This window comes from Corapipo altera, unplaced genomic scaffold (genome assembly GCF_003945725.1).
Source record: "Corapipo altera isolate COAL_440 unplaced genomic scaffold, ASM394572v1 61411, whole genome shotgun sequence".
NCBI lineage: Eukaryota > Metazoa > Chordata > Aves > Passeriformes > Pipridae > Corapipo > Corapipo altera.
In genome coordinates this window covers 20,099,871-20,244,049 of record NW_020884875.1, presented here as the reverse complement: position 1 = coordinate 20,244,049, position 144,179 = coordinate 20,099,871, and the positions used below count along the sequence as shown (strand labels likewise).

The window sequence follows — 144,179 nt, the reverse complement described above, 5'->3', positions numbered from 1 at the left end:
TAATGGAACACTGGAAATCTCTCCTACTTAATTCAGGTATCCATGTCCTTTTATATTGGCCTTAGTAATGAAGACTCAGTATAAGTTGTACTCTAGCAACGCTTATTTGTAGAATCAGAACAAAGTTTACATATGTATTCAGCTTTCCACTTGTTTAACAAGTGGGTTTAGCCTGAATGATGAGTCCTTCCCATACACTGTAAAATAAATGTCACGGTAAGACAGAGGAGGATTCCTACTTGCCAGGAAAAAAAACCAGTTCTTCTATATAAGGAGTCTGTTGTGAAAAAAAAAATAAAATTAATTTCTACTCACAGGAAATGAGAGTATATAAATGGATAGATTCATTGTATTAAAAAAGAAAAAAAGAAATTAGAATACTCTTCTATGTTTATCTTTATGGTAAACTATGATATTTATCTTAGAGCCCCCATAACCCTAATTAGCACGCTATAAGCACAGAAATTGCATTTCCTTCTAAAAATAAGTACAGCCAAATTTTAAATGTGACAGAAGCAACGAATATTTTAAAAATTCAGAGAAACTATGGTGAGTGAAAAAACAGTAAATGCACACTACTCTACCACGCAATATTAGGAGGTTAAAAATGTGAAAGATTGATGATTCCAAATCAATATTTCTTTTCTGCTTTGTCCAGAAAGCTGTTATTGCTGAGGGCTGTTCAAACCAGTTATTCTCATTGCTGGGCTCAAGAGGAACTTCACACTACTGCAAAAATTTTTAAATTTTAAAATTTTAATTTTTTTTTTTTAATTTTAAAATTTTACTTTTTCCTGGGATAGACTCCTCTACTTCTTCAGATTTCACTCAATTCAGACCTCAGTTTGCTTTTAATGTGGAAGACAACTATCTGATTCTGATAAAAAGAATAAACATCTGTGAGTATGAGGCCTCCTACACAGTCCAGTGTAGGCAGATACTGGTACTATATAGGTGTATGTACTTATGAGTTTTATGCCTCATTATTTGTCTTTTAATATTTTATTAGTTAGACATATTTATCTCACATTTTTGGCACATGATCAAAATACTTATATTTCCTTGAATTAAATGTAGAGGAAATCAGGTGTGCTTACACAGCTAAACTGTATACTCGGCTTGACTCACTTTAGCGGTATCAGCTCACTGGTTTTCCTTGTTTCAGTATAGCCAGAACCAGACAGGAATGACACTGGCAAGATAAAATCTAACTACAGAATACAAACAGATGCTCATTATGTATGTATTTAAATATGAGTGATGTCTGCTTACAGAATGAGAAGTCAAATTCCTCAATAGGCTTATTGTCATTTGCCATGCAGAAGAAAATCACTGTAGAGGCTAGAAAGAGCTAATGGATCTATCAGAAGCCTATCAGCATTCCAGATGAAAGACCATGAAGCATGTGACAGCAAGCTACAGTCATTTTTCTTGCATTCCTTTAAAATCAATTTTATAGAAACATTATTACTGAATATTCAGCTTAAACTAGTCATATGTCTAGCTTACATCTCATGGACAAGGAAGAAATATGAACCTGACAGTTTCAGTTACCTGGATTTATTGGTCACCATGTAGTTTAACATCACAACAGATGCCAGCACAGATATCAATGAGCAGACTGGGAAATGTTTTCCCTAAGGAAGGATTAATCTTTCTGTCTGAGAACAAACTTTTTTCTTTTGCACATACTCGGTCCCAGACCTTCTCATTCCACTACTGAGCAGATGGCCTCATTTGTTCAAGAGAAAAATTCTGCCTCACGTTTCCAAATTAGTCTTACAAACATGGACATCTGGTATAATAAGGATAAAATAAAAGAGAAAGCATCCTATCTGACTGATGGCACATGAGCATAATAGTGCAATAGAAAAGGAATAGGCCCAAGGGCTGAATTGATGTTGTGTGAGTTATACTCATCATAAACCTTAAAAAGCAAGTATATTTACATTTGGCATCATCACAGAACATGTCGTGACAAAAGGCATGGAGCTGAAACAGTAATTGCTCAAATAAACATTTTTGAAATGGACTTTTTTTATTATTGAGTACTTTTGTAACAATGTGGATTTTGTACTTGAGTTTGCTCTTGTGCCTTACATCTCAAATTCATAGCATCCTTGTTCTAAGCATTGGGATAGATCCTAAGTAAGATCTATCTTGGAATACGTTGGTTAAAAAACACTAACAGCTGAATGGATTTCCCAAAACAGAAAGAAGTAGCTGTTACACATGACATCATAAACCCTCTTCCATATATTCAGAGATTTGAAAGAATGATCTTTCCAAGGAGAGGCAGTGAAACAGATAGCAATTCAGGTTCAAAAGCACAAGCTGAGCCAGGGCTTAAAAGCAAAGTTAGCCGAGAGGTAAAAAAAGTGTGTTAATACAGACAAAGTAGTGCTGTGCAGGAAGAGCTGAAATATCTCCACATGAGCCAGTTCCAGTGCTGGAAACAGCTCAACAGTGCTGGCACAGTGTTCTTCAGGACAATGGTCTAATTCATAGTGAACTGGTAACCTTGGGCATTGCTACGCTAATGACATCCTAGCTAACATCCTTAGATTTAGCTTAAACTACCTCTGCCTACTACTGTCTTGTTCCATAATTCCAGACGGCTCTCAATACACAGGGTTGAGTTCTGAGACCACAGTCTGACAAGGCCAGGTGATGAGAGAGAGTTGTAGGAAAGAAAAAAAGAGGGAGACTAGTAAACTCCACAAGTGAGAGCCACCTCCTGAAAACTAAGTGTTGAGTATCTTGGGACACTTCTTCAGCCACTGTAAGCCAGCACAGAACCACCAAAATCTCAAAGCTATGAAAAATGCCTGTCACTAGGACATGGTTACAAAATTAAAGCCAGTGCTGAGCAGTTACATGTGAATGTGTTTACCTGTCTGTTATGCGCTGGGCTTTCCTTTCCTAATTACAATAATCGTCTGTGTACCTGCCAAGCTGTATTGTATAAGTATGTTCCTTAGGCACTAAAGTCCTCTCTCACAAAACATTGTCCTAAGGGTGAGAAATAAATATAGACAGTCAAAATTCACAGATGTGAATTTCACTGGTGAAAAGTGGGAGAATTTTATCTTTGAAAAGACATCTACGCATATTTAGTAGGAGTTGATAGGTGATAAAAATCAATTATACAGTTAACAAGACTAGCAGGATATGCTTAGAAATAGGAGGGGAGACTTATGCAAAGAAAACCATAGATGATAAAGCTGCTATGTAAAATAATTTACTGATTCTTGGACAGCTGCATCACCTGACTATGCAAGAAGCAAAACAGATGGTAAATGTTAATACAGATAGGTATATAAACAGCACATCATAATGAACAAATATGTACTGTGTAGCATGTGCAAAGGACATCTAGCCTGTGTTGTCTATGCTATTATAGGAATACCCTGGATGTAATAAAGTTCTTAGCCTTTTCATATTCAAGTAGTGTGAGCAGGGATATATGCATGTCAGTCTCAGCTGAAATGAAGGAAATCAGAAGCTACCAAGTCCACGAAACAGAGAGTGCAACCATAGTACAGACTTCCCAAAAATATCTACATAGAAAAAAAAAAAAAAGAAAAGAAAAGAAGCTAAATTTGCTCATACTGTTCTAATGGAAATCCTCTAAGGGTACTATCAAAAAAACTTCAAGTATTTAAACTGCATCTAAAAAGCTGATTACAGCATGGAAATAGATAGAACACTAACCGGAGTAAGAAACTGCAATGGACTGGCTGATCATTTGAGGTTTATATAGTTTTCCAGACATACATTGTGTTGCATCCTCAGCTCCCCACTACCACAGTTATGTGGTTATCATCATCAGAACTACTCAATTCAGGTTGGGCATGTTGGTATGAATTGCTGTCATACCTAAGACTTCAATACAGATACTTCCTCTTCCGCCTCCCCACAAGGAAGCCTGAAAAACAATTGGTGAAACTTTAGAGCCCAGGCTAATTAACCTCTGGCAATCCTAAAATCCTTGTCAATATCTGAGTGGCAGTGAGATAATAATCCTGTAAGAAAAATTTTGTACAAGTCATCAGAAGAAGCTTTGAGCAGGTTGAGCATCTAATAAAACACTGGCATGGTACAGACAGAATCTGAAAGAAAAGAACAAAACAATACATTAGTAAATTGAAGGTGGGATATCCAATCTTATGAGTAATTTGAGAAAAGTAACGAGCAATGCAATAGCAAAATCTGCAGATGACACCAGTGTTGTAGATAAGATTAACTGCTGCGAGACTATCAGAGGATCTTTGGAAAGCTAGGCAAATGGACAGCAACAAACAAAAATGCCATTCAAAGCAAAGATGGCCTAACCTGAATATTTTTCACTTCTCAATTAACTGGCAGTCACTGATGATCATTTAATTACAAATGCTGTTCAGTGTGTAATAGTGTCCCTAAAAGCAAATAATCAGCAAGAATGTTCAAAAAAATATCATAAAATCCTTGCAGAAAGCAGTACTTCACTTGCACCTCCAAGACGATGTTCAGTTCTATTTACCTTGTTTCAAAAAACAAAAAGATATCTATAGGAGAAACAGAGAAAGTTCAGCAAATCTTTGTTTAGTTTCATCCATGCTCTGTGGGCCAACTAACAGCTTTAGCTGGGTGATGTCCAGTCTTCATCTGCAGAACTCAGAAAACATTTAGCTAAATAATGCACACCATGGCCCATCATTCAGGATCACACCAGTGTTCTTTCTTTGCTTCATTCATTTACTTTTTTCCTTTGGACTCCACTCCTCTTGACACCACTCTACAAACTCTGCCTCTTTGCTGTGCCTCTTCACTTTTTTGTCAAAATACAATGCACTGCACAGACACCAGAGTACTCATACTTGCAGATTGTCCACCTGAACTATAGGACTGCTCTAACTTGTTTGACTCACACATAGTGAATTTACAAGGGCTCCTCAAATTCTCACTTTTATTTAAAACTAAAAGCCTAAATCACAATAGACACTAATCCTCTTCTTTCCAATCTGTACAAGATAAAAACAGCTTTCTCCAGCACAATTTTCCAACTTCTCTTCAAAGGCAAACTTAATTACATGGGATCTGTAAAGTAATCATTGTATTTTTCGTATATTTCCTCTTGTACTATATAGAAATATAGCAGGTGTGTCAAAATTGCAGTCTAGTCATTTCTGGAAAAGTTGAAAAAAGTTTAAGCAAATAATTTACACCAGTGAAGACATTGGCCCAAGATTTTGCTTCTCTACCCTCACTGTATCCTAAAGAAGACAAAGAATCATCCCACCAAGAAAATAAAAACAGCCTCATATTTTTCGTAATCTCTTCCTTAAAAGCTGTTAAAAAAACCAACATAGTTAGCAAAGGTGTCTCACACACTTTTTTGTAGAATGATACTGAATAATATTCCTACAATGGAAATATCAGCGGAGATGTTCAACAAAATCATAATATTAAAGGTCAAAAAAAATAAAGCCAAACTTGTTGAGGTTATTCAACCTCTCCTAGCAAACATACTGATAGCAAAGTCTTAGGAGACAAACTGAGTTTCAAAGATGTCAGTGGATGACAGGTATCTGGGAACATCAAAATGGGAAGTATCAGTGGAACAAACAGCAGATTTGGGGCTCTCCTTCTCTTGGACACTCTAAGTGTTTTTGCTTTCTGATGCTTGAAACTGCCTTCCTGTGACAAGTTTATACGACTATATTTTTAGTTCTGTCCAGTCTGTGGAACTGCATTTCACAGAAGTTGTGTATGATCTGGAAATGATACAGCATGAAAAAATAATAACTAGAAACCTAGAGCTCATGATCTCTGAAAAAAAAATTGAGAAATATTATCGTAAGGAAGAAAAGAGTGACAGTAAAATTTTAAAATAAACTACAGATAGTCTAATAATGAAAAAAAGGAGGGAATAATCTGTTCTCTGTGTCTTGGATGGACATGCAAAGCTACTATTTTAAGTTTCTGGAAAAGTGATTAGGTAAGTAACAGGGAAGTCTGCAAATGTTCAGGATACCTTTATAAGTGTAAGGACAGGTTAAGATTTGAGACAAATGGCTTGAGAGGCATCATTGGAGACCTTAAGAAATAGGTTAAACAATGTGAATGACGTATTATGAACCATGCTTTGCCCTGTCTCCTATGACTGCCACTTACTCTGCTACTTAACTAAGAGAACTCAAGACCTTTTTTCTTTTCACCATTGAAAAATATGACAGGGGGGTGACAATTAGAGAAATAGATTTATGCATAAACAGCCTGAGAAGCCTGGAGTTTATGTGTCACAAATCAACATGCACAAAATGCATAAGCTGCTTGGTATCTTAATAAAACATTAAAAAAAAAAAATCAGATTTCAACAAAGTCTCTTTCAAAACGTCAGGGGAGGTACAGTATATTAAATATGTGAGCTGTGAAATACTGTTATAATCAGAACTGGCTAAGATATAAAAATAAAGGAGCAGTACTAAATGGTCAGGTTTCTTTACTGAAAAATTTGATCAGTATAAGATCCAACTGTTTGTTTCTTTCCAAGTATAACTGAAACAAAATTGGAACAAAGGCTGAGTAGTAAGCAAGGAAAACTGCAGGTGTTTCAAAGTTATTTAAAGTCAAGTCCAGACAGGACTGTGAGAAGTTTACAAGAGAAACCAAAGTAATCACCAAAATGGCAAACGAAACTCGATGTTAGTACATACAAAATAACCCACATTGGACAGAAGAAAAAAGGAAGAGCATACTTTCATCATCTTAAATTAACTGTGTGAACTTTTGAAAATAGTCTGGTATCACTGTAGAAAACTCATTAAAGCTCAATGCTGAGTTGTGGCAGAAAAAGCAGACGATGTTTTGAAGGATAAGACTTAGGAAGGTGAATAATGCAGAAAGTATTGTAATGCCATGATATAAATCAGTGGTGGAGTCTCATCTGGAATGCTGTATGGGCTCCTGATTACCCAGTCTCAGAAAGGATACTGCAGAACTAGGCAAGGTTCAGAGAAAAGCAATGCAAATGATCAAAGCGCTGGAAACCTCATATACAATAATCAGAAAGGACAAAAAATAATTACTCAGCTTCTGAAAGGAGCAGGCCATCAGTAAAAAACACACACAATGATAAAGTATGGAGAAAGCAAATGCAGGTTTTCCTTATCCTTGACTCATGACACAAGAACAAGGCTATTAATTGACATGAAAACTTTACAAATTTAAAAGCAAATAGGAGATACATCTAGCGCATAATTAATCTGTATAAAGTATAAATGTGAGTAATACCAAGTACTTACATTCAATTTTTTTTTCTATATGTTAAGAAGCATTTAAAAAAAAGAAAAGAACTACAAAGTGCTAACAAAATTTGGATGGAACAGTAAATCAATTAGGGATAAGGAGTAAGCCAAACCTAGGAGGCAGATTACCCTGTTTTACAAGCAATTACTTGTACTTCCTCAGCTAACTGGGAATGGACAGAGTTGACTGCAGCTTGCTGAACTAAATCAACAACAACACTAGTCTCACTCTTGTCCCTTCCCTACATCTGTGAGAGACAAAGGAGTGATGGGCATTGTACAACAGTGATGGAGACAACTAAGACAGAAGCTGAGCACCCAATCACTGGAAAGAAACAGTGAAAAGCGGTTTATGAGAAGCTGTCAAAAATCATCATCAAAGTTGAACTTGAGAATGACAGGAATGAATGTTAAGCTAAATGAAGGTACAAGGATGCTCTGAACACAACTATAAAATCTAAACAGAAGTGGCTTTACTAAGGCAAAAATGTGAATACACAACTGGCAGAGGTCAAGCTTAGGTAAGGAAGATCATGCTAGGCCTCTCATAGCATTAACTAACCTACTTAAAGATAAAAATATAATAAATTACTCTTTCTTTAAAATGGAGCATATATGCATGAAAGCAAAGTTGTGCTGGCACAGGCCTCAGAAAAGGCACACTTATAAATTTTAAAGCTGAGTTAACATGATATAAGCAAATGGGAAAACAGGAACTCAGTCCAGAAAGTGACTCAAGGAGTGACTGTAGTTTGAGGCTCCACAAAGGCACTTAGGAAAGTGACTTACATTTCAAAGTGTGTGCCTGAGTGGCTAATAATTTTAGGCACAACTTTCAGGGACACTGACAGGAGTTACACTTTCAGGACACGCTGATATTCAAAATAAATTGCAAATTGTTTATGCAGCTTTGCAAATCTCCTCTTTATAGAACTAAGATTTTTTGGCTAGATATATGTGTATTTGTTTATTTGTTTATATATGCATATATACATATATATTTAGATAGGCAAAGTAAATGTGGCCCCGGGACCATTTTTGAACACAAAGACCACTTGGCAATGAACTGATCAGGTCTCTACTATTGAAGTGTCTGCAAAGCAGAGACGGCACAAACTAGAACTGAATGTTAGACAGTGCCCACTCCTGAATGCTTCCCAGGAACTGCTTTGGAGAGGGGCAGTTGGCCTGGGCCAGAGTACAGTAGTGGCTGTTCTGGTGATGCAGCAGCAGGGAAGGCCCAGTTCTATAGCCAGGTTGATGCCCTAGTACTGCTTTCTGGCACAAAGAAGCTCCTGGACCCCTGTTCCAGGAATACCAGCAACTGAGGTCTGTTATTTTTAAATTTGGGTGATATTTTTTTCTTTATGACCAGGGAAACATCAAATAAAATACAATTACTTATTGTTATTTTCATTACTGTCATTATATAAGTCCCATGTAGACAGATAGTTTTATCTCTTGCAGAAAACCTTTTTATTCCCTCTAATACAATTAGTTTGCACAAAATAAAACACATGTGATATTCAGGTAATGTCAGAGCTGGCATATGGCAACAACATAAAAGCCATATATGGCCAAGGAGTCAGACTGTTGCCTTCTACTGCGCAAGGACTTATGACAACATCATACTGCAGGGTTTGCATGACTAAAATTAGGCAAAATATATTCTCTATGAAAGAAGGGCAAGGCCGTCTATAAGCAGTAGCCAGAGGCAGCTTCAGACCTGTCAATTCAGCTGTGTAAAGAATGTGCCAGTCTCACTGTTGGAATACTTTCCACACTTAATATACAGAACGAGTCATTAAAAATGAGGGGGAGTAACATGAAAGGGTGAGGCAGATGGCACACAGTGTGCTACCACAGCACACCATATATTCAAGATAATAGCGTGCAGCAGAAAATCCGTTTACACTTTCACTGCTGACAGTACAGTTGCTGCCAATTAACTCTCCACCTCAATTTCTGTTTCAAGATAAATTCCTGACCCTAATGAATCAACAGCAAACTTGCCAGAAAAGTTAGTAGGAACAATTTTAATTGTTCGGGATTCTGCAAGTGTTTATATCCCTCTCATTCAAACACATATACTTCTTACATATTTTAATACATATGACTTATTTTACCCCTCTACGCTGCTTTCCTCAGTTTTTTGTACTATTTGTTGTAGCAAAGGCTGAAAAATATTAAACTGCCCAGACTACTATCATATTCAAAGAACTGGGTAGTCGTTTAAGAGGCAGAGCTCCTGTCGAGGAGAACATCTCATTTCTAGTTCCAATTCTCTTTTGAGCTTTGTATGTCCTGTGAAGTGGACATGGTAAGGCACAAGCAATGCCAGCCATCTCAGATCCTGGAGTTCTGTGTGGATGAGTACAACATTTACACCACAGGTGAAAGATTTGCTCAGTGCAATGGCAACCATATTCTGATGGTTCAGGGCCTGATCCTGCTCCACAAACATCAATGTAAACCATGGACTTCAGGTTTAATGAGATTCTACCCCGGATTACAAGTGACATTTCAGTGTCTTCTTGAAAAGAAAATAGCAAGTATTGTTAATTCATATGGCATTGGTAATCTAAAGGACTTATAATATCACATACCAGAGGGACTGTTCAGCTTGCTCTTCTGTCCAGAGATTGCATGGATACATGTTGGTGAATGATTAATATTGATAGTCAGGAGCTACACACACCATTTAAAGTATTCCAATGCCACAATAGGTCACTTTAATCCATTACACAAGAAAGCAGGTCTGAGCTCACTTAGGAAAAAGGAAGAAAGATCATGCAGAAACATGTTTCAGTTTTGAGACTGTTGGAGCGAATGTTATGTCGGGCACGTAAAGGTTCTGCGTAAACATACGGCTCCTGAATGGACTCTGACGAAATTGCCACTGCATACACACAGAACTCCTGACGTGGACAGGTGAGCAGAACACCAAGATGCACTGAATAAATTTTATCTTCACTTCAACATAACCCTCAGTGTGGGGCAGTTTAATTTGGCCAGAAATTAATGTTGACATATTCCCTCTGAACAAACCCCAACCTATTTGCAAAGCCCATCTGTACAACCTTTCCAGAGACTCAACAGTCCCACTGACGACAGCAGTACTGTCCACCAACTGCAGTATGGTTCTCTATAGAGAATGCTATGACTCAGTTTGGTCTACACATTTTATTACATTTAACCATAAATCTTACTCTTGGAAATACAATTGCATGAGATTTAATTTCATAAACAGAAAATCTAAGTGCTTATTTTATTGCAGTTAGTATCTAAAAGGCCACAGGAAATCTACCCACTCCAAGATGACTACACATCTTCATACTGTAAGAGGGATTTTTAATTCATTTCCTGTGTGAGATTCTGCTATCTAATTGCTGATATTCAAAAGCAGTTTCCCTTCTATATGAAAAACCCATGGCTTCTTAACAGTTTATATGTCTTAGGTAAATTCTTTAAGTAGCAGGGAATTTTCTTCTTACAGTACAATATAGATTTGTACAAACATAAAAAATGTCTAATCCACCTTTCTGCCTGTCATTCATTAAAAAACAAAACCAAAGAACCTCCTGATGTCTGTTCTTTCCAAATTCTAAGGATAAAAAAAAAAAAAATCTTATTCTACAAATTAATTAGTCCAGTGCCTCTATACATTATTTTCTATTTCCACAATCACAATTCCCTCAGTGCTTTACCAAATTCAACTACATATGCCAGAAGATTGATGCAAGACTTTGTGCTGAGGGTGAGGGGACCAGAGGGAAAATCCAAGGTTCTAGTGCACTTGCGAAAATGTAGAATTATAGAAACTGTATGATTTAATGTTCCAGGGCATAAATGAAGGTGGGAAAGGGATGGAGGGCAAATTTAGATGTATTTCTAGAGTTTTGACCTAGTAGAACCATGTCTTAACTTCAAGTGCCCTCAAGGATACAAACACCAGCTGTGTTTGTTGAATCAAATGTAGACATCATTTGTTTTGTTCACAAGAAACATTTGCTATAAAAGGAAAATGGAACAAACAGCAAACTTGAGTCAAGTGCCAGGTTTGTATACCTGATGCTTCTACAGGCTTTATTTATCCATGTTTTTCAATTGTAGTTCTCCAAAATGAAACACCAATTAAATAATGCTGATAAAAACAGTTTTCCAAATAAGAGGGACCATCAAAATACATTCATATTACCTAAGTTAAACTAACTCCTTCTTTATTGCATTCATCCAACTCCCTTAGTATGGAAACATTCCTCTGCAGTGCAAGACATTAAAAGAGAAAAAATAAAAGCAACACAGCTGTCAAGTGAAAAAATTATCAAATAATACCACTCTGTTCCAAAATATCATATTATTAATGAAAAAAATTAAAATCAATGATTTGTACACTTTTGTACCTCTGAGATTGCTAGTAATGTAAGCAGCAACAAATGGCCATGAAAGGCAATCAAGGAAATGATTCATAGAATTTAAGTTAGAAGTGAATGTCAATGGTTTATAGCTAAAGCAACAACAAAAATAGTTTCTTCTATGCAGTATTTTCTGTATTTATCATGTGTTAGAATGGTTTATAAACAAGAGAAGCAGAAATCAAGATTGTGGCCATACAACTTATAGAGGATGAAATATATCTCTGGAATGTTCAGGTCCAGAGCCAGGTTAAACAGTTATTTTTATATTCCACTTATGCCTTTGTGCTGGTCCTCAGTAAAATTCATCCTGAAGAAAAATTTTAAGAGAATTTTTTAAAAGCAGGAATTCTCTTTCAAAAAGTTGCAGATGTCCCACTGAGGGGAGGACATCTTAGTCCTACTGCAGTTAACAGCTGTAGCTGCTGCTGACTTCAGTAAAACCTGGTTTTCAAACAATTTTTGTAAAGACACTTCTGCCTGTCATCAGAAACAGGAAGATAACACAGACAATGGCTGCTAACACTTCACAGATAAACAAGAAGATAGACATTTCAAAAGCTAAGATTTCGAAAATGTAGTTGTAGCTTCATAGACATACAGCCAGAAAACATCCCCTTGAATGTATGTATTTTTGCATCTTGAGATGAAAATGTTAGTCGCTGGAACAACTATCTTGCTTTATAATGACCACACATACAAATGAAAGGTACAAACAGTAATATGCTTTGAGACCTAATGAACTTACCTTCTTAAAAGGCATAGAATAAAGCAGACAGATTTTCTGGTATCAAAGAAAGAGCCAAGAAAATTCCATCTCTCTTCTGCGGAAGAGTCCCACACATTTGAGCTCCTTTGGAATCAATGCCCCTTCACATGCATAAAGTAATTCAGCCTAAATGGCAGTGGCAAATTGGTCTAAAGAATTTACACCAGTTCATATAAAACAAGATGAACTAGAATTCAGCTCTTGTAAGTAGGTTACCAAATAATTGATTTTTTGCAGGGCAAGTGTAAGTTTGCCAACAGTTTGGACAAAAAAAGTTTGAATTTGCATTATCACATGCAGGACAGACATTAAGAATGTTCTCTTTTGATATTGAGATAATGTTTTGTTGAATTGCGTTTAACAACAGAAGACACTGGAAATAAATATTAAGAACAAATCATCCCCTTGTGCTTTGGCATAGTTCTCACAGTATTGTATCACTACAATTATTTTAACTTCATGGACACATTTTCCATTATTTCATTTTATTACTCAATGAAGTCTCTTTGTTCTTTAATACCATGAAAATTGGAAGTTCCATAGTAGCTGTCTTCAGGTCAAAAGCATGCTTCTTTAAGCCTCTTTTTTCCTTTATTTTGTTTCTCTAGAATGAGCAGTTCAAAATAAGAGCCAAAGCACACACAGAAAGTTTACCTCCATGGTAAAAAAACATCCGGCCAGAAGACATGTCCATGCAAAAAAGTTCCCCGGTCTTTTCCTATTCTGTTCCTTGGAACAGGCTTGAAAGCTAAAGCTGAAACTCAATTCCAGGCATTGATTAATGAGTAATATCTTTAGAATGTTTACAGTATAAAAAACAATGGGGTTTATTGTAAGATAATAACATATAATGCTGTTTTATGCATAGTGACTGAGGCACTGTCATCTTCCTACAAAAATTGAGAAAGTTTTTTTTCCATTGAAAAAAGGATTAAAGTTCACAAAGTACTCTTGGAAAAACACACTACAGTAAAAAACCCCACAACTTTTCCTTCTATTTTCTTCACATCTATTACAACTTCTGAAAGTTGCCAGGGAAAACTTAAAATAAAAAATGTCCACCTGGGAAAGTAAACCAAATTCAGTGGGCAAACAACAACAAAAAATGCAAAGAGACTAAAGAAAAAACAGGAGACAGATTCCTGAACTATTTCACCATTAAACCCAAAGACAATAATACTGAAAGCACTGGATTCAATGTTAATACTTTGAAGACATATACTATGGGTTCACTATGAACTTTGACAGACATTTTCTAGCTGTTTATTTCATGGTGTTATTCACATGGACAGCATTTTCCAGAATCAAACCCATTCTTCACAGTTCCACTGGATGGAAATCTGAATTATAATAATTTATTTTTTTTGCAACACAAGTTTTTTAAAAGATAAATCAAATTACATAATATAAACAACAAAATTAATTTAATAGATTTCCATAAATATAGTGCTTTCAGTTGATCCAATTTAGTGTATTGTTGCAACTAAGTGAAATCAGGAGGATTAATTTACAGAACAAAGTTGTGAGCAACAAGTGATACTCGTCAGTAGACAGGGCAGTAAAAGCAGATTCTTACTTCACTCACACAATAACAGCAAGTTTAGAAAATGTCACTAAAATTGATTTTTAAATTAATGCTGTTTTCTTAAAGGTATCTGCCCATATCCTACCACAAGTCTGTACTTACACAATACCACGTACAGAAACACAGACTTTGGGACCAGGATTGATCACACTTGATGTTACCACTTAAGATAAAGAATATTGTTTCAATAAGTTAAGAAGATTATCTTTACAGTCAAATGAGATGGACAGGTACTTTCAAAGGACAACTCTACATGCTCTCAAGGACAATCTCTGTGGTACCTAAAATACGGGAGTATTTTAACTCAGATCACTGCTGAAAGGAACAATCCTGTCCTCCCACAGCTGCACATTCCTACCAGCCTTTGTATGCTCACATTCAATGAGATCAAGAAACAGATTAAGGCAAAAATGAACCTCCAAATTCGGGTGAAAGCACTCAAGGCAACAACTTTTCAGAAATCTAAAACACAATATGAACTCAACGAACACCTACAGGGGAAAAAAAATCTGCAAGTAGAGAACAGCAGCCTGCACCCACTTTAATCTAAAATGGTGACAAAACTACAGTTTGAAATAGGAGGAAGTTCCAGATTGTCCCTTCATTACAGAAGAAACTTAGATAACACTGTAAGAATTGAAATCATATGAAATCTGCTTAACTGCCTCCAATTTCCCTATACTCTGTAGGGCAGAGTTACGACATTTCTTTCCAACAGTGCTTGTAGAGCAAGTTTTTTCTTACAGACCATTCAACAGTTTGTGCAAAACATCTTTCCACTGAAGATGCAAACAACAAAGCAAGCCTCTAAATGTAAGATGCTTTTGTCTTTGCCTTCAGCGCACTAATGCAGCAAGCTAGGTCCATCTTTAAAATTTCACAAAACTAAAGTCATAAAATTCTTCACGTGCCACTGAGTTCTACCTTAAAAAGTCTCTGGGTAACAATTTAAGAAGATTTTAGATTGATTCTGCAGAATTGATCATTATGGAACCTGAGAGCTGCAGAAAAAAAGCACTTAATGACTACCACATAGAATATCTAAATCCCTGCTGAGTTGTTCCATGATTTTTTTTTTGTTAGAACTTTAATTCTTGTATTAAATTGTTCATAAATTTGAGAATCCTGAATTCTATTGGATTCTAAGCAAAAAGAGACAATCTCCATGGATTATTTTTAGCAAATCACTCCATACTATTAGAAAAAAACAAAAATATTATACATCAAAAACTACTGAAAATAATCTGGCACATATAATTTTGCAGTTCCTGTACTAGATCTTTTGGCATTTGATATTTCAAATCTTTTGAGATTTCATATTTTATATTTCAGGTTAAAGAGTAGACTTTGTTTTTTTTAAGTTTGAGAATAGATAAATATACATAGAATGAAACAATGTTAGCATTTGTATCTCTTATGGTTTTTGCAAGACTTTCCAGACTGCTTACAAAGCTTGAGAAAATGGCATCAGACCTTTCAGATTTCCTACAAATGGTCAGTGAGACTTGTTGCAAGTCACATTTTGAAACCTTTTCCCACCAGCCAATCTAGCAAAACAAAGACCAAATTACCCGTGTCCTGCAGCTTACAAGATGATGATCAGTAGACCACAGTGCCTCAAGTCCAACACTGGCACAAGGTTCTTGAAACCCTAAATGGGCAGGTTTCAGCCCTGGCCCTCCACTCTCACTGTCTGTTCTCCAGTTCAAGATGTCTCTATCTGCCAGTAAATAAGGTACTGGTAATATCTCTTAAAACAAGTATCTGAAACCTATTTTTATTCCTGGGTCTCATTGTTGCTTTTTTAGACAGCTGAGCTCATTACCACTTGAATTAGTCCCAATTCACATTCTCAAAACACTACAGTTCTGAAACTGCCAGCACACTTACACAGTAACACGCTCCCATAAGCCTCTGATCTCCCTCTTCTTCTTTTTGTCCCTCCTGCTGACATACATTCACTATTATGCAATTAAAATGACAATCTCAGCCTCAGTCAATTTGTTCACTTTCACTTCTGTTCCAGGACGTTGTCCATTCCTGATTACAGACAGGTGGCAGACCTAATTTACTAACTATATTGGATTTTAAAATAAATACTTCAGCCAAGAAATACGTTTACTGAGTGTTTAGAACTACACGTTCTCCAGTTCTGTTGGGAGTACTTGTCTCATCATTTTAATGTCAGACACTATTTCATGGCACAGTAAAAGGCTTATAAATTCTTTTTTTCATTTATTCAAATCTCATTCAGGAAGGATTAACTCTGTAAAAAACATTGCAGCTCTATTTTTTAAACAACAGTTACTATAAGAAATATACACATAGAAAATATTTACCTTACCCAGTACTATGGCAATAGGAACACATCTATATTTGCAAACCTGGAAATGGACAAAACAAGCAAAAACATTAAGTATCTTTCCTGGTTTACAGTGTATGGGGAATGGAGATACACATCACCAGGGATACAGGTGACATGAGCCAAAGCCAAGAGTCAGTGTTCACAGAAGCCACTGGGAAATGTACGTGTAGTGACACACAAAAAAAAAAAATACAGAAAAAGAGCAAGAGAAACAGCATCACTCAGAAGGAAAAGGACAGAGAAACTTGTGGGAGGACCTCATAATTACCAAGGAAATGATGACATGGGCAGTCCTCTGATTCAAGAGAGAAAGAGGGAAATGCTGGATTTATCAGGGAAACATCCTTTGAAAGCAAAACTAAAGCTAACTAACAGAGGAGATATTTCAAAATGTGTCTTTCTTTCCTTGTATTATTGAAAGGCCATCCTAAAAAAAATAATGAACTTTCTCTCAGGTATTTTTTCAGTCTTTCATCCTGAGCTAAATTTCATAAAAAGTATGACATTTATCAGCCCCTACAATACAGATCAACAAGTATAGATTTGTAAAGACCTGCATAGAGTCATTATTTGAGTAAAAATCTCCATATAGCTCATTTATTTGTGATCTAATTTCTGTGAAGACAAAGATCTGCCTTTCAATCATATAAAGCTGAAAGGCTTATGAGTGGAATTCAGATTTCAGCAGAACATCAAGTAAATTCTTTGTTAATTCTTCTTAAACTGCAAGTTATTTTTAGCAAAAAGACACCATCCACATACCATGGCAAAGACTTGGGAACAAGCAAAGATTAAATAGCAAGAGCAGGATGAAAAGCAGAGAGAAAGGGTGAAAGTATACATCCCTTCTAAAATGACAAGTTCCACTAACGTCTGAGCTACTCTTTTAAAAACTAACAGCAGTGTGTTTCAGTGTGCTTTTTAGACATAGACCACTTAGGCTTAAAACTGGTAAAAAAATTACATACCTTAATAGCCCTCCAATCCAGAGGTTATAATCTCCACAATAGAATCTGCTGAATCTATTACAGCTACTGGGAATAGAGCTGCTCAGTTGTTCATTTCCCTAAACTGTTCATCTGCTGTCAGGCCAAATCTCTTGTGCAATATTTGAGTCTTCCAGTTACTGTAACAGCAATTTTAACTTTCAGAAGGCTTCCCCTTCCTCTTAAAGACTGAAATTTGTTTTGCAATTCAGTTCATTTTATTTATAAATATTTAATTTTCATTTGCCTCCTTAAAATTTACTCTGAGTGGATAGTAACATGAATTTATTATGAAGTGTATTTATCTTTCTGTACCTCATTAGTGCTCAAGAATTCTGTTGCCTCTACTAAGCATTCTGCTAAACAAACTTCTGGAGGCCAAACTGAAGTACATGGAGGAAATTAAATGTAAATTTAGAATGTAATTCTTCTTTCATGCCCCTCTGCAATCTTCCTCAAAACCATATGCTCAACAGGAGTTCAGAAATGGCATTAAGGCTGGTGATCTGAAGACAGGAGGCATGATCCAGATTACTTTTAACCCTCCTGTTCCATACACAAACTGCATCATTTCCACTAATAACCCAAAGTGGCAGTTTTGTAGTTTATAAACATGCACAAAACATAAGAAAAAGAGTTAAAAAAAAACCCAAAACAACTCTGAGTCAGGGTTTGTAGCTGTCACCCAGTATTACTTTATGTTAGTTGTTACCCAATACTATTTTATATCAGGTTTGTACACTGTTCAGGTCTCTCTGAGAAACTGAAAAAATCAGTTGATTAAAAAAAAAACAGAAGTGAAGAATGAAAAGAAAAACACACAAATAATTTTAAAAACAAAAAAGAATAAAAAATCATATTCCTAACATAGAGCTTTGTAAGTGAAATACAGCTGACAAAAAAAGTAATGGAACTTTTAGTTCATTTGTACTTCTCATCATGACAGTGGTTGATGACATTTTCAACATACCTTCAGTTAAACCGCATTTAGCAAATATTCTGATAACATAAATATCCTGAAAACACAAGCCAGGAACAGCACAGCATGATTTCAATCTGTTCTGAATTAGGTGCATAGGTACAGTTTCATAGAAACAGGTCATAATTAATGGAATTTAATTTGTCATTTTAAAACCTTTATGATGCAACTCTCTTGGCTGGCTATCAAAACCTCTTTTGACTACTTCCCTGTTATGGGGAAATTAGAAAGAAATTAGTAACTAGGAAATTCCAAGCATATCTGCATATTCTTTTCCATAAGACCAACGTCATAACTACTTTAGGTTGTATTGTTAATTTCACAAAGAGAATCACATTTTATCATTAATGCTAAATAATTGCAGAGCTGGAGAGTAAAAAAGTATAGAAGCAGTTAATTCAGATTTGAAATATGATACCAGAAATTATGGTAATCCTAAACACCTTTCGTGCAGTAACTGAGTTCATAAGTCTGAACGAAAATCATACATCACACTCTGTTGTTGGCTTAAAGCAGCACACAGGAAAAAAAGTGAAATTAACAGTGCAAACATTCAATAAAAGTATTATAAGAATAAGTGCTTCTTACTCTGTCTCTGCACAGATAAAAGGCATAGGTGTTGGGGCTGAATGAAAATGCATTGCACTTTTCAATCTGTGGGTAGGCATACAGTCAAAACTACTTCTACTGGTGCTCTCAAAATGTCATTATGATCCATTTTCTTTAAAATGGACTGACACCAACATCTGTGTGTCCTTCAGATAAAACAAATAGTATTTTGAAAAGTTCACTCTGGTCTAGTAAAATAGATACTGCAGTTCTCTGTATCACTAAAATACCCACTAATCTGCCACGCTGTGATATTTCTGACATGTAAAACAGGCTTCTAGTTACTATTAAAAAGCATTTGTTACCAGGTTTTTTAGTTTATAAAAGCTTTGGTGTTGCTCTAACACATTCTCTTCTTATTCCCAGACAAAACACAATGTTAAGAACTGCCAGAAAGGTCCTGCAGTAACAGACACACTTTATCAAAATACTGTTCACTACAACTGACTCTGGCATTTAAGCTTCCTGAAGAGGAACTGCTCCAAAAATTGAAGTCTACAACATCATCTTTTGTATTAACAATTTCTAGACACTAGGCATTTGCAGATGTCACAAATTTTATTAGAGAAATTTCTGGCTTTATGTGAGGTTTTCTTAGCTACTGGAAAAGTGTTACAAGCACACTAAGTATTAGCAAAGCCTTCTGACACTGAAAGCAAACTACCACAACTATTTTAGCTTTTTTGACTGTTTCTGGATTCTGCTAAAAAAAATTATTTTGCAGTAAAGTGCTAACTTTAACACCCACCACAGTTATTAAAACTAGTGCAGATGACATTTTTATATGTAACTAGTACAGCCAGTTGCTACTATTTAAATCTGTATACATTTCTCCATTCCATTAATCTCTCAAAAGGTGATTACCAATGACTATCCAGTAAAATAACCAACACAAACTAGGATAATAATTCCAATAAAATAGACTGATTAGTTCCTGTAAGAAACAAAAAGTAAGCAGAAAGAACATCGATCCTATCATTGCCATACATTAATCAAGCTGGTTAATATGGTATCAGAAAGCACTCCAATGAGGAAGTGATGAAAGCTAAAAACAACCTACAGAAACTATTGGTAAGACAATGAGCTTTGAACAGACATATGACGTAGTGTATTTGAAGAAGTTTTAGACATGGAATCTAGCAAAAAGGAACTGATACATTCTCGCCAGAATAAATGTAAATATAGACAGAAACAGAAAGCTGTGGAAATAGGAGGAGGTTTGAGAGAAGCACAAACACAAAAAGGATCAAAGCAGTGATAGCAGCACAAGAGGTTGCACAGGACTGTAAAAATACCCTACATTTTCAGCATGCAATGACATGCATGGTTAGAGCTTTATAACTATGCTAGAGGTAGAATTTAGATGCCTGATTTGCTGCTTAAGTTCCAAAATTAGATACTCAGCATCATCACTGTTACTTAACCGAGCATATCAGCACACTCAGCTGCTATTGCTCAAGATAGCTGACATCTCTAGTACCGTTTTAATTTTAATGAGTTTCACTTCTGTTCATATCTATGGATAGTTCCACACTCCGCTGCTTCCCTTAGCTGACAATCTAATCAAGGACATCCTCAGAAAACAAGGCTGAAGACAGACTGCAAGACTAATGAGAATCATTCCCTGGAGCTAGGGCTTAAAACTCATGTCTCTCTACTCCCAGATGTGTGAGATAATTCATAAACTGATCTTCTTTTGCACTCCCAATTAATATTTAATTATTCCACGCACAGCAAAACAGCTTCCAAAGGAGACACTGCAACCATTCCACCTCAGTATTTTATAGCCAGGATACTTTCCTGGAAGATAGGAGATGCTGATTAGAGCTCCCTCAGGCAGAGGAAGGAACAGAATGCAAGCCTGATGCCTTTTAACTGCTGAGGTAGTGCATAGCACGCGTTGGGAGTGGCAGGCAAGGAACAGAACAGTAAGAGGTTTTGAACAAAAAAGGTCATATGTCTAATTTCAGTAAAGGGATCCTGCAGTGAAGGAGACTGGCATCCCAGACAATGACACTGCTTATGGCACTGCCACACCTAAAGTTCTTTTCAACATCCCTCCCAAGCAGTTATCCATTCAGCTTATTGGGATTTGCCATGTAACTCACCTTTTCCTAGGGGCCTCCTAAGCAGATAATTTTAATGATGTGAATTCACAAACATTGAGCACCCTGGTACAGCAAAGCTTGAAGATGCAGCAACTTGTGCTTTTCTTTGAGTGTGGTACCCACCAATTTAGAGAAGAGATCAAGAAGAAAGGTGTCACTGCCAGAGTGGGGAAATATCTTGGTTACTTGGGGTCAGCACAATTCTCAGTCAATTAGTCAATAGAGTGAGCAGCTCAGACTGAGAGTATTTACTGTAATTCAATAGAAAGTCATGAGGAAATGGAATGAAGAAAACTTTCAGGATATACAAACAATGAAGTTCACAGATAATGAAGTGCACCTACAAAACAAGTCTTCCCCAATTCTGCTTCTCGCGTGCTCCCGTTGCATTCCTTTCTTCTAACATTTCCAGTCTTATCACCAAACCTCCCACAATTTGTATGCCACACCAACTCTCTTGAAAGCTGCCATCTTTCAACAGCCTTTACAGATAATATTCCTTCTCTCATCACACTAATAAAATTAACATGATTAAGCATTAATCACTAAAATAAAACATTCGACATGTATCTTTCTCCCTGAACATATAAAAAATTAGTTTAGGTTGTTTGTAACACAGGTCGTAATTTCTCCTTATTCGGCCTGCTGGGTTAGATTTTTGACATTTCCAAGAAAAGATCTGATTTACATCACTTGAGTGTCTTGCTTGTCTAATTAATATGCATCATGACATTATGCAGGAATGCCTTCCACATGGCATAGTTGTCCATGAACTGAGTGCTGCATCACACACATTCCTTCAAGATCTGTAATGTCAGAGGGGGTGATCCACAACACCACAAGTGCTATATTTGCATCTGTTCAGGTAGGTGTGGTTGAAGCATTACTGTAGTAAGCATATCACAGAGACACATGCAGGAAGAAATTATAAAAGAGATGGTATAAACCTTTGAGATCTCCATAGGTCATTATCATCCAACAAGGAACATCACTCCTTTGCATTGTTTTCCTTTTTCTTTCTTGTCAGCATGTCTGAAGGGCTTCTCCCACAGCATGGAAATACTTGGTACAAAACTTAATAGATCCTGAGTTATCATTTTCCTGAGATAATTTTCCAGGATTAGACTACACACATCCTGCACGTGAAAGTCATTTTATCTAAGAAAGGATGGGAAGCACACAGACACTTAATTTACTGTACTAAAACAAACAGTCTAAAAGTGCAATCTTCCACATGACAGGGTGGCAACTTCAATCTTCTTTCTTCCTCCTCAGAGTAGATGAAGCCTGCAGCCACTCTGCTTTCTGAATCCATAAAAAAGTTCTTAAATTAGTGTTCCAGCTGAAACAAAAGAACAAAACTGCAACAAGAAAAAAAAAGCCTGTGAAGCTCTGCAGAGGCACTAAAAAGCACTGAAATTTTTCGTGGTACATAACTAGGAAGGAACCATATAGAGTTGGTTGCTGAGTTCAGACCTCAGCAGGCTTTCTAAAATTAATTCTAGGCTCAGCAGCACTGCACAAGATATCACAAGCCTGTATGATCACAGGTAATTACTCATACATGGTGCGATTTCAGCTTTCATCACAATATGAAAACTGTTACAGCCGTACACAGTAGCTGTAGCAACTGAATGTTTATGTAAGAATACTTACATTATCTAAATGCCTCATCTGAAACGTGCACACATGTAAAATTCAGCTAGGAGTTAGCGATATGCATACTGAAACTATATAGAAAGAAGCAATGTGCCAAGGTACATAAACCAAGGTTTATATTGTGAAGTTACAATTCCTGTTGACATGTGGAAGTTCAGGCTGTTGCAATCAAAAGGCGTGTTTGCAAGTCTAACATTTATAATTACACAAACATTCCCCCACCCTTAATGTCAAACATACTGAATGCCTTTCCGACAGTGAGATGCTTTCCAGCTGGTGAAGAAAACAACATCAGGAATTCAATGTGTATATTATATAAAACTATTATCTAGCTACATTTTCAGAGAGTTCATTTTTTTGCAGTCTGTAACTGTACTATAGCCAGATGCCAGAATAATGGATAAGATGTATAAAGATATATACACATGAATATTGACTTACAAACTTCTCAAAAATAGTACTAAGCTAATACATACCTTTATTAAATGGTGAACTGTTGTTATAGACTGCAGTGGTTCATATTTTACTTATGCCTATTTAAAATATATTAATTGCTAACACAGACATTCTTCATTTGTGACAAGATTACAGTCTCAGTTAACCAGGCATTAGCCCTTTGCAAACTGCTTACCAGTGATACAGCATAAAATTCAAATGAAATACGTTAAATCAACTATAAATGGATCTTTCTCCTCCGAAGTTATTTCCACTTTGAAAGGCGAGATTTGCAAAATTGCAAGGGACCAGCAAGTAGTAATTCTGGCACTAACCCTTTGTATGACTTTGGAAAATCTGTCCTGGGTTCCTCCTCCTTCTTTTTTCTCTCTGGTGTTTAGACAACAGTGATCTTAGACTGGTATTCAGGCCTGAAATCATGCCATGTTAGTAAAATAGCTTAGCAAAGTGCCTGCCCTAAGAGATTAATTACCTAGGCTTCTTATATAATTGGTAGAGAGCATGACCTATGTCTTCTACTGATCCATGCAAAAGTTTTTCTATATTCCTTTGATCATGCAGAATATTGGTTTAAAAAATAGGATCAAGTTAACTGATTATACCTGTATTGCTCCAAAATAAAGAATTTACACATGTTATTCATCCCTGATATACTCAGGGCTTTTTTTCCCAATAAATAATAAATAGAAAACAGCAGTGTGCCATTTATGAAAGCAAATTCAATACCAGAAGGGAAGGGGAGGCTAGGATACAGCCAGATTTGAATTACAGCCCTACCTGACTTAGACACATATTGGGAGGGTAGGGGGTGGAGGAGGAAAGAGCCACAGGGAAAACTCCAAGTGATAGATAGAAGTCCAAAATTAAAATATGCAGCATAATACTAATCATATTACACCTCTCACTAAGATGAATTAAATGATAAATATTAGTAGCTGTTACGTCATTTTTAGTATTCAGTTAGGTCATTTATCAGTAGCTGTGTTGAAAATTTCACATGCCAGCTGCAAGATCCACAGAGACCAAATCTGCTTGAAGTACAGACATATACATAGTTTTCCTCATGGGTCTCTGAGAGCGCTTCCTGCATTTTCTTTTCACGATCAGTGGACAAAACTTTCTCTTTAGAAATCAGGTTAAAAGGCCAATATCCACGAGGAGGTGAAACTCTGCTTTGAATGGAAACAAAGTCTGAGGAACAGGGCTTCATTTGAACATGGTAACAGAACAACCAACTGCAGACGCCCATTCAACTACCCTTTCAAATACTCAGGGGTCACTGCCCCCCCTCATGCTCTCATATCAGGAGAACTTGTGCTGCATCATAGGACTGACAGCTGCAGAAGCTTACCTCAGGACTGCTTCCTGATGAGTGATTTAAAATAAAATATCAGAGGAGAACTCAGAAAGAGCATCCCCCTAGTCACCAGTGAGCAGAGCAGAGAGCAGATGCAAAACAACCCCATATATTCTCCTTAGCAACAGCTGCAGCAGTGGGTACAGTGCAAAAAGAGTTTTTAAGAAACTATAAGCAAGCAAATACTCTTCAACTATAATGATTTTAGGTTTTCAGAATAAAAAGTGCTTCATGTTGTATCTACTTTACTAGCTGACAAATGAAAGTGAAGTAGTTCTTAAGCATCAGGCTGATAATGCAACTGTTCTCAGACAAACAAACTGCAGTAATTCTTGAAGGGCAAATTAAGCATTGGTGACAGGACAGAAATGAGACTACTGTTGAATTTGGCTGCCTTTTCCAGTCCCGGCCTAAGAACATACTGTAGCCTAACAGTATGTTTCAGTATTTGTTAATCTTATGAGGTCAGTCTGTTAAAGTTAATTTTTATTGCCCTATCTAAAATAAGAGGAAATAGGAATCATTAAGTTACCTTTCCTGATCATTCCTTCAGCACACCTAGCTTCCTAGAGGATAAACTACCCTCTGCTGGAATAAGAGAGAATTTACAGGCATAAAAACATCTTAAAAACTTGCGGACCTTCTTTGAGGCATTCAGCTGCAAATATAGTTCATCATTTGTTGCAGACTTACTAAAGCTGGAGCTTATTCCAACGATTTTGCAGCCAGTGTCATGTTAGTGAAAGATAATGACTCACCTAATACATGAATCATTCACACAAAATTAGCCTTTTTTCAATGAGTAGATTAAGTAGATTTTTCTAAGAACAAAGCTGCTGATTTACAAATAGTATCTGGTAGCTTGTTGGTTTGTATTATTATTTTCTTGGTCCGGAATCTTTCAGAATACAATACTTAATGTGATATAGTTCACCCCATGCAATACTTGATCACATATGGTTACTACATAGTGTACAAAAACTTTCTGAATAATTGCAATAGCAAGCATTTATAAAAAAAGAAAAATCCTTCTGAAAGAGCCCAGCCTCAGCATTTATTCAGATAATTCTTCCACCAGATAACAAAAGAGCCATTGCATTCCACTACTAATTATTAATCCATCCTGACAGCTAGAAACACTTTCAAATCCATCCCCACAGTGGGCAGGATGGTACAAGAAGAAACTTCTATTAAACTTTTGGCTGATCATAACTCACATCTAACCTCAAATCGCATGCCCAAGCCAGCCTTCATGATGCCAAGGTAGAATACAGCCTCAGCATATACTATAAAGGATTCTTCCCTCTTTCTGAAGATGGTCCAGGTACCTTCATGGAAGAAAATAAATTTCACCTCAAAATTACTGACCATCTTCTTGGAGTGCATCAGGATAGAAACAGAGAACACAGTTTGTACACAGGTTGTATGCTTTCCAGAGAAACTTCAGTTCATTTTACATGGAGGTGTTAAACAAAAAACAAAGCCAGGTATGACAACAAAGAAAGGAATGCTACAAAACCATATCATGAGTTAAGCCACTTCCATGACTGTTAATCCAGCTGCAAAAATCACAGGTTCACTGATCTCACCACAGGTGCCTTTGGTACACAGCTTTTAAGAGTTGATAAAAGTCCCAACTTTCAAACAAAAATGCACAGCTTCAGTTCTTTCTACAAAGCCACAGAATATAGCTGTGAAACACACCCTAGAGTACCATCATCACACCTCGAGAAAAAGAACAAAAGGGAAAAAAACCCAACAAAAACAACAAAAACAACCAACAAAAAACCCAAACAGAATAAAGCCTGATACTTTGTTGAAATTTCTGGCACACAGATACTGCCCCAGCATTACAGTCAGGACCCTTGGAAAGGGTCTTCAGTCTTACTATTTCTCATGAAAAATCTGCAGAACAGCTAGACTGGGACAGGACCCGCCAGATAACTACTTCCTGTGCAGTTTTGGGCTGTTTCAGCTTCCACCACAGCTGTTGATTACTGTAGTGCAACTCCACACAACAAAATGAAACACCACACAGCACCAGCTGCAGAAAGCTAATAAAATACAAAAACCTCCAATTACTAATATTTTCAAAGTATATTCTAAAGTCCCCTGTAAAACTAATCCAGCATTTATTTTAAAATACTATTTTACTTCAGTGAAGGTAACAGTTTGTGCCCATGAGGTATTTAACTCAAAACATTTTTTTCTGCATAGGGTCTGACTTAGCTGGCTACTTACAACTCATCAGGTAATGCTTGAAATAGTCAAATTTATTTTAAGGGCTCTCCTAAGAACTTCACATTTCTGCTGTTGGCCTCTGAAAGGCAAGTAAAAACCGCCAAACTTAAAAAAACCCCCACAAAACAAAACAAACAAAACAAACAAACAAAAAACCGAAACAAGCCCCAAAACAAAACCAGTATAAGCAACTGTTGAGAGAGAGGCTATTTTAACCTACACTGCTCCAAAGAAATGAATTGAAAAAATAACTTAAAAGTATTTTAACTATTAATGCAGACTTCATAACTGCTAAAATAGAGCTATGTACCACCGTGGTGACAAATGTTATTACAGAGGAAAAACCCATTCAGTGTACTATAAAGATTAACAGTATCATTTAAACGAGCTGCCACTGCCAGGGGATCTAGTGGTGCTCTGGCATGCAAGGCACCTCTGCACTCCCATGGGACACTATCATGCCAAAATACACAGCTCTGGGAAAGCCCCCACTCATCAAGATGTTTTATCAGGAACAAAGGAAATGTACCAGAAGCACTAGTAACATTGCTAGTAATACTGGTAATAACCAGAGTTCCTAAAAAAAATAAATATTACCGTTACTAGTTGTGATGATTTTATACGAAAATATGTGGGCAGAAAAGTATTATATTCTTTAAAATATAAAAGTTTTATCTACTTACAATGCTACTTCTGTCAAATGATTTTACAGAATTTCCACTTCCTTTGAAATATTTTTTTCAACTTATTCCTTGTGTAATTGTTCATTTAATTATTCATTGAAGAAAGATTGTTACGTAACATTTGGTTCAGTCTATCTCTGTTGTCTATTAATAATTATTTTATTTCGGCATACAGATAGAGTTTACTCCAAGAGTTGGGTTTTCTCCTGAAAAATTTTATGGGTCAAAAGTATGACAGCTGAAAAAAATTTAAGCAAAAAAGCAACAATAAAGTTTTCCCACACACAAATTTCCCATGAAAGGTGAAAGGTTGGCAAACTGTTAAGTCAAAAATGTTACTGAACTCCAGATATGTAATGGGAGTTTAACATGCAAAATGTTTTTCAGACCTGCAGCACACTAAGAGCAGTCCAAAGTTTCCAAAATTGGCTGTATATACACTTCCACTGCTGAACACACAGTTCCCCTGGAAGCAGAGCTCATAGAAGCACTGCCAGAAAATGCCAATCAGTTCAAATGTCTACATGAGCCTTGTGGTGTTAAAACCACAGTTACATACAGGAGGGAAAACAGTGCATAGTTTATATGCTTATGTTCCAGCTGCCTCTGAGCAGTGCAGGTAAGGTGTTGGAACCATCAGCTGGCTAAAGGAGATTTATAAGGGATATTACTTGGCAGATGAGACACACTGAATAAATATGCCATGGAAGAAAAAAAGTCAAATATTTGAATTAAAATCTTTCATCAAGCTAGAACTATGACCACAGTTAGGTACACAGCTCAACTAATTAGGCTACAGTAGTTGACTCACGTGTTTCAGAAAAATTGTAACATTATAATCAGAAAAGTTTACTCTGAGGCAAGTAAAAGTAAATTCTAACTAGTTTGTCTGTCCTTATGTTTTCTAATCTAGTATTTTTTAAATTAATTGGGGGGTTTCCATAGATGGTTATCACTCCAAAGCTTTCATTTTTTAATTCATCATATTTTCTCACCTAAGTCGTTCCTCACAAACAGAAGTTCTTCAGTGGTTACTCAATGATACAACGTGTGACATTTCAGCTATGAGAGCATGACGACTCATGTTACAAGTGGAATTTCTTCATTTTTTCAGTTCCACTTTGAGTCTCTTCTTTGCTCTGAAGACTAAGGATTTCACATGATTATACATTTCATCTTGACTAGGAGTTCTACCATTAGTTCAGTGGGAAAATCCCCAAAGTTACTGCGTTTTTCTAAAACTCTGAAAGTTCTACGCAGTGGGAAGACACAGTAAGCTAACATGAAACCTGTCCCACAGTTCTGTGGGTGACTTCTATAATATTCTCTAATTAAAGTACTAACATTGTTTCACAAAACTGATCTTACTATCTTTGCACTCAGAATTATACTTTCGTTGTTTCTTCGTTGATTTTCCTTTGTCACACTTTTAAATTAGTTCTTCAGATGCATCTATTATAAGACAGAGCTTATAGAACAAAAGATAGCATTCACTCTTTCGCATATACACTCATGTCAATGCACCCACAGAACGACCTGAGCAACCTCTACTATAGACTGAGCCTTCTGAAGACACACAGCCTGTTATGAGATGGTCTAAATACCTCATAAGACTGGATGGGCAGATAAGAAAAATGGAAAAAAGGCAGCAACAAAGAAACACAGATCATTTCCTCTGCCTTTAGTCATCAAAAACCTTTGTACCACTTCACGGAAGCAAGGTAATTCTTTTCTCATACTTGTAAATATTGCTGCACCTGTGTCAATTTAATCCCAAATTATGGCCTCTAATGCCAGAGCACCAAAGTATCAGTGCAGGAAAGAAGGACTATTGAGAAAGCACATGCAATTACACTTCCTGAATTAAGAGCTTGCTCTGTACCTGGTTCAGGTTTCCTGGAACAGTCAGAAAACTGTTTAAATTATATGAAAAAACAACCTTTGTACTGTACTTTCTTTGAGAATTAGTTTGAAGTGCTTCTAATTTGCTTCTGACAATTAGGCAAACCTAATTGAGCACCTCTGCTCCCATGTGTACCTCTGTGCTTGTGACAGAATAACTTTCTAATTTTGTAAAAGACAAAAAGCTGCCAATACTAGTAAAATGAAAGGAAAAGTGCTGTTTGTTTTCTCTGAGCAGATCAGATCAACACCACTGCCACAGGTTCTTTATCTCTACATGCGTTACGTAAAAGCTTTTTCTAAACCTGAATTTCAGTTTTCAAAGCACTTAGATAACTAAAAAGCTAATCAAATAAAAAAAAGCTTTTTTTCTTCATGTCTACTCATACAGCATTGAAAAGTGAAACTCTTTCTTCTCTTTCCCACAGTACACACTTGTCCTTACATATTTTGTTCTGTCAGTATTTTTGTCATCAGTATGCCATGGTATTATCGTGCCTTTACTGATAGCAAGTCCACAGGCATCATGTTCAAGACTTCAAAAAAAAAAAATAGAAGGAGGAGGATAATAAGACTAACAAGTAATAGATTTTTATGACATTTTGCCTCTCTTTGTCAGAGAGGAGGTTCCCATGAGGATATAAATGTCATACTTTGGGACACAGGTTTTGTATTCTTTTTATCAACGCAGGTTTTGTATTCTTTTTATCAACTTGTACACCATGTGTACAAGAAAGGGCATTAGACCAGCTGGATCCGGGTGTGAAGTGACAGTGCAGAGCTTCATCCCTCAGCCAAAAGCATGAGCACGGGTCACTAGTACAAATACTCGTGCACATACTTGTGGTCGTAGGTTTGGTGTGGACATCTCTGGGCTAGGGACTACATCACCACCATCACCACTCGGGTGAAAGCCACACATAGGCACTGCATAAAGGGACTGCTGCCCTTCCATCAGCCCAGATAAGACTGAACTACAATCATAGTGCTCTGCCAACAAGTGCAACTCTATTTCCAATTCATACGCGATTGTCTCAGTCAAGACCGAACAAGTTCTTGGAACATACAAATGCATCCCTTGAACGTACACACACCCTTCCTGTGCTCAGTACCCACGCAAAACAGAGGCCAGATTCAGACAGTACATCAGGAAATCAGCCGTACATCAGATCTCAGTGGGACAAGGCGGTCACGCTGCCCCGGTACCAGAGCACCGGCTGCCGGCCGTGCTCCCATGTGGCATCTCCTCTGTGACGAGCGGCCCGCGTACGAGCGGGGCTCCCACGGGCTCAGCCCTGCCCGTGGAGCCCAGGCTCCCTTCCCTGCTCCCACGGCGTAGCACGGTGGGCGCGGCAGCTGCTGGGGAAACACCGCTCCCCTGGGGCGCCGTCCAGCGCTTTGTGGGAGCCGCGAGCAGGCCGTTCTCACACTCCTCGCCTCCCCCACGCCCCGGGGGCACAGGCGGCTCCGGCCGCGGGGGGCGCGGAGCTCTCGGACAGGTGCCCGCTCCGCGCCCGGCTCCGCCCGTCTCGGCCCGGTCCGGCCCCGTTCAACCTGCCCCGGGCGGCGCGGCCAATGGCGCGCGAGGGCGGGGAGCGGCGGCGGGAGCTGCCCGGGCCACCCCCGCCCTTCGCGGCGAAACTCGGCGGGAGCGCCGCGGGCACGGACACGGCGCCCGCTCCCTGCACGGCTCCGCTCGGCTCCGCACCGCCCCCACACCGCCCCGCACACCGCCGGCCGGCGGAACGGGGATGAGCCGCGGCCACCGCGCTGCCCCGGCACCTTCTCACGCCGCCCTCTCGGGCACCCCCGCACTCCCGCGCAGGGCCGCCCCAGCGCGGCGCTGAGCGCTGCCCGGCGTCCGAGTGAGAGGCGGTGAGGCGGCTCCGCTCGGCCCCGCTCGGCTCGGGACCCGATCCCCGATCCCACTCCGGGCTGGGCACGGAGCTGCGGCAGGAACAGGCAGCCACGACTCCACCGGCTGCGGTCGGTGGCTGCCGGACGGTAACCCTCTTCGGCCCCTTTTTAGGACTTTTTTTTCTTTCTTTCCTTAACTGAAACACGCCACTTTTTTTTTTTTTTTAAACTTCTTACTCATTTGAATTTTTACTTTCTCACTAAACAACCCCCGTCCCCTCCTTCCTCGTCCTTTTCTTTTCGGAGCCGACCTTGCCGTCTCTGGACTCGCCGCCTGCAGTGTGAGCATCATGTCATTCGACTCCACCATCATGTCACCTGCGAACGGCTCCGCCAACGGGACCGCCAGCGGGGCCGAGGGCGGGAAGCCCCCCACCATCCCCACTGTCATGTTCATCTTCGGCGTGGTGGGCAACCTCATAGCCATCGTGGTGCTCTGCAAGTCCAGGAAGGAGCAGAAGGAGACCACTTTCTACACGCTGGTCTGCGGGCTGGCTGTCACTGATCTCTTGGGGACCTGCCTGGTGAGTCCAGTCACGATTGCCACTTACCTGCAGAACCGCTGGCCAGGAGGACCTGCTCTGTGTGAGTACAGCTCCTTCATCCTCCTCTTCTTTGGACTCTCTGGCCTCAGCATTATCTGTGCCATGTCTATAGAGAGATATCTGGCCATTAACCATGCCTATTTCTACAACCATTACGTGGACAAGAAGCTGGCAGGGCTCACACTCTTTGCCATCTACGCTTCCAACGTGCTGTTCTGCGCCCTCCCCAGCATGGGGCTCGGCAAATCTACCATGCAGTACCCTTACACTTGGTGTTTCATAGACTGGCGAACAAAGGAGGCCACCCATGCAGCATATTCCTACATGTATGCAGGCTTCAGCTCCTTCCTGATCATGGTGACTGTGATCTGCAACATCCTGGTGTGCGTGGCCCTCATTCGCATGCACCGCCAGTTCATGAGACGCACGTCCCTGGGGACAGACACCACCTCCAGCCGTTTATCTGACTTTCGCAGACGCCGGAGCTTCCGTCGGATGGCCGGAGCAGAGATCCAGATGGTCATTCTGCTCATTGCCACTTCCCTGGTGGTGGTCATCTGCTCCATTCCTCTGGTGGTGAGTAACATCATGCAACCTTACTTCTGTTCCATCAAACAGATGCAAAGTCTTTTTTCCTCCTAGTCTGTGCTTGTAGGACAGATTCCTATTTAGCTAGTGTCACAAAGGGTTATAATAACTCAAAGGCTGTTAACATATGTGCGTGATGAGAGAAAGTTGAGTAGATTTATATTTACACAAAAAGAAACATGCTTATCCCAAGTCCTGGACTTCTTTGGTTGGTTAAAATAGAGTGCCCAGAATTCTCAGTGATTGTTCTGCCGTTCAACTGGAATTCACATAGCAAAAATCCTACTGAGAGCTAAAGGCACTTTAAAGTTCATCTGCAAAATTAATTTGTGATGAGTGAGGTTTGGGTCTGACATGTTTGGTGTGTTTCAAATTTGTGCATACTGCTGCTGAACAGCAGTCCTTGATGTGCAGAGGGAAGACAGGGTTGTGTTCACCTAGCACCAGCAACGTTTAGAGTGCCTGACAACCAAAATCTGAGCTAAGCTTCCCTTCCTCAGGCAGTCATGCATGATCTCTGAGATAGATCCCATACAGATATCCCTCCAGGAGCTCCCCACACAGTGGGAGGAGTAAACTCAGTGGAACCACCTGTTGGAGTATTGCTCAGTTAAATGAGTGTTGGAGGAATCTGGCCCACATAAACTCTGAGATCATACTGAAATGCCAAATAACATTACCACTAACCATTTGCTAATTTTCTGAAAAGGCTGATATAAGTAGTGTCATTAAATTGAACACTCGGAATCCACATTTTTCTGTTCCTCCACCTTTTCTCCAAGAAAGACAAACCCAAATGAAACCCACCAGCTGGAGGCTCAGTTCTTGCTTGGCAGGCACCATAATAAAGCTTGGCAAACCTCTGTCCTCTTCTGGCTCAGAGACATTAAACAAGTAGCTGTCTTGCCTTATTTGCCATGTTGCAAAACACAGTAGGGACTCATGCAGTGGTTGTCAGTGGTGTTTTTGGAAGGATTGTTTTAAGGTGGTTTATTGTCAGTAGGGTGATCCCTCTGTCACAGAGGGGGTACAATGTATGTCAAATACAGCTGGCCAGCTGGGGATGCAAAACAGTATAAGGAAGTTTAGAGAAGGGTATGTGAACAGGACTCAGCTGTCAGCGAGTCTGTCCCCCTCAGCTCAGAGGAGCTGTAATCACAAGGGTTGGGCCAGTTTTGCCACATTACTAACATAAACAGGAGCTAGTGAAGTGTAGCTGTGCTGGAGCACCAGTGCCCCGGCTGCCGGCTCCTGTTCTTCGGCGTTGTCACTTTGCCGAGGCATGACCAAGCACGGTGCCTATGTGCTCCTTGCTTGACATCTGAAGGAGGTCGAGAGGTGCTGCCGCAGCTGCACACAGGGTGTCCCTAGGAGGAGCACACGCGTTAGACAGCCTGCCCCGCAGTCCAGCTCCAGAAACTGCGGGAGTGAGCTGACTGGCTGCAGTGGGATGCATCAGGTGGCCGAAACACCGACAGTAGCGAGGGGTGACTACTTAATTTGATTAACTTTGCATGAAAACAGCTACTTCACAAAAGGAACAATACTGCATTTTCAAAAGAGGTGCTGGTAAATGCAGGGAATAGGTTCTGTGAATTAAATACAGTGTTGTAACATGATAGATAGACTTCAGCAGTTTCAGAAAAAAGCCAAACTTTATCCTGTGGCAAAGCAGCTAGAGGAAGGCTGAGGAGACTGGATGTGAAATGGAAAATGAAATTGTTTATATCCATTTGAACCTAGGCAGTCTTTCACATAAACCTAAAAAAAAAGGGGGGAAAAATCAAGAGGTAGGGGTTACCAGAAAGGGAACCAGATCATTGAGAGTTAAAATTAATGAACCTAGGTGGGGCAATAGGTTTATTATTTAAACAGTAGCTACTGAGAAACTTGCATATAGCAGAAGTATGTGAAGGTGCAGGTGATAAAGGTGTGTAGTTCTCCCAGACCTTGATTTCACTTCTTATAAAGGCACAGCGTTACCTTGGGAGTGTTCACATAAGTTAGATTTTCCCTGCTAAACCAGCACATATTTTCTATATCTGAAATGAGGTAAGAGACTCTAATTTCACTTAAATGCATGACTAAAAATAAAAGGAACCTTTCTCTAAAAAAAACCCAACCAAATAACCACATAGATACACATCATCAAAGTGTCCAGTGTGGTTAAATTTCTTCATTGTTAAGTAGATTTTTTAAGTCATTTGCCTCCCTCTGTGGGAATAAGCCACAGCCACATGTGCTTCTTTGTGCCATGATGTACTGCCATGCATGATGCTGTGTTAAGCCCACTGAGGTTAAGAATGGGGAAACTCTAAGAAGTGACACCTTTATGCTATAAATCCCGGGAACGAGCCACTAGCAGAAATATGTAAATTACTAAGATATAGACTTACATTTTCATGACTCAGAGGAGTTTTAGAAAGTCCTCACTGACTGAGAGGCTCACCTATAACAGGTCAGCCTGGCAGTCATCAAGACTATACAAATGGTGAAGTGGTGGTGCCATGATTCAAACACACAGAATGGGCTCAGAGGGTGCTTTGTGACTGAAGTTTTCTGGGGAGCTGACTTCCTACTGATGATTTCAGCTGCATAAACCACCAGTTAAGTCAGAGCAAAGCAACTGCTGAAAGAGACACATAAACCTCTAACATTTTAGAATGAACATTTTCACAAGCCAATAAGATAGCAGATACTTATGATTTGACAAAAAAAACAAAACTCAGGTCTTGAAATATTAAATAGCCCTGAAATAACTGAGTCACAGAGAACAGCAGTTTTTAATAATGAAATGCTTCAGCACATAGTTCACAAGTAGGGTTGTTTAGTGTCTTAGTGACTTACTCATAAAATCAGCAAAATTTTACAGTAACAAGTGCTGTAACAAGATCATGGGGGATGTAAAATGATGAACGAATTTGACAGAACTGGGAGCTGATCAAATTTATCAGAGAAGTTAAATGAAAAAAATTGTGAAAGGAAATTTCTGATATAACATGGTGTGTCCTCAATGTGCAGAAAGCGGTGTGAAAGACACAAATCTGACAGTTGTTTAAAAATTAAATAAGAAAAATTCATAGCTTATGTGCTGCCTCTTATCTCCACACTGGTTATGTCATCTCTTAAAATATTTTGAGTTTTTAGAAATTAGAATTGGACAGTGTAAAATGTAGGGAATAAGATATATTAGGAGGGATTTTGTCAAGGAGAGAGTAGAAATTATTATCCAGCCTTTTAAAGAACACTAAACTCTTTCAAGAGTAAATAGGCACACACTACTCAAAGTCTGTAATTCTGTCCACCAGTCTGTCGAATACTCTTAAAATTTTTAAGTGTGAGGTCTTTTTCTCATTCTGACCACTGAACACTGTTGTTAAATTATGATGAAAAATAAAATGTAATGTTTCAGGGTGTACATCTTGTTGATTGCCTGAAATAATCAGGAGTTTCTAACTTGATGTTTAATTGAACTAAATGTGGATTTTCTTTTGGCTTGGCTGCTTTCAACTTTTTAATATCAGGCACTGTCTGCAGTGTCAGACTGCAAGGTGTCAGACATTACTTTTTATTAGTGGAGTATCCACCAAGCAGACACTAAGCCCTTGAAGGGCAAAGGTTATTGGCTTATGGAGCTGAAAAACTTGTTCCTGCTTACTGCCATATACGTTTTTTAAATTTATCTTATCAGCATGTGGGGAGATTTTGAGGGCAGGTAGGAGCTGTGAAGACAATTACTAGTGTGACTGTAACTATAAAAGTCACTTCATAATGCTTTATAGGATTAGAAATCATGACTTCCATCTGTAGTTAGTAAAAAAGAAAAGCACAAACAGCACACAGAACTTTGATCCCACGAGTACCTATCATGAGCATAAACTTGACGTACCTTAGAGCTATGTGCTTCTTAATTGCAAACAAACTGCTCGTGCTTTTAATAAGATACATTGTCTGGATTCTACCATTACAAAGCTACCATACAAAACTCGTCCTTTAGAGATCTGAATTGTTCTGGCTTCCTTCTTTCTTTAATTAGGATTTCAAATTGCACAAATTCAAGCATCGGATTAGATAACTTAGTGGATTCCACTTACTTGGCACTTGCTCAGCAGATGCAAGGCAGTATCTTTTATTATGTTACCTCTTGCAGCAGAGGAGTTTAGCTGAAACAGGGTACATTGCTTGCTGTTCTTTTATATGATACGTTAGTAAATGTTGTTTCACCAATAAGTGAAGAAGGATAGAACTGACATTCCAACGTGGATAAAGTTCTACCTTATTGTGCTTAAGATGTAACTCTAGCCACAGGTCTGAATTGATACATGCATATGACATTCTGGGGAGCTTCTAATAAGATCTATGAGGCCTTTCTGGGAAGTAGAAACAGTTTTGTACAGTCAGAATTTCCACTGAATAGGTCCAGTCTATGAATGTTTAACCTATACATGCTGTGTATCAGTCAAAAAGAAATAAAGCACGCAGAGATAGCATAAAGCAAACTGCACTGTACCACCAGCAATAGTCCTTTTCAGCCACAGAACCACCACTTGAAGACATTTTCGCCTTTCCACAAAGTCTGCCAGGTAGAGAGAGAAAGGTGGAACAGGTACCTTAGTTTCACGTGCTGCTTATCAAAAGAACAATCCGACTATTAAATCACTGACGTGTAACTATAGCTCCAAGTTAAAAAAAAATATTAAAAAAAAATTAAAAAATCAGGTCTCCGAGTTGAACTGTGTATTGCCTCTGTTGTCTTCAAAGTGTGCCTTCTGGTTGTTTGACCCATGTGGGTTTGTCAGCGGACATCCCCCCCTGTGGACGTCTCCTGTCCCCAGCCGTGGCTGCGTGGAGCTGTGTGAGCTGCTAGCAGGGAGGGTCCCCGCCGTGGGGCACGCACCTGCCCTGTGCTCAGCGCCTGAAATACACACAGACCGCCGGCATCCACAGGATGCGGGGTGCCCCCGCCTGCACGAGGGGTCTGCGGTGCGGGGCAGGGAAAGCGGCGTTTGGGGAAACACTGAGATGTAGGTGCAGGTTGGATGCCCCCCCGTCCCCCCGGGGATACCTGGGCGCGATTATATATGTGACCTGCATATAGTTATATGTTATAAATACATATATATACATACACTTTATACATCCATATAATACATATTAGGTATATATTTTATATATACACACACACATATACTGCACATTCATATACAGTCCCCTCGGGCGGGGCAGCGGTGCCACCTCGCGGTGAGCCCGGGAACGGCACCGTCCGGCCCGCGGCGGGACGGGACCCCCTCCATCCCTAATTATGAACGTTTTTTAAGGAATCATCAACGAATAACAGCGAAACTGCAGGTATTTAAAAATCCCGGCTACAGGAGAGGCTCGCCTTCTCTTAGCCATGGAACCACATAGCGACACAACATAGCAAAGGACACTATTTATTTTAGAAGAATTTATTTCTAAGCTATTTATTTTAAAAGAATTTATTTATAGACCATTTATTTGTTGTTTATTTATAACATAAGTAGCGAAAATTATTTATAAAATAAATAGGTTAAATTTAAATGTCTATAAATACATTTATTTATAAAATAAATGGTTAAAAAAAAGAAAAATATTAAAAATAATGAGAAAGTGCTTAATAAAAGGGAAAAAAAGCCATAAAAATAAGTTCATTATGCATAAGAATACTCTTTGAAGTACCTGAATGGCATGTTTGGCTTAACAGATAAATAAGGTCAGGAAATTAGTTGTCAGAAAGACATCTGCTGTGTTAGAAATCATAAACAGTAATGAGAACTGGGATCACTATATTGCTGTTTAAATTCAAGATTTTCCCATATTTTGAATTCACTAGGTTACCCATAATCCTAGAGAAAAGTGCTGAGAAAGAAAATACAGTCAATCGTCAATTTGACAGACGGTTTGAAGGAGGCTGTATGCACAGGGCTTCCACAGAGGGACGCTGTGTTGTTCTAAACATACTTCATTGATAGCTTTGGAGCACACTCCATCTCTGAATCCTGACAAGGCTGAATGCCACCACATTGCCCTCTTGGAGGAAGATTTCTCAAGTATTGTGAAATTTTTCATCAGACTTGGATGGCTTCACATGCAGGACTTCTAATAAAAATTACCTAAGAGGGCTGTCCTAGTTTGGCTTATTTATTTAAATGCTTGCTTGCTTCCTTGTCTGTAACCTCCTAGCTAGGCAAGACTTGATTCATTTCAGGAGTAAAGGATGAGATTCTAAAACCTCATCATTTTGCTATTAGATTTTTATTGTATCAGATAAAAATATAATTATTTATTTTGACTTACCTTAGGGAATCCGAAGAAAATAGAATCTTCACTATCCACTTTTCAGTGGCTTTCCTAGGCCTTCCTGTAATTGGACATTGCACAGTTTTGCTAAAATGGAGAACAGCTATTAGAGACTGATCAACATAACCAACTCCTGTAATGCCATCTAGTAACACTAGAAAGATGATATCCAAGAAACTGAACTGTGCCTTACTCATAGTACCATTTACAAAAGTGGCTACTAAACAAGGAAAGGGACCAGCTGAAGAAGCAACTAGATGAATAAGCTGAAGAAGATATTTCTGAGTAGAAGACAGGATCCTTTAGTTTTAAATTTTGTGCATGATAAACTAAAATTGCTAATTAAATAGTCACTTCACACAGCAACTTCAACGTCTTAAATTCTTGACCACTTCTTCAGTATCTTTGTAGGTAAAACCAAAATGCTGGCTTGTGTAGGAGAACTTTTCTTTTTCTCCCCTCCTTCTTTTTCTACATTTCTATTTTTCCAAACCATGCTGCAGCAAGCGAACATTTCAGGTTATATAAACGATTCCAGTAAGGACAGGTGCCAGGAAAATGCATTTCTAAACCTGGGAATCAACAACTCTGGTCTTGTTTCCAGAGTCTCGTGTACTTGGATTATCATCTGTGCTTGAGTTCATTTCTAAATGATTATTAGACCTTTGCTGGAGGAACCAATCGGGTCTCCCCAGTCAGTTACCTTGTTGCATGTAGCATAAGACTCAAGGTGTACCAAGGAGGCAGGATACAAGTCTACATCTTTGTTCACAGGAATTTTTAAAAACATCAGCCAAAAGCTGGAGGTTCAGGGATTAATTATGAGGCAAAAAAAGAGAAAAATCCAGTCCTTTCCTACATGTAACATAAGTGGCCAGTTCTCATCTGTCTGATTTTTTTTTTGCTATTTCAAAAAATGAACTCAGGGCCACCAGTCTGATATGCCTGACCTCACCAGCCTCTTCTTCTGTCATAGCTTGCAGCAGCAAATGTAATCTCTGCTTCGAAATGTAAACTTTACTGTCTTGATGCAATTGTGTAACTGTGTCTTCCTTTCCCCTCATGTCCCGGGGTAGGTCCGTGTCTTCGTGAACCAGCTGTACCAGCCGGCACCAGTGAAGGATGTCAGGCAAAACCCTGACTTGCAAGCCATCCGCATCGCCTCAGTGAACCCCATTTTGGACCCATGGGTCTACATCCTCCTCCGCAAGACTGTGCTCAGCAAAGCCATTGAGAAGATCAAGTGCCTCTTCTGCCGCATTGGAGGGGCTCGAAGGCAGCACTCAGGGGGCAACTTCAACTGTGTGGATGGGCGCAGGACCTCCTCTGCCATGTCAAGTCAGTCACCCTCATTCATCTCCCGTGAGCTGAGGGAGATCAGCAGCACCTCCCAAACGCTGCTCTACCCCCTGGAGTTAAGTGAAAGCAGTGTCGGGGGCCACGTGCTGCTCCCAGGCCCCAGCGCCAGCTTGGCCCAGTCCGACACCACATCCGTAAGGACACTGCGCAGCTCCGAGACCTCAGACTCCTCACACGGACAAGACTCCGAGAGTGTCCTCCTGGTGAATGAAATCAAGTCTGGTGGCGGGGCCAGCTCCCCATCCAAAAGTGGCCCTCTCCAGGTCACCTTCCCCACAGAGACATTGAATTTATCAGAAAAGTGCATCTAGATTGCCATGAAAGGCATCAACCCTGGGGATACTTCCTGGTACATTGGAAAAACTGGTGCAATAGATAGGTGTTCTGCCTATTCATGGGAAGAGGGGTTCAGCTGTGCTTCAAAGGGCTATTTTTCTCTTGCTGTGCGATGGGTACATTTCTTTTAGACTACTGAGGACTGTGTGGAACAGACATTGCACTTGGGCCCTGCCATCAGAAATGGTACAGTGCAGGTCTGATGGGACTGGAAACATAAATGGTCTGGTCTTGTTGTGAGACACAGGAGAGCTACAGGGCCTCTGGAAATAAAAAGACCCATCACTTGCTTTTTTCTTTTCTTTTTTCCTTTTCCAAGTCTGGTGGAACTGTGTTTTCTCTCCCCATGGTTGCTCAGCTATCAAGAGTTTAAGTTTCTGGTACTAGAGCTGAATTTCAGGCAGCTGCTAGGAACTGGACATAGCTACTCTGAGAGCTGCCTGGGGTAGGATTTTATTTTAAAGTGTCTCACTAAAGCATGAAAATGTGAATTTTTATCATTGTATATATATCAGGGTTGAAAATATTTAAAAGTCTATTCTTCTCTATGAGAAGGTTTGTTATTAATACAAGGTATATAGAAACGATTGCCAGCCTTCTCTTCCCTCAGTATTTCCTGCTGATAAGACATTCTTGGATTAGATTTGTTGTCCATGCTAGATTCACAGCTGATGAGGTAAATTATCTAGCTGAGAATATATAAGCACTTTCTGAGTGAAATGGGAATATATGCATTTTTAAGAGAGAAAAAGAAAACACATCCTTTTAGTTATTAGTTTTCAGTATATGTATATACTAAAAAAACCCAGATTTTATTTATATTCTGAGAATGTTTCTCCGTATAACACATGCGCGGCTCTCGAGTACTTTGGCCCCCAGTCTGCACACTTTAGGCACACACTTAACAACGCCCATCAGAGTAGTCCCTCTCTTGCCAGGGAGACTCCCTACATGTAAAGCTAAGGACATATAGAAGTGCTTTCAATATCAGGGCCCAAAACTTTCAACTCCTGGTTAATAGTCATAATATTCACTTTAGTTAAAGCATCACTGATGTAATAAAGGTATTTTTTCATAACATTTATCATTTTACTTTAAATAGTAAATAGAATTTTATGACTGTGTAATCTGATACTCCATCAAATAAATGTACAAAACCATGGAAGCAGAATCTTCATTTAAAGTATAGATTATATAGAACTATATCTTGGTCTTGAACACCTTGAAAAGCATTTGTTGCTAGAGTTTTTATGGCAAACACATCACCAAAACCAGCTGTTAACCACTGACAAAAAGAAGTTTTGTGTTTTATGTTGTAAGGGTTAGATCTTGTTCCAGAAACACTGTGTATCAAAATAATTCTGTATAGATATCTGGAGGATGTTTTGTCAAATACTAAGCATGTTATGCTGCTTAAAGTGTTTTCATGTGAATGCTATATTGTAATGAAAATCTTGAGCCTTATGTTGATATGTTTAAGCAGTTGTACCGACCAAAGTAATTTCGGGGATCACAATTAAATGGAAATGTTCTGCTTGATCTCAGATGTTTACATGAGTCTGCCATTCAGTGCCAAGTCCTCACCTTAACAAGCCTCCCATCTTGGAATGCTCTGTGCTCAGTTACTGCCAAAACATACTTTATCCTGTAAGTTTCCAAAACACCACAGCATGATCACCATCAGCAAGAGGTAGCTGTCTTCAGAAATGTTCCCAAGAACACTGATATAGAGCCATGAAAATTCTTTAAGTAAGCAAACAAAGACATTGTCCTTTAATGGGGGAGCAGATGAACTTATTTGCCTTCATATGTATAGAAAGTGAAGTTAAATCTCTACACAAATATTTGCAGCAAAAGCCAGTTTTCCACCAGTTAAGCTGGAGAACAGATTACCCAAGTTCCTACTGCAGTTACAGATAAAGATCTGCCTCAATCTTTGCAATTAAACCACTTAACTATGGTCTGTTGCTTACTAGTTACCAACAAATAGAATAGACTCGCCATACTTCCCAAGACAGGAAATAGCACCTGGCAGACCAGGAAGGTGGGACTGGTACCTGCAGCTAACACCACATGTACCAATATGGGACCACACCTTTGCAGCTGGCCCAAAGCAGCACACCAGTGTTATTGGTACTGTATGCAATGACAGAATTAAACATCTACAGTGTATAATTAGTTTTTAAATAAGCAAGGGTTTATTATTTTTATTTTTTAAATTATTTCATTAATATGATTTTATTATTCTTTATCGTCATTACTGATGAGAAATACATGTGGTGTGAAAAGAGCTTCAGGGAAACGTAGACCATCTGAAGCAACTGACCTTCTAACTTCCCTCAGCAAACATATATGATAACCCTGAAGTGTTCCTCCTGCCCACAGCATTCCGGGTGTGTCAAGTAGTGGACTGGATTCGCAGCACACATCATCAACACAAATCCATGATTCCCAACCAGCCAGCCCAGAGATTACAAAGTCTCCTGAGCAATACCAGAATTGCCACAGCTCCATGACAGTGCACAAAGGCAAAATGGGAGCACCTCGGCTGCCAGTGCAAACACAGATGACTGTTCAGGAGCAGTCCGGCTAAAGGACTGGGCAAGCATGCCTTTTTTTAGGGTGACAAGAATATTACACCTCTCTCACCTCACCCAGAGTCCGCTCAGGTTTAGCACCTTCCTTCAATGCTGACCACAAACACATTGCTGAATTAGATTTCTCAGTCTCCCTGAGCACAGAAAGCCTCATAAAATAAAGCTTCAAGTTTGTAGAGTATAATTTGCCAAATGGAGGTTAAAAGGTTATTTTCGTCCAAGGCATTATGAGCCGTTTCCACATATTCAAAAGGGCTTCCCTTCTCACACACAGTTGATCCCCTACATTCCTAACCCTCAGAATGGCCTTTCACATCTGCATCCACCTTCACCACTCTGTGTTCACAGAAAATGCACTGATTTACCATTCAAAATCTCCTCATACCAAACTTGTATCTGACTCTACCCTGCTAGTCCTGTGACTGGCACACCCCCTCCCTCACTTCCAGCAGTCTTGTCCTGCCCACACATCCCAACCACTTCACCAAACCTTTTCCATTCAGAGGCATTGCTAGACCTCTTGACCCTGCTACCACGCCCCAAGCCCCAGCCCTAACTCAATTTAAGCCCCTGTTTTGTGGCATAGCTTGGAGGATCCTCCCACTACAGGTATGATGAGAGCCAGAATCTGTACAAGACAGAGGTTTCTGTGACAATCTGTGCATTAATTTGAATCTTTGATCACTAAGTTAGCCTTATGAACAGTTTAGGGTGTAGGATATACTGCGAGAGGACTTGGACTCTAAGGTTGGGCTCCAGGATCCTGCTTTAAATCAAGCATATACATTCCTGCAGTCTGGAAGACCAGCACTGCCTGACTCAAACTGGCACTACAGGCACAGTGCCAATGCACTAACAAGATCAATGTACTCTGCCATCTCCAAATGGCACCAGCCAGCATCCTAACCAAAGAAGCTTTTGAAAGTTTTTAGTTCTGCTCCTTGACAAAACAACAAACCTATTCTACCTAAGGCAGATTTACCATTAGAGCTACTAATTATGACCAGGCCCTTCCACTCCCAGGCCTTGGTCTAGATCTGGATCTACTGGATCTGGAAACCAACTGAAGTCTAAATTTCCTGCTTTGTGAACCCAAAGTCAACTCAATCCCCGGACCTAATTTTTCTCATTCCTCATTTATCCTTTACAACCCCTAGAGCTCCTAGCCTTGTGACTAAAATCAGCCCTCAAAACGAGGCCAGCAGGACCCAGCAGTCCATTCCCAGCAGCTCCTCCTGGTTCTGAACTAGCCTTCCCTGGAGATACCACAGCCCAAGGCCTCCAGCCCGTCTGAGAACACAACATTAACATGATACTAACTTACAAGAAACACATGGTGCCTGCAACCTGCCAACAAACCAAGCCCACATGCTTCTGCTCTCCTGTGCCCCAGTCCTAGCTGTGGTCATTATAGTTTTATAGCTACTGTATGGCCTCAAAATAAGTTAAGATAGCACTTGCCCTCAATACAAGTTTTTTACCTCCTTCCCCTTGTTTTTAGGATTGAGAGGACCTTGTATGGCCAGGCAAGTTTCCAGAGTTACCTCTCTGATGTTGATCCCCAACACCAAGAGATATTCAGACAACTTCAGACAACTTTCAGAAATTAGAAGAGTAAATCACTAGATTTGCTTTTTTCCTCCTCCATGATTACTTTTAAAACCCAGTATCTCGTGGTATTATCAAATTAAGAGTCACTGTTGTGTTATCTGATCCGTACTTTTTTGTTTACCCTCTAGTATTGTCAGAAAGGATTTATTCTCTCTCAGTATAATCAATCTTTAAGTTTTTAAGAAATACTTACCTCCCTCTATAAGAGTGGAACTCACATGCCCAGTTTCAGCATTTGAAGCTAACTGCCAGTCAGTCAATCTGAACTTCCCTTGTAGTCAAGGGAAATAATTAGGCACCTTGGGAGGCTGATTCAACTAATTCTAAGATACTTATCTAACACAAGGTGTATGAATAGCCCTGTGAGGCTGTGTATTTCTTTCCACTGGATATAAAGGGACTCAAAGGGAAAAAAATACATTTAAAGGTTTAACTATAGATTTTTAAATCAAGCAAATTAATCCAACCTAACCTGTTGTTGTTGTTGTGCTTTTCTCTTTAACGACATTGCAACATTTGAGCATTTTAATGTATGATTCACATGGAAAGCAAACACATGGAAGCTACTGCAGTCACTGCCACTACTCAGGATGAAGAACAATAAAATAAATTCCTGATGTCAAAGGGGGAGTGTCACAGATACCCTATTTCAGATAACATCTCCTTTTGCTCCCCTGAAAGGCTTAAAAGCATCAAGTGAGATATCTTTTTAAAATTTTTTTTACTGTAACACATTAACGTGTTTCCCAGAGACAGAAGCAAATTATTAAATGAGGAGCATTCCAAAATGGGCAATAACACTTATTTTTGTTATAACCAAAAGAATAAACAGACATCACTAAGTAGCAGAGAAGTCAGTATTTTAGTCAAACAGATCCAGAAAGTTCCATACATGCAAAACATAGCATACTGTACAAAAAACAATGTCAAAATCATCAATTTTTGAACTTCTTCCCAGTTTGAGAATAACAGTGCCATGAGAACTTATCTGCTCTACAGTGCTCCACAAAACACCACAATTCTGACAATACCTAGAATTCATAACCTAATCTTATCAAAAGGAAAACATACTTTGGTGCAGGGGATGGAAAGAACCACCCCTGGAACCCGGTGCAGCCGTTCTGCCTGATGGTGTAGATGCGCAGCCCTCTTATTAGTTTGGCCCTGCAGTGCTGAAGTCAATAGGAACTTTGTGGATCATTTCAGTGGAAACAGATTCTGTGATAACATGAGCCTCTGAGAGGAGGGGAACTCCTTCCTTTATGAGTAAATACAGAACACTGACGCAAGTTTAAAGCGCAGAGAAAGAAAAGATGTGGTGGATACAGCTAAGCTCCTTCAAAATGAAAACATGGCCTAGAGAATCTCACAGATTTCTTTTTCTAGCCGGAGAACATCTTGTCTTCGAAGAAATCTGTCCAAATCCTTCTCATGCTAACTCTTCTCATGACTGACTAGATTGTATAATTTACGTTGATAGGAGAAATAAGATTAAAAAATCCTTCACCTGTAACAATTTAAACTGTCAAACCATATCTTAATCAAATGCCTACTCAATAACCATTTAAAATCTATTTCTGTTGAATGAACAAATAAAAATGTAGGATGATGTTCTACATTTCTTAAAAAATTTTAGTCAATGTAATTGTAATTATTTTGAATACTCGGAAGATATTAAGAAGTGTAACTTTGTGTGTGCTTGTGCAAGCACATGCGGAGGGCATGGATGAAGAGAGAGACAAATTTACAAAATGGAAGAAGCAGATGTAGGAGGTTATGGCTGAGGCAGCAGCCGAGGAGGACATGTTTTGAAGATATCCAGCATGGATTTGCGAAGACAGAGACTGTTGACTTAACAGAGACTGATTCAAGTTGTTAATACAAGTTAAATATTTATTATACCACAGTTTATACCAAATGGTATTGTAATTTTCCCCTCACATTTATCCCCTATTTTTTGATTGGTTGTGAGTTGCTGCATTGCAGATACTCCCCTCATTAGCCCACGCTAATCCTCTGGTCCCTCCTTCCTCTCATGATTGGTTGTTGTTCCTGCCTGTCCTATGCTCCTCCCCAATTTCTAGAATCTTCCCATGTGAGTCTATAAATAGAGCTAGCACCCCAGAATAAAGTTGCAATAGCTTTGAGCTACCACTCTGTGTGAACCCCCTGGCTGTCACATCTTCCTTTCCTTGATGACTGCAGCAAGCACAGATCTAAAAATTCACACATACAAAAAACTATATTATTCAGGAAGAATCTTGCAAAAATTAATGAAAACTTAGTAAGTACAATATATGGCAATTAAGTTTTTGAAAGGGATAATTAATTTTTGCAAAGATTGTAAGTGCCCTCTTAAATAAAAATATTCTGATATCAGATATACTAAAGTATGATTTGAGATAATTTTTCTGCAATAGATTTTCTATTGCAAAAACTACTGTGCTTCTCAAGCAACATTATTTTCTTTTAAAACATGTTATTTTAAAATTAGAAACCAGACTTGAAAAAGGCAAAGATTTCAAAAGGTTTCACTCGACTACAAAACTATTTTTCAAATGTCATCAAACAAAATGTTATCTAAATCAAGTAAAAATGACATGTTCCCAATCCTGAATTATTCAGGAATTCCTCAGTTGACCATTTTTTCCAGTACTGTTAGGAGGCAACCATCTCTGCCATGTCTCCAAGACAATGAAATGAGTAATCTCAGCACAGAGCACATCAAAGCAACAGCATGACTTAGTTTCTCTGAACTGCCTGTGTGAGGAACCAAATGCCACCTTTCCCTAAAGAAAGATCAACACTGAAAAAATCTCCTACAGTATGCCCCTACGTTAACACCATGTGAATGCCCGCCACAGCATCCAAAATCCGAAAAGGATGAAAAGTAATGCTGTCCTGAAAAACTGGTTCACTAAGAACATACTTTTAGTGGCAGGTAATAGGAATTAGGAAAAACAAATTTACTCCCTTTATCAGATTAACCTCACTAGGAAAGAAAAGGCTGAACACAATACACCTCAGCCATACCTACTTCCTACTCCCACCATTTTACTTTCGGTCATGTCTGCAGCACAGCACTCAAGATAAGGAAAGGCCAGTTTCAGTCTCAAACTGAATGTTCTTTCTTCTGGTGAAACATTTAGTATAAGTATGCATTCAGGGGCTTGTTTGCTATAGTATTTCCTTTCATCTAATCAGTGTTTAACCCATTCACCTATGAAAGCAACATAGAGGTTGCTACTTGATTTCATAAGACTACAAATCAGAAACCAAATCTGTCACACATACACATATATGCAAAATAATAATCCATCTCTGCTTCATAGGAAACTATCTCAAAGAAAAAGTAATCTTAATGTGAATAAAGACTGCTGATAACAGAAAACAGTTCAAACTTAGATGGAAGATAAATAACGTTAATTAATAATTATTGAAATAATTTTTAAAATTCCTTTTTCTTTTTGTGCATGTTTTGGCTGGGATGGAGTTAATTTTCTTCACAGTGGCTAGTATGGAGCTGTGTTTTGGATTTGTGCTGGAAACAGTGTTGCTAACATAGGGCCTTTTTCATTATTAGTGCTCACACAGCATCAGCATCTCTTCCTGCTCAACCCACTCGACCAGCAAGGATGCCGGGGGTGCACAAGAAGTTGGAAGGGGACACAGCCAGAACAGCTGACCCCAACTAACCCCAGAGATATTCCATCCCAAATGTCACCATGCTCAACATATAGAACTGGAGGAAGATGGTGGTAGGGGAAGGGAGGACATTCAGAGTGATGGTGTTTGTCTTCCCAATGTTTGTTATACATATGGAGCCGTGCTTTCCTGGGGATGGCTGAGCAGTTGCCTGCCCTTGGGAAGCAGTGGATGAATCCCTTGTTTTGCTTTGCTTTTATGGGCAGCTTAGGCTTTCCCTATTAAACTGTGTGTCAGCCCACAAGCTTTTTCCCTTTCACTCTTTCCCATTCCACCGAGGGGAGTAAGCGAGTGGCTGCATGGGGCTGAGCTGTCAGCTGGGGATAAACCACGACACTTTTACAGTTTAAATAAAAGCTTCCGAATTACTGGAAAAATGTAGACATTCACTCGTAAAATTATGAAATATATCAAGATGAAAGCAGCTGTTACAACACAGTTAAGCATTTTAAGATTACATTTGTTCATAAGATTTTCAGAATCAGCTCTTGGCTTTCTTCTCCAAAAACATGGCTGGAGCAACAACTCGGGTCATTGATTTTTTAATTTACAAAAGAGAACTAACTTCTATTCTTTAACTTTTGTAGGTTCTCCTACCACTAAAAGAAAACAAACAAACAAACACAAAGCAAGACAAACACAATAAATAAGACTAGTTCTTAAAACAGGATGGCAACTCATGAGGCTGCCCTATCGGGCTCTGATGAAGAGGGTTTCATCAGGAGTTGTGGGACAATTGTCCTTCTCAGTAACAGTCTCTACTGTACCTGAGGCAGACACAATCACTGCCGTTTTAGCTGCTGAAAGAGCTTTCTCCTTCTCTGCGATGGCAGCACATACTGCCACAATTTCATCACTTTCAAAGTCATAGTCAGGGATTGGTTCTTGTGCAAGCTCCTTTTCTTTCACTAGTGCTTGCACTGACTCAGTCTTTGTTGCCTTCTGCTGTTCATGTAGTTTTCTGGCCCAGGAAAGGTCCTCTTTCCATACTTCAGGGTTCATTGGAAAGATGTGTAAGGATACCTGGAAACTTCGGATTGCCTATAAACAGAAGAGGGAAGAAACAAAGATTGGACACTCTAAAGTCTACCTATTTCATCATAAAAATTGACAACAACAAAAAAATTACATACATCATTCATTCAAAGACAAAAGCCAGTTTACTCCAAACTGTCTTTACTGAAGCAACCCTCCCTCAGCTTACATTCCATAGCAGCATCACTCCCAAACAACTGTGTCTGAAAGTATGAAAACGCATAAACAAAACAGATACCTGGCAACAAGGGCACAAATAAAGAGTTCACGCATATGAAAAAAAGTATTGTAATTAAAAAGGTAAAAGCAAAAATAATTTTTTGGTTTGATGATTTGCTTTTCCACGTCTCTTTCATCATCAGATATATGGAAAGGCAAAAGCAGATATGGTTTAAAGAAATATGGAAAAGGTATGACTGAAATTTAAAGTATTGCTAATATTGTTGCTTTTAAATTAGCATACAATCACTTCATATACAGACCTAATACTACAATAATAGTAGCCCCATTACAAGCAGTTTCTGTAACAGGTTTGTGTTTGCAAAAACACCTAAATAAACAGGCAAAAGTAGGCAAATAAACTCTCAACTTGGAGAGTTCCTTTCAGAAAGAACTCCTATAATCTCATAAACCATGTAATATTAGTAACAAGTAAGTAAAGTTTATGGTGATTCTCCTTTCATGCAGTTCAACTAGGAAACAATTCAGAAATCTTCAGCACATAAATTGTTAAATATATTTAAAAAAAAAGTGACCATCTAAATCCAGTAGATGTGCTATTTGACAGTAAAAAGAAGTTGCTACAGTACTGGAAAAAAGCTAGACCAAGAATTACAAATGTATTGTATTTTAGTTTTTTTAAACAGTGAAAAGGTAAAGACTGACCTTACTTACTCAAACTTATGTGCATCTGTACAGTGACATGTGTGTATTTCACATTTATGACTGTACAGCCAGATATGAAAATGGTCATGGTAGTGACCAAACTCTTGTGTGAGAACATACAGAAGCCTTCCTATAGACTGGGAAAACAGTGATTATATGGATTATTATATAGATTTGGATTATATTTGAGAAGGGTTATAGCAATTTGCATATTAAGACTTTAAAGACATAAGATCAACCATCAGATTCCATATTCTATTGTAATTTATAAATACTTAAAGCGTAAGAATTAATTTGCAAAATCACATGCTTTCATCTGCATTGACAGAAACTGATAGTTCGTACTTCTGATGGCACAGAGGAATATATGAACCCTGTATGACGTGAACTCAGAAGACAAGGGATACAAATCAGATTTAAGAAATTATGATTATGCTACCAGTATTACTGCTGTTGTAATAGGCAGCCTTTCAGTTCCGGGGAAAAAAAAAATACTTTGATTATTGGTCAACAGCCAGCTCTGAAGTGTAGGAGCATGCTGAACTTTAAACAGAAGGAGGAGTGCAGTTTAATTCTTGTAAACCAGTGTCATTTTAATCAACTCTGCTAGCTTTTAATTTTCAGGGATAGATGAACTCCAAGTAAACACTAAATGCTCTTTTTTGTATTTCTGTTGAAAACAAAATATAAACAAACACCATCTGCTTTTAAGCTTTCCATGGAAGAGGTCCCCTAATTAAAGCTTGTCTATATATAGTTACATTCATGCACAATAAACAATGTTAAACACAGTAATAAAATATAAGGTAAGCTTTGAAAAAAATCTTACCAAATAAAGCTTTGAAGCTCCTTTGATGATTCATAAAGCATAAAAAGATCATCTTAGTAAATCAATTAGAAGAAAGTTTTTGTGTGACATTTTTACAAAGAAATAATAAAATAATAAATTTTTAAGCGCTGCAAAAGATCAGAGGGATTAATTTGAAAGCAGCAATGTAGAACTGAAAAATACACACTTATCCTAGATATAAAATTTTACGCTGCCACTGCAACTGCACCTGAAGCCACTAATTTCTTTCAAGATAGAAAAAGAGTGCTACTTCTAAATCTCCCCCTAATGGAGATGTAAATCTCCTTTGCCAACTGCCTGTTTTATTACAGGAAAACATGGTGACAGTAGATTAAACTGGTATTTCTAGCCTCATTTTAAAGGGCAGCTGTGGTTTCAGAGCTCCCACATGTAAGGACTACAAGACTTTAGATCAGTACATAGTCACGTATCTGGTTTTGCTTCTGCAGGGAGGTGCAATGTAAAATCTACTGCAAGATATTTTTGCTTGTGGAATTAAAATATTTGAAAAATTTGTATTTTTAAAGTATTTTACATTTTATCTCACTAGACAGCATTCAGCAGAAAACAATCTTTCATTTGTCCCATGAGCAGTCTCTTCTGCTAGTCTGCACAGTCTTTCAACATGAAGGATAGTTTTGATCAGACTACGGTTTTTACAAGTTTTTATAACTCATGGACTTAGCAACTGTCACTATACAGAAACCCCTAAAAAAGGTAAGGGAGAATTTTAAGAGGTTATGCAGTTTGCATCTGCCACCAAAGCATGTATTAGGCCTTCATGTTACACCTGAGAGACACTTTCTGACCTATTTTAAAAGATGTCCACCAATGAAGATACGCATACATCTACAAACAATCTTCTTCTGTGTTTAATGATTTTTAATACGGATTTTTTTTGTTCATTTGTTTTTTGTTTTTACAGCATTCAACACAGTACTTGGGATTATGGTGCATGAAAACCTGGACATGAGCTAGCCATGTGTGCTTGCATCCCAGAAAGCCAACAGTGTCCTGGGCTGCATCCAAGCAGAGGGGGCAGGAAGTCAAGGTGATTCTGCACCTCTGCTGTGCTCTGGTGAGACCCACCTGGAGCACTGCATCCAGCTCTGGGGTATGAGTACTTTTACCTTGCAAATCAGGACACTCCAGGAGACTAGAAAACATTCACCTCTCTATTACCAAATTCTACTGCTAAAATTATTACAGGAATTTCAAAACAATTGTACAACAAACTTTCTGTCACATCCCAGTTTGTCTTATCTCGTGCATCTGTTTTAGCTAGCACTTTTAATTACAAGGTCAAAATGTTCAGAAATGTACTTCTCAAAAGTTCTGAGCATCTGCCAAAGATGCTCAGAAGACACCAGCTATATCAGTTGCAATCACTTGCAAAAACTCAGTACCCCTGGCAGAAATGTACCTGAAAAGGGCATTTCAGTTTTTGGAGACTTGCTTGCCCTTCTGCTTTCTTGATGGAAAATCTGATTAGAAAATCCTTTCATTCATTAAAAATTATTAGATAGGTTAACACAAAACACATTTATGATTTCCAACAGCAGTTGAAAAAAAAAAAAAAAGGATTGCACTTCAGGACTAACATAGGACCTTTCTGGGGAAAGTAATATTACTGGTTATTACTTATAACTCAGTAGGACTGTTCAAATCTGTTGAAAAGAATATAATGGACCCCCACTTTAACTGACAAAGCATGGCATTTTCTTTCTAACTTAGTATTTTCCAAATACTTCAGCTTTTCAGTGGAAGGCCAACCATCAGCTTACTTTTGATTACCAAAATCTTTTACATTTCTAAATGCTAACACTGGTAACATTTTGAAAAATTATCTCAAATTCAGAATTAGTTATGTTAATTAGCTGGATTCCAATAAAACATTTCTCTCTTTGGGAGTACATAACTCCCATCATTATCTACAATACCTAAAACTATTTATTTCAAGAGAAATAAAAGAAAGGGGTGATCTCAGTATTCATATTCCTTTGACAAAATGTTGTCACACATAAAGACTGCTAAGCCACTAAGTGTTTAGTAAGAATACAACAAACCACATCCTTTGAAACATCAAACAAAAAGCATGCAAAAACTGGTGCATATTTACACATCTACACAGTTCACTTTGTAATCCTCAGTACTCCAGATCTGACAGGGACCCACAACAGGGTCAGTCACAGAATCACAGAATGGCTGAGGTTGGCCAGGACCTTCTGAGGCCACCAGGGCCAACGCCCTGCTCCAGCAGGGCCACCTGGATCTGCCTGCCCATGACCATCTCCAGATGGCTGATGAATTTCTCCACCATGGGAAACTTGTTACTTTTGTTTGGTTCTCTCTTGTTTGAGATTTTTTAATGCTGCTTCTGTTTGGGCTGCTCTTTTTTTCCTGTTTAATCAAAGTATGGGGCTTACTCTGTTTCACAGGAAGAGCTGTTCTAATGAAGCTATGTGAATGTTGTTACTGGTTAAGATGTCATCGTCAATTAATGTGAATTTGTTACTGGTTAAGATGTCATCACCAATACAGTAAATATAAGTTGTAAACCCAAATATTTACAATTAAATGGAATATTGAAAGCCTGACTAAATTTCTACAGTTTCTACATTCACTCTGCAAGTTTACACAGTTGTGCTCTGCACAATGATCTGTAGAATTTAAGGAATTTCTGCCTTTAGAGAAATAAAGTTCTCCTAGCTCACATTTAAGTAGTACTGTTGAATTAACCTATTTAGTAAATTCAGAAAAAAAAAAAGAGCAAACAACTTTTAAGAAAGTAAAATAAAAAGAGACTAATTTACATCATTCTTTCTATCACAAGTTTGACAAAAACTAAATCAAAACAAATCTTTATTTGCAAAAAATGAATATGTTAGACAGTTCATAAATTAGATTTGTTTGGAAGCTGTATTTTAGACCTGGGAAACTTCAAATTAAAATACAATCATTTTTTTCCTTTACGAAAAAATGCATCATCCCTTGTGAAGTAATAAAAATATTTACAACAGACCATTTGGTAAGATGAGGGTAATGAAGACAGACACTGGTGGGGGAAATGAAACAAAGAAACAGAAGAAGCTGCTTTTGAGAAGGGTACTAATTTCCAAATCTCAAAAAAACCCACTAAAAAGCCCTGACACTTATGCTTTATTAATTTTTCTTTGTAAAAAATATAATACAGGAAAAAATTAGAAAATCATAGCAATGAAAGACTAGAGGAAAAAGGATAATTATGACTTAGACCACATGGGTGAGAAGCCTCCACAGGTTCAACAATTATGAACTCATTTCATATTTTAAAACTTCTTCAGCCTTAACCTTTTAAAATTCCTTAAAAATTGCTTGGCTGACAAACAAATAGTGAACATTATCTACATTTTTGGACAACTCCCCAAGTTCTCTGTATGTGAGAACATATTAATCAGAATCCATTCTGATTGGTGTGATATGATTTGCCTATGTAGCCAAAGCTTACAGGACCTAGTGAGCAGACCTGGTGGTACAAGTAGTATGGATATATCACTATTTATAACTGATATTACAGCAGCTGTAGCTTTCTTTACAGAATAAGAAGCATTAGTTACCCAGGACCCTTGAAGGAAATAAAACTCTGAATTTCCTGAGTCTAATGCATTTAGAAATCTTGGACATAATTTACAGCAAAGGTTTCATCCCTTCCTTAAAAGGAAAAGACCCAGACAGAACAGACCATCTACCCTTACCTTCTGCACCACAAAAGCCATGGAATGTCACCAGTGTTGTAATGCAGATATGCATGGATTTATGTGATATATTTCATATTATGATACTATAACAACAAAGGGAGCACTCTGTACATCTCCAATGCACAGTTTTGCCTTAGGTTTTGTCTACGGAGACTGGAGCACCTCCCCTACAAAGACAGGGAAGCTCGGGCTGTTCAGCCTGGAGAAGAAAATATTGCAGGGAGACCTCATAGCAACCTCCCAGTATCTGAAGGGGGCCTGCAGGAAGCCAGAGAGGGACTCTTCGTCAGGAACTGTAGTGACAGGACAAGGAGTAATGGGTACACACTGAAAGAGGGGAAATTTACGTTAGATTTTAGGAAGAAATTCTTTATTTTGAGGGTGGTAAGGCACTGGAACAGCTTACCCAGAGAAACTCCGGATGCCCCACCCCTGGCAGTGTTCAAGGTCAGGGTGGACAGGGCACTGAACAACCTGGTCTAGAGGGTGGTGCCCCTGCCCATGGTAGGAGGGTTGGAAACAGATGATCTTTAAGATTCCCTCCAACCCATACCATTCCATGATTCTGTAATTCTAGGTTATTCCCATTGTTTGGGTTTGTTTTGGTTTGTTTGTTTTAATACTGCTCCTTACTATATTTTAAAAATTAGGTTTTTGGTTTTGAAATGTAAGCAGTATCTTTTCTTATCTGAGAGCTCATGATGAGTTATTCTTCTAATGGACTTTTGTGAATATGTCTGAATTTAAAACATCATTTGCTGTGTTTCCACATCAACTAGGAGAAATCTATTATACTCTATATGTTACAGTATTTACACACAGCTGGTAATATGACATAGGGGGAAAGTCTCCCTTTGCTTTACATCATGTACACAAGATAGCACCATGGCATACAGCTGCAGCTAGAAAAAAGATGCACTTCATCTACTACTACAGAGCATCCCTGGCTTTTTGCTGTGTTACTAAGCGAAGAAGCAACTTCAGCCACCATTTGAGGTCAAGGACTCAGAGGAAAGCAGGAGACAAGGAAAACAAGATACTAGAATTTTATCAGCAGGCATGTATAGAAGTGAGCCTGAATATCAACTGGGACTTCACATTATGTTCATCTTTAAATTATGGTGACCTGTAGCAGTATAGCACTTAGAATATGTATTTATGTCAACATAATTATTCTACTGCCTAAAGCCACCACGTAAATATAGTATATAATACAAAAGTCTTCAAGCTAGGCAGGTCTTTCACAAGTCCAGCAACAGAACTGCACAGGAAGCATTTGTGAAAAGCAATAACGTACAGAAAATTATTGGAGATAAGTAACAACAATCTTTTTCCTTGTCTACATTCAGGTTACCATCAGGATATACAGCTACCTTCATATTTCTGTTCTTTCATTCTCATTCACAACTAATTTTGCTTTCCTACCAGTGCTATCTCTCCTAATCCAAGCTGGGCACGTCCCAAAGTCTGCCAGGCATCCCAGGAACGTGGGTTTCTCTGGACAGCCATTTCTGCTGCATGCACTGCTGGAAACACTTCATGTAAAGACATCAGTACCTATAAAAGAAATAGAAAAATAAGAGGAAGAAAAATAAGCAAAATTGAAAAAAAGTTTAAGTTTTCTGGGATTACCCAGGCAACAACCGTTGTTTCAATAACTAAGGACCAGTTCATCTTATCTTGCTTTTTATAGTTTAGTTGTCTGATCTCAGACAGTCACCCAAACTCACTTCTATCCCCATGGAGACAAACAGGCATGCTAGAGGATGATTCACCTGAACTATTTAGGCAACTCCATTAGAAGTAAATGAACTGCTTCTGATGGCATATCCCCTTGTCTATAAACCCTACACTCTGTGAAAGGGTAACAGAATACACCAAAGGACAAACACATGGAGAATTAAACACAATAAATGTGCAACTATTGTTGAAAAACTCCCGGGTTGTATTTTTTCTTTTTAATAGAAGACTGGAACCTACCGAAGACAGTTACAGTGCACATGATATAATTACAGAAACAATCTCCTGTAATTCAGCATGGAAAAAGACCTTAACAATGACTTGTATTTAGAGAGTAAGCATTCTGCAACAGCAAAGCCTAACGTAGACATGAAGTCTATTTAAAGAAGAAAAAAGTGGTTCCTGAAAGTGAAAATCTGTTACTCAGTAGTTACCACAGTATTTTTCTTCTTGCATTCAATCTCCATAACTAAGCCTATAAATCACAGTTAGCAATACTTAATGTGGCTCAAAACTTGCCATATGGTTCCAAGACTACCATGAGATTGGCACATTACCTGAAAACCTGCATCACACTCTGAGGTCATGATTTCAGACACCCACATGCTGTGGTGGTAGACACCACTGTAAGAAACAAATGACAACTGCATTCCTGCAGTATGAGGAGAATGTCAACCACAAGAGTAAGACTCATGTGTGGGAAACCACTTTCATCCCATCTGACCCACAAGTATGATGAATAATTCTAGAACATATTAGTACTATTGCTAAAGTGCAAAAAGCATTTATCTAATCTTGCTGTTCTAAGGTATATTAAATAGATAAATATGAGTGCAGAGTAAAGGAGGATTCAAATGTTCAGTATTTACTGTAATTAACGTAAAGTACTTGCACAGCACAGGGGTGAGTACACTAAAAAAAAGGGGGGCAGGGGAGAACAGAGGAAGGTAAGACTTACAGAAAGTAATCCTGTACTGAAGAAACAAAGACACATCACAAGCATAGCTTCTGATAAATCCTACATACTTCTGCTGTTTTAGTATCACTAAATTTTTCTGAAGACTAATCCTACGGCTTCTCTTTGATTCCATTTAATGGACTGCACCTTAAAATTTAGAAGTACCTAAAAAATTTGTAAAAAACAACCTACAGTCATATGTCATTTTCCCTTTTTTTCCCTCAACAGTTCTAAATGACTGTGCTTTGTATCAAATGATATGTAATGAATGTTCCAAAACTTTCAGTGCAATTACAGGTTTGAGTGCAATTTCTCTTTTCTGCAGCAGATCTGTGAAATGAATCAAACTATTACTAGTGGACAGGTGTACATCCTAACAAGATTAAGTGATTCTGCACCTATCAGCTATCTTTTACATTAGTGTCTTAATGTGTTTATTCTCTAAAGAGAAAACAGAGAGCACACATTCACCAGAACATTTTTATGCACCCCAAGTATTCAGTACTTCTTAACAGTACTTTCTACTGCAAATTCCAAAATTCCAAAACATCTACGTAAATGTTTAGGGAGTCTTTTGTAGTTTTTAATGAATTTTAATGTTTTGTTTACTGAATTATGACCTCAGTAATAAAAGGCAATTATTCCGCTTTCATCTATTTATGACTATTGTGTGTACTAACGTAGACAGCTGCTTTAAAAATGCTCTTCCAGATCATGGTAGTAATTACTGTGCTCCTAGTAACTTTGGCATCAGTTTCTCAAAGTCCATTAAAACAAGTACATATTTGAATGCATATGCATTTTGTCCAGCATAGGTAGTTTTTTCAGTTATTAACAAAATGACTCAGCAATTCTTGTCAGTCATTGCAAAAGAATAAATTTATTAATGCACTCTGTTTTCCAACACTCATCTCAAGAATCTCATTGTACATATACATACGTGTATATATAAAACTGACTAGAGGGAAATGTCTTATAAAGATGTTCAGTAAGTGGATTTTCAGGACTTTATTCCAACAGATTTACCATTGTTACATGCATTAAAACAAACAACATCCATGTCATACAACGACTTAGTTTAACAGATATAGCTTTAAAAGCCATACATGAGAGATTAGAAGAATTAGAAGAACTCAGAGGCAAAAAGCTAGTTAAATGTAGCAACTATCATCAAGACACTGACCAAGTATTAATAATGCAGGTAATGGAGTGACCCATCCTGTTCTACCCACAATATTTTGGAAGTTTTATGAATCTGAGTAAATTCTGGTTTTAAATGACCTCACTGGATTGAGGCTGAATCACTATATATAGATACATTCCAAGTACAGTGAAACTAACCCAATTCCTTTTTCCATCCAGAAACCCATTTCAAAATACAGATGAATAAAATTCATCCTACCCATAAGCAGCTTACATTTATCCATGCTGTAAAGCGATTACCATTACACCACACAGAAACGGTTTTTTGCAATTTCGATTTCTGGAGTTTACATTAATGTTCTGATAGTAAACTTGTCTCACTACACATCCCAACTTAAGGAAAAAAAAAATTAAAAATAATCAGCGATTATTAGCAATGTATTATAACCTAAACTTGGGATCATAAGTCTGGTCTTGTCTTAGAAACATCATAATTTCTTAAGTGGGAAGTCGTTCACCCAGTTCAAGATTAAAAAAACCTCTAGAAAAGAGGAAATGGAATTATTTGAATATGAGTGTGATGGGTTTCCTCTACAAAAACAAAGAGGAGACATACATCTGAAATCCTGGTCCTGTTCAACAAATGCAAATTCAGGATGCAGCACTGTACAAAACTAGATCCTCATATCGCTGATGACAAAACATCTAAAAAGCTTATTAAGTGGAACTAAACCTGAGTGTTTACATTTGAATTTACTTGTTTTTATAAACGTCTATAAACAATTGTATTGTGCCCTTTAAAAATCCCGTCATAGTTGCATAGTGTGTTCAACTATGTTATCTGAGATCTGAGGTAGAAGTATCACTAGATAAGCAACACTAACCAGGTTAGTTCTCAGCAGTGGTACAGAATATCAGAATGTCTCATTTCAAGAAAGTTTGTTATAAACATCGCAATGTATCAAGTCCTTTGATATCTCTCTTCACACAGAAAAGAGTCCCACATGGTCCAGTCCCCAAATATTCAAACACAGATTTAAAGAATTTGTTGAACTTTGTTCCTCCATCTTTGTAATTCAAAGCAGTAATAAAGTAATTCAGTCAATACTAAGAAATTCAGCTCATAATCAGTTTCACGCATTAATACAGGCAGTCTTTATACATTCCTTTTAACATAGTTACAATGCTACTTATCTAACATTATGATCAACACTAGGCTGTTGTTGTAGGGTCTTTTTTAAAGATTTTTGGTTTTCAACAAAAATGTAAAAATGTACTTGCACAAACATTTACTTGCCACTCATTCTTGCAATGCGGAAGCAGCTTAGGCTGGTAATGGAATATTAATTATATATACTGACAGATCTTGCATGCAAAGAAAAGTGCACCCCTAACCTCTCCACACACCATAAAATCTGTTTTTAAATGGGTCAAAGATTAGCTGAGGGAAATGGAAAAAAAATCTCATCAACTTCTATGGGTTTTTGAAGCAGTTGAGCAATTCCACAATTCCCATGTGATTTTCTGGAAACACAGTTATTGCAAGTGTCTTTGACAACTAGGAACTTTAAACGCTATTTCCGCTCTTCAGAAATGCTAAAAGACATTTGTCCTACATCTGTTAAAATACACAGTTTCAAGAACTTACCATAAACATTTACAGATTCCTACTGTGCTGTTAGTATATTTATCTGAGCTGGCTATTAAACAACACAGTATTGAAAATGTTAAATTTGTGGCTGAGAAAGGAAATACTCATGAACTGGGAAGCTGTTATATAACCCAACGTAGGATTATCTTAATAAATGTAACAGAATATAAGACAGATATTCAAGACTATGACAAACACTCCATCCTCCAATTTTAAATTCTCAAAAGAAAATTACTTCATGAATAGACTTCTCCTCGCTGAAAGAAAATTCGTAGAGACCATAAAGAATCTTTGTGTACTGCACAAAGTCATTCTTACCATGAATCTCCTCCCCTATTATGTGACCCACATACCAACACAGGCAGATTTTTATAGACTCAGTGCCAGTTAAGCTCTTGCTGAAGTTGTACAGTTCTTCCAAAACATTTTCATTGAGCTACAGATGAACAGCCGCAGCATTTGCATTAGTATGCTGCATTGGAATAATACAGTCAGCTCTAAGACAGTATCAGTTAAATATTAACCACAATATTTTTTTAATTAATTACATATTTTGGCAAAAATGGATTTTTACAGCTCACATTAGTGCCTTTAGAAGTAGAAGGGTATCAAATTACACGTTATACTAAACAGCTTCCAGTAAGCATAAGTCATACTGAAAAAAACATCTGTAATAATTATTTGCACATACAAAAGAGAGGTTGCCAATTGAAACATTAGATGTTTAGATGTTTCGTTAAAAAGATTCACTAAAGAGTTCTATAAATATATATTCTGTACATAAGCTTTTCTTGTGTCCTCATTCACAGTGTAAGAGAAGTGTTACACAATGTAAGGATGTGAAAAAAAAAAAAGAGTGAACTGCCTAGCCCTGCTCTCCTATTCAGGAAAGCAAGCAAAGGCATGGTGGAAGCTGAGGCCTGGGTTCCTTCATTCTTTCCATTTTCATTACTCTCCAATGGTTTCATTAGACAGGGAAAGATATTTTACAAGATTAATCAAAGTCACACAGCTGGTTTCTCAGCTGTAGTTCTTGCACACAACAACTAAACAATGTTGCCCAGTATCTGCTGACAAACACATTGGTTTTTTTCTTAATTTCTCAACTGATAAAGAACTGTCATGCTTTACCTGTGATTTCATCTCATAAAGTGTAGCATCCTCTGGAGTTAATTGAAGTGCTTCATCCCACTTGAGAATAGCCTCTCGGTACCTGTAGTTAAAAAAACATTACAGTGTCACTATATTTAAAGATACTGGACATTTCTATTTATATCCTGACATTGTCCTAAATAAAGTGCCATGGTATCTGATTAGTATTAACTATTTTTCTAATTATTTCCCCATAAGACATACTGAACTGTTTTCAGGAACTAGCTAGTTGTTGTTTTGACAGATGCTAAGTACTACTATACAACTGGCCTCAAGTGAATTTACAAATAAACACAGGAAATCTGTAGCAAAGCTTAATGACTTAAAACTAGAAATCTTAAACTAAGTCCAATTCCCCTCATTGTCAAAATCATCCTTAGCCAGGCATAAGGAAATATATTCTGAACCCAACATGACTTGATACAGTCACAATTTAAAACTTCTTTTTTGTACTGTAAGATACTGTAATAATCTAAGGACACCTAAGTAACTAAAGTATATAAATATAAAAAATAAGTTGAAAGTAAACAGTTATACTGAAATCACTCAACTTTGGGAAAGCATACACTAGCTTCATATGCTGACTATCCTAGAAAACAGAACAAAACAGAGGAGTTGACCAAAACTAATAAAAATTAGCTCTTTGTCTTGAACAATGAGGTAAAACTTGATCAAATGCATACTGTGCTTTTGCCCATATTGAAGAATTGTAATGGAATAGCAAGATGTAGTTACAGGGGTACAGTCTTTCAGCCCTAAAGGTGGCATCAGATCAATATTAATGAGTCTGTGGGATACCACGTGTTCCCTGAATCTGTTTAAAAATCCACATTTGTTATGGAACTGTGCAGGAACTCCTGTATTTATATTAATTACACAGTAAAGGTATGAAAACAGTTCCTCTTGGTAGATATACATGCTGCAATTTTAATACAGTATAGATAAAACTACAGTAATTTTTACATGCACTTCATATGGAAACAGTTCTTATCCTCCCCTACTCTCCCTTCTTCCTTCCCTTTCCTTTCCCCATTTTTCAGTCCTCTGGGTTTTATTACACCTCAGGTTTTCCAGAGGAGTCACATGAAGACTTCAGAAAGTTCTGAACCAACTGGGAATAGAATATTCCCAATTGGGAATAGAAAAATAAGACTGGAAAAGCAATGCAACTGAAGTCAATCTCTCCTTATGATTCAGGTTTTATTAGTTTGCAAATTACACTAGTAAGTATGATATTTGAGTCCTAAGCAAAGGATGTTCCAATAAAGTTCCACATTTCCTCAAAGTTCAGCCACCAGCTCTGCATTTTGTCATCTCAGCTCGTTTCTTATGGCCAGGTGTGTTCACTCTAAAAAACCATCACGATATTTTCTACATTTTAAGTTGTTATTTAGTTGGTAGGGACTACTTTTTAAATAGAAGCTTATAGTTTTGTTCAAGACCTACCATGGACCTTGTACAATAAAGTCTACGTGAGTAAGGGAAGTCCTCTGCTCAGTTAGGTGGTATCCTGGCCATGTAGAAAGGTACAATATTACAAGCGTAGCAAAAAGGTTTAGTAGAAAAAGATTTTGGAAAATGGAGCAAATACGGTAGTAACATCAGCAACCAGAAAGGAACTGGCATCTTGCAAGTAGAAAGATATAAGACAAAAATTTGCGTTTCAGGAATCATAATTTTCACTTCTATGAACAGAACATTGCTCAAAGTGTCAATCTGAACGGAATAAAAATTCATAGCCAGAATATAGTACCTCTGAAGGAAGCGCCAAATACAAGCTAATGTTCCCCCAAACCTTATTAGGTTTTGCTGCCAATTTGTCAGCAGTCTGCCAACAGAATAAAGATGGACAAGGGAAAAAAAGCAGTCAATTAACAGAAACACTACGCTATGTGTGGTTCTGTGTGTGAACAATAAGTTACTTAACTCTGTGAGCCTCAGGAAACATGATCCAAGAGAATGGACAACAGAATGCCAGAATCACTTCCCAGCCTGAGAACACAACAGGAGAGGGCTGGTGAAGGAAAAGTTTTCTTCAGGTACACACTGAACCGACTGCTAAAAGGACTGACTACCAGTTCACAGTGTGGAGACACCCACATGGCTGTGAAATAGTCATCTTTTCAGTGCATATATTTCCTAGAGAGGAAAGTCTGATAAAACATGACTGCTCTATTCCTTTAAATACGCAGAAAAAAGGATGTTTCCATTGCTGTTCCAGGAGAAGCTAAGGCCCTTACTAAGAGAAACTGAAGCATGTTGCTTGCTCTAGTAACACAAATTTAAGAAAAAATCATTTAAGTAAAGATAGTCCATTAATGAAATAATTTTATACCTCACTCTTCTGAAGGAAAAGATTATATACTGTATTAAATATCAAATAACTGAAGAAGTTTCCTGGGAATGAATATAAGGTACAGTTGTATAGTCAATGTTCCAGTAAATGTTTTATGAAAACCATAAACCTTGGTTGAAATAAAAAGTGAGGCAACTCAGGAGTAGTGTTGTAAAATAAATAATTAAAACAATAGATCATTTTATGGTCCCCAGTATCTTTTTTTGAGCTAAACTATACAGGACCTTTACCACTACGAGAAGGTATCTAGTTTTCAAAAGCAAAACTTCAACATAAATATAACATGTGCTTTGGATTTAATCAACACATATTTAATGGGCATTCCATTTGCTATTCCCATTTCTTTTCTTAGAAATTAAACAAGCTCACATACAGTAGTGTGGCTAGCAGGTCACAAGCATGTATGCATCAGCTGAGCTACAAAAACTGCCATGTCTCGGCTGGGAAAACTGAAGTAATGAATTTTAGCTTAATGCTGCTCCACCAAGGTCTGCCAGGACTTCTTCCCATATGTCTGATATGGAGAGAGAGCACACATGTTTTGAACACGGGCTATGGCACTGCTGATACACAGCATCATAGAATATGTTGAGTTGGAAGGGACCCACAAGGATCAGAGTCCAACTCTTAACCCTGCACAGGACCATCCCCAGGAGTCACACCATGTGCCTGAGAGCATAACCCAAATGCTTCCTGAACTCTGTCAGGCTTGGTGCTGTGACCACTTCCTGGGGAGCCTGTTCCAGTGCCTAACCACACTCTGAATGAAGAACCTTTTTCTAATACCCAACCTAAACCACCCCTGACACAACTTCAGGCCATTCCCTCAGGTTCTGTCACTTGTCACCACTGAGAAGAGATCAGTGCCTGCCCCTCTTCCCCTCACAAGGAAGCTGAAGGCTGCAAGGAGGTTTCTCCTCTGTCTCCTCTTCTCCAGGCTGAACAGACCAAGTGACCTCAGCCGCTCCTCATACGGCTTCCCCTCAAGGCCCTTCACCATCTTTGTTGCCCTCCTTTGGACAGCCTCTAATGGCTTAATATCTTTCTTATATTGCAGTGCCCCAAACTGCACACACAATGTTCAAGGTGAGGCCACCCCAGTGCAGAACAGAGCAGGACAATCCCCTCCTCGCCCAGCTGGTGAGGCTTTGCCGGATGCCCCCCAGGACAGAGTTGGCCCTCCTGGCTGCCAGGGCGCTGCTGACTCATATTCAACTTGCCAGGACTCCCAGGTCCCTTTCCATGGTGCTGCTTTCCAGCATCTTGCTCTCCAGTATGTATGTAAACTCCGGGTTGCCTCATCCCAGGAGCATAATCCACCACCTGCCTTTTCATATCACTGGTGATTGTCCAGTCCCCTAATTTGTCGAGGTCTCTCTGCAGGGCCTCTCAGCTTTTGAGGGAGTCAACAGCTCCTCCCACTTTTGTACTGTCTGCAGATATACTTAGTATCACTTCAAGTCCTGCGTCCAAGTCATTTATGAAGATGCTGAAGAGCATAGGGCCTAAGATGGAGCCTTGTGGAACCCCACTAGTGGCAAGTCACCAATGTGCTGTCCCCCTACTCACTACAACCCTTTTTGCCTGACCCATGAGCCAGTTGTTCATCCACTGCATGATGTGTTTTTATCCAGCTGTGTGCTGGACATTTTGCCCAGAAGGATCCTGTGAAAGAAGTATCAAAAGCTCTACTGAAATCCAGAAAGATTACATCCACTGGCTTCCTTTGATCAGCTAGGTGGGTTACCTTGTCATAAAAGGAAATCAGATTTGACAAGCAATAACACGCATTTGAATCTTGGGTCCCTTCAGAAAAAGGAATATGAAACCTAGCACTTCCAAAACAAAAATAACTTGTCTCAAAAATAACATCTCAAAAACAAGAATAAGACTCAAAAAACCACAGATACATCCACTGGTGATCTATGATGTTATAAGCCTTCTTCAGAAATCTCTGGTATTTGCTCAAGTGGAGATTTATCCCAAACACTAGTTGGCTTGGGATTAATTAACCAGTTGGCTGTGGGCCTACTGACTATATAGCAGCTTTGCAGATAAAAGACTTGGGGGACAAGAAGCCGGGTGTAAGCCAGCAGTGTATCCTTGTGACAAAGCAGCCCAACAGCATCCTGGGCTGCCTTAACATCACCAGCAGACACAGAGATGATGTACCTTAACTGTGGTGAGACCACATGTGAAGTGCTGGGTCCAGTTCTTCTGAGTTGCCCAGTGTGACAGGGCCATGGACATCTCTGGATGAGTCCAGCAATGGGCCACAAAGATGATTTAGGGCTTGGAGCACCTGTCATATAAGGAGAGGCTAAGAGAAAAAGGACTATGCAACCTAGAGAAGGGAAGGTTCAAAAGGAATTTTACCAAAGTGCAAAATTACCCATTTGGAAGTGGGGCAGGGAGTAAAGAAGATGGAACCAGATTCTCCTCAGTCATGCCCAGTGACAGGACAAGAAGCAACAGGCACAAACTGAAGCACAGAAAATTCTGTTTAAACATATCTCCATCACTGGAGATATCCAAAATGCAACTCAACAATGTCCTGGGCAACTTACTGAAGGTGACTCTGCTTTGAGCAGCAACTGAAGCAGAAAATCTCTTAGTGTTCATTAGGATTATATGATACTAAGCTATCAGCAACGTCAGTGTTACATGACTGAAGATATGATTTTCTCTTCACTAAATGAAAACAAATTTTAAGCAAATTATAATCTTACAATAAATAGACCCATTCATGTTTAGATCTCTGGGATTACGACATATATTTATCTAATGTAATGTTAAAGAAGTCACAGAATATTAATAATGGACATACCCTAATTTTATAGATTATGAAATTAGTATTTCCAGAAAAATTAAAACCCTTATCTGCACATACATTGTAACTAAGCACCTAAACAGCAACATAAAGCATTTCTTAAGAAAAACTATCATATTTTGAAAGAAGTACTATTTATGTGAGTATACAGATACAGTATACTCAATTTTATCTACCCACTGTGATTTCAGTAAAGTAGTATCTCACTACAGAAAAAAATTATACCGTTTTAATCAGAATTTAACTAGTATTTTCTCCTCCTTATTGCAAAGCCACAAAAATGAATAAATTATTGACAAATGGATATATCTGGAATGGCATCAGCGTAGAAGACCAGATGGATCTTGACAATTTTTATTTAACGGCATATGAAATCCCATAGTTCCCCTAACATACTAAAACTGCTCTCTTCAGATGTGCTACTGACCATCTGGGAGCTATAGAAACTTGGCACATTTTTCTACAGCTTGCTAAAGTTTTGAAACAAACATCTCATGCTTACACTTCACTTTTTCAACACCATTTCTGGGAAAACAGGACTCAAACAAAAAACTCTTAAACAAAATAATTTTAAAAACTCTTGTTCCCAAAGAAAAAATATTTAAGTTGAGGCTTCTAGGTTAAAAAAAAAACCACTCAAGTTACACAGAGATCAGTTTTTGAATCATATATACCTAATGCTAGAAAGCATCACTGCAGCTCAGGCAGGATTTAGAGTCCTGTAGTTCTACTCTAACAGGCTTCCCACAGTTGATGCTTCAGGAACAGTGAGACAGGACATGATCAGTGTGACACTGAAAATATCTGCAGATATACTGAAGAGTTGGTATCAAATTCAGACAAAATGAGACACATCTGCAGAAGAGAGGCAGGGTACAGAAGTACAGTGCCAGGAGAAGGCATGAGGACATGTAACTCCTGGATTTCTTTGAGACTTGGAGAGACACTGCTACAATCAGATGTTATAGGAGAATGAGGAAAAACGTGGTTAGACAGAGCTAAGAAAGGGAAAGTAAATTCTAAAGGGAATACGAGTAATTGTCAAACACTCTTATTACAGAGCATGAACATGAATGATCTGTGGCCACCAGCAACACCAGCTAGAACAATTTCAATCTAGTGTAGAGTCAAATTCAGACATCATTGGAAAGCAGAGAAAAAGAGCACTAGACAGTAATTATACAGAGGACATAAAAAGAGAAATGAAAATGAAAGCAGTTGATTACAGGAACAAACTTCCCTTTTTAAGCTGGGACATGATGCAGGGCCAGACTGTGGGAGAAAAGATTCAAAAAACAGGTGAATGAGGAAACTAAAAAGAATAAAGAGGACGCACGTAACATGCCTTTTTGTGTTTAACAACTTCAGATTTCTCTAAGTCAGTGTGGTTTTTTAAAGTAAAATACTTCTACTGTGGGTGGGGAGGGAGGTGTACCGAACTTTGTAGAAGCACCTAGAGAAGAACAGTGCAAAAAGAGGCAAAAGGAAGTTGTTTGCTTAAATATGCAGAGAAAATTCTTGTCCACAGTTAGCGCTATACAGCACGTTCAACCTCACTGGTAACCATCGTAAAACTGGTACTCTCACTATTGTGCTTCATGTGTTTAAAATGTTCTTCTGAACTCTTAACAACTTTCCACCTTTTTGTCAGACAATTTTGACGTTATTGATGAATCATCATTACTGCTCAAAAGCATAGCTCTTTTGTGGTTATTTCTGATTACGCACAGAGAAAACAACTGCTTAACTATCTACTAAAACTTCCAATAAAACGTTTTAATTTAACTGGCTCATTTAGGTGTGGCCACACTAACCTCCACAGGTAGAGAGCTACATGGCAATTCTTCAATGGCACCTGACCATATATAATGTCTTACCCTACAGTAAAGGAGAGACAAACACAAACAAACTCGATGCAACTACCCTTTGAGTAGGTAAATTATCCTGAATTGACAATGGAGCAAAACAGCATGCACACAGCTAGGTATTCAGAGTTACTATTCTTGCACATATCAGACCACTCATAATCAGGTCATTGACACCTGGACATTAGTAGTGTATAGAGTGAAACTAAGTCTGGTTTGTACAGATGAATCTTTACCTATGCAGCAAATACAAAGTACTGTTACATGTAAATCAACTAACACCACAAAATTAAATAGCTACACAAATATTTCAAAGAGATTTATCTCTCTTAAGAACTTCCACTGAAGATGGGAAATACCATTTCATCATGTGCCTAAAGCAATTACCACCTGTCATCACTCTGAACTACAAGATCAAGTTCTTAACGTAAGTTCCATTCACCAGTTTCCTAATTTTTAGTCCAGTTACATATGTAAATATGGCTACTTTTTATCACTGTATCTATTAACAAAGTGCAGTTTTGAAACTACTTTTATCAAGGAAAAATGCATGAAATACAATACTGGAGAAAGATAAACAATTTCATACCAAAATGCAAATACACAAAAGCAAAAGCCACAGAAGCAAGATTCTGATACTGTCTCCGATAGACATCCTCTCTCACAGGGGAATAACACTTAATTTCCTCAAACACAATATGAAAAAGTAGTCTCAAAAAAAAATCATTCATTACTATGTCACAACCATCTTTTGAGACCCAGGAATGGAATATACTGCAGTAAATAATTTTAGCAACAAATGACAGAGGAAATGAAGAGTGAGCAGTGCCACACCTGATAGTCTACCATAATATGTCTTTTACAAATACATTTTATACTGAACTGTGAGTTGAGGGCTCTGCCACCTTTGACTTATTCTACCCCGTTCTTTACAATCTGGTTAATCACTGATTCATGGTCCACCCCACTCAGATATCTGCACTCATCTGTAAGGAGACAACAAAATTTTCAATACAAAGGCTACATCCAGATACAAAGGTAAATCCAATCTCTTGGAGCTAACTGCAGATCACTTTTGTTCCTGTGCCCTGTACACTGGGCCATCAGCGTGTGCAATTTCAGTGCTTTCTCCTCAAAGGGGGCTATGGAAAGCATGTATGTATGCGCCTATGGCTGAGTTGATTCTTCAAACACACCACCATTACTTCAGCTCTGACTGAAGAGAATTATATAACTGGTTAACAAGTAAGATCAAAGTACGTATTTTTCTTTTTAAAAAAACTTCATATTCAGGAAAAAAACAACTAAGTTGTAAATTACTAAACAAAGACTTAGTTAAAACATACCAATCACATGCAAAATTCTAGAAACCAGATGTTCTGCAGCTTTGTTTCTGGCCCTGCTGCAGAATCTCACTGGACTTGGCACTGCTACTTCATATTTTCCTCTCAAAATATGGATTTGATACAAAACTTGTATAACACAGAAGAATTTACTTACCTGCAGTAATATTACATCATGATGACTGTTAGAAACTCTAAGAAATACACTGCTAATCATTTGCAGTAGTACTGAAAACTCGGTAGTAGCATTTTTAATTGAGAATGGCTCAAGTTCTCTCTACAGGCTGTTAATGAGGGTGTTATTCAGAGTGGAGGAAAAGAACTGGAAGAAATTATGCTTCTTTCAATCAAATGGTAGTTTTGCTGGTTTAGTTTTGCATGAAAACCACATAACACTACTGTCACTGACTGTATACCTGATTAACTACAGAAATATTAACAAACAGACTGCAGTGAGAAGTATTTAGATTTTTACCATGCAATAATTAAAAGCTACAGTATGGATAAACGTTTGACCTTTACAGAGAGACAAAAGAAATAAGCTATTTCTACCTGTATTCTATTAATACCAAAATGTCAGGTAATTACAAAGCAGAACATAGAGAGATGTAAAAATGTATAAAAGGTGTAAAATATGTACAAATGTGTACAAATGCAAAATCTTACTCACCAGAGTGCAATATTTGAGAACCACTTTACAAATGAGCTAATCTTTTATCTGTATTTCTCCAATATCTATAGCTGCAAGTTATATAACATACCTGGTTTTTTTAAAACACATAGTAGAACAGTAATTTTTCTATTTAAAAAGGTAGTGCTAAAAACAGACTTGTTGATACAGAGGAAATAACAGCTGTATTCACACACTGTAATACTAGAGTGCTTAAGAACAGAAATTGTCAAGACATTCCACACCACTGAGAAATATTCTCACACAAAAGAACGTTTCTTGTGCTGTATAACTGGTGTTCATTTAAGAACATTAAAAAAACCTAAATTGTAATTACATTCATATAATTAAAAAAATACAGTTTCAAATGCTTTTATGTTCAGCATTAATATCAGATTAGACCACAGCTGTTTTGAAGAGATGACACATAACAATCCCTCTACCAGGCTCTAGAAGTTGTTTTCCAACCATGTACAAACATGCAGGGTATTTCATTAAATATCAGACTTGTAATTTAACATAACATAATTAAAATCGGGTATTGATTGTCATTTTACAGGTGAGAGCTCTGTAGGAAGCCAAAATAAACACTGACAGATAGGAGAAGCATGGAAATTCACATTAAGAAGAGAAATAGAAGTTTTATTGCCATTTCATTATTTAAGCAGTAAGAACAGAGTATCATAACCCTACAAGTTTCGAAAGTGAATTGTTTCAGTAAAATCAATTCACTATTTTAGTATCCTAAACAAAAGCTGCAAATTGATATAAATCAAGTATCAGATACTGCAATAGCTATAATAAGTATTCACAGAGAAGTAATGCATTTTTATTGCTGAAATTAAGTTTTGAAAACAAAGCTCTAGTTCCTCAAAATAGTTTCAACAGCAGTTCCTCTGAAAGCAGCAGGAAGGAAAATGTAGAAGAAAAACCGTTTGAAGCAATATTCTTGTCTTGAGAATTATTTGTTCTGACACCCTTTAGACACACAATAATAGAGCTAGAATGATGGGTATCATCTGTTTTGTTCTTAGCTGAGTAGGCATTTATTACTTTTAACCTTTTAATTATTTGTCCACAGATGGCTGACAGCTCCGTGTCTCTCACCACATGTTATGATCCTAGTGGTTCTCAGAAATCAGACTTAGAAATTAATGCACGGAATCAACAGCTGTCAACAGTATCAAAGAAAAAAATTCTTGGATTTAGATACGAGCATTCCTCTCTCTTTCTTAAAATTACTTATTGCCAAAATATAATGCTCATGGGTAGGGTATTAACACGACAAAAGATTTGGGGAGAGATGATATAAAAAAAGCAATAGTCTGCTCACATTCCATTCTGATAAGTTCCATTTCATCCAGTTGACGTACTCTTGTTATCTGTATTAAATAATGCAATTTCCCTTCATTTTCTTTCCCTCTATTACTTCCGGCTCTTTACAATGTTTGTTGATGTCAACATCACAGAATAATAATGACAAAAGTTATAGACAAAAACCGAGAGAAAGACAAAGATAGGGGAAATGTACTTCTCTATGGTATTTTGATACTTAAAAGTATTTTATCTTATTTTTCAAGAAAGATCCAGTAAGTTAAGTAGGCAGGTACCCTATAAGCCTTCCACAGAGCTGAAACTGTTAGAAGGTATTGATGTCAAATGACTATGAAGTATTAATGCAAATACTAGTGAGCAAAAGCCATGAAGTCTCCTGAAATAAGTGAAATATAGAGGAGCAATAAACAGAACACTCTATCTACAAGGACATAATATACATATGACTGTATGGAGACTGGATATCACCGTCTAAGGAAGTAAGGAAACTTAACATACTCCTGAATGTCAAGATAATAATGCAACTCATCCACATGAAAGTGGCAAGAAGAGTGGGAACTCTCACTACCAGCACTACATTGAGTGGTGAGCTTCAGCTACACTAGACAGAAATGTTCTGCGAAGGGTCAGAAGAGGCACGTTTGTGCTCCAATTACCATGACAGAGTTAGTATGCCCACAGTATCCCGTGCTCCTGAATCCTAACTTCTAAAATTAATCCTTTCTCTTATTTTATGACTCAAATCCTATGCTCTACCTGGCAGGAAACACCTCCAAGGAATATTTTGAGTTCTGGAAGGTTGTTCCAATAAATTACCTATATATTTATAACACAGTTTCAGAAAAGCAAACAGGGAAACTGACACATTTGCTGTGATAATGAACAAGGCTGTAAAGCATATGTGAACTGGAAGATCTTTTCATATGGAGAAAAAAAAACAAAAAAGGAAGCAAAGCTTGATAGCTTTAATGTTGCATTCTGGAGAAAAGATTCTTGCCTCAGCTATAAAAATATGCCCTTTAACATATATTCTTTACTACCTTCTCTCTTTAAAAATTAAGTTGATCACACTGATAAGATAAACACAATTAAGTCTAACTTAAAAAAAGCCTGCTCTCTCTACAATTCCTTTTCCTGGATTTAATGAAAGCTACCATCTACAAACTCTAACAGCACTAATGAATTGTCTTTAGATCAAGAAATACACTAACCTTGGTAGATTTTTTCCAGTTTTGCTGAATGTTTAAGATTTTGCTCTCTCAACCTCAATTTGTTACCAGAATATGATGACCAAAACCAAATAACTTTGACAACCTCAAAATCAGTTAAACTATATTAAAAAACCAATAAATTACACAGAAAAAGAGAGCCAGGTTAAAGATTTTTTGTTACAAAATGTTCAGTATAATTGCTTATACAAGTAATTTGCAGAACGCTTCCTTAGGTTTTATTACAGTGATTTGTTCATTAGAACATTTTAATATTTATTATTCTAATTTTATATTAATTTCTTTCATTCTGTATGTCAACAACACTCCTAAATTTTTTTCCAGCATTGTTTGGAGTTCCTCTCTTACTTTTGAATATCAGAAAAGAAATCAGCTACTAAAATAAATAACTTCTGAAATCTTGTTCATTTAATTCCACCCACAATACAGAAAGTATTGGAATTCTGCCACATTTCTGAAAGGCAAATACAAATGTCTTCAAATGACTCTGCAACTTTCTATTAAGTCAGTCCTCAAAAGTCGTTCTGCACTTTCCTTACCTCAGCCCCCTCTCTTGTCCCTGCTTTGCACCAGTATAAAAGCTCTTGCTTCTTGAACCAAGTCAACAATCTAAACCAGGTTATGACCTGTCCTAATACCAGTTTGTTTGAAAACAACAAGCAGCAACCAGAAATAGACTATTTCTCAGCTAGGCTTCTTCTCCAGTCCTATGACAAATTGGTAGTGTGAGCTGTCTCCCCCCAGAGTAAAACAAAAAAACTGGACCATTGCAAAGTGGTAGAAATGAAAGGGGAGGAGTGTTGGGTCACATTGACCCCAATTCAAATCAGTACAATCAGTGATGGAACTGCAATCTTGGACTAGATATCTGACTTGCAAACAACCAAAGCTATACAGCATGCACACCAGCCCTTGCTTTCAGTTAACTCAGCCCTGATATAATTTAACAATTGTCTACAAAATTACTACATCATTAACTCCCATGTAAATAAATCAACAGAACAAAAAAAAACCAATAAAGACAGGCAACACACACAATAAATTAGGTTATTAAAAATTTTACAACCCTATAATACAAATTTAATAATACATAAATAATAAAATATATTACACCATACATAAATAATAGAAACTTGATTACTGCACAGGACCCTTCCAAGCAATTATTCTTGTGGTAGTACATTATGTTATGAAGTCAACTCTTTAACAATCATCACTTCTACAACACCAAATATTTCCACAACGTAAAACAAGAATGTACCACTCTCAATTTTCCCCACCCGCTATTTGAATTAAACCTTCAAAGGACCCTACTGAACAAGATGAGAATTTTTATTCTGAGCCTTTACTGCTAAGCATCCTTTTCAGTTTAAGGATACTTTCACAATATGCCCTAAGAGGTGGAGGACACCATCTAGGGAGCTGGAAAACAAGCTGACATATACATAGAAACCAAGATCTTTGCAACAAAACACAATGCCATATCCTACTTCCTTAGAAAATTCCTGAACCACATGCTGATGGGTAATTATAATCCCTTAAATTCAGTACATTTTAATTTTAGAAGATATGGACAACAGATATACACCATGTTCAAAATGGATCAGGCAAAGGACACTGAATTACTGTTTCAAAATTAAATTCCATGAACCAGACAGACAGTTAAAACAAAAGCAATGGAAGGGAATATTATCTCTGTCAGCAACAATAACTAGAATTTAAGGACAACTGGACAAAAGATATTAAATTAGGAAACCACTTAATTTTTTCCCTGCAGCTTCCCCTATGAAGAGAAATAATATTATGAAAAAATAATTTCTAAATTCAAAGGGTTTATTATTCAAGTAAAAGCAAATAGATGTATTTAACAGTAGATCCAGACAATAAACAAACCCACAAAACCGTAACTTTAAAAAAATGAGCTACCATCATAGTGTACAGTATCCACCTTGATGTCATTAATACTGGGAATCCTGTGAAGGATATGGAAAAGGCCTCAGGTGGTATTTCTGTGCAAAACCTGCTTATACTGTTAATGTAAATTACTACCTTTTGCTAAGTGGTTTTACACTAGGTATATAAATAATAGAATTGTCTACATTTAAAAGCTGCACTGTTAGAATGTCTAACTGAAGTTATAGGCAAAATCTCTTAGCTCAAGTCAGAAACATGTTCTTTAATCTGCTAGACAGACTTTTGCATTAACGTGAACCTCTAGCTGCCATCTACCAGTACAGACCTGCTAGCAGAGATTGGTTTTGGAGGATGGCAATAGTGTTGGTTATAGTGTCACCAAGTCTAATATTTTAAAAGACAATCCCTGTCCCAGTTTATCACAGTAATATGTAGCAAGAGAAAAGGAATGAAGACAGTTTCAGAAATCAATCCGTCTATGAGAGAAACTCACAGCGAAACATTTCACCTCAACACAGCACTTAGAGGAAAAAAAAGTGCACCATTGCACTCTGATATATAAACCCATTGTCCCTCATACACAGCAAAAGGTTGTAAACGTTGATGTCAGAAAATATCTCAAAGACTGGTGGTATACCCACATCAGATTCAAAGAAAATCACAGGCTCTCAGAAGAATTAAGTAAAAAAAGGTGGAACTAATTACTCTACTTTTGTATAATTTACAAGGCTAGAAATATGCCGGCACATGTGCTTTCAGAATTTTAATTTTTCAAGCACAACTATGATAATGAGTGACAAAAACTAAAGTATGAGGAGAGGTTTTAAGTACACAGACACATTTTCGAAGAACTCATTTAAAAAAAACACTACATAGCAGATGTACAGTGAATAAACAGTTTTTCACTTACAAAATTCTGTAAATTATATTTCACACATAGAAGGAACAGACCCTCTAAACTTAAATTCAAAGTCAGGTAACACAAATTATCCTTGATCTCCAAGCAAGTACTCACAGTTAGGCCCAATTTCCCCTCACCTAAGTTTAGGTCCCTCACCTGAAGTGTTCACAGGAGGACTTCAGCCATGCTGCAGCCCCAGAGCTTGTACCTGCATTAAGACACTCATGGTTCCAGGGAACATTCCCAGATACTGGCATCTGAGCAGCATTACTCCCGGCTGCAGCCTTGGCATGGCTATGGACAACCCCTCTCCCAGTTTGTCCACAACCACCCAGTTCAGGAAGGCAAAAGCACCACAAAATGGTCCTGGTAACATATGTGAAGTACCCATAGTATTAACAGCAAGCAACAGGAACCTCCAAACTGCAATTTAAGGTCTTAAGTGAGATTAATTATGTCAATACCTCTTTCTCCTTGTATTACCAAGCAACCTTGAATGAATAATGATTTGTATCTTGGCTGACAACAATAACTTTCTGAAGTTACACAGGATGATACAAAGGCATCAATTAAATTATGCTTTCTCTTAAGGAAAATACAAATAGATGTGTGTGTATACATATAAACATATATATGTATATATATAAATTCGTGGAACAGTCTACAGCTGTTCTACGAATACTCCTTCTGCTTCTATTTACAAATACATACCTACAAAAATATGCACACATTCAAATACAGATGGATCATGCAATGTCATATTTCAACATCCTCAAGGAACAATAATTCTAACAAAAAGATACTCTCAAAATCATGCGAACTCTGTGCGTACACTCTCAAAAAATCTGCACTAAATTAGTAACAATTTCATAACTGAACTCTTGCTTTGTCAACAATAACCAGCTGTTGGAAAATAATGTTTTCCAGAGCAAAAAGAAAAAAGCTAATTTAAAGATAAATTACACCTTAAAGAACTACTTTAACAGTCTGCAAAGAACTTCCTCCTCAATGAGAGGAGATGCATCACCAGGAAGCAACAACTCTATCAGTAAGTGGCAAAAACCAATAGAGTCAGCAATAAAAATTAACTTAGACAAAAATTACATATTACTTCACAGAGCAGTTTACAGGAGCGTGTTAAACACTACAAACCACTCTCTGTACTTTTTTTAATTCTGTAGAAAGGTTATGAGGCCTGAAAAACAATCTGTATGTTCTGACTAATAAGAGAGAAGCTGTAACATGCTTTCTCCAAAAAACAAAGGTACAAGGTCCTTACTTGTTCACCCTTTTCTGTTTCAGCTCATGTGTTCTGCACTCAAGACTTCCATCTTATACACTCTTAGGCTCTTTAGTGAGTGTCCCATGTGTAAGGTATTCTCAAGGAATCGTAACAGAAACCGAGTTTTATACAGACACAAATTAGTAATGCTAAACACTGAAAAACATTAAAAATTGATCAGGTATTTTGACTAGAACGCACAAAAATTTTAATCAAGCCCCTATTCACACTGTACATTTTTGCTTACAGTGCAAAACCTACTTACTTTCTCTGTATTTTTGCATGACTGACCCTAGAAAACTCTCAACTTAATCAAAGATAATAATTACTGATACTAAAAAGTTTTGAAGAACATTGATACTGGTAATTCACTCTGAAGGAGGAAAGCACTATATATACCTGCTAATTATTCCTGGCATGCAAATTACATCCATACTGATACCAGTTATTTTCAGCCTACAAGGAACAGTAGGAGTGAGTACTTAGTACATTCTCCTAGTTTCATCATAAGCATTTTCCAACAATTTCTCCCACACTTAATCATAAAAATCAAAACTCTGTAGGGCTTTCAGATTAGTCTAATGGAAGTATCAACATTCCCAATACGCTATACCCAGCAGCCTAACAGAATTTTAGCCTTTATTCTAGGAGCCAGAAATAAGAATTTGTAGCCTCCCAGATTATCTACAGAATCAATCCTTTTGATTTTCTAACTTTTTGAAATATATCTTTGCTTTAAATGAAGGCAGTTAGCAGATAGAGAGGGTAAGAAGGAAGAGCAAACTGCAGTTTTTTGAATTTGTGTCTGTAGCTTTAATGGAATATATTTACAGAACAGCCAAGACTGGAATGAACCTCTAGAGATCATCTAGTCAAATCACCCTGCTCAAAGCAGGGTCACCTGAAGGATGTTGCTCAGGTGGAGTTCTGTTCAGTGGGTTCTGAGTATCAACAATGATGGCAAATCTATACCTTTCCCTGATCAATCTGTCATCTCTCTGGTTGGCCAACCATAATTGCACCTTTGTTAATCAATGCCAGGTACTCCCAACAACCTTCTTGTACTTCCCACATTTCCAGAATAATTTATTCCCATAGATAGCTTTACGGTTATTTGCCCTAAAAGTTCTGAATCCTCCTTCTTTCCCTTCATGAAGGTAAGGAGTGATGTTTGTTTTCTAGCAGCTCCCAGGAGTTGTCATGACCTTTCAAATGCAGTTGAAGTCTTTGTGATGACATCAACCAGCTCCCTCAGCACTCCAGGATGTACCCCATCAGGTCCCATGAACTTCTATACATTAGTTTTATCTAAACATTTCATAGTCTAACTTACCTCCACCCAGAGCAAGTCTTCCTTGCTCTAGACTTTCCCTCAGGTCTCATGGCCCAGGGTTCCTAAAGGTAAGTATTATAAGTAAAGGCCTAGGCAAAAAAGACAGAGTGCCTCTGCCTGTTCTGCTTCATTTATCATTTGATTCCCTACCCCATTCAGTAGAGGACCCACATCTTTCATTTTCCTTTTGCTACTGATACACCTGTAGAAGCCCTTTTTTTTTTGCCCTTCACATCCCTCCCCAGATTCAACTCCAGGTGGGCTTTGGCTTTCCCAAGCCCATGCCTGCATCACACAACTCTGCTCCCACCTCTTGTACATTTCCTTTCTATGTTTGGATTTTGTCGGGAGCTTCCTGTGCATCCTGAAGGACTTTTATTCACCTTTTCTTGATTTCCTCTTCATCAGAATGAATAACTCTTGAGTTGAGAGGAGTAACTTAAATGTCACCAGCTCTCCTGGATCCCTCTTCTCTCTAAAATACTCCACTTTTCCTGGGCTACTCTATAATGTAATTAAGCGTATTAAGCTGTTGAAATGTTTCTGCCAAAGGTAGCTGTTGGATCTTCTGGGAAACCTCTTTATTAGCACTATATTAGGTAAGTAACATCAGTTTTATTGACTGAAAATTGAAAGGCAATTTTAACATAATGATCTCTGTCCTTTGCCATGTTAGTTGCATCAAAATGAACTATCAATATAATCTGAAAGCAATTTTATTACTTTAGCATTTTCATAACTCATTAGTAAACAAGTACTTATCATAATCTAAACCTGAAAGACACAGGAAAATGGAACAAATACAAGAGTTAAAAGAACATGATGGAAGGCTTTTTAACTTAATTTAAATAGGTGTCATTCCTCTGCTCTATCTGCTAAACATACTTTTTCAGTGACACTACACTAAAGATACTTTTTAAAGGTATGTGCTTCATCATCTGACATCTTACAATGTCTAGTGAGAAAGACAAACTCATATGTAGGCATATACCATATATAGGTAAAAAATCACAAACTACACATGTTGGAGCTATGCTGGCATGAGCATCAGAGGAAAAAGTCTCAGCTATTAAAACGTGGAAAAACTGACCCTCCAGAAAAGTCCAATTTTTTCAGTAGATTAGAAAAATTAAATTAAGTATTTCTAAAAAATTAATCCCTCTAGAAAAATAAATAGTTTCATAAAAATTGACTTGTTATCTGGTGTGCTCACTGCACTTTGACATGTCCTTATTTAATTTGCTGCTGCAAAGCCTAAAGGAAATTAAGAGTAAAATCTTATTAATCAGTATAATTTATACACCAAGTGACAAATATTTATTTTTATAGGTGAATCCCTAACAGAAGAGTGTTCCAGCTGATAATAGGACTTTCCCAATCGAGATGGAGTTGGTTTTTTTAGTACAAATGGAGTAAACATCATCAGGAGCAAGAGCAGTATTAACTTCAATTTAGCAAAACTGAAAAATTAAATGCAAATCAATAAGAATTTAAACCCAATAGTGTCTATTTCCAACAGAAATTCTGCACTTCTTCAGGGCACATTGAGAAGAACTCTATCGCCACTTACTGGGCAGATAAGGAAGTTCGTAGTTTGAAAACAGCACAAAAGGGTGATTGCAAAGCTACCGGCATGAATAGGCAACTCAGTTATACGGAGGACAGTAGTCTGACAGAAGTTTTTCTTCTTGCTGTTAGCTCTCGCATGCCATATGCTTGAGGACATTATACTCCACTGTTTAAACTCTCCTAAACGCTTTATTTTTTTCACCGTTGTGTGGCCATAGTCGAAGACTTCCCTACCTACCAGTGAAAATATACTGTAATGACAATTGCTGTGTTCAAAATACAGAGGCTGAGCACGTGAACTTATGTTAGATTTAAAACAGTGTAGGGCTATCAACACAAAAAAACTAACCTGGATTGTGAATTTGGGGGTTTGGTTTGGTTTTGCTTTTGCTTTTTTGGTTGGAGTTTGTTGCCTTTTTTTTTTTAATTCCAGTGTGTATGGGCACATCCATACTGATGTCTCAAGCTAGATAATCCACCAGCATTATAAGCAAAAAAATTTTCTCCTCTGGAATATTCTACATTCTTTCCATCAACAGACAGTATTCTGTTCACAGAAGTCACAGAATATCCTGAGTTGGAAGGGATCCACAGGGATCATCAAAGTCCAACTCCTGGCCCTGCTCAGGACAGCCCCAAGAATCTCCCTGTGTGTCTGTTCCCAAAAGACTGTGTGTATGTTTGTACATATTTGTTTAATTACTCCTCAAACCTCAAACAATACAAATATGACACTTCTTCCACATGTCTGCCTTTTCTTGCTGTTCTGACAAAATCACTCATTCACAAGCCATCTTCAAAACTGCCTACTTACCAAGTTTCTAGGTCAGGATCTCCTAACCATGTTTTTCACAATAACAGATCCACTGTGACAATCAACATAGTGTAACACCTTTTTCTGCTTGTCTCCTAATCTTTCCTCCCATCCCACAAAAAGACTAAAATATGCATCAGAAACTGTTGTCTTCATCACCATTTTTCTTCTGTCTGTCTCAGCTTCACAGGTTCATGCACACACATTACAGTAAGTACAAATAACTCCTCCAGTAGGCTCCATCAAAGCTGAAAACCCACAGAGTGCCGCCACCTCCCAAACAATTCACCCACACCATTCCCAGGTTTGCTGATGGGCAAATAAAGTGGCTGTACAAATTCTGACACCCAAGAAGCCTATTCATTATTCCCTCCCCCAAAGAACTACTGAGAACGATTTTGCAAACATAAAACAATCAGATTTCACTAATCCACAGAAACAGACTTACTATACACACAGAGACTAACAAATCCGTGGTAAGGATTTTAACACCATCACTGCCTTCCATTACCAGAAAATAAGCTAAAGAGATTGACACCACATAAAGATGGTAATCACTATTTTACCTAAGTAATAGTAGGCCCGCTTACAAAATTCATCTTTCATTATATTAATTTTTGCCATGCACATTACCTCTGAGTCTCTCTTCTATAAGAAATGAAGTTGAATTTATTACTTCCTATTCTTTTATTTATTTAGCCTCTTGCTTCTTCACAAGTCTGTTTTCTTTTCGAATCCCCTTATCTCCACTCCACAAGTGACACCAACAAAGAACCAACCTTTGTTAGTCTCTAGTGCTCGCTCTTTATCTTTCTTCTGAATTTCTTCGGTGGAAGAGATACCATTCTTTTACCTACATGCTACACAATTCAACTCATATCTTTCCTTAACTGTTACTACGCCGTATTTCAGGAAAGAATCTACCTTAAGTATTTAATTATGTCTGCTTACGTTGTACAGATGGATATTCAAGAAATAGACCACATAAATCTGAACACAATTACAGCAACCACTTTTGACCTGACAGGATAAACACTCCTTTCGGTCTGCTTCCTCAAGTTCCCTGCAGTGGTACATCAACTGTTCCACCTGTTTAAGTAATAAAAGTCTCACACTGTAAGTTTAGCCTCCAACCAATGTGATTTTTTTTTTTTTTAAGAGAAAAATCTGTCTGAAAGTTATGTACCCCAGCAGCACCACATCACCATCACTGCCTGAACTGTACAGAGCATGCTAGAGTAACTGATGGAAATTACAATTCTAAGTAAGAACTTCTGTTAAGCCTCAGGTATGAACGTTAACTTTTTTCTCATAACTGTTAGAAACCTTTCAGAATTTCTCAGTGGTTCTTAAAAGCATTTCTGATGAGATATAGTTCTCGCTAAGTTTACAAGAAATCCTTATGGATGGGTTAAGCTTTTGTATTGTTTTCTAACTGACAGGTAATGGAGAATTCAATTTCTAAGACCAACTGAAGATATTAAAAGCACCAAAACCTACCTGCTGCTCAGTATTTCCCTGCCCTAAACCACATGTACAACAGATTATTTGCTGCTGTTCAAGAGATTTACTGCACTTAACATAATACACAAAAAAAACCCAAAAAAAGAACACCAGAATCCACAAAGAAAAGATATACAACATCCAAAGGAAAATACATGCAGAGCAACTCCCTGAACCTGACTTTCCAAAAGCATTAGCAGATTAACAGTGCATTAGCTGCTTTGCAGTATTTGCCTGGGCACTGTACACATTCAAAACAGGCTTACCCTCAATAAGAGAAAACACAGATTTTCAAGAGTAGCTAAAGCATTACTAACGGTATGGCTTATCTCACTGCATCTTATTTACCCTTTCAACTTTCAGATCCAACCAGTTTTTCATCTCTTGCCTTCTTTTTTGTTGTTGTTATGAGAACACATAAAAATAAGATGGAACACAGATTTCATTTCACAGTTGACACCACCACCAAAGGTAACAACTTCTTTAGTACCACACAGCAAAGGCAAAATGAAATTATCACTTTTTAGAATATGAAAAACATAAGCGAAAATACTAGCAAATTACCTATTGTTTAGAGAAGGGATTAAAATAGCACGTAGTACTCATTCAGTAAAAGAGTAAGACAACATCACTACCTCCTATTTTCAGCCAAGTCTGCACCTTCATCCTTGAGCTCCTTACTTTTCTTCACACAGTCTTCTAAGAGAATTTCCTTTCTTCTCTTAGTTGCATGCACCCAGTTAGTATCATCATCGCCAGCCAGATCCTTTTCATCCGCAGCTTCTGCTTCAAATTGCTGAGAAGTGGCTCTTGAAACCTTCTCACCAATCTTTCTCTTCCACCCAAAAGAAGCCATCTGGAGAACTGGAGAAAAAAATACATTTTCGGTAGTTAGGTAACGCAACATTCAAGCACACAGAATACAAAACACACCTCACTCCTCTCGACCCCAGAGCAGTAACGTGGAGCAGACTGGCAGTCCCCCACGCCGGTTCTGCCCACGGTTCCACCACAGGTGTTAATGAGGGATGCCCAGTTTGGAGCCCCACTGCCGTTACCTGCGGCTCCCGCCGGGCAAATCCCCCGAGCTGGAACTGCCGCGCCACCCGTGGCCCAGTGGCAGGAAGCGGAAAGGCGGGGCGGCAGTGGCAGGAAGAAAAGAGAAGGGAGAAAGAAAGGGAAGGAAGGTCTCCGGCAACCAGGGACAGCCGGGAGCTGTAGTTCGCCGGAGGACAGCGGCGGCTCGGAGTGTCAGTGCGTGTGAAATCCCGCTGCCCTGAGGCTCCCGGGGGTAAAGGAACCCCCGGGTAAAGGAACCCGGCTATTCTCTGCTCCCGCCGGGATGCATGTGCGGACCGGGACAGCGCCGGTTAGCGGAGCGAGAACAGCGGAGGGCGGAGGGGAGACAACACTCGTCCCTGTAGGAACCAGCCGTTCCTGATGCCCGAGTGCCGCAGGGGAACAGGTGTGGGGCGCGGGAATGGCCGGGCCACCTCGGCAGCACCGACTGCGCCTGGGACAACAGTCACGCCCCGCGGGAAGGCGGGTCCCGCCGGGATATACCACAAGGAAAAGTGACCAAGGCTGATCGGGAAGGGGTTTAACTCTAAACGGAAGAAAAAAAAAAAAAAACCAAAAAAAAAAACCAAAGAACCCCAACCAAACAACAACAAAAAAGACAGGCTGCAGGGTTTAAAACTGCTCCCAAGCTACGGGGACAAATACCAAGGCAAAAGCCCTATCCGCGATGAGTGGAAAGGGCAGACAAGGCGAGACACCACACGGGGGGGGAAAAAGGCAGCTTTTACACTGAGTATTCAGTGTCCCTCCCATCGCAAATTCCTTTTTCGCACCGAAAGGGTTTACAGGATCTAGGAGAAAACAGCAAGACCGTGTGAGCTTAGCTGGGAAACCAGCCTGCCTAGCTGGGAATTCTGCAGTCCTTTGTCGTGTTGCTGCTCCTTCTAAAATTGTAATTAGCTGCTGTTTTTAAAACAAGTGTAACAGTTCTTTTCCACTTATAACATACACAACACTGAAAGACAGCATGCACACTGTTTCAAACAAGATGGTTCAGTATTTTATGTTTACTTGGTTTTAAGTTTTGAAAGTTTAAAAAGTTACACAGTTATAAACAAGCATTTTTGCCATTCAGCTTTGTCAAAAGAAATTAACAGAGGAAGTAGGCACATATTTGTTAAAGAATAGGACTTCATATCTTACAATGGTAATCAACTGGTAAAATAAAATTTAGTTCAAAGTTTGTATTAAACACTAATATCAAGACAAACATGAAAGTTTTTTTTTTTAATATTGCACAACCAAGATGAATTTTTATCCATTACCTAGTGAGTTATATTGCACATGGACAGTCAGGTTCATCCATGTTATTGAAAAAGTTACAATACAAAGGCAAGATAATTCATTGTACTCCAAAAGGAGTATGCTTGGGAATACAGATAACACACTTGACCAATTTGTGTATTTGCATAAGCTGCCTCCTTACAACTCCGGCAACTCTCTAGTGAAGTTCCATTTCACAGCCTATTGGCAGCTTCTAGTGCAATGCTAAAGGGTCTGCAAGATCAATAGGAACATGTGAAGAAAGCAATTTCAACAGCAAGATCTACAAAGCATAGGAAAGTCACACAATAGGCAACTGGGTTCAACTAGGTTGTTAGTGCCCCTTTCTACCCCTCCCATTCCCTATAAAAATCTCGGTTCAATCAGAAAACCTTTGACCATCAAAACTGATCCACCATACCAATAAAAATTTACTTTATTTAAAATATGCATATTGTACACTTCTGCCAGAAACTTGCTTTAACCTCCAAATTACTGAAACTAAGGAAAAAACGTGGTTGTCTTAATGCGCAAGAGGGCCAAAAAGGTATATAAAAATTAAAAGCTATTTGCACCTCGACACCTGGCATTTGTTGCCAGCATTACAAGGAGCAGATAGCACTTATAAATAGTTTAGCATATGTAAGTGATCCCAAACCAATTCCAGAAGAGGAATTACTGCAATTTAAAAACCTGTGCGTTTGTAGTGTTTCTACAAGTGCAATATTTAGTAATTTCGAAATAAAAGGATTACAAAAATGAACACTGATTTATTCAGTACACCAGAACCAATTCTTCAAAGACTAAAAACAGGACTTTATTGTAGCATTTGGAACTGGTCCCTCATATTGACATCTGAACCTCAGAAGTTTAAATGCAAAACTTAATGTTCCACTTTGAGGTACAGTGATACAGCCAATGTCCCAACAGAGACCATGTGTGACACTAGAGGATAAAGAAATAAAGGTGTAACTTGTACCCACCTACTAGACAGACCTCACAATCGCCCAGTTCAGAACAGAGTTACAGCAGTTGGGCTTAAAGCAGCTTTGTGTTTTTTCAGATTCTGTGCATATTCAAAACATTAATTTCTGAACTGAAGCCAGGTGGCCAGGATTAAACTGTTCTTAAATTTGTAGCTAGCAGTCTCCCATGAATAAAATCTCAGTCATTGGCAAGAACTGCCATCCATTTGAAGAGTCCAGGTTTCACTGCTCATAGTAATGCCTGGATTTCCAGCCTCTCCCTTCAAACTTAGAAGGTCATGAAGATTATTTTGAAGGGAACATTAATTCTTGAATGCAAACCTAAATATTTTATGACTGTTTATGTCTAATAAGGGCTAGATGAAAATGGAACTGTGGCTAATTATATCCAATTTGTAAGAGGCTAAAGGTACAAGTACTATCTGTCATTTTAACATATAAAGTTCAATTTTCTTCCAAAAATGTTGCAAAAACCGTAAATGCAGAAAGATTTTTGTTATGGGTAATTGTGATTTACTATTGAAAACTTTCTCAATATTAGCACTCAAGTTGTTATGATCAGTTTTCAATGTTCAATTGAGAAGTTAGACTAATTCAGTTACATTAAATAGCAAAGTTTGCTATTAAGGCAGCCTGGGAAAAAAAAAAAACCTGTATATGCAGTTTTAACTGCAAAGCAAACACTACACAGTATATCCTAAGTTAACATGTGATAACCAGCTGTATCAAAGTATAAACTTGTATGTTAAAAAACTGTCAATTTCAGATTCTGGAATAGCATGAAACAGCCCTTAAGCTGTGCCCTTAACTGTTTCTAATGAAAAGGATTCTCAGCCTGCAGTAGGAGCTGCAGTGCTACTGTCACACAAAGGTATATGCACAGACCCGGGGCTTGCTCACAGTTCTTCACACTGCAACATTTTCATTTAGCCCATGGGGTGCCAAGTCTTCTCAGTATTAAGTCTCTTACCGCTGTTGTGGACTCAAATCATTCTACTCACTGCCAACAGAATTTCACCCTCAGTACATTACAGAGCACCTGCACACATTTCCAACTGGCTGGATTTGCATGCATGTAATAAAATGTATTGTTAGAAATAGTACATTGTAACATATCAAACTTGTCTTTATTATTTACTGTCAAATAAGGGGGAAGAAACATAGCAGTTTTAACACATTACTGTTAATGATAGTTCTGACCAACTGAGTCACAACTGTAGAGGGTGACCAACAAGTCATATTTGGGTCACTGAACTAGTAAGTGTACATTTACCTACAGTGCATCAGATATATGTATTACCAGTGAAAAAAGCAAGGAGGTCCCTCTAATTTAAATGTTATATGCAGGGTAATGTGCACTCAATGTAAAATATTATAAACACTACCCAAAGGGCATGTTATTTCCTGTACCTGTGTTATGCCATTGGGCAGCAGGCAATCAGAATTCACTCCAGCTTCAAAATAATATATGCTAACTGCCCATACTAATTTTAATCCCCGTGCAAATTGCATTGTGGCTAGCTTTTTCAGCGCCTTAGTTGATTTAACTTGATTATAACTGGAAGCATCTGACTATGATTTAGGCATGCTTATTGCTATAAAAGAAATAAGCCCATCTTCAAAATTATTGTGCAAGTATTTTAATCAGATTTGCACACATCTCAAAAAATTCTATTGTATGACTCCCTGGTCTTGGAGTTACGTCAGCTGTGGAGGAGTCAAGCGAAGAGTTCACTGATGAGGTAAGGGACGTATCTGCAGATTTTCCTTGCACATCAGCATCTGAATCTTTTTGACAAGATCTGTAGTTGCTCACAGAACCTGATCTCTGTGGAGTTGCAGTCCCAGACTTTGCTTCAGTAATTTCATCTGGGGGCAAGAGAAGAGAGGAGGAAAATTGGGAATCAGTATCAAATTAGTTATAGGAAAAGCAAATACCTTCCCCTTCTCACACTTCCAAATCTTGTCTTTTAAAATCTTGACTAATACATAAATAGCTTTTGCAAACTGTATATTTGATACAAAATAAAAGCTTAAATACATAGTAACACAAAAGCTGGTGTCCTTATGCTAATTATTTCTGTACTCTAAACTGTGGTCCACAACCATTTACATATAGTTTAGATCAGCACCAGCCATATTTTTCATGAAATTATTTCAGCAGCTAATAGTTCAGTTTAGGTTACTTAAAACAAAAACAAGATAGCATAAGATTAAGTTCAGTAATAGTTCAAATGTTTTGTAGATGTTTTTTGCTTGCATCCACTTCATTTTTGGTTTTTTTATATTTGGGTATTTATACATTGTTATTATTTGTATTTTTATTATCATTTTATTATGATTAGCATATTAAATTAATCGCTAGCATCTGCATTAATTTATCCTTCAATTCTGGAAGTTCTTCACCTAGAATGTTGTACTGCAGCAGCTTACATTTACTTTCAGTATAAGGAGGAAATAGTTTCCTCTTAGTGGTAGTGTTATGATGAAGTATCTCTAATTCTTACTTTAAATACTGAACATTAACTTGACTCTGCAAAGTCACTTGGCACCTGCAAAGTTATTTCAGGACAAATAAGTGACAAGGCAATCTCTCCTGTTTACACAAAGCTATTTTTAAGTACAAATTGTTAAGTGGAACAGAGAACAGTTAACCATGGTGGAGAGAAAGGAACATCAAATCAGCTTCCCTCTTGGAAGAAATATGACAAATCCATGACATTGGGTTGTATTTCCTTAAGAGTTGAAACCAGGACTGTAGCATAGGCTGCTCTCCCCCAGCTGCATGGCTCTAAGCAGTCAACCCCTCTCCAAAAGGGATGGCATTTGTCCTATACTGCAGTATATTAGCACAGGACAGTTACTGGTCCCTTCAGTCAAGTACCACTGGATCTAAGCAAGTACCTGTACTGTTAGAAGGAACAAGGCAAGAACTGTATGGCTAAATCATATCAGATTAAACTGTCATGGGACACAGTCTTAGCCATCCTATGCTGTAATGAAGCCACACTTCAATAAATCCTTTTTCCATGCAATGTTTTCCTAGGCTAGTCATCTACATCACTGGCTGTAGGTAATTTTGCTTTATTCTACTATGCCCATAAATAAGCATTGTGGTCAGTGTTTATTAGCTCCTCCACTCATTTCTAGGAAGACATCCAACCAGGATTTGATGGTCTGCTACTGCCACTCTATAAAATATCTCTTTCTACAGATTAGACCAAATGTTTTCAAGACTTTAGTTACTGCAAGCATACAATTCCTGTCTCAGATTTTAGCTACCATTAGCACTGGTGGGTTGACTCCGCCTGGCAGCTGATACCTCAGCACAATCGGGAAGAAAATTTGAAGGGCAAAGTAGAAAACTCACAGGTAGAAATAAACATAATTCAGTAAGGAGCAAAAAAAAAAAAAGGAACACTCGATCAGGAAGGAATAAAGAAACACTAATACAGATTAGATTGGTTTAAAATAATAAAGGGCAACACTTCTAAGTAAATAAATTATGTTTGCATTTAGAATGATTTCCCTTACAACTCAATTAATTTAAGTAATTCTTCACATACCATCAATACTGCGGAAGTCCAGTAAGTATGTTCTGCTGTCCACCTGATACAGTTGTAGACTCATTTTGGAATATGCACTTGTTACTGGATTCTTCCTTCGAACACGCAGATAATATGGATTTACAACCTAGTACAAAGGAGATGAGTCAGTAACCAGAACTGCTTGCAAATCACCGCATGTTGTTTTTGTCACTTCAACTCACTGGTATTTGTCAAGCAATCACAAGCTTACCTGTTGGATTTGTGGGTTGTGGGGGGTTTTTGTGTGGTTTTTGGTTTTGGGGGTTTTTTAGCGAACAGAAAAAAAAATATTCCTACAGCCCCAACAGAAAACTTAAACATGTTAGCACAACTTATTTTCCTGTCAGCAGGAACAGCCTCCCCCAAAACCCTTCTTGCCCAGCACAGGCACATGAGATCATATCCCAGTATGAGAAAATAGTTTCAGACCTCTGGGCTATGTAACTACAGAGCTCAAACAAAAATGTATTGTTTGCTGTAAAGATCCTCTATTTTGTTACCTTCCATTCATAATCCAGTTGTTTAATTGCTCGACAAACTTCAGCCATGATATCATTTGGTCGACTCTGACTCCGGATCCCCAAGTGCCATTTAGCCCTTCTCACACCTTGGTGTTTTGACTTCTGTGGATTCAGCTCATCAAGAGTGTGGCGAGGACGGGGTGCTTCAGCTACTAAAAATGGCACTCTTTCAGGGTGAGGGCGAGACAGATGGTGATCATCCAGAAAAGAATCTGGTGGACTTGTAGCCAAGTAGAAGTCTTTGGCCTCATTCATTATTCTTCTGTTATCTATAATGAGGTGATAAGCAACAGCTAAAGGGTCCTGATGATTTCTGCTGTATAGACAACTTAGCACTTCCTCTTCAGTGCACTCAAACTTCTCACACACTTCTTTTAAGGCTTCATCATCAATCATGGTAGAGCTATATGATGGGTCTTCAGGAAACAAGTACTTTGGAAGGTCCTGCTTAAACCATTCATGTTCCCTAGAATTAAAATAAAAAATTCTGAGTGCATGTAAGTAACGTAAACATTTTTAACATGAAAGTCTTTTAAAAAATAAAATTCATTTTAGTCTGTACAAGAAGAATCACAGTTGCCAGTCCAAGTCTCCCTGGAACACAGGAAATACAACAGCACATAAAGTTAACCACCGTCTGCACAAGATTTTAGTAGACATTTTGCAAGAGACTGAAAAAACCCCAATCCTTTTCACTGTAAGGTTTTCAACTACCTGAGCTCCAAAAATATTTTTCTATAACTCATCAACCAGCTTTTTATGTAAAATTATATTTACCACTCTTTGGATACATGATTGTCATCCAGGTTGCTACAGATCACCTCCACTACAGCTAATTCTCTCAGATATAGGATATACCTCTTCCAGTGATGGTCCATTTGCTTAGGGAGTTTGCAAGACCTTCTCTGAAGGGATACCTTTCTTCACCTCCAAAGACTGAAGACTCCTCATCCTTTTACAATCCTGTTGTCAATGGCCTTATCCCAAGCAAGGGATCCCAGCTGCCAGGCTTCCTCACCCTCTAATTCCTGACTTTTGGCCCCAACATCCCAGCATTGGAGTTTCCTCACCTGGTTGATGGCTGAAATCTTTTTGCTATCTCCCAGATAATTTAGGGATAGGGATCAGGTGGTTTCTTATTTATAATTTCAGTCCCTTCCTCCTCCTCTTCCTCTTCTTATGGTTGCTCTGCTGCAGAAAGGGCTGCCTCTTCTGATTCCCTCCCCTGCTCCCTCTTAGGAGAAGCTTCTTTGTTCCTTACTAAACAAGATGACTTTTGCTTCAGTTGTTTAGTTCTGTTATTTAGTTGTTCTAAACAGAACTGTTAAGGATTTATAATCCATCCACGCTCTGTAACCAACATTATTCAACAACTTTTTTATTATCAGATTAAAGAGCTTCCTCAGACAAAACAGAAGAGTGGTTCTTAACAGCTAAGACAATTTTTTTCTACCCAGAGAAGTCTATATAGTGTAACTTTTGCAAAGCATTCTGCAGGTAAACAGCTTTGCTATGGCAGTCTTAAACCTAAAGTTTCTCAGAACTTCTATATATAACATAATTTGTTTTACTGTGATCTCCAATAGATATTTCATTGTCCACTGAAAATGAGCACTGTCAGAGCTAAAACCAAACCACCAGAAGCCGAATTTTTCATCTCAGTCTAAAAAACATGCACAAACTGTATGAATGATTTCTTTGCTCTCCAGATTTGCACCATTGTAATTCCATCATCTGGTGATCAGACATCAGTTAGAGTTTTACCTAATGTCTCTGATTGTTGCTCTCTTCATTGGATCCACTTGCAGCATGTGCTTCAAAAGACTAATTACAGATGGATTCAAGTACTGAGGGGTATAAAAGATACCATCACATATCTTCTTAAAAAGGGTTGGCACATGATCATCATCAAATGGAAGTGTTCCGCATAATAGAGCATAGAGAATAACCCCACTGCTCCAAATATCTACTTCTGGGCCTGCATATAACCTGTGAAAAGATTAACTATTAGTTATTTGTGTGCAATACATTTAAATATTTCTTTCTTCAACTTTCTTACATTATATCACAGTAATTAAAAACACATTAACTTAGGACAACTGATGTGCAAGTACTATACCATTTCAGTTCTATGCCATGCCTCCCTTGAACTTCCCCTTCTAATATGTAACAGGGCACAAGTACAGAGCTTTCCTCTCTATTATATAAAAATAATCCACAATGCAATTTTAAACAATGGCAAACTGAAAAAAAACATGCATCTACTACTAAAAAAGCCTATCGCGTAAATTGTTACCAATGTCTAAGAGGAATCTGTGCAAAGTCACCTATCTCCCAAATTGAGGCTGAAAAGTTTAAGACAAGTCCATACAGCAGAACCTGTCACATATTGTGTGCTACTGCCAGAGTAAAACAGACATCTGGTCTCCAATCAACAATTGGCAAAATGAGGGTAGTTGGCTGAAAGCAGATTTGACAATCATAGTCCACAGAAGGGGAAGTTACCTCCAGACTGAGTATCTGCTCTGCAGTAGGTATTTCACTGCTACTCAAACTCACAGCAGGCTTTGCCTGTAACTCTATCTGCACCTTTCCTTCCAAGGTATGAGCTGTACATGAGATTTTTAAACCAATTCAGGCATATTGTACACACTGGATTTGGGGCATCAGACATCAGCTCTACCTTACAGGAATTATTCAAAGCTAGTCCACAGAAGTTTTAAATATTCATGAAAAATTATCAATACCACTAACAGCCCAGAGTTTCTCAGCATCAAGGTTGTCAACTGAACTAGTTTTGTAGCCTTTAGAATCAAGCAGCAAAATGACTGAAGTACATGCACACATGTATCCAATATAAAAGAAACTACCTTCCTGAAATTACTTCTGGTGCAGCATAGTTAGGGGAACCACAGCTTGTTCTTAAAAATTCTCCATCTGACATCATATTTGATAGACCTGAAAGTGTATAAGAGTAACTACTAAAAATTCAGGGAGCAAAACGATTTCACACTGCATATACCGCCTAGAACAAACCACTAGTAAATCAAATTAGCAAATTAACAAATTTATCCCAGTTAAGAAATAACATTGTTTGGAATTACTGAAATTCTCATATGACCGTGCCACATAATCCTCTATTTAGTTTACCAGAAATCTGAGTAACATCAATCCATTATTGCCATAATGTTTGAAAACATATTCATTCCAAGACAAAAACCAGTTCAGTTTGGATGACACAGGCATGACAGAGAACAAAGCTGCTCTAAGAGAGATGAAGCAGAATAGCAAGATAGGACTTTGGTCATTAACACGAAAGTACTAAAAACCACATTTGCTTCAAAAATGCCGAAGTGGAAGACACTACCACAGAATTTCCCAGAATTCTCTAAGGGGAGCTGAGGAATAAACATGACTTCACCACAATTTAAACCGCTGCACCGTTCAGCTGGTTCTGGAATCACTGCAGTTCAGGAATTTAGTTTTCAGATACTCTGTTAGCAACTGAAGTCTGCTTTAGAACTAGACCATCTTCATTCACCAGCCCTCAGTAAAGTCTAAGACCTGTGAAAAATGTCTTCTAGTTTCAACAGAAGCTGCATGATCAAGACTACCATAAGCCAAAGAACTCAGTCTCCAAGAAGGAAGCCCTTTTATGGGGCAGCAGGGAGTGTGCAGTGGGGTAGTGGTGGTGTGTGGAGATGAAAGAGTACAGCTTGACTAGCTTTCATATCCTAATACACAAGAGCTTTTATTAACTAGTGATGATTAACTGAGTGCTACAGTTTTACTGACATTAAGTTACTGTACTTCATTCCTTTGCCATGTAAGCCATTTCACCTACAGCATTTTCTACACACGAGAAATCAGTATGATTCCCAGGGCCCATAGCTGAACACCATAATTTTAAAACATACTTAGAATACTCAACATTACCTAGCACCTTTCACTGGAGACTCAAAATACTTCACAAGGGCCTATCCGCTATGACTACATGAGATATAGATACCCTACTATGCTTATATGGTAAGGGTTCCTGACTCAGATAGTTCCAAAGACTAGTGGCAAGGCTTCTCTGCAGCTATGTCACAAACAGCTATGAAAAATAAGCTTTTTGACTAGTTAAGCACATACACAGCAAAAAAGCACAGCAGGTTGCAAGACTTAACTGTTCTTATTTTTACTTTTACACTTTAATTTCTTTTTCTTTCAACAGTCTAATTTAATAGGAGGACTAGTTTCTTTTACTATAGCATTGTGCACAGTTCTTAAAGATGGTGAACTGCTCCTGCACTGTCCTTCCAAGCACCTACATTTTACAGATTGTGAAGATAGGCAACAGCAGTGAGTTCTGAAGTGGAAAGGTCAGGAACTAAGTTCATTTAGCATTTCAGAGAAAGTACTGTTAAGGAAAACCAAAGAAATTAGTTCACAATTTGACCCAGTCACAGAAAATACTTGAAAAACAAGCTTGAGAGGAAAACAAGTTTAGTAGATGTGCAGGAACATTATTTTGCTTTAGATTTATACTCTTGATGCTCTTGTATTATGTCCCACCACCAGGATATTCAAGTATACACACTTTAATTAATGTTTCCCATAGCTATTAACAGGTTCTAACACCAGAGATGCAATCAGACACAAAAAAGAAATCCTTACCAAAGTCAGCTATCTTGGCGTTCATGTGTGCATCAAGCAGCACGTTTTCAGGCTTCAGATCTCTATGTACCACCATATGCCTGTGACAGTAATCCACACCAGAAAGGATTTGCTGGAACAGACGCCTACTTTCCTTCTCATCAAGCTAAAATAGACAAAGATTTTAAACCATTATGAGACAGTGGATGTTAACTTGTTTTCATTTGTATGAGCTAGAGGAAATTTTTCCCTAACAACTAAATGAAGTATTCTATATAGTCTCTCGAAGCGACTTCAGAGCTTTCACAGAAGCTGTTTTAAGAGTTAAAGACAGTAATAAGAGCACAATTACTACTGATAGCTTTTTGATACTGTGTTTTACTGAAGAAACAGTTTTCAGGTACTCCAGCTAGATACATATCAATCTAGTTTGTACTCAGCCATTGAAAATTAACATATTAGTAAAGAGGAAAAATCCTATGACAAAGTCACACATAAAGATCTGAAATGCGTTAACACATAACCACTTGTAGTTTTGGAACAAAACACAGTCATAAAGTGTATTTTAACTGATAACAGCAAAATTAAAGCAGAATACATGAAAACACACCTTCATTTAACAAAGTGTGACTGGTCCCCTGGTCCCAGTCCCTGATAATGAGGATAGCTTAATAACTCCATTTTATGAGGCAAGCAGCCATCTGTGACCAAGTGAGCCATGTGTTCATGCTCCTTCCCTCATTATCAGGCCCTGACGATCTTGTGAACCAAGCAGACAAACCAGACTTCTTACCCTCCCCACCAGCCTCAAGATTCCTGGATGCAAGGCTGATTACCCACTTCCTTACCAGCCTTTAGTTCCCAGGCAACCAGCCAGCCTCGTGGCAGTGATGACTGTCATGGAATAAGGAAGTGCAACAGGAACCAGAGCAGTGTCTTTTATCATCAAACAGTAACAAATCCTAAGTGGGAATGAGACTCATGACTTTTCAGTGGCTACAGATGCCTCCACAATACCCTGCTTCCTCGGAGAACTGAGTCACTTGTATTCTTTCATATGATTTTCAAGTCTAGACTGTGATTGTTATATTGACACAGAAGAATATGTATTAAGATTTGACTAGATCTGCAGAGGGTCTGGGTGATTTGATAAGTTAAGTTGTGTTAGAAATTCCATACTAAACTATTTATGAACTGTACTACATTGATTCTGCTCACTGAAAGCCTGTGCCACTCTAATCATAAATCCTGTGCTAATCATAGTATTCTGTAGACAAAATAAACCTTTAATTGTACCATTCTGCCAAGGATACCCGAAACAAATTTGTCTGTCCCCTCAGTGTGGGGTGACACAGGAATGTTGCCAAAGCAATAACACAATGCAAGTCACCGATTTGCAAAGTTGGATTACTTCTTACCCTTCCATTTTTACAGATGTAATCAAACAGTTCTCCTCCTGAAACATATTCCATCACCATGAAAATGTCAGTGGGTGTGCTGATGACCTGGTACCTGATAATAGAAGGTATCTATTAGTCTACACACTCAGTAAAAGACTAGTTACATTTAGTTAAAAGCTGTACAAACAGTCAGATAAAAATATACTTTAAAGTATTTTTTCAGTCAATCTACAGCTACTGGAATGATGATATGTTTCAGAAGCTATTTCCTCTCACTGTTGCCTCTTTCATTTTTCATGTTGATATTTCAATTGGTGCAGTGACACTTCCTATTTTGCTTTGGCTACAGCTATGTCCTTTGGACTCATTCATGGACTCTAACTGGCAGCACAAGCAATTTTGCTGACAAATCAGCTCAATAGTCTTCTAAAAACTAACCCACTTCAGAAGTGAGTGAGTTGATCTTACACAATACAATTCAGCTTCAGTGTAACAGCTGTTGCCAAATTAAAGGGATTGCATAAACATGGCATCTGTCACTGGCAGTAGGGAATCAAGATTCTACCAATAAAAAACACCATCATGACTAAGACAGTAAAAGTCACCCACACTCTAGAGGTGCAGGTTAACTTTGCAGGAAATTACAGTCAAAAGTCAATTACTTTTATAATTTGTTTCCACAGACCAGACAGGAGGAGTCTGTTCTGGGATATACTTAGTTGTACTCTGAAATCCACTGATGAACTATGGATAAACTAAGAGATGTAAACAGGCATACCATAAATACCACATTTAGACATGGGGTAGCTGCTATATTGAAGATTTTAGAATTATCAATCACATACAACAAACTGCATGTTCTTAAATACAGAAAAAGCTTCCTGAGAGCAATCTACACTGAAAAAACAGAGATCACTGACCAGTACATCACTAAGAACATTTTGAGAAAATACCATAAACTTACTGTAAGAATGACCTTTACAGATTTGTTCTTAATAACTCATTTTCTAAGCAGAAAAAAAAAAGATCAAATATAAACAGAAAAAGAAAAATGAAGTAGCCTCTAAAATCAGAGATGGATGCTACTAGAAATATCTATCATGACATTACCTTTTATATACCTGTCCAAAGAATTTCTAAGCAAAGATCTAAGGGAAGCTGTCCAGCCTGCAGGAAAGATAAGTTTTGTGAAAGTATGTTACAGAGGGCACAGCTGCAGACTTTGAAGCTGGTTACTTTTTTGACAAGATATTGTTTATAGTATTGCCCTTTATACATATTTCAGATCAGTGAGATTACTGCTTAAATATGTTTGATTACAGCAAACAAAACTTACAGCTTTATTATATGAGGATGCCTGAAGAGCTTGAGGTTCTGAATCTCCCTGCGGATTTTTCCTACAACATCAAGGCTGCGAATCTTCTGTCGGTTCAGGATCTTCACTGCAACCTTATGTCCAGTTAACTCATGTTTTCCAACTGCAAGAAACAAGGAAGTATTTAGTCAGGGTTTTCAACTGCTCATTAAAGACCTTATTTGCCCATTTTGACTGTAACCAAGAAATAGAAGTTAAGGTGTTAGCATTCCACATATCCCCATTATCTTTAGGGAGGTTGAAAATCAGATGGTATGTAATTTCTTCTGCCCTGCTCCAACTTCTTCCACAATTCAAGCATTAGAAGATGTGTCTATGTAAGAAAAACATTGAAGCTTACCCTCAGAAGTCTCACAGCATGACTACATCTTTTGCAATATTGGAAAAAAAACCAAAAACAAAGCATATCCTGAAACCCTGCCATCCTTGCTAATTAGAGAGAGCATTTTCTCTCCCTCTATAAGTCACTCCAAGCTTTTGGCTTACTTGGTAACCCACTCAAACATGTTTTCCTGTATCTCTTCAACTTTATCTGCAGAGATCACTCTACTAAAGAAATGGATATTATCCCTCCCTCAAGAAGCCTGTTTCAGCAATTGCTCAGAATTACCACTATGAGCATCTGATCAGTTTACCTACAAAGATGTATCTGTCCTTGGACCAGTGTGACACTCTATAAGCTCACAGTCTGTGCAGTTAACACCAGAGCTTTACTATATAAAGTAAGTGACAAAAGTTACCAGAAATGCACAAAATGAAATGCAACAGTAACAATGAAAAACAATGCAAACATGCAAACTCATACATTCCTGGAAGTGGAAAAGAATCTGAGGAGTTTAATTTTTCTTTAAACTGTAAAATATTTCCCAATCAGTTACCCCTCTTTAAGACTTAAACTTTGCAGGAGCTATTGGAAGTAGTCACAATCAAGTTGTTAAGAATATTTTTCTTAAACCCAACACTGGATCACAGATAAAACATTTAGAAGCTAATATCTCTTCCACTAGAAAGCTGCACTATCTGCAGGGTTTCTGCCTGCAGTAATTATAAATATACCATATTTATTTGCCACTCTGATTCAGACGTTTTGAAGATAAGCCAAATTACAGGGACACCTACATGGCCCATCCTTGTTCACATGAATAGACATTACTAACAGGCCTGTGCTGAATACACTGTCTGGATGCCTCCCCTCACTTAAGAATTTAAATAAGCCCCAGGCTTCAAGCTTTGTTTAAATATATTCATGGGAAGCTGTGATTGAACAGCAGTGACAAACAAAAATCCTTCTGCATTCAACAGATAATCTGGACAGAACAACACCCACCTGCAAACTTCATTCACAACACAAGACCTTCCCTCTGCCCTTTGCCCCAATACTGAGCTAAACACCAATGCAAGTGAGAAGAAATTCTTAGCAGAGAGGCAAAGATAATGACAAGCATCTGAGCAGTTATTCTTACAAGCCACTGTGTAAATAAAGCATTCTAAATTCCTGCAGGGAACTCAGTAGTGGATTATCCAAGACCCTGAACCATCACAATGCTGCACTCAGACATCTCTAGTACCTGAGAACACAGAAAGGCTCTGCCTTCAAGGTGAAAAGACATATCCCCTCATTCAGAAGCCAGTACCTAAAAATGTCCACAATAAAGGCACATTTCCACTGCTGAGGAATGCAGGACAAAGCCCACATCCATCACAAGTTCTAGAGAGAGCACAAAGCAGTGATAGGTGAGTGCCTGGAACTGTATGAGAATTATCTGCTTTGAACTAGATCTACAATTAAAGCAATCACAATCCTCTTCTTTTCTTCAGCTCAAATGTGATTCAAGTCTCAAAGCAATCCAGCAAATGATATCACCTATGTTAAAACCCTAAGGGGTAAAGAATCTTCAACATAAAAAATAAGAAAAGCAACTCCTCCGTTTGAATTACAAGGTCTCTGCCCATCCATAATGGGAACTGAACTAAGCTAGAAGTATTTGAAAAAATCTTTAAACAGTAGGTTTAAATGTAACATTAGTTTTTGTTACTAAGAAACAGCTTCTCAGAAACTAACCAAAAATCAGAATGAATCTGCATCTTCCTTTGCTTTACAAGGTGCATGTTTAATATAGTAAGTAGCATATATATCTGACCAATTCTACAGCTTAGCATCTATATATATGCAGTTCTGTGTTATGTGTATGAAGGATTCTGTATACATGCTATAAAGCCTCACTTTTGAGCCAATTTGTTCCATTTTTGATTTGTCAGTCTATGTTACACTGAAATTTCCTTAGCACTCAGAAAAACATTAAAGTCATTTATTAGCTACAAGCTTTGTTCAATATGCAAGGCACACACACAAAAAAGTTTTTCAAAACAAATTTTTCATTCAAAGTAATTAAACAGTAACATTTGCAGTTGACTGAAACCAATTCTAGGTGTCATAGCCTTCAAGGCTGTGTGCCTCAAGCCTTAATTTTATTCACTGACTGGGAGAAAACAAGATTTCCTGCTTCTTCAACTCTGCCAACTTTGAATAAATGACTGTAATGAAAACACACTGTGGTTTGGTTTGGTGCATAAAGATCCCAAAAAGCCTGTTCTCTTGCTTAAAACATTTCAAATTCAGTAATTTTTGCCTCCCTTTAATTCAATATAAAATTATAACACATCTAACTTTTTAAGATACAAGTTTTCAATAATCATCCACATCATATAATAAAACTGTTTTCTTGGATATGGTTCGAGGTATCTGTTACGTACAACGTAACAGACTGGTAACAGACTGCTGACACTTTTGAATTCCGGATTAGGACAGAGCTGAAAGCATCATCTTGGATGATATCACCATGCAGACACATAAGCAGTCAGTGTTATCCTTCTGAAAGCTACTTCGCATTACCTATAAAAGGGAATGCAAACAAATTTGAAGTAACCAAAAGGTATGTTTATCACCCTAATCCTCAACTACCTACCAGCCCTTCAGAACAATCTCCGAAAAAAAGTTCATTTAACAGACCTAGTATCTCCCTGTATTTCTTTGTTCTCTGATAATATCAATTGCCTTCAAGCTTCACTGTGGCTTTGCACAGCAGCAAGACTTCCAAGACAGTGATAGTCTCAAAGCAGCAGCAACTTCATTTAACAGTTGAAGTGCAGGAGCAAGGGTCTCTAACCTAGTTCAGCAATTCTTCAATTGGAAAAAACTGATTATGAGGCCATCCAGAGTAAATACAACATTCCCATGAAATAGAAGTATCAGTCATTAAGTGAATAGCAAAAAAAAAAAAAAAAAAAAAAAAAAAGCTGAACAAGCTTATATTGTATTCAATGAAACAATTCTGCAATAGGCCAAAAAGCCAACCCAAAGCTCAGAGGAAAGCAGCCTTTAAAAGTACGAGATAAACAAATGTTTTCACTAACATGAAAAAAACCCCAAACAGTAGTTCACGCTGTGCAAAGCCAACCCGCTGCACAACATTACATATCATACTGATCTTCACTGTCCATTTCCAGGTCCCTTACTGTTGCCTTGATAAACACCACCTACTTTCGTAATGTCTGCAGTCTGTACAGACCAGCACTGATAACTTAGATCTAGAGGCCTGGAACTATTATTGTGTATTTACAGCCTGAAGTAGCACCCCTCGTTTTCTCAGTATGAAACACTGAAAGCCTGAATACTCTTCCTTTTATGAAAACTCACTTTAAATCAAAAAACACCTGAAACAAAAGTTTGCATTTGGTTTCAGCAGAAAACAACAGCAATGTTTAAAGAAAAAATTGACAACCTTAGGGATAGATGTTTCACACTGAATCATGGTAAAGTTTCAATGAGAATGTGTCTCATATAGTTGGTTTAAGCTCAATATTCTTCTATCTCACAGCTTTTCACTTTTGGCATTTTAGCATCTATGGTAAGCAGCAGGGTGAATTCATCTGACAACATGAGACATTCAACAATTATCAAGTAAAATCTGTTTTTCCACTTCAATGTTTTCAGGCTGCCATCACTGTTAAAATTAAACATCCACTTTTAAGGAGCCATATGCCTGACCCCCTACATCACTTGAGCTCAATGACAATTCTAACTGAATTTTAAGAAGTGAACACATTTATTACAGTTTTTCACATTATGTCAATTGATGAAACCATATCAAAATTATTAGAATTAGAGGAAAACATAGATCTGGTATTAAATGAAGAAAATGTGTGCCCAGGAGGAAAATCAGTGCATCATAAATAAAATGTCCTTTATCACACACAGCTAAAGCAAAAGTAATACAGTAGATCACATAGGGATAAGAAAAGCAGGGGTACAACAGAGCTCTCTTAAATTTAAGAGCATATTAAAACATTGATGGTATGTCAATTTCAGTTTTGTGCAGTGTGCTGGGTAAAAAACCCAAAACAAAGACATCTTTGACTCCTCCCCTCCCCCTCCATGGGGAAGGAAAGCCTGATGCCTGTCTTCTGGGCTATATTATTTTCTCTTTATTTAAGGAAAGAAAATTCCCAAGGAAAGGAATGGTATCCCAGCTGCCAGTTAGGGGTCACTATTCCCAAGTGCCTTGAAAAAGAGATTCAAAGGGCTCTGCTCTCAAAATATTTTCCACTGCATTGCCGGAGAAAAATATCCTCTTTCCTAGACATTAGTAACGTCTTCAGAACATGCCAACAGTTGAAAGAGCTTGTGCAGAACACATACAATGGAACACCTACACTGAAAAAAAAAAAAGCTGTGGGTTTTTTACTGGTTATAATAGCAAGCACTCATTAAGTAAAAAAAAAAAAAAATTATGGACAATATAGACTGAGCTTAACTCAACTCATTTGCGAAAAGATATTGTCAATTTCCTTGCCCCAATATCTGAAGTTCTCACAAGCAACACAGCAGGAACAGTGAGAATAAGCTAATGACCAGTTCTTCCACCTGTGCTGGGTAGGTTTAACTTCTATTTTATTTTTACGAGCCTTCAAATATACTAGCACAGCATCTACACCCCTATGGTGTAAAGTTTTTAAAGTCTGAGCTGAGAAAAACTTTGATAACCACTGGTCAAGTAGACTAAGCATAAAATCTTTCCATATCTGTGAGTCAGCTCTGTTGCCGGTTAATCCAGTAATCCCAGATCCACCTTTTTACGCTTATTTCTCTGTTGGTAGAGAGAGAAATCCTGCCCTCCTTACAAGGACATCGAGACTTTTCTGCAGCAAAACGCTATGAAAGATAGCTCGAGAACTAAGACTCCCTACTTTCGCTACATGCCCGGCGCCGTTTTAAACAAATGCAGCAGCATTTAGCTTCTAGCGGCTACTTCCGCATAAACAAATGAGGAAGCTGTTTCTGCCCCAGTCACCGCTTCCCTCTGCGGGACCGCCAGTCCCACCCCGGCACCTCAGCCCGCGCAACTCCCGCTTCGAGAGGCGCTCCCGCGGGCCGGGGCCGCGCTGACGGGCGGTCGAACGCCTGCCGGCCCCGCTGTGGCCGCTCACCCTTGACTTTCCCGAAGGTGCCGACACCCAGCGTGTCCCCCAGGATGTAGTGCCCAATCTTCACCCGCCCGTGCTCGTGCTTCTGTTTATCCGCCACCGCCGCCATCTTGAGGCAAGGGCCGAGCCTGCGCATAGCGCCCGCCCGTCCGGGCCGGAGAGCCGGCGGGGGAGGAGCAACCACAGAGCGCCCGCCCGCACCCGAACCCGGAAGAGAACCCGGCGCTCGGCGCCCGCCCGCGTTGCCCGGGAACAAACCATTGCGGCCCCGGGGGGAGAGGGGCCGGCCCACGGCGCCCCGGGGGGGGCAGCGGCATGTGGTGGCGCCATGCACTGGAGGTGGAGGGCGCGTACATGGAATTCTAGTGCAGGAATGGCACCATTGCAGCGAGCCCGCTCTGGTAAAATAGACCTCCGAAGTCTGTATTTCCAATAAGCTTGTAAATTAAATCTGCTTGTTCTCCTCACTTCCTCTTCCCTGGCCCAAATCCGGACCCTAATACTGGAATACAATGAAAAGTAGGACTCTCTTAACTGCTACTACCTTGAGCAGGTAACCTGCCCTCTGGTTTGCCTTGCCAGCCACTCACGCCACTCATTCACCTTGCATGTAGGCCAGTAACCCACCTTCCATTTCATACACTGTATTTTCTACCATACAAGTGTGGTACCAAAGACTATACTTGTTTTATTGTTGACTATAACAGGATTATATTTTTAAATCATATTCCAACCCTGCCTTCAAAGAAACAGATAAACCTGCAGAAAATGTGACTATTGAATGGTTATTTTCGAATGGAGAGATCATTGATTGAAGAGGAAGGTTACAGGAAATTCCCACACCTTCACCTCCTTTACCCAGTTCTCCAGACTAAGTCAACAATATTAAATGGGGGGGTGTTAATGTGGATGGTTTCTACTTGCTGGCATTAGGGCTTCCTTGGCATAATTGGTGTGATTTCATGAACAGACACTCACCTCTTGCCCTTTTCTCTTTGGCCTCTGACTCCACATTACCACTGAATATGCAGCACGGTTCTTCTACAGGCACAAGGTACTATTTTCATGTTGCCTTTGCTCCCCCTGAAACCATATGTTTTGCCCAGATTCAGGCCTGTATCTCTTCTGCTGTTTCTAGCTTTCAGGTTGAGGACAATGCAAATATCAGAATCACAGAATGATTTGACTTGGAAGGGACCTGTAAAGGTCCTCTAGTCTAACTCCCCTGCAATCAGCGAGGACATCTTCACCTCGATAGGGTTGCTCAGAGCCCCATCCAACCTGGTCTGGAACATCCACACCTTCTCTGTGCAACCTGTTCCAGTGTCTCAGAACTCTCATAGTAAAAAAAATTCTTCCTTATAAGTAGCCTGAATCTACCTCCTCTGGTTTAAAACCATTACCCCTTGTCCTATTGCTGCAGGCCCTACTAAAACAGGCCTGTCCCTATCTTTCTGATAAGCCTTTTCCAAGTATTGAAAGGCTGCTCTAATGTCTCCTGGAAGCCTTCTCTTCTCCAGACTGAACAACCCTAACTCTTTCAGCCTGTGCTCATAGGAGTGTTGTTCTACCTCTCTGATCTCTTTTGTGGCCCTTATCAGGAAATGGTCCAGCGGAACCACATCGTTCCTGTGCTGGGGTCCCCAATGGCCATCTTCTAATTGTGGTCAAACAAAGATTAAGAGACAAAGGCATACATTTGCCTTCAAAGGTGTATCCAAATTGACACTAGCATGCTGGAACATCAGAACCATGCTTGATACTGCGGACAGTGGACGTCCTGAGCGTCATTCTGCCCTAATTGCCCGTGAACTGTCACGTCTCAACATCAACATTGCTGCTCTCAATGAAGTCCGTCTCCAGGAGGAAGGCAGCCTTAGGGAACATGGTGCCGGTTACACACTCTTTTGGTCACGTAAACCCAGAACTGAAAGAGATCTCTCAGGAGTTGGCTTCATGATTAAAAACTCTGTTGTCTCTAAACTCGAAAATCTGCCAACATGTCATTCTGACCGCATTATCTCCTTACGCCTTCCACTACACAATAAGCAACATGTTGTTCTCTTTAGTGTATATGCCCTAACTCTCCAAGCTGACCCTGCCGAAAAAAATAAATTTTATACCGACCTGTACCGCCTTACCCAAAAGGTTCCCGCACATGATAAGATAATCACATGATAATCACATTATCCTTGGTGATTTCAGTGCCCGAGTAGGAAAGAACTTTGAAGCCTGGAAAGGAATATTAGGCAAGCATGGTGTTGGAAACTGCAACGATAATATTCACGTTCTGCTGGAGTTTTGTGTGCAGAGCAACAGCTCACCATCACCAACACTGTCTTTCAGCAGAAAAATAGTCTGAAGACAACCTGGATGCATCCTAGATCCAAGCATTGGCACCTCATTTATTATGTCTTGGTGCGACAGAAAGATGTTCGTGATGTTCATCATACCCACATGATGCCTAGTGCAGAATGCCAAACAGACCATCAACTTGTGCACTGTAAACTTAACTTCAACCTTAAGTTCAAACCTAAAAGGGGTGGTATTCCAAGGAGGAGACTCCAAGTTGACAATCTTCAGTCAGCCACAGTGAGAGACAGTTTTCAGGCAAACCTTCAAACTAGGCTCGAAGATCATCCCATAGATCTCTCTCCTGAAACACTTTGGCAACATATTAAAAATAGCATCCTGCAGTCCTCTGAAGAGTCCTTAAGGTTCTCCTTTAAGAAGAACAAGGACTGGTTTGATGAAAACAATCAAGAGATCCAGGAATTGTTGAGGAAGAAGAGAACTGCTCACCATTGTTGAGGAAGAAGAGAACTGCTCACCAAGCACACCTTGCTCAAGCCATCCTGTCACGTAAGAAAAGCAACCTTTCGTCTTGCATGCAGCAAGCTCCAGCAGAAGCTTCATGACATCCAGAACAAGTGGTGGATCGATCTAGCAGGAAAAATTCAATTATGTGCAGATACGGGTGATTACAGAGGATTCTATGAGGCCCTGAAAACAGTGTACAGGCCTACATAGCAGGTCCAAAGCCCTCTACTCAGTGCAGATGGTCAAACGCTTGTCACAGATGAAACCTCTGTTCTGAACCGATGGTCTGAACACTTTCAGACTCTTTTCAGTACTAGCCGTGTAGTGCAAGACTCAGCTATTCAGTCCATCACACAGCAACTGGTGAAGAATAATTGGATATTGGCCCTACTATGGGAGAAACTCTTAAGGCCATTCAGCAGGTGAAAATCAGCAAGGCAGCTGGGGTTGATGGAATTCCACCTGAAGTCTGGAAACATGGGGGCCCTGCACTCCATGCTAAATTTCACGAGTTTGTGGTGCACTGTTGGGAACTAGGTGAACTACCATCAGACCTTTGTGATGCAGTCATCATCACTTTGTATAAGAAGAAAGGAGTTAAATCAGACTGTTCAAATTACCGTGGTATTACTCTGCTCTCCATTGCTGGCAAAATCCTTGCAAGAATACTCTTGAACAGATTAATACCCGCTACAGCAGAAGGAATTCTACCTGAAAGCCAATGTGGTTTCAGAGCCAACAGGAGTACCACAGACATGGTGTTTGTTCTCAGACAACTGCAAGAGAAGTGTAAGGAATAGAACAAAGGACTCTATGTAACCTTTGTTGATCTCACCAAGGCTTTCAATACTGTGAGCAGAAAAGGTCTGTGGCAGATTTTGGAATGTTTAGGATGTCCCCCCCAAGTTCCTTAAATTATCATCTTATTTCATGAGCATCAGCACGGCCAAGTCAGATATGGCAACACACTTTCTGAGCCCTTTCTAATAACCAAGGGTGTGAAAGAAGGCTGCGTTCTTGCACCAACCCTATTCACAATCTTCGGCATTATGCTCCAAAGGGCCATGGCAGACCTCGATGAAGAAGATGGTATCTACATTCGATATTGTACTGATGGAAGCCTTTTCAATCTAAGGCGACTGAAGGCCCACGCCAAGACCTTAAACCATCTTGTCCGGGAGCTGCTTTATGCTGATGACACTGCCCTTGTCGCTCACACAGAAGTAGCTCTGCAGCGTTTAACATCCTGCTTTGCTGAGGCTGCTGAGCTTTTTGGGCTGGAAGTCAGCTTAAAGAAGACAGAAGTCTTCTATCAACCTGCACCTCAGGAAGTCTTCCATCGTTCCCATATCACCAATGGCAAATCAGAGCTCAAATCAGTCCAGCAGTTTACCTACCTAGGTAGCACCATCTCCTCGGATGGTAAGATTGATGGAGAGATAGACAACAGGTTAGCGAAGGCATACAGTGCTTTTGGAGAACTCCATAAAAGAGTCTGGTGAAATAAACGCCTGAAGAAAAGCACAAAGATCAGTGTTTACAGAGCCATTGTGCTGTCTACTCTTTTATATGGGTCAAAATCATGGGTCATCTACTGCCACCACCTGCATCTCCTAGAACGCTTCCATCAACACTGTCTCCACACAATCCTAAACATCCACTGGTCAGATTATGTGACTAACACGTCTGTTCTAGAACAAGCAGCAGTCACAAGTATTGAGGCCATGTTGCTGAGAAATCAGCTGCGTTGGGCAGGACACGTCTCCAGGATGAAGGACCACCGCCTCCCTAAGATCTTGCTTTATGGTGAACTTGCCACCGGCTGCCACAAGAGAGGAGGCCCAAAGAGGAGATACAAGGACTCCATGAAACAACATCTCAGCCTTGGCCATATTGATCTCCTTTACTGGTCTACTCTGGCATCCAATTGGGAGGCCTGGAGACACACTATCTATAACGCTGCTGCTTCTTTTGAGAACTCACGCAGGAGAAAAGACAGTGCAGAAAGAATCGTGTCTTGCCGATACCACCTAAGGAGTCATTCTGCTGTGCCTTTTGCAACCGGACTTGTCTATCTTGCATTGGCCTCGCATTAGCCACCAGCGTGCTTGTAGCAAATGTGGGTAGAGTCCTTCCCAAATCTTCGTTCGTGAAGCCTAGCCATGATATATATAAAGGGGCTGATTTAAACTGCCAGTGAACATTATGCAGAGGTTCCATTCTAACTGATAATGCTTCAGTTAAAATCCTAGTAACAAGATCTCAATAAAATATTATATACTGAGCAACCACCAAAGTAGCCTAGCTTTCAACATGTAGAAAAACACTGGAATGCTTCAGAATCTGTTTCCCATATAGTCTAACGATAGCTGACATGTGACATGTAAATTTCATAATCTTTTCTGAACAGGACTAACGGAAACCCCAAAAAACTTATTTCCTGCCCCTCTCCAAGAATTCTAGAACAATTGAAAATGCAGTGGCTGTCAAATTTCTTGTACATAGAATTCATTATTGCTATAAGTGAAATGCCCTCTGAAATGAAGGTTTTCAATTACTGCAAGTCTTTGCAAGTTTGAATCAGTTACCATGGTATGTTGCGTACTATATAAATGTTCATTTTCCAAGAGTAGAATTCATGATGAGAAGCTAACAGTTAGCAGCAAACATAGTTAAGCACTTGCCCTTGCTGGGTTTTGTCATGTTTGCAGGTCAAACAGGGCGGTCAGAACAAAATCCCACACTACACAAAGATCATGGAAGACTTTGCAAAGGCTTTCACTCCCACCCATAGTCACAGTTCCTGCCATAGCACTGTCCAACTGTACCATCGCTCAACTAGCCCTCCCTTAGAATCTTGATGGCCTCTTTTAAGATTTTCTTGAGGTTGTTCTCGAGGTTGCTCTCAAAGACACACTTATGATTACTTCCTCCTACATTTAAGTGTTTCTCACACACCACCAAAAAACACATTTCAGAGGCACTCCTTAGCCTTGGGAATACACAGACGTAGTATGCTCAGTGTATTTTAACAGCATCACCACCACTTACATTCCAACCTTTCTCAGACAAAACAGTTGAAACCAGTGAGTGCAGTATATTTGCTACATGCTAGAGAACAGTGGGGGGAACACTTCTCTTCTTTTTTAGAAATAGCCGAAGTCAGTACACTCAAGCATGAAGAAGCACTGACTCTATTTAATTTAAAAAAATAAGAAAGAGCAGTCAGGAACACCCCAATTTCACACCTGGCTTAAAATTTCTTCTGTGATTTGCACAAGGTGAGACATTAACTGCTGATCATTCAGTAATGACAAAGCAGTATGCTGCTTGTGAGAGTTCATGACAAAACCAAAAGAATTGCAGTAAAACAGCCTCAGTGTCTTAAAGCATCTTGAGTATCTAGTATTGTCTCTGCAAGACATTTGAAAATCCTCTAAATCCTTGCAGTGATTACTGTAATTCCCCAAACTTTCATAGCAGCATCTTATGATCACCTTCTTAAAGCAGAGTTTGAAAGCCAGTAACACACCACATAGGGTACAAATGTATCAGGCATCAATATGTAATTTTCATGTAACTCCCAGTGACTTTTCTACCATATGAATTATAATTTTTTTTTTATTATTTACACCCAGCATGGTTAATTCAGGTCATTTTGTGAGTCATCTTTCCACACCAACCTCTCCAGCCATTTGGGCAACTCCTGTCCCACCTACAGCAGATCTCCAACCCCTCTGTATCTGGCAGTATTTGTGCTCCAGACCTGGGAGGTTTTATTTCCCAAGAAGCCATGACCCACACAACAAGCAGTACCTTTGTGGGCCTTTCTGTGCCACAGAGCAGTGAAAAACAGGCAGGACTGAAAACCCCTCTTTCACTAATGCCTCCAAGAACATCACATAAAGCCATTATTACAGCTATTATCTTTAAGACAAAATTCTGACTCTCCATGCTAGGACACAATGAGATTCAGAGGCACACAAGGCAAGTCCACAGTGCCAATACCCCATTTCTCTGGCAGGGGAGCTCTTTCGAGTAATACAGACAAGCTTCTTTTTTCAGTTCGGTGCAAAGGTAACAGTCCTTTTTAAGACAGAGGTGCTATCAAATGAAAAGTCAATTAAAGGGTTCTTTGAAATTAATCATTTAAGAATTTGTGTTTGTAGGTGTTTATGTAGTATCACGAATTCTGCATTTCGGTGAAGTATGTAAAAAAAGGTGACAATATTTTCTGGATAAGATCATTTATTTTAACAAATACATGAGTCTTTATGATGAACTGGAGGCTGCAACAGCTGCTCTCTTGGGCTTCGGTGTGGTTCCCTCACGGAATCCATTCCTGCAAGTAGAAATATAGTTACCACTTTTTGAAAAGTTGATGCCTGCTCCAGGTTATTTTCTGACAGTGATGCTTTAGATCAAACTCATTACATTTTTTCAGCTTATCTCAGTACAGAATTCATACAGGCATTTGTTAAAAGAAACATCTTGTCTTCAATTGCCTTGAATAACCAGCATGGTTTTCACTCTCTTCTGCTTAAGTAAATTGGACTTCTTTAAACAGGAAGATGTCATTAACTGAGTGAACACTGCAAGACTGCACCAGGTACAGCACATCTGCTGAAGGCACACCTTACTTCACGCTCCTACCAAGCAATCCAGCCAAAGATGTCATGTTTGCGAATCACAAGTCTATTTCTTACAGAAGTCCTCTATGCCTCCAACCAGAGGCTGGTCAGCCCCGAGCTTGCTTTTGGATATGACATTTCTACTTCAGCAACACTCAGCAGAAAGCAAGCTACAGTTGCATAGTGGAAAATATTTTATGGCTGCTACTGGGAAAGACTGTGCTAACCAAAAGAAATGAACTGACCATTCAACGCCACCCCAAACTGAGACTTAAAACCTCCTACATTTTGCTATTAAATCCAATCTACATTTTTATGACAACAGTCCTGAATTACTTAGTATTTTTCATACAGCTTTCTTGTTCATTACACCAGAAGGCAGAGTTCAATTTTAGAACACGGTCGTTGTTAAGAAATTCTTAACAACAGTATAAACCCCCCACCACTACCTCCTAAGTACAACCTGAAAGCTTTGTAGCAAGTTTTAGAAACCCATAACTCAGAATCTGATGTAACACCTACTTACTGCTAACTGAGCTCTAAATAAAGAGAGGCTCCCAAAGTTATTCCTGTCCTGAATTTTTTTTGTGGGCAAGTGGGGATTGGAATGATTTTGAGATTTGTCTCTTTTATTACAATCACCTCTGTGTTCTGTGCTACATTCACTTAACAGAAACATCAGAACTTTATACACCCCCTTGTCTTGCCAAAGACTGAGGGATATGAAGTATCATTTCATGATATATTTAAGAAGATCATACCACATTAAGTGATACTAAGAAAAAATAAATTTAAATGTTAACTTTGAATGACAAATTTTATAATTAAGTCATGTCCATGCAGGATTTCACACCATGCTACTGTGTAATATAACATCATACCTGAATCGACGATAGACCTTTTTCAGGTGCCTCATGCGGCCTGTACCAGTGGTGTTTCGTCTTTTAGCCTTTGCACTCCAGTTATCTAAAACATGTAAGTTACTGTTATTCATCTGCACCAAATAATTAAGCTGCACATGAAATTTTTATGACACATTCATTCAAGCTAACAAAAAAATTATAATTCAAGTCAGTTTCTGTGCAGCAATACTACACATTACCTAGAACATAGTTAAGTCACCATTAATTTGGAAAAAGCTCCAAACACTGCAAAGTGTCACAATATCCCTCCTTGGCTGGAAAAAAAAGTCAGACTACTGAAGGAGACAAAAAAACAAGTGTTTTTTTTTAAACCTTGTAAAAGTTTGTTACTTACACTTTCTCTTACGCTTGGCAGGGTAACCACATTTCCCACAAGTTGATTTTTGCAGATGGTACGCCTTGGACCCACATCGACGACACAAGGTGTGCGTCTTATTTCGCCGCTTACCAAACGACGATGTTCCCTTCGTCTGAAAAGCATTTCAAGACACGGCACGTTGGAAACATCACCAATACTTCCAGATCACGAAAACTAAAAGAACAAGCCTTAAAAAAACATGCTAAAACCGACCAAGTTATATTAACAGGTCCGAGGCACGCTTAACTCCGAATCACAGCTCAGTTTCGCCTACAGGTTGCCTCCATTTTCAGGAACCGTGTTCCTTACGCCTCTCGCCGCCATTGCTTTGCGCCCCCGCCCCTGTGCTGAAGTGAAGCGGAGCCGTGGCGCTGTTACCTCGGCTCCCCCGTCCCCTCCCCGACAAACAGCAAACCGCCCTCTCCTGACCACCCTCCCACCGCTGCCGCGCGGCTTCCCCGGCCACGGCGCCAACGCGTATGGAGAAGGGGCTCCCTGAGCGCCCAGGGGCCCGCACCGCACCACGGCCTCCCGCCTCGCACAGCAGCCGCACCCGCCGCCAGCCCCCTGGCCCCGGCTACGCCACCCAGCCGAGCGCCGCAGTGCCCCCGGCCCGGCCCGGCGCGGATGGCGGCGGATGCCCCGCGCCTGCTAACGCCACTCACCATCTTGCCCGGCCGGCAGCACCGAAAAGACCGAGCCCCGCCCCGCTTCCGCCACGGCAGCCTATTCCGGGGGCGGTGCCACCACTGTAACCCTTAAATCGCTGAACCACATCGCCCAGCGCCGTGTCCCGGTGCCGCTTAAACTTTTGGAGGGGCTCCACTATCTTCCTGGGCAACCTATTCCTATGCCTGACCCCCCCCGGACAGTGAAAAATTTTTTTCTAAAGTCTAATCTGAATCTCTCGTGCCTCAACTTGAGGCCATTGCCTCTTGTCCCCTCGCTGCAGGCACGGCAAAAGAGACAGCAGCACCCCCCCTCGCTACAGCCTCCTGTCGGCTAGTTATAGATAGCGGTGAGGTCTAATGAGTGACTTTTAATGAGTGAAATTCAGGGACAGGCTGCTCTTGGCTGTAATAAATACTTCCAAAGTGAGTTGCCTTGAAAAATAGGCCCTCCTGTGCTCTCTGCTAGTCGCTGTCCTGCCCAGATCCCCCCATGGCAAGACAGTCTGCCTGCAGTTGAAAGCATCGAAATGGTCATCAGGAGCACAAAAAAGGGAAGGAGTCACAGCACCTAGCCGTCCAGGGTCCAAGAAGCTTTTAGACAATGCTCTCAGGCATATGGTGCTAGCAAAACCTCGTACGTTTTGCTATTAAATCCAATCTATATTTTTATGACAGCAGACCCAAATTACTTAGTATTTTCGTACAGCTTTCTTGTTTATTAGATTCTTGGGGGATGGTCCTTTGCAGGGCCAGGAGTTGGACTCTGATGATCGCTGTGAGTCCTTTCCAACTCAGAATATCCTGTGATTCTGTGAAAACCAGCTTTTGTTTAGGTGCTCCATTTAAATTCTCACATGCCTGCCTGCTATGCATCTTCAGTAGGCTAACAATCTGAGTGCAATTTTATCTTGGAAGCATTCATTTGAGGGAAATAACATGTACAGAGAGAAACTGAAGAAATTTGTGTGCATCTTATTACCAGATCATTATCTTGTCATCCCAAACAAAACCAGAAATTGATGGTAAAGTGAGTTTATTTATCTTTGATTGTAGGATTATGTAACTTGTCTTACAGTACTTGATAAAAGTATGTCTTTATCTGTCAGGTTAGATCTCACTCCTGATTTACTAACAGTTTTTCCAAAGTATGGCTGTCTGGGCCTGCCAAAAGCCAACAAACTGTGAGGAAACCTCTGACAATTAATGAGTTGAACCCCTGTAACATGAGCTCTTTGTCCAGAAAAAAAAAGAGTCATCCCCTGGCACAGTGCCCAAGGCAGTAAAGCTGTGTTTGACTGCTACATTTTCACTGAAGGACAAACCATGTATGGTTGTCTCAAGGTTAATTTATCCTCACTTGTTTCTGAGCATGGCCTCTTGCTGAATTCCTTTGGTGCTAATTTATGTGCTTAGCTTTTGACCTCTGCTAAGGCTGAGGGATAAGGAAAAAAGCCATTTTGCCTTCAGCAGCATTGCTTCCAGAACAGAAAGATGTGGTCCAGGCTGTTCACTCAGCTCTTTCATTTTGTTTGCAGTAGAACTGAGTCCTGCAATAGTTAAAGAAAAGAGAGTGGTTCCAAATGGTAAATCATCCCATCTTACATTAGGTGTCTAAAGTAGAGTGAAAAAATTAATCTTAGGAGGAACCCTTCTTCCATGAATTCTGAGAGAGGCCTAGACAGCCCCTGTAGGCTAGGCACATAGATGGCTGAAGTTAGGTAAAATAATTTTGCCATGACTAGACTCAAGTATTTTTATAGTATTTCTGTCTTCTTTGCCAAAAATCAAAAGAGAAACCTCAGTGTCCTATGAATGTAATGCCATTCAGAAAAAAAATCCCACTTAAACAGTATGAATGTATCCTACAGGCTGAACTGGAGTCATATTTCTCCAGCAGGTTTGCTGTATGGCTTTTAACTAGTACCTCCTTTCCTCTTTCTTTCTCACTAGATCTCAGAAACCTGGAAGATGCCATGAACATTGGACAGATGCCATGGCAACAGCCTCCAAAGAAAGTCTGTTGGTTTGGCTGCCTGCAAGAATATGCTGCTAGAGGAATTATTCTTGTCCTTTGTAGGATAAAAATGATCTTCTGCATTTACATGTCTTCAAATCTGTTTGGAAAAAAGATTTTTGGTACCATCATGCAGTTGTCTTTAGTATTCAGGAGGATTGAATACTTCTGGGTAGAGAATGGGCAAAGCTGTGGCCGACCCAGTATCATTCAGAAGCTCTTAGCCCCTGCAAATGTCTCTGAATACATTGCCCATAGTGAACTCCTGCCTGCTCAGAACCCACAGGCTCATGTACCGGCAGCTGCTGAAGTCTAAATTTAGCACTGACTAATTCACACTGCTTCTTTGTTGCATGGGAATTAGTCCAACATTTAGAAGGTGACATGTCTGGACTTCAGAACTGTCTTTTTGATGTAGGAAACTAGTCTGTCACTGCAGCTGGTACCCCATCACAGCTTCTGCACAAGGAGTTTGGTCCAGCAAGATTTGTTCATGGGAGAAACTCTTTGTCATGCCAGCAAACAATGATCCTATTAATCATCTAGATTAGGATTTATTGAATACTGTGCACCATGTTCTGCAGCCTGTCTGATCTGGGTGGGATTAAAAAACTGAAGTAAAAAATAAGTATGCCCATAAAGATAAGCCTTAGAGATAAGTCTAGCTCAGGGACAGAGAAACCAAAGCCAGGGCTGGCTAGACATTAGAGAGGAAGGTGTGTATGACCACCAAATAACCTCAGTGGCATTTGTTTTGCTCAGGTTTAAAGTTATGCTACTACATCATGCCGTCACTGGAGTGCAGTTCAGCCAGACAGGCCCTGATGTGACCATGGTGAGATTTTCTTCAAAAAAGCAGAGTACTGGTTCTATGGAACTTGAGCACTGCTGAAAGGATTAGTGCGTGGCAAATGCACAACCAATATCAAAGCAAGTTCCATCTAATGTCATTATATGGCATCACTCATTTGTGCACGTGTAGGTAGCATCCTTTGCACAAGCGGGGATGACTTAAAGGGGTGGGAACAGTGAAAATGCAAGCTTCACACATGTAAGCTTGAAGCTAGTCAGCACTTAATACCAATTATCTTCAGTGGTGCAGGCAAGCCAAAGTTTTTATCTCTTAATGTGATCTCTTAGGTCAGTATCCTCTTGGATATTGGACACTTTGACATGGGTAACGTCTCAGGAATGCAGCAGTAGAGCTGAGGAATTCAAGGGCAGCATTTTCATCAGAGTCTGTTTGGATGCCTTTGTTTCTGGGCATCATCTTGATTTGCAGAGGTAGATATATCAGTTGGAATTAGTGGGGAAAAGACTACACTGATTATTTGTTACCAAGCAGGCACAAGAAACATAATGTTATTTGTATAATGTCCAGATACTTCAGTTTGAAAACTTTCATATGTGAATTTGGAACAGAAACATTGGTCACCACAAGATGACAGTATAGTTCAAGTAAAACTTTTTATCTAAACAACTTGGTAAAAACTCTCTAAACAGTAACAGTACATTATTTTAATAAACTGAAAACAATATAATCTCATCAGTTCTTGCATTTCTATGACAATAACAGAAAATATGAGCAAAAAACTATACTTATGAAAAAGGCTGCTATATCCTGCTAAGAAGCTAATGAGCATAATAGAAAAGTCTTTCTATTTGTTTAAGATAAAAATGGATAGAAAAAATAAATAGTCATCACTAACTTCTGAAATTGCTTGTTAAAATACAGTAGAAGGAATTAAAACAAATATGAAACCAACATTTTTTTATTATTACTTTATAGCAGCCTTCCATTACCTAAAGGGGGCTTGCAAGTAGGATGGATAGTTGCAGGGAGATCCTGGGTACTCCCCAATAGAAACACCACTGAAGTCTGTTTGTTGTTCCATCTAGCTAGCGGAACAGGAAGAGCATACCTCTGTACAGCAGAGGTAGCTACAAACCTGGGACACACCCAGTGTGTACCACAGTGCAACAGCATAATTCAGAATTTTAAATTTTCCCTAGTTTTTGGTTAGTTGGCTCATTTTGCATTTGGTTTGATTTTTTTTATTTACTTTTTTAATGTAGCTTAGATACATTAAGCTTTTAATGTGCTTACATACATTACAGGTCTGTAGTGCATTGTTGCACCAAAGCACAATTCTTAGAGGGGGTTTCACTGCCTGGCCTCAAGCTCACAGAGGAGGTCGCATGGGCCTTTGGGCTGAGCACCAGGCAGAGTGTGTGGGAGAAACCACAAGTTCCTTTATAAGGTGACAACCATTTTCTTCTCAGTTGTGTAACCACAAAATATTCTTGTCTTGTCAGTATTATTTTGATAAAAAACAATGTATATTAATCTCTTTTTGCTTAATATTGTTGTCTTAAACCTTTGTTGCATTATTTATGCACAAATGTACACAGAAACACAGAACTGGAGAGGTACAAAAAGCATTTGAGCCACCACTGTGTGGTTTTTAGTCTGCATCGCATTCCAGGTGGAAAGGCCCAGCTTCTAGACATTACATTGCAGTAGAAAATATTTTAGTGAGTTATGAGGAAAATTTTTGTACCAGTACACACTGCAAAGCATGGGACTTCGTTTTCCTTCAGATGGTTTTGGAGTTTCTGAGAAAAGACTGGGCAAATGTTTGTCTAAAATGTCTTAGATGTGGTGGATATTGTAGTGGGAAGGCAAATAGTGTGGATGACCTTCTGAGTTTCCTTCCATCCATACTCTTGTCATGCTATGACTTTATAAGAACCTCTAAGTATAGAGACATAACTATCTCTTATCTCTATGACTGTTATTTTCTCAGAAAAATGCATTTGACCAATTTTGTACTTGGAAAGAAAAGGTCAGATCTTCACAAATTATGCCTTCAAATATTTTTTGCTTTTCCTGTTATGATGGCTGGCCAAATAAATGCTATGGCCCCTTTCTTACAAGCCCACTGATAGGCCTGCATTTCAAACATCCGTCCTTCCTTAGAATGAGGTAAGTCTCTGACTTGCATTTTCAGAGTTATTCTAAAGTACATTCAACTCCAAAGATTTATTATGGAACAAGTGAAAAGGAAATGTCACCTACTCCTATATGTATATATGTTTGTATCTCTCTGTGTAGACAGATACACATCGATGGTACACACTTAGCTGTACTAGAAATGTTTTCTTTCCTTTCTTTTTTCGTAAAAATTATCAAAATCTTGTCTGATTTGCAGCGAGACATAGCCTATATCTAAACCCAAGCATTGTGGATGAAATCTGCTAACTTGGAAGCCGAGTGTCTAAACTTTCCATGTCAGTTCTTTTATACCTCCAAATGTTCTGTATGACTGATACACAGGCAATATCTTTGGAAAAGAAATACAATATCAGCTGGCTGGGAAAAATCCAAGTCCTTTCTGCAGAAATGTTGAAGGAAAAGTCTATATGAGAAGCTCAGGAAGCCAACTTGAATTTAAAGTTATATTCAAACAGTTGGCTATCTTACCATCTAGATTTTCTCACTTTTTATGTGGAATTGCTTGCCTAGTTATGTCTCTGGCATCACATTCCCTTGTGTTATTCAGCTGTGCTTCAGGTGCATATGTGAATGACTTTATCTTTAGTAAAAGTATGATTTTACTAAATGTGAATTATTTTACTTATCACCAGCCATTCCTTAGGACGTGACCTGATGTTCTTCTCCTGGAAATGCTGGAAAAATGCACATGCATGCCTTATTACACTGCCTTCTGTCTCCCAAGGTAGGCAGGTAATTCAGTTTTACAAGATCCATCCAGGTTTGGCACCTGTTAGTGTTAAAAGCACGGATACAGCATGTACCTGGTACTGTACATTTTCAAACTTTTCATGTATGTTGCAATTAGAAGTATCCAAGTCTGTGAATAAATGCAAAGCTGTGCATAAAATGTGCATTAGCTAAATATAAGATGTCTGATTTTCTTTCAGAAATAGGCATTTACTTTACTGTTAGTAAGTTTCAAGTTTTACTTCAGATCTAACATTCAGGAAGAAATCTCTTGTGTCAGTAAAGTGGAAGGTTAAAGAAGAAAGCATTGAAGAAAACTGAGACAGTCATGTTTAATCTGAAACCCAGTGAAATAAGCCTACTGTGTTAGTTGCTTATATATTTGTTTACTTTATCTCATATCTTGCTTTAGGAGTCCTAAAGAATTTACATTTTTCTTGCTCTAGGACTACTGCGTATGACTGCTTTCCCTGGTCACTTTGTCTCCTCTCTAGAAATAATAACGTAAGCTCACTTTAAAGCAGGAAAACCTGACACTTACATAGGTCTCTTTATCCTCTATGGAGTTGTGGGATTTGCCTTTAATATTCTGATATGAGACACAAACTGTAAGAAAAAAAGGCTTTGCAGTGGAACAGACAAATGCAAGTTTTATATTTACTTAAGATAAAGGCTTATTCCCCGAGTAAAGTAAGTTCACATTCCTTCATCAAAATCACTGTTGCATTTTATTATTTTCACTGACTGAGAACCTTCCCTAAGTACAAATGAATTGCTAACAAAGGTCAGCTCAACTTTGTAGTTGCGAAGGCTGTCTTCTGTTTATTCTGGAATATGTTTTCCCTGTATCAGGCATTTTCAGCTTTGCATTTACTGGAACTGAGGCATACTGGCTCCATCAGGGAATTCCCCTAACACCCATGCACAATTTCCCTGTTACACTACTTCGCTTTAACAAAAATAGAGGACAAAACAGTGCCCAGCCTTATTTGTGTGTGCAAAGAGGACACAGGAAAAAAAATGGAGCTTTATGAATGGCAGTGATGCAGATGGTGGAGAGTATGGCAGTATGTACAGGTTTGGATTTGGTTTATCAGTGTAGTTAGCCCTTATTAACTAATTGCACAGTTTTCAGTTGAGCTTGAACATATGTTAGGAAGAGATATAGCCTAAACAGTGTCTGCTCAAGAATGGAAAAGTGTCTGAGGGAATGTTGCACTGTGAAAAGGTCACAAAACTATGACAAGTCCAAGCCTACTTATTCTGTATTACTGTATTTTAACAGTAGAGTAAAATATGGTAATCCTTGCAGCAACTATATTGGTAATTTGCCTTTTCTGCTCTATCTCTCAAGCATTTAACAAGTTTGTAATTCACCTCAGTCAAAACTGACCACCAGCCTTTCTCAGGGTACCTTTCTCATGGCTGATATGTGTTTTTACATGGAAGTATTTCCCTGCCCTAGTGCTGTGTTTTAAGCCCAGCTGGCAACTCAGCCCCACACAGCTGCTCACTCACCCTGCACCAGTGAGACCAGGGAGAGAATCAGAAAGGTAAAAGCTAGAAAGCTCATAGGCTGACATAAAGACAGTTTAATAGGGAAAGCAAAAGCTGTGCACACAAGCAAAGAGAAACAAGGAATTCTTTCACAGCTATCCATAGTCAGGCAGGTATTGATCCATTCCCAGAAGAGCAGGGCCCTATCACACGTAATGGTAACTTGGGAAGACAAACCCCATCACTCTAAATGTCCTCCCCTTCCACCTTCTTCTCTCTGCTTCATATACATGACTATGAAGTCATGTGGTATCGAATATGCCTTTGGTCAGTTGGATTCACCTGTCCTGGCCATTTCTCCTCCCTATTTCTCGTACATCCCCAAATTCCTCGCCAGTGTGGCGGGACAAAAAGCAGAAAAGGCCTTTGTTCTGTGCAAGCATTAATAACAAAAACATCTCTATATTATCAACCTTGTGTTCAGGACAAATCCAAAACACAGCCCCATACCAGCTACTTTGAAGAAAGTTAACTCCACCCCAGCCAAAAGTACACCTGGCTTCATTACTGCCTCAGAAGACCAAACTCTTTTTTTTTTTTTTTTTTTTTAATCATTTATAAAAATCTCAAAATCATTTGCAAGTTCTAAATGTCTGGACATTGCTGTTTCCTGAATATTTTTCCCTAGCTATTAGTTGTTCTACAGAGCCTCTGCCTGTGTTAGAAACACCATACTTTTGAGCACTCTTATGACGGTCTTTCAACCAAATGAGCACAGAATGGGATGTCTTTTCAGGCTAATTGGGAACAACTGTGATCTCCAGAAACCAAGATTCATTCAGAGATGTTTAGTGGTATGATCTCCAGTACCAGATAAAAGCATTTCTGATTTAAATAACTCCAAATGAACCTTTTTCATCCTGATCAAAATTGGTATATAACAATAATTGCGTGGCTGGATAGGAGGAATTTGTCTGAGAATTTTATGTCTGGAAATAAAAAAGTACATAATTAATATGGCCACACTGACCTTGCGCTTCAGTGCTGCTCCTTGTAACTGAGCTGCAAGTACAGACAGAAGCCAGAGTAACTCACAAAAGGCCATCATGTCAGTTTTAAGAGCTTATAAGCTTTTTATGAAAGAAATAACAAATGATGAGCACTTCTAAATTTCTCTGGAGCTCAGGTGAATCTCTGCAACTGTGTCATCCCTTTCTTATTACCGGTATATGTTTTCATCTATTGCAGTGTGATAGTGGTTATATGCATAGTCAGTCAAGAATGGGGGAGGGCAGAAGTCAATGCTGTGTCATTTCTGATTCTACAGCCTGTTGCCTCTATCAAAGTTTGCGAAACCTTGCTTTATTTGTTGAACTTTGTTTCCATCTGGATGCTATCTACAAAAGCTTATCCCAGAAAGTTTCTCAGTAACAGTTAGGGTTAATTACTGACTTCTCAAGTAAGCTGAAAAAATTTTAATGAATTTCAGATGGTCTTAAAAATGTTGTAGTTCAAAAAGACATCCTAATAAGATCTGTTTCTTTGAAGTCCTGCCTTCATTTTGTTCCCTAACTCTCCTTTATAGGAGAGGAATCTTTGTTCTGCTTATTGAAAAACATTTTTAAGGTTTTAATGTCAAGATATTTGGAAATTTTCGGAGGGAGACTGATAGACTTTGATGAAAGATTTTTGTTCAAGGTCTGCTTCAAGCATTTTAGCTTTCCAACTAGTTACAATAATAATTCTAGAATATATAATGCACATACACCACTGACTGAGAAAGAACCAGAAATATAAAAGCATGGGCAAGGCCACTAATGGCTGATGTTGGACATTCTGCTCACTCTACAGAGAAATAAGAAAGAGATGATATTTTAAAAAGCACCAAGACCTCAGGCTAAAAGAGATCTGGATTATCAATGTGAAATACTGTGTCAGACAGTAACATAAAGCTGCTCATTAATTTATTTAACTGTAGAAATTAAATTCATAGTAAACAATGTAGAAAAATGCAAGAAAAAATCAAGAAAAACTTAAATCATTGGATACTTGTGAAAAATTGGCCTTGTCCAGCTCTGAGGATTAATTGCTTAAAATAGGCTCTGCATTCCTCCGTGTGGTTTAACCTCTGAGACACTTCTTTATACATTGTGTGTGGATTTGTGTCACTGTTAGAACAAATGCAATAACAGAATCACAGAATATGCTGAGTTGGAAGGAACCCACAAGGATCATCAAGTCCAATTCCTGCCCCTGCACAGGACCATCTCCAAGAGTCCCACCATGTGCCCCAGACTATTGTTCAAATGCTTCTTGAACTCAGACAGGCTTGGTGCTGTGACCGCTTCCCTGGGGAGTCTGTTCCAGTGCCCAACCACCCTCTGGGGGAAGAACCTTTTTCTAGAATCTAACATAGCCTGTTCCATGTGACTCTTCCTCTGTTAGCTTATATAAAGTGTTCAAATTATGACATCACTCCCGTGGTTCATAAAATTCACCTGTTTTATGTGTGTGAGCCCTCTGTTGATGCACACGCAAGTGAGAGCTTATAGATCTGTTGTAGACACAGTACCTCTGCTTTTGCACACAGCTGGCAGATGAGCTCTCAGAAGAGCTTTTGCAGAAGACCTGACCCCTCTGAGCTCTTTGGGCAAGATTTTTAGCTTTAGAAGGACTCAAAGTGGACCTATGCTTGCTTCCACCCCTTGACGATGAAGACCACTGAAAATCTCATATTTATTACCCATACTTTGTTTGCTGTCATCTCCAAAGGCAGATGGTCTGAACGTGAGCAATTTTTATCAGCCTGAAGGTGGAAGGTCTCAGGGAGGCAAGTATCAGTAATGGTAGAAATGAAAAATAAATATTCAACTTCAATGAAAACCTAAATTAGGCCTGTATGGGGCAACTGATCACTAGATAACACAGGACATTTGTATGCCACCGTCCTGTCCAGGAGATTCCTGGGAGGCAGTGAGCAGTAGAGTGATTTATATCTGATAGTCTAGCATAAGCAGCAACCAGAAGAGTTTGTGCAAGGTGTTGGTTCACTGACACTTGAGCAGATGTCAAGGCTGGCTGCATCTGCAAGCAGAAGATTCTCCCATTGCCTTCCTTCCTTTCCCACTTCTCACCTCTTTGGTCCCATCTTTCTTCTATGACTGTATGTTTTTACCTTCTCAGTGGGTCTGTTGCTCACCAGGCCTTCCTGAGAGACATTCTAACTCATAAAAACAGCACAAAACCACCAAGGGTTTTTGTTTGTTGTTCTTGCTTTTTTCTTCTTTTTTTTCTTTATGGGTTTATTTTCTGTCATTGTAGTAAATTAAACTGGCTCTCAGAGAGGACTAAAGTGTGCCAAAGCCAGCACCAGATGTGCAGAAGGAGCGTATGGCAGGGGATTGGGCGTAAAAGCAGGCAAAGATGTGGGAAAAAACAGAATAGTAATTTGACTCTTGGGGCAGAATCAAGCTGCTGAATTTGTTCACCGCGTCTTGTGGTCTAAGATCAGATGATAATTCTAAAGAACAATACTTATTTGTTTGACCTTTGTGTGCATACAGGCTGAAATGTCTGTGCTTTAGGCAAGTCTGATGTATTATCAATATACTACTGAACCTCTCTGAATTTTGAATACTAATAACATGAGCTCTTCTAACCAGAGCTCTTTCAAACCAGAACCCTCACAGCCCTTCATTGTTTGGTGTAGTTTCTGCAGCATACAGATTCCAGTATCTAAGGCAATATCCTTCTACAAGGTCTCCTGAGAGAGAATAATTTCCATTAAAGTTAGCACAGCAGTAATGCTATTTGACATATTTCATGGAGACACATCCCAAGGCATTGTCATTAATCCTTGAAATGCAGCAAATACATTAAAAGCAAAACAGGCAATTAAAAAGCTTTTAAAAAAATAAATTCAGCATTAGCATACAGAAACAAATACAAATACTCTCCAAATCAATTTCACAATTCAAAACCATAATAACAGGATGTTCTTTCTCCACTCAGTTGTCACTGAAACCTTGGCATTTGCAGCAGTCACAGAGCACGAACTGTCTTTAGGGCTGTAATACATAATGAACTTGGACAATGAAGACACAAGACTATTTAAAGCTTGGTAAACTATTGAGTAACCTTAGCATCAATTCTATAAAAGGCTGGAAGTCTGCAGGGAAATATCGTTGATATAATTATATTCTGGCTGACCTTAGTGTGAAATAGAATACAGACAATACCATTTCATGTTGTCTCCAGACCAGGCAGGATATCATTAGCCCAGCAAGTGAAGCATTGCATTAATCATTCCTGTGCTAGAATTATCATTTGATGCAAGTCAAGAAATGGCCTGCCTTATGGCTATTCCTTTGTGTCTCTCAAATTACACCTCTTTCAATCCTCTAAAACACTGGTTTTAAGTCTAAAGGTGGTTTATTTCTGAATATACAGTAGAAGTGTTTAGCTAGAACTAGAAGTTGCAATGATAAAACACACTTTTAACAGCAAAATGGTTACTAGATTGTTGCAATTTTCACTAACAGTAAGGAAAATTAGCTTCAGCTTCTCTGTTACACTCCATCCTTCACTACCATGCAGTAAAGGGAAGTAATTGGGGAGCTCCCCAATCAGGCCTTTTTTATAATTGATGTTATTGTAGAACTTAGTGTCGGTCAAGACTGAGACTGTACTAGGTGTTCCATAGTCTGTCATCAGAAAATTCAAGTGTAAGTAGATTATCGTGCACATTGCCTTCAGCACAAGTCCAGCTCTAATCTCCCTCTGTTTTGCATATTTTGGTTTCATTTCTTTGCTTTTGTTACTGCTGAAGCCAGGATCAATAAACAAGCAGGATCCTTTTTCCGAATGAAAGATAAAATTGTTAGGTTGAAGTACCTGAAAATGTGTACTAAAAGAACTATTATACAGCATCTGCCAAAGCAGCATTTTTGTCTTGCTGAAATACTTTTTGCAGGAAGACATTCCATCAATAAAAGTTCATTTAAATATGACACCCCTTACTATTAATTATTTGACTACATGTTAATTAAGACCAGACCCCTGCCACCACACACACTTTCTTTGCTAGCTCTACTTGTGTTTATTTGCATGTTTTGTTTGGGACCAAATTACAGTAAATCTTTATCTTGAGGGTTATTATAGCTAATGATGTACTTACAGAAAGTGAATTTACTATCTAAGCTATTACAACAGCTGACTGCAAGATCAAGTCATATGTCTGGAGAGATAAAATATTCTTTGGAGTTTCTGTGTTCTAGGCCAGTTATTAAAGGTCTTAACTTGGTTTTAATAATTTCCTTTGTAGGCAAATGACCACTGTCAGTGTTGCACAAATTGCACAAATTGGTCATAAACTAAATAGGAGCATGATGTTTTTGATAAAAAGCAGTAAAATATGTACAGAAGTGATGACAACGTATGAACTACATTATCTAAGAGTTTCATAGTTACTAAACCTGAAAAGTCCCAAAGACAGACTCTGACTTATCTAAATTGGCTGTGAGGAGTGGACATAGACATCCCTCACATGAATGGAATATCTCCTTAAAAAAAGCAGACCATGCCAACAGAGTGAAGTGCTTAAAAGTCACCATGTAGTGATGCTGTGACATGAAGCATTTAGTCTTCTGAGGACTGTGCAAGCAGTTCAAAATTGGTGTGGTATCTGAGACCTAGTATATGAAGAGTTTTCACATTGAAGTGCTACTTTTCTATGAGGGTGTTATCTGGGCTACACTAAAATAAATTAGTGTAGATTTCTCTAGCAGTGGCATTTTGTTGCTGTTACCGCAATGGGTCAGCTCTGGAAAGTGAAACAAATCAAAACTAAAAATAAGAAGGCATGGCAGGGTGAGGAAAGAGAAAATGAAGTACTCTTCTTCAGTATGAGTATCCCCGCAAAAAGCAGGCGGAACCAGGCCATAATTGACCAAAACTTGCATTCAGATCCATAAACTGATTTTAAGTGTGAAAATTGATACAGAAAAGTCAGCATGACTTCAGTGGAGAATGAAGATTTGTGATTAACAACATCAGCTTTATCAAGAGCAGCTCTTCCTACTGAAGCTGTGAACTCAGCTGTGATGTAGTGTTTGTGTCCTGGGATCTCTGAAAAATCTTGTTCAGAGGAAAGAAACTGTGAGAGAGAAGATAAGGAAAAGATGATGGTTCTTCCAGTAAGTGATCCTCACAATTTTCTGCCAGTCAATACATCCAACACTTGATTTATATATCTTAAAAACACTGAGCAGTTCCCAAAGCAGACTTTGTCCCTGGGGAGGACTGGATGGGTTAAGGTTAAAATTCCTTGGCAGTATTCAACCCTTTTAGGGAAAGAAAAGCAGAACAGCAAGGCAGAGTGAGAAGACATGAACAGCAGTAGACAGACTGACTGACTCCTTTGGCTGCCGAATTGAGAATGCTGGAAGTGCATATTCCCTGGTAATTGCTGTATATCTGAGTATTTCATCTAACATGAAGGTAAGACAGTTGCTTACTTTATTTGTACTGATAAAGTTGAATATGTCAAGTGTAATGACATATGATTTTGTATGGAGAAATAGTTAGCTGAAAAGGTAATTGGACAACACTACAAGAAATAAGAAAAAAACAAAAGCTTGCACAACACAGCTGAGAAAATAAGTGTGAACTTCTCTTATTTCTTAGCTGATTAGTGTAAAAATTGCAGAAACCTTGAACAGCTGCATGAGCTGAAACAGGGAGGAAAAAGCAGAAAAGCAAAGTAGTTTGCTTTTGCTTCTCTTTTTTTCAGGTGCTGGGGATTTTTCTGTTGCTGGAAGTTTCAGGCTTCTTCCCAATTTTTACCAGGTGAATATTTACTTAATAAACTATATCCTGAAGGCTAAGCATGTATAATTAAGATGCATCACATGAGGCAGGGCTTAAAAGGGTCTTCAGATGTATTTCCTGGGACAAATACACACTGTTTGGTGTCAGTACTGCCACAACCATCAGTGGCACACACACAGCCCCTGTCAGCTCCCTGATGGGGACTGCCCTATCCCTGATTTACAGTGTGAAACTGGTCTTTGAAACTTGTTTTATAGTTGCACAGAGTCGTTGCTGATCTTTAGTCTGGGTGAATGTGTCTAGTTTCTTCTTTTGAATGACCAGAAAACCTAAGCTGGGACTGATTTCATTTTTATCTATGAAAAGCAAATCCAAGTGATTTTATAGAAAGCCTGATCATAATCCTAATTGTTATTGAAGGTCTGATTTACTGTTTAGGAAAGTTTTGCATTCATGTTTAGGGATGGAAATCACTGATGATTTTCCTCTCTCCTTTTTTTTTTAATTCAAAAAAACCGCCTGCTGGAGCAGCCCTTCCCCTCCAGTCCATTGCCACTGGAATTCTTTTGGCCCTTGGTCCGAGTGCAATGGCTGTACTCAAAAACAGGTATAAATGGACATATCTTTTCTCTACTCATGACCTCATAAGCATATGTGATTTTTTTTCCCGGTAACTAAGGAGCCACTGTATCTTTAAAACCCTAAATCAGGTGTCACACAAAAGCCCCAGCAAAATGAGAAGGCTAAAGAGCTGAGAACTCAGAGGACAAATTCTTAGTCTCTTCCCAGTATGTTCCCTTTCAAAGCTAGGATGTTCATGTTATAAAATAATTTGTGCTCTTTTTATTTTGGTGATGGCTTCAAAAAGCTCAACTGAACTGTTTGGTAAACACAGACATTCCTCCACTGATGCTGGTTTGTACCAATTTCACTGATTTTTCATTAGTGGTGTCAAATCTCAAGGGAAGAAAACTTAGTTGTGAAGTGTTACCCTTGATGAAACTAAGTTGATGATTTTTACATTGAAACTCTATTGATGTGCAAGACACTTGCTTTTGATTTTCCTTTTCATCTATTTTGATGTTGCATCAATTGAGAACAGATTAGTCAAAAGTGAAGATGTGCCATAAGACAGTACTTTTTTTAGAAACAAAAAGTAGCCCTCTTGATGTTATATTTTACCATCTTTTTAAAGATATTTTTTACTCTGAGAAACTTTAATAACAAATTCGTATCAGGCATGATTGGTCCTACTAAGAATGTAAAAAAAGCCAGAAATTTCTTGGCAGCTTTCTCTTGTCTTCAGTTACGTATTACATTTTTGAACAAACCAAGCCAAGCTTATGCATCAGTCTAAAGACCTTATAGATAAAGGAGTTGTCTTTCTATTGATTTGAGGGTTACATTAGATTCTTGGGAGTTTCAAACCACCACACCATATTATGTTAATAGCAGGTGTGATTGTTCTCCGAGAAAATAGTGAATATCTCATTTCCTTACAGCAGCAGTGCGGTAGCATTGTCTTGACACTAGCACACTGTTCCTGCTTTACAGTTGGATTTTCTAAAATCTCTTGATTTGCATTCAGGTTCGGAGACGGACAGTAGCAGTTTATGGCCAGTATGGGGGAAACCCCTGCTCTGGGGATGCCTTTGAAACAAGATCATGCACCCCCACAAGGGGGTGTCCAACAGAGGATGGCTGTGGTGATCGGTTTAGGTGTTTCTCAGGTACCATCCAAGATTTTTTTCAGCATTTTCTAGTCATGAAGTTAAGAAGAAAACCTTGTTATCTTTGAACTTTAGTAAATGGGCAATGTCTTTGCAGAACTCTTGATATACAGATGAATTTGATTTAGGTAGATGTTTCCTTTTTTCCCAGCCTTAACTATGCATGGATTTCATTTCATCTGGAGCATTGCAGAGCATTGCAGATAATATGCTGTAGCCCTGGTACCCTCTTTAATTCATTCTGCCTTACTCATTTGCCCCAGAGAACAGTCTTTTTCATTATGAGAAGGTAGTTAAGGAGTGCAACCTTAGATGTGATCGTTTGAAGCTGTTCTGTGCTATATCCAAGTATCTTGGAAATCACCTGGAAACTAATGCTCCGTGGAACAATCATTGTATCCAAGCAGCCTCCATTACCTTCACAGAAGAGCGTATTATCTCAACAGGTAGACCTTTATTACAGAGGACCATGAGAAACGTGTTTTGGTGCTACCAGAGAGATAATCACAGTTAATCATAAGCGATGGTCGAAGGGTGAAAGCTTCGGAAATAAATCTAGAAGTCAACTGTTTTATTGATATGTCATAAGCCTCAAATGGTTGTGGTTCCCTCAAGTGTGCTGTATTCAACAAGCCGTTGTGGGCACAGGCTGTTCATTGTGGGATTGAATATGCTAATTAATGTAATAGATAAATAGGTCTTCTGCTTTGATTTTAGGTGATCTGTTTTTAAACTAACAAACACTCCTTTGCCTGTGCATGTTTGTTCTGATTTAGGTCAGTGCATTAGCAGATCCCTTGTGTGCAATGGCGATCAGGACTGTGAGGAAGATGGTGCAGATGAAGATCGATGTGAAGAGAAGAAAACTGTATGTGATATTGACAAAACACCTCCAAATTCAGAACTCACAGGAGCAGGGTAATGATCTGTGCCAGGTTCAATATTACTGGTGCCACATACATTTACATTTTGATGTGTTTACAAGCTCTAGATGTACAGATAGACTTCCTGGGCTTATAGTAAAACATCCCATATGCAAAAGTGTTCAGTAGAACTGCCTCCATCATACCGGTGGGTCAGTGTAGCCAGGATGTACAGGTCCTTTGATCTGAAGCACAGAATAAAACTTTTAGTCTTTCATTCCTGTTATTGAAAAACAGCTTTTAAGATATAAAATTAAATTTCAACTAATAACCCCTGATTTACATCATGGAAAAAATGAGTCAGCAATGCTCATTCTTTTTATTCATTGCTGTTGCATTTAGCACTGTAGATCCATATGGATTTCTGTTTATACATCCCATCTGCAACTTAACAAAATAATTATCTTAAGTATCTTTCGTGTTGTTATATCCCTTGTTATGCAATATACTTCAAATGTAATAAAACCACCCACATTTTGGGATGGGTACCCTGCTGTTTTAGTGTTGCAGTAATTGCTTGAACAATAAAATTTAAAATCAGTTGAGATAGACATGAACGTGCTATCCATATTGCAGTTCTACAGGTATAGAAGTCTATCAGGTGATAACCCCTTTTCTTGGGTAAAAGATCTTACTTTGCAGATCCATCATTCAGTTATAATGGCTCTAAAATTTTTGGCTCCCTGTCTTAATGACCTTTCATATTTTTTCTTCTTGTAGCTTTGATGCTATTACTGGTGAGACCAAGGGAAGAGTCATTCACACAAAAAGCTTTGGAGGGCAATGCAGAGAGGTCTTTAGTGGTGATGGGAGAGAATACTACAGGCTGAGTGAAAGTGTTCTTGCTTATACTTTCCAGGTATGTTTCCATTAAGCACAGCTTTGTATTTACAGTCATGATTAAAACTGGGAGAATGATGCAAAGCTTGCAGGGGCCTTTGGCAGGTATGTTCCCTAAACACAGCTCAACAACACCTGTTCCCTCTCTGCAGTCGCTTATTATTTGAAATGCAAATTGGTGTATGTCTTGCTAAAATAAAAGGAAAAAAAATAACCTTGAATATAATTTCTAAATCTCTCACAGTTAGACTGAATGTAAAGCCATCTCCCTAGTATAAGTAATGGCTTGAATCACCCTAAGAAATGTTTTGGGGGTGAAATGCAAGGCTTTGGGGTGCTTTGTGTGAATCTTTGAGATATGCTTTGGTTGAAGTCACTGTCTCAGAGATTCAATTTGTCTCACATTTATCAAATGCATGCCAAACAATCCTTAGTGTACTTTATTTCATAATATAAATACTTAATGTCCACATATTAACATCCATCTATATGGATGAATGCTTTTCCAATAGTATTCAGTACTTTTTATGAAATCTGAAATGGATTCAGCCTGGAAAACACATCAGCTTTTTTTTCATCACTAAGGACTTGCTCTACTCTTTATGTTATCATTTTAAAATCCTGTATGAACCTCTTCATACAGACTTCTATCTTTCACCCTCTAGGTCAAAGTTCAAAATGATTTCAGTTATGAGTTTTTCAACAGCACCTGGTCTTATATGAAACACACAGAGAGGTATGAAAACTCAAATAGACGCAGTTACTCACAGAATGAAAGTCTGCGAAAGGTATGTATAAGTTGTCACTGTGGCTTAGTATTTTGCATAAACTTTTTCATCATTTTTTATGTGTTTTTATAGTAAGATACAAATATTTATTTTATCCAGACATTTTTGGCATAAAGTGCATGACATTAAATATCCCATAAAACCTATTTGTTAGTCATTTATTTATTTACTAGCTGTTTTCCTCACTATTTGAGGGAGAAAAACTTTGACTTCCTTTGCCTTCTTTAGATATTTTGATTCATCTTTTCCGTTTTTACTAGGGATTTATTGCCTTTTTTTTTTTGGTCAGTATATTGGAGCAAAAAATTTGCAATAGCTCTGTGATTAATGTTTATTTACTTTATAACGCATTTGCCATTTGTAGGACTCCGTTGAGAGAGATATCTTATGTCTTTAACAGCCAGGAGGTCATAGTGCTTATGCCTTCATCTTATTTTAAAAGGAGATAAATAATTTGGGAGTAACTGTCAATTACGAAGTATAACCTGTATGTTATAGCAAAAAAAATCAAGTAACAAGTGCGTGTATTTTGTGGTCCCCAAGCAGACACTAACAATGACATATTTTGAGACTCAGCCTAACAAAGTTCAAAAGCAACTGTGAGTTTGAAATGAATAATATTGTATAGGCATATAGGATTTTATAACTCAGAAGTATCCTCAAAATGCCTGGAGACCCTAGACTTATCTAGACAAAACAGGGTGCAAAGGACATCTTTCTACTGCCTCTGATTTGCTTTCAGAAAAAGCTTATTAACCTCCTACTGCCAGGCTTCTGATTCTGGAAGCCACTGTTAGCTTTGAAGAGTGATATTTTCCTTTCTTATACTTATACTAGTTTTCAAGTACACAGGAGGAAAAGAAAGATGTTGCAGCAAGTATAAATAAAAGTCCAATGATATTTCTTGACTTCAGGGTGTTCTTTTTGTGTTGATTGGGTTGATAAGATAGCTATGTAAGGCTGTTGATTAGTAGCCAATGGAATATACATACCACCTTGCTAGTGGGAGTCACTTTGATAGTGACATGGAGCATGACTGATGCCTTTTCCTTCCCCCAGAGTAAGCAACTGATGGTTGTTGAGAACAGTGTGGAAGTTGCTCAGTTCATTAACAACCGTCCTGACTTCCTCACTCTTGCGGAGTCTTTCTGGAAGGAATTGTTCAACCTTCCCATTGTCTATGACTACAGCATCTATCGAAGACTTATTGAACATTTTGGGACCCATTTCTTGCACTCTGGATCTCTAGGAGGACACTACAAAGTTATTTTTTATATGGATACTGACAAAATGAAAGCAGAAGGTAGAGTACTAGCATATTCATTGCAGGAAACAAAGTCAATAATCAAGAATAAAAATTTATTTGCATGTTTTCCCAGCTAATATCTAAAATCAAGTAAAAGACTTCTACAAGTCACCACATTCTCTTCGTGAGCAAAAGAAAGAAAACTAAAAACAGGGCTCAAACCACAACACTTAGTCCTAGATCCATGTGTTTGACCTGCAGCACTCTGGATAGCAAATATTTGATAGTCAGTTGAGGACCTCATCAGGCTAAGCTTCAATTCTAGTGCCAATATAAATTTCAAACAGTGTTAGAGTTTTAAAGTCATTTGGAGCTGAAGGTTGGGTAAAACTGTGTAAAACACAGTAAATTACAAACAGAGAAAATACTAGAGTGACACCTATGGTGGTAATCTGTGTGGAGCAGTGCTGCAGGATTAGGGACTGCTGAGAAAATAAATGAAACTAAACCTTTTCCAGATACACCTCTCATCTCTCAGCCTCCATTCATATACTCCAACATGTGGATCTTCCCACAGCACACACATACTTGTTAGTTGCCTTCTAATTTAGGCATAGTACTTCATGACCTCTCTAGCCAACAGGAAACTCAGAAATGAATCCAACACACTTTCTGTGTACAGTACTGTTAATGGATGGATTATCTGCAGGTGTCAGCATAACAAACTTATACGAGTGTACCACATCAGGATGGAATGCATTCTTTGTGAAAAAGAAGAAAGTGAAATGCACCAAACTGGATGAATTACTGCAGAGTTCTTCAGGTAAATATTCAATGATGACTCATACAGTTGTCATATGTCCAACCTTCATCTCATCCTAAATAACTATCAAAATGAGGAGCAGGTGTTGATAACTTTGTTGAATTCTGTCCTACCATGCTGAACCCAGACACCAAGTGCCTGGTTTAAAAGGCTCTCCAATGCTCATCAATTATTGCTAATGCTTTCGCGTAAACAGCACTTTTCTGGACACCCTAAATCGTCGGGGCTGCCAAGACACTTGCAAAAACAGATACTTCTTATATATCATCAGCTTGTAGTGGGTTGACCCTGGCCAGATACCAGGTACCCAATAAAGCTGTTCTCTCACCCTCTCCTGTGTCCAGTTGCAGAGGCCTTGTGGGTTTCTGGAGGGTGCACATTCCAGGTTACAGTCAGCTTGTGAGTCCCCTCTATCAAGTGACGTGGAAGAAGAACCATTTGAAGTGGGGCCTTGAGCAACAACAGGCCTTTGAGCAGATCAAACAGGAGATAGCCCGTGTAGTAGCTCTGGGGCCTGTTCAAACAGGACCAGCTGTGCAAAATATCCTCCACACGGCAGCTGGAGAGCATAGCCTCCATCTTATTTTAAAAGGAGATAAATAATTTGGGAGGCTCTGGCACAGAATACCAGGAGAAACCTGAGGTCAACCATTAGGGTTTTGGAGCTGGGGTTATTGAGGATCAGAAGCCCACTACACGCCAACTGAAAAGGAGATATTAGCAGCTTATGAGGGGGTTCAAGCCACATCAGAAGTTGTTGGAACAGAAGTATGTCTTCTCTTGGCACCACGTTTGCCCGTGCTGCACTGGATGCTCCAAGGGAACATCCCCTCAACACATCATGCAACCAGTGCTACATGGAGCCAGTGAGTAGCTCTGATCACACAGGAAGCCCAAATGAGAAAACCCAATTTCCCAGGAATCCTGGAAGAGATTACGGACTGGCCAGAAGGCAGGGATTTTGGAGCACTGCTTCGATGGCGTTCCCATCACCAAGAACATGCATGACAACCACTTTTGTGCCGTCAACGCCCTCTTCCTTGCCATCGTCACCAAGAGCATTGGTGGCGGCTCCTTCCTCATCAACCCCCTCGAGCAGACAGGCCAGATTGAACCAAACTACCCCAAGGTCTGTGGGCACCAGGGCACTGTGCTAGACATCAAGTGGAACCCCTTCATTGAGAACATCATCACATCCTGCTCTGAGGACACCATGGTGCAGATCTGGGAGATTTCTGAGGGTGGGCTGATGAGGAACATGATGGAGGCCGTCCTGGAGCTCTACGGGCACAGCTGGTGCATGGGGCTGGTCGAGTGGCACCCGACCACCAGCAACGTCCTCTTCAGTGCCAGGTCCTGATCTGGAACCTGGACATTGGGAAGCCAGTGAAGATGATTGACTGCCAAAAGGATGTGATCCTGTGCATGTCCTTCAGCACAGACAGCAGCCTCCTGGCCATCCCCTGCAAGGACAAGAAGCTGCGTATGGTGGAGCCACACTCCAGGCGGCTCCTGCAGGAGGCCAGCTGCAAGAACCTGTGTCAACAGGGTGGTGTTCCTAGGCAGCACTTAAGAGGCTGCTCACCATGGGCGTGTCGCACTGGAAAACGTGGCAGATTGCCCTGTGGAATCAGGAAGACCTGTCCATGCCCCGATCGAGAAGGAGATCGATGGGCTCTTGGAGCTCCTCTTCCCATTCTATGACACTGACATGCTACCACATGGTGTACCTGGCTGGGAAGGGCGATGGCAACATCTACTATTACGAGATCGGCTCCGACAAGTCCTATCTGAGTTACCTCACGGAACTCCACTCCTCGGCCCCACAGAAAGGACTGGAGGTGATGCAGAAGCACAGCCTGGACATGTCAGCCTGTAAGGTCTTTCAGTTCTACAAAATCATCACCCTCAAGGGGGTCATTGAGCCCATCTCCATGATCGTGCCAAGGAGGTCTCCTCCCAGGAGAAGAAACAGAGGGAGGCTGCTCTCCTGGCCCAGTACACCAATGTGACCAACAAGGAGGATGGTGGGGATGAACAGGATGGACCGACTGGGACATTCCACCCCTCACCTCTATGAATCACATATTTAAGAGTCTTAAATTCCACATTCATCACACAGCCTTCCCTTACATAAACAAAAGTAACAACCTACCAAAACAGAATGTAACAAAAATTCCCCTGACCAGAAATCAAAATAACATCATTATAACACCAAACTTAAGTGGACAATTTACACAAAATCCACCCCTTGTACCTTTACCACAATTACAGCAAAAAATTCCCCATGATCATTTCATTCTTTAGCATTGTTCAGTACTTGTTTTACCTGTTACCTCTCCCAATTATTATCCTTATCTCAAAATCCTCATGATTCCCCATACAGGCCACCAGAAAGACTCTAGTGGGATAACCTTGGCCAGACACCACATACCCACTAAAGCCACTCTCTCATTCTCCCTCTGCAACTGGACAGAGGAGAGAGAAAAAAACAGCTAAGAGTTCATGAGTAGAGATAAGAGCGGGAGAGGTCAGTGACTGATTACCTTCACAGGCAAAACAGACTCAAAGTGAGGATAGTACTTAAATTTATTACTAACAGGATAAGAACCAAAGAGTGAGAAAACAAACAGTCTTAAAAACACCTTCCTCCCACCCCTCCTTCCTTCCATCTTCTCCCTCCTCCCCCCCAGCGGTACAGGGGGACGGGGAATGGGAGTTATGGTCAGTTGTTGTTTCTGCCGCTGCTCAGGGAGAGGAGTCCTTCCCTTGCTCCCGTGGGGTCCCTCCCACGGGAGACAGTCCTTGATGGGCCTCTCCAGCCTGAGTCCATCCCTCGGGCAGCAGTTCTTCCCAAACTGCTGTCCCCTGGGTCACTCCTCCATGGGGTGCAGTCCTTCACAAATGAACTGTACCAACGTGAGTCCCCCACAGGGGCCACAAATCCTACCCAGGAAAAACCTGCTCCAGCGTGGGCTTCCCTCTCCACAGGCCGCAGGTCCCCAGCAGGACCCTGCTCCATCTTGGGCCTCCCATGGGGTCACAGCCTCCTTCATGCATCCACCTGCTCCAGCATGGGCTCCTCCATGGGCTACAGGTGGGTCTTTGCACCCTGATGGTCCTTCATGGGCTGCAGGGGCACAGCTGCTCCACCATGGTCTGCACCACAGGCCTCAGCTCTGGCACCTGGAGCACCTCCTGCCCCTCCTTCTGCTCTGACCTTGGTGTCTGCATTGTTGTTCTCATGTTGTCACTCCGCTCTTCCCTGGCTGGAGTTTCTTCTGCGCAACGGTCTTTTCTTAAATGTGTTATCACAGAGGCATTACTATTACTTCTAATTGGCTCAACCTTGACCAGCGGCAGGAAGCCCATCCTGGAGCTGACTGGCATTGGCTTTACGGAACAGGGGAAGCTTCTAGCAGCTTCTAATCAAAGCCACCTCTGTAGCCCCACTGCTATCAAAACCCAGCCACAGAAACCCACTACAGAGCTCTTGATCCAGGCACAGGTGGTTGAACCACACTAGCGAGTCCTTTTACTACTTGCTGGCATGGGTTTTGTGTGCAATGTTTCTATTTTCATTTGTAAATATAGCAATGCCAATATTTTCTGTATTTCCTATCCTGAATCTACAGGAAGCAGTGGTAATAAGATTAAAGGAGACCCTTACATAGAAGGAGGAAGCCCAGGTGCTGTTGCTGGCCTTAGTTATCTAGAGCTGAATAATCCTGCTGGGAACACTCGAAGCTACAGCTTGTGGGCTGCATCAGTGACAGATTATCCCAGAGTAATTAAAAAAAAGGTAAGGCTATTTTCCTGAAGCAAAGGTGACCAGATGGGATCACCTTAAGGGGAGAAATTATTAAGCTACAGCTGGTGATTAATCAGGCTGTGGTCTACACTCATTTTGTTTTCAGATCACTTTGTAAAAAAGAAAAGTTCTCAGGAAGAAAATGCCATGAAGTTAATATGATTAGCTATATTACAAATCTAAGTCCACAGGCAGGTCAATACCTATTATCTTACCAGCCTTCAGTGACTTAAGTGGACTTCTGATTAGGAATAGAGGGTCACCCTGGCATTGGAGAAAGCCCAGACTTGAGATAGCCTCTTTCCTGAAATGCATATTGGCATATCTGTGTGGCTTCCACTTCACTTGCAAACTCCTGTGTATCCCTTTTATCCCTCCGCCTTAACTCTGCATCCAGAAGTTTAGAATAACTAGAGATTTTGAGAGTCAGACACTTCAGAGCTCGGTGTGGCCATATGCACTATGACCTTGTCTACGTCCCTTTTGGGAACTGTTCATATACTGAAGAATGGTATAAACCCAAAGTATTTCTGTCAGGAAGTTTTCAGCTAAATGTAAAAGTATATAATATAAAATAGGCAATCAAAATTAAAAATTATTTTCAATTATTGTTACCTTTGATCACTGTTCTGTGAAATCCACCATAGTGGATTGTTCAAGTGTCCAGTTTTTTTACGCTAGAAACAGCTGGATGACAATCCAGGTTGCTGGTGGTCTGTGTTACACTTTTGTCTCAATCATATCCTCATAGTTCAAATATGTTTAAACATGACTGATCTACCAACAGCTTTAAGGATGGTGTTAAACAGAGCTAACTTTTCAGAAAAAGGCTAATATTAAATACTAACATAAGATTTTAGCTAGTCAGCAAATTAAAACATCTAATGTGCTAATTCCCATGTGCAAGAGCATATGTCACAAATTATTTTGCATGCTTTTAAAGCCTTACATCTCAATCATAACTGCTAAATTTACATGTTTCTCTACTTTGTGTAGCTAACACCATTATATGAGCTGGTAAAGGAAGTGCCCTGCTCCTCAGTCAAAAAGCATTACCTAAAACAAGCAATTGAAGAATATATGGCTGAAAATCATCCCTGCAAATGTCAGCCTTGCCAGAATGGTGGTGAACCAGCTGTGGAAGGAACACAATGTGTGTGTTACTGCAAGCCTTACACCTTTGGAGCAGCTTGTGAGCTGGGAACTCTCGTGCAAGATCAGCCAGGTCAGCACTCTTTGAATTTGTGAGAGTTCAGAAGAAACAAACTGTGCTCTCCTGCTTCCAGAGTCTGTCTGTCCCACTGCACACCCATGAAGTGCCTGCTTGGGTCAGGTACCATTGCAGACATACCACATGGGGAGGGCCATGTCAAGCCTGAGTCTTTGTTTAACATGTTTAAACAGTACTTACCAAAGAACTGGTTTTATTATTAATGTTAAATACAGTGGACAATAGTAACTACTCAATGTTACCATCTATAATTAAGTACATATCCTGAATTAACCAGTATCAGTAATTTCAAAAATTTTTCTTTTTAATTTTGTAATTAGTTGTAGCTGATAGCTGGTTTTGTGTTCTCTCAGAAAGTGATAATATATAGCCTTTGTGGAATTATACTGATGTACAAGGCAGGCTAGGGAAAGATGGAAGATTAGATCATTGCAATCTGGAATTCTCTGTAAGGACACAGTTGGGACCATCACTAGCTTTGAACAGTCTGTGCCTTTAAATCACTCACAGAGAGTGCTTTAAAGAGGGAGTGGTTTAAATAGAGTGGTTTAATGTGAAATATTCCCAAATGTTTAATAGGTGTTGTTGATGGACACTGGAGCTGCTGGTCTTCTTGGAGTCCTTGCTCAGGGGGAAGGAAATTGAGGAGTCGAACCTGCAACAACCCCTCCCCACGTGGGGGTGGGATGACCTGCACAGGAGAGCAGAGTGAAAGCAGACCATGTGAAGATGAAGAGTTGCAGCATCTTCGGTAAGCAATAAAAAACGTTTGGAGCACAACTTCAGAAAGATTTAAAAATTTATTTCAGAAGGGTGCATAAGCTATTGAATTCAGAGAGAAGATCACTTGCTGAGCTTTAGTATTTCAGTTGAGAGAAAATGAAATTCAAAAGCTGTGAATCCAATACAAGGTAAGACTAGAAAATTGGGTAAAAGCCAGTAAACTTGACAGCATACTATTTACCACTCTCTTGGATAGCCTGGCAGAGCCTGATTTAAATATAATTGTGATGAAAATGTAAGCATAATAGCCTTGAAAACAGGCTTCACTGAGAAGTGTAGCATTTTGAAAGGAAAGAAGACTAAATTTAAACTAAATTGTACTTTTGTTTGCTTCATAGCTTGATTGAACCACACTGTTTTGATTTATCCATAACTCCTACAAAATTCTGTTCACCTCCTCCTCCCTTGGAAAATGGATTTGTTCAAGTAAGTTATTTCTATCGCTCTGTTATCTGTCCTATCCCTACCTGCAATGTCTTTACTATAGTTAATACAGAGGGTCATTTGGAAATTTGTATTTTTCTTGGTAAGCTTAGTATCAGACCTACTGTATAGCAGCTTGTGCAGCATTTTTCACTGGCTGAAGTTTACATGACAATATCCCAAACTTCACACTAAAAATGAAATAAATCCAAAAAAGCACATCCCCAAAAACAGAACAAAATCTTTGCTTTTCTGCATGATAGTACCTACAGAGAAAGGTCCTTTAACCTATGTATTTATTATAAGTTTTCTGAGCCACATAGATTACATATAAAAGCACAGGAAATTAGAGAAAATTAGAGAAAAAAACACACAGAAAGTAAACTGTCCATAGTCATCCAACAAACAAAATATAACAAAATTATAAACAAATTTTAGGAATCTTCACTCTGTAACTCACCATTCCACTTTCTTGTTCCTTGGTGAAACTGTGATCTGGCAAGGTACTTGGCTAGCTGTAACTTGGGCCTATTTAAAAAAGGAGACCAAATTCCTCCCTTAGAGGAATAGATTAGGCCTTCTCCATGTTATCAGGCTGTCAAAATTCTCCTTGCTCAATAAATAGATAAAAGGATTAGTTTTAGAAAATCAGTTGGTTGCCTCTACACAACTGCTAACTGAGGCAAGATCCAAAATTTTGCTCTCCCTCTTTTACCAGGATTTTTTTTTTCTTTCGTAATCAATAGTTGTCTCCTACATTGATATTTTTGTTTCACAAACTAAAGGTGCAACTCATAGAGTAGTCTCAATTTTTCATAAGATGTCTCCTTGGAAGACAGTGGGATATAAAATGAGAGAAAACCTGTGTCTTCCAGTCCATCATATTAAACTTTTGAAAGTTGATAACATGCCATCCTAAGAATTGGCAAAGCCATTATCTCCCTACTGATCTCCCTCCAGCCCAAGGTTGTCCAAGATCTTATCTTACCCGGCTAATGCTTGATAATAGCCATATTTGCAGTCAGTTTATGCATCATCATCAGAAGAGTACTATTCCATATCCCTTTTGATCACATTTACTGACTATTGATAACCAGGATTGCCCCCAATATTCCAGATGCTCTCATCAGTGCATTGTAAAGAAGCATTAATACTTCTCACTGTCCTCAGCCACTGCATCCCAAAATCAAAGAGAGTTCAGTGCTGCTGCTAGTTCTAATACTGTATATCTAAAATTTCACCTGTTTATTTTCTTTCAGAATGCTGAAAACTCATACCCTGTTGGGAAAAGCATTGTTTATGCTTGCAGACATGGATATTCTCTTGTTGGTGATCCTGTTGCTAAGTGTGGTGATAATTTACAATGGCAAGTTGGAGACAGATATTGCCAAGGTATGTCTAAATTATTCTTGTTTTGAAATACAATTCCATTTCCGAATTCCAGTGAAACATCTCAGAACACCTGCTTTCCAGCGACAGCAGGGGGAAAACACGCACCCTCATTTCCCAGTTCCCTAGTCACAATCAGGTCTAAACTGACTTTTATTGTGAATCTAGATATTGTAATACTGAATGAGAAATGCACCCATAAAGTCTGGTTTTAAGAAAGGCTAGAAGTGACGGAGACTAAATTCCAGTCCAGGAATTCCTTCCTGTGGAAACACTTTGTTGCTATATGCAAGTCCTATAGCTATATGCAAGAACCATGGGAATTTTCAGCACTGTGTTTCAACAGCATCCTTTTCTCCTTCCAAGCAGGACCGACTGTCCATATATGCTAGTCCACACTGTTTTGTGTATCAATACATGGCCTCCCCAACATCCTGTACGTATGACCTCTCTCTACAGGACGTTACTCCCTATTATGAACTCTCAACAGAACCATGGGTCCTAAGGGCCAAGAAGCCCTCATAAAGCTAGACTGCACCTGCAGGCAGCAGCAGAAGATGCTGCCACTATGTCCTTAGTATTGCATATTTGGCAGGTGTGATGAGTTAATATCCTGCACTAACATGATTGATATGTTTCTACAGGAAAATCAGGCAATCTCACCATTCAATTTGTTAAGGAATTTAGGAGACGATAAAATATGTAGTTGCTTTATGCAATCCACTGATTCACTGCGGCTATCTCGAATGCTTCAATCCTTAGAAACCGCTTGTCTCCTGCCCGACCTGGAGGGGAGTTTGCAAGGAGAGCCATGGAAAGCTGTGTATGAGATTGGTGAGAGAATAACTCTGTCCTGCCCACACAGCATGCACTTAGAAGGGGCACACTCCATTTTGTGTGAGCCCAGTCTCAAGTGGTCTCCTGATGTGAAGACTGTCCAGTGCAAGACACCAGGTAAGCCGTTGCAGTCCTGCAAGTACAATAGAAGAGTTTCTTTCCTGGACCAACTATGCCTTATGTAGTTAAAGTATAGACAGAACTATTACTGATACAGGGATAAGCCACCAGGAGGAAGCACAGAAAACGTGTTTTCTGTGGTCTGTTCAAACAAGATGCCTTAAGGCAATTTATGTGAGATTTCCTTATGGCTTTTTGCTTCACACTCCCCTATTGCTATCACATATTGTCACTAACAACATTTTAAGAGATTGCCTGGGATGTATGCTGTCTATTCTGACATCCAAGTATACTTCACTTTCCGCCCATGTTGTATAAAACCACCACTATATGAACTGCAACATAGAGACAGAGTTTTTCTATATGGAAACTGTTCCGTACACCATAGCCTCTCATGGCAGAGAAGGAGAGGGCTGGGTGACTCCTTTTGCTCATCTGACAGTTGCACAGCTGATATGAAGTAAATGTTCAAGAACTGGAAGCAGAGGGAAAATGCTGCTTTAAGTTCATGGTGAGTGCTGTAAGCTCTGGGTTGATATGGGCAGGAGGGGAATTGGGCTACAGCACTCAGCAGCTCTGCCTAAGTTGTCTTTTCCAACTGTGGAAGACAGACAAGGATTTCTCTTGAGCACTACTGTAGTGCTGATCAGTCACACAGGGACACTCAAGGAGCTTGCTGCTTCAAGCCAGTAACAACTTCACCTGAGGTCCCAGATGTTCCTGTATTCTCCTGGGGACAACAGTCACTGCTGCAGAAGAGTAGTCTTGTCCTATGTTTCTTGTCTGTCCTGTCCTTATCAACCAACTGCTACCTGAGGTTTCCTCACCTATAGGAAGAGGAAGGTGACAGTCAGGCTTAGACCTCAAAAGACAACAGTCCTGTGAAATTCCTGGTGTAAGTCATCTGCTACTGTGCCATAACCAAACTCGCAGCAAGCATAGGGATTTCAGAAGGAATTGCATAACCATACGTAAACAACTTACTGCTGCTAAAGTGCCAGAGCAGCAAATGCTGAATTGCTGTTGCCAGTTACTTAGGCTTAGCTTCAGTGATTTTAACTTAGTTTTTTTAGTTGGTTGTTTGGTTTGGGAATTTTGGTGGTTTTGGTTTTGTTTGGGTTTTTGTTTTGTTTGGGGTTTGTTTAGTTTTGTTTTGTTTTGTTGTTGTCTTGTTGCATCACTTTCTAAAATTCCAGAAATAATTAGAAAGTTTCAAATACTTCTACCTTTAGAAACAGCTTGTGCCTCACTGTATGGGAGCATTATATTAATACAAAAGTTTTTTAAAAAAGGACAACAGTTGGATTAGAAATCCAAGGAATTGGAGTTAAAAACTCAAGGAATATGAGATAAGAAGGGTAAAAATTAAGAAGATATGTATACACAGACATAGTGGCATAGATATGTTTGGATGGGAGTATTTAGTCAGCAAGAGGGTCAGCAACCATCACCTATGCAACCATTAACCCCAAGGACGAAGAAAATGCAGTGATTTTTGGTGTAAATTTACCCCTCTGCAGGAAGACAGGGTTAGGCCTGCTGTCTGTATTGCAATGTGCTGCAACTCTTTTTCTTCTTCTTCTTTGGTAATTTCTGTCTATCTGTTTTGCTTAGTCAGTCTTAATCTGTAATGGAGGTTTGTTTTATTTTTTTTTTTTTTTTGAGAAAGGCAACAACATTCTGGAGTACTAAAGTTTCATGTTAACAGACACATAATCTAAAATACAAATCAGGATGAAACCTCCTTAGAAATTGCATCCAAAGGGATTTAGCGAGATTTGCTGTTACTTGCTACAGAAACTTCCAGAGAAATGTTTAGCAAAGTTTGGAATACAACTGTGTGCTTAAAGAACAGAACATCTGCAATGATGAAAATTCCCCAAGAATTACTATTGCTTTTATTTTTAAAGTTGGTACAGATTGAGGGCTAATGATGGAACTTGTAGTTTTCATTACTATCAGTGTATAACAATATTCAGGTTCAGATTTCTACAGGGGACTTTGGAACCTTAGCTTTTCTAGTGACAGCAGTGAAGTCAGTAACTGAAACCTAATGGCAAAACCATTCCCATCTACAATTCAGCAGTGCTAAATTTAGAAGAAACAGATAGCTGCAGCAGAAATTAGATGAATGCTTAAGATTGAACACAGTACCTGTCTCTTTCCATCTGACTTGTGACCCATAGATAAATTACTGCACAGTAACTTTGCAAAATGTATCATATCTTTTCAATAGTGTTGATTCCTTCCATGCAGTAGATACTTTTAATGAACATGCAGAATGTGATGATTGTATAATGATGTCATGATTGTATAATTCAGTGCCTGCTAAACTCAACTGATAATTTCAGAGTAGACCTTTAACAGCCCTTGTTTTTCTGACCCCTAATATCATTGTTTGTGTTCTTCTACTTCAGTGCCCAGTGTGAAACCAGAAGTGACAGAGCCTAAATGTCAACCATGGGAGAAGGTGTATCAGTCACAATGTGTGTGCAAAATGCCCTATGAGTGTGGGTAAGTTCAGGCTCAATTAGGCAATTACATTCTCACTTTATTCAAGACCCATTACAGTTCTTAAGTCTTCAGTCCATAACAGAGGAGAAAGCTTTACTCATAGGAGAAGGAGGCATTGTAATTTGCTTTACAGCTCAATCAATGTCCTATTCATCACTTACCTGCCTTGTCAGAACTGTTGATGGGCTTTAGTAGTGACGGAATTTGGTTGGATGACAAAAGGTGAAGAGATAATTTCACTTTATCTGTGAAATAGATGGAAAAAGATAAAATTATGCTTTCAGGATTTAGAAGATGGAGCAAAACTTAAAACAGAGGCCCTTGGGACATAAATATCAAACCTATAAGCTAGTGAAATAAAATAGATTTCTTTTCGCTGCTGAGAGACTGTGGGGTTATGAAAGGCACAGTAATCTAATTTCA

At 38.9% G+C, this 144,179-nt stretch overlaps 5 protein-coding genes and 1 long non-coding RNA gene across 7 annotated transcripts in view; 3 read left to right on the top strand and 3 right to left on the bottom strand.

The window, feature by feature from the left end:
- Positions 1 to 31,320: 31,320 nt before the first annotated feature.
- Positions 31,321 to 42,008, top strand: PTGER4 (prostaglandin E receptor 4). Its single transcript, XM_027634398.1, has 2 exons — positions 31,321 to 32,441; positions 39,851 to 42,008. Exons 1-2 carry the CDS (start codon positions 31,611 to 31,613, stop codon positions 40,442 to 40,444), a joined length of 1,425 nt encoding a protein of 474 aa, XP_027490199.1. The 5' UTR covers positions 31,321 to 31,610; the 3' UTR covers positions 40,445 to 42,008.
- A 3,512-nt stretch (positions 42,009 to 45,520) lies between these two features.
- On the bottom strand, positions 45,521 to 84,431 carry TTC33 (tetratricopeptide repeat domain 33). 2 transcript variants are annotated; one of them, XM_027634401.1, is made up of 5 exons: positions 84,191 to 84,431; positions 83,113 to 83,341; positions 61,513 to 61,594; positions 56,315 to 56,446; positions 45,521 to 49,423 (listed from the first exon to the last, which is right to left on the bottom strand). In XM_027634401.1, exons 2-5 carry the CDS (start codon positions 83,331 to 83,333, stop codon positions 49,073 to 49,075), a joined length of 786 nt encoding a protein of 261 aa, XP_027490202.1. In that variant the 5' UTR covers positions 83,334 to 83,341; positions 84,191 to 84,431; the 3' UTR covers positions 45,521 to 49,072. The 2 variants fall into 2 exon arrangements, with proteins under 2 accessions (XP_027490202.1, XP_027490200.1); XM_027634399.1 differs by lacking the exon at positions 84,191 to 84,431 and adding an exon at positions 83,536 to 83,647.
- Positions 84,432 to 84,549: 118 nt separating this feature from the next.
- Positions 84,550 to 102,947, bottom strand: PRKAA1 (protein kinase AMP-activated catalytic subunit alpha 1). The gene is made up of 9 exons (XM_027634397.1): positions 102,815 to 102,947; positions 97,289 to 97,430; positions 95,971 to 96,064; positions 94,574 to 94,718; positions 92,785 to 92,872; positions 91,679 to 91,903; positions 89,894 to 90,380; positions 89,373 to 89,499; positions 84,550 to 87,675 (listed from the first exon to the last, which is right to left on the bottom strand). The coding sequence occupies exons 1-9, from the start codon at positions 102,945 to 102,947 to the stop codon at positions 87,431 to 87,433; spliced, it is 1,686 nt and encodes a 561-aa protein (XP_027490198.1). The 3' UTR covers positions 84,550 to 87,430.
- Positions 102,948 to 103,081: 134 nt separating this feature from the next.
- Positions 103,082 to 110,828, top strand: LOC113943457. The gene is made up of 2 exons (XR_003526329.1): positions 103,082 to 103,212; positions 110,199 to 110,828. It is a non-coding gene; the product is annotated as an uncharacterized LOC113943457 (long non-coding RNA).
- Positions 109,862 to 112,344, bottom strand: RPL37 (ribosomal protein L37). Its single transcript, XM_027635289.1, has 4 exons — positions 112,209 to 112,344; positions 111,520 to 111,655; positions 111,144 to 111,228; positions 109,862 to 109,973 (listed from the first exon to the last, which is right to left on the bottom strand). Exons 1-4 carry the CDS (start codon positions 112,209 to 112,211, stop codon positions 109,904 to 109,906), a joined length of 294 nt encoding a protein of 97 aa, XP_027491090.1. The 5' UTR covers positions 112,212 to 112,344; the 3' UTR covers positions 109,862 to 109,903.
- Positions 112,345 to 125,812: 13,468 nt separating this feature from the next.
- C7 (complement C7) overlaps positions 125,813 to 144,179 on the top strand; it is a 25,691-nt gene continuing 7,324 nt past the window's right edge. The window contains exons 1-16 of the mRNA XM_027635211.1: positions 125,813 to 125,968; positions 126,261 to 126,316; positions 126,830 to 126,905; positions 127,887 to 128,028; positions 128,805 to 128,946; positions 129,672 to 129,810; positions 130,457 to 130,579; positions 131,639 to 131,882; positions 132,535 to 132,648; positions 136,284 to 136,450; positions 137,456 to 137,684; positions 138,270 to 138,441; positions 138,812 to 138,899; positions 140,156 to 140,288; positions 141,048 to 141,239; positions 143,660 to 143,756. Of these exons, the coding sequence (XP_027491012.1) occupies positions 125,963 to 125,968; positions 126,261 to 126,316; positions 126,830 to 126,905; positions 127,887 to 128,028; positions 128,805 to 128,946; positions 129,672 to 129,810; positions 130,457 to 130,579; positions 131,639 to 131,882; positions 132,535 to 132,648; positions 136,284 to 136,450; positions 137,456 to 137,684; positions 138,270 to 138,441; positions 138,812 to 138,899; positions 140,156 to 140,288; positions 141,048 to 141,239; positions 143,660 to 143,756 (2,120 nt within the window). The 5' untranslated portion in view covers positions 125,813 to 125,962. The remainder of the gene's footprint in view (positions 125,969 to 126,260; positions 126,317 to 126,829; positions 126,906 to 127,886; positions 128,029 to 128,804; positions 128,947 to 129,671; positions 129,811 to 130,456; positions 130,580 to 131,638; positions 131,883 to 132,534; positions 132,649 to 136,283; positions 136,451 to 137,455; positions 137,685 to 138,269; positions 138,442 to 138,811; positions 138,900 to 140,155; positions 140,289 to 141,047; positions 141,240 to 143,659; positions 143,757 to 144,179) is intronic.

Bases quoted from the DNA above. Each gene is read 5' to 3' on its own strand.
- PTGER4 (XM_027634398.1), top strand. From the start codon at position 31,611: ATGTCATTCGACTCCACCATCATGTCACCTGCGAACGGCTCCGCCAAC. The intron at 32,442-39,850 runs GTGAGTAACATC...GTCCCGGGGTAG, and splicing joins TCTGCTCCATTCCTCTGGTG to GTCCGTGTCTTCGTGAACCA.
- TTC33 (XM_027634401.1), bottom strand. From the start codon at position 83,333: ATGGCTTCTTTTGGGTGGAAGAGAAAGATTGGTGAGAAGGTTTCAAGA. The intron at 61,595-83,112 runs GTAGTGATGTTG...TTTTAACTACAG, and splicing joins GACTTGGCTGAAAATAGGAG to GTACCGAGAGGCTATTCTCA. The intron at 56,447-61,512 runs GTAAAGCATGAC...TTTCTTTTATAG, and splicing joins TTTATGAGATGAAATCACAG to GTACTGATGTCTTTACATGA.
- PRKAA1 (XM_027634397.1), bottom strand. From the start codon at position 102,947: ATGCGCAGGCTCGGCCCTTGCCTCAAGATGGCGGCGGTGGCGGATAAA. The intron at 96,065-97,288 runs GTAAGTTTTGTT...TTCTATTATCAG, and splicing joins CATCCTCATATAATAAAGCT to GTACCAGGTCATCAGCACAC. The intron at 94,719-95,970 runs GTAAGAAGTAAT...TGTCTATTTTAG, and splicing joins ACATCTGTAAAAATGGAAGG to CTTGATGAGAAGGAAAGTAG.
- RPL37 (XM_027635289.1), bottom strand. The intron at 111,229-111,519 runs GTAAGTAACAAA...TACATGTTTTAG, and splicing joins TGCCAAGCGTAAGAGAAAGT to ATAACTGGAGTGCAAAGGCT. The intron at 109,974-111,143 runs GTATGATGTTAT...TTCTACTTGCAG, and splicing joins AAGGTCTATCGTCGATTCAG to GAATGGATTCCGTGAGGGAA.